This window comes from Lepidochelys kempii, chromosome 5, assembly GCF_965140285.1.
Source record: "Lepidochelys kempii isolate rLepKem1 chromosome 5, rLepKem1.hap1, whole genome shotgun sequence".
Lineage (NCBI taxonomy): Eukaryota > Metazoa > Chordata > Testudines > Cheloniidae > Lepidochelys > Lepidochelys kempii.
This window is the reverse complement of record NC_136384.1, coordinates 101,954,019-102,098,197: the sequence shown is the minus strand read 5'-3', so window position 1 is coordinate 102,098,197 and position 144,179 is coordinate 101,954,019. Positions and strand designations below refer to the sequence as shown.

The 144,179-nt window shown below is 42.3% G+C and overlaps 1 protein-coding gene across 3 annotated transcripts; it reads right to left on the bottom strand.

Moving 5' to 3' along the window:
- Positions 1-38,328: 38,328 nt before the first annotated feature.
- Positions 38,329-143,449, bottom strand: LOC144930565 (uncharacterized). Of its 3 annotated transcripts, XM_078852889.1 has the most exons (5): positions 143,070-143,449; positions 118,503-118,585; positions 91,207-91,281; positions 87,305-87,366; positions 38,329-38,347 (listed from the first exon to the last, which is right to left on the bottom strand). In XM_078852889.1, the coding sequence occupies exons 1-4, from the start codon at positions 143,227-143,229 to the stop codon at positions 87,352-87,354; spliced, it is 333 nt and encodes a 110-aa protein (XP_078709015.1). In that variant the 5' UTR covers positions 143,230-143,449; the 3' UTR covers positions 38,329-38,347; positions 87,305-87,351. The 3 variants fall into 3 exon arrangements, 1 of the variants encoding a protein (XP_078709015.1); XR_013635844.1 differs by lacking the exons at positions 38,329-38,347; positions 87,305-87,366; positions 91,207-91,281 and adding an exon at positions 117,543-117,849 and having other exon boundaries at positions 143,070-143,445; XR_013635845.1 differs by lacking the exons at positions 38,329-38,347; positions 87,305-87,366; positions 91,207-91,281 and adding an exon at positions 117,543-117,810 and having other exon boundaries at positions 143,070-143,444.
- Between the last annotated feature and the right edge of the window lie 730 nt (positions 143,450-144,179).

Sequence of the window (144,179 nt, the reverse complement as noted above, 5' to 3'; positions counted from 1 at the left end):
CACTGAAGTGCCTTGCTGAAGTGGGACCTAAGAAAGGAAAACAAAAGTTTGTAGGCCTCGTGGAAGAAGTGCGTTTTAAGTAAGAGTTAAATGAAGAGAGGAACCAGAGACTCATAGACTTTGAGGCCAGAGGGGACCATCATGATCATCTAATCAGACTTCCTGCACATCGCAGACCACAGAACCTCACCCACCACTCTTGTAGTAGGCCCATAACCTCTAGCTGAGTTACTGAAGTCCTCAAATCATGACTTAAAGACTTCAGGTTACAGAGAATCCAGCATTTACTCTAGTTCAAACCAGCAAGTGACCCTGGCCCCACATGGCAGAGGAAGCCAAAAACCCCCAAGGGTCTCTGCCAAATCTCACCTGGGGAAAATTCCTTCCCAACCTCAAATATGGTGATCAGTTAGACACTGAACATGTGGGCAAGACCCACAAGCCAGACACCTGGGAAAGATTTCTCTGTAGTAATTCGGAGCCCTCCCCATCTAGTGTTCCATATCCGGCCATTGGAGAGATTCGCTAATAGAAGTTGCAGGTGGACCACATGCCATTGTAGGTAACCCCATCCCTCCATAAACTTATCAACCTCAGTCTTGAAACAAGTTATTTTCCCCTCCCGACCCCTTGCCAACTGCCTGCTGCTCCCCTTGGAAAGCAATCCCAGAATTTCACTCCTCTGATGGTTAGAAACCTTCATCTCATTTCAAGCCTAAACTTGGTGATAGTCAGTTTATATCCATTTCTCCTTGTGCCAAGACTGGCCCCTAACTTAAATAACTCCTCTCCCTCCCTGGGTCCTTACACTCAATATTAGAATCAGACATGGAGATTACATGAGCATCTCCCAATCACCTCCCCTGAATTCCTAGTTTAAACTCTTTTAATCAGCTGAGTCAACCTCCATCCCAGAAGTCTATTCCCCTCCCTAGTCAGGTGGAATCCATCCCATGAGAACAGTCCTCTGTCCATGAATACATCCTAGTGGTCAAACATCCCAAAGCCTTCCTTATTGCACCACTGCCTGAGCCATCTGTGGATCATCATAGTCTTGTTTCGCTTTTGCTCTCCTCCAATAGGGACAGATAGAATCCCACTGAAAATCACCTGAACCTCCATTTTTTCAAGCATCTTCCTCAACCTGGTATAGTCCTCCTTGATGCATCCCTGCAAGAATCTAGCACTATTATTTGTTCCCACATGAAGGACAATCAGTGGATTCTTTCCTGCTCCTATTAAGATCCTCTGCAGCCTCAGTCTACATTCTGTATCTTAGCTCCTGGCAGACAACACACCCTTCTGTTCTCTGGATCAGCTCTGGTGACAGGCCTATCCATTCTTCTTAGTAGGTAGTCCCCAGTCTTGTAGGCCTGTCTCTTGCAGTTCTTTGTGCTATTCTCTGACCTTCCACCTTCTTCTTATCTTCTGTTCTCACTTGCAATCTTCTGAGAGTCATTCTCTATCCTCCTGAGGCTCCGAACTCTGTCAGTTTCCATTGTCTCTTGCCCATCTCTTCCCTTCTTCCTTGCTCTCCCATCTTTTGTTATTGCCTGCCTCTCCCCTTCGTATTCCAACTCAGTGAACCTGTCCCTCAGCTGTGTTTCTTCTTCTTCACGGGCCCATCTTTTCCTCTGTCTTGTTCTCATAGTCACATGCTTCCATGAGCACTTTCTTCATCCAGCCATTTCTTGTCCAGCATAGATCTGCAAGTCTTGAGTTTTCTCTTCAATCTCTTCTCTCCTTCCCTCCATCATCCACTAAAATCCCTTTTGAAACTCAACCGTAGTTTCTAGCTGCATCTTTAAACCCTGGATCTTCCCTTTCATCAGATCTGTCAGGCAGCACTTCATATAAATGAAGCCCCTTTCAGGTATTCTCTCCAGAATAATGTACATCCCACAGCTTCCACCTCCAGTCATTTTCATTGTCTCTTCCATTCTTCAGGAATCCGTAGCTGTCATAGCCTTTCTTCTTAAACACCTATCAAGAAGAAAACAAAAAACAAACAACCCCCCCGCCACACACACACACACAACATAACCTGTCCCCTAAACTTCCACTCAAACTCCCCTTTTTCAGCTGTTTGATGGCTTGTGCTCCTGTGCCACTGGCTGGACAGCTACTGTCTTTATAGGTGTGCTGCCAAGGGAAGCTCCACTCCCTAATTAAGGTTCAACTGTGACCAAAGGCTCTACTTCTCTTACAACAGGCTGCCCCACCAGACTTTACAAATGAAAACAAACCAGCAAGCAACAAACACACTCAAGAACTCACTCACTGTCTCTAAGGAACAGATCTGGTTAGGAGAGGGATCTTTGTGGAATGGAAGAATACACAAAAAGGAGAATTGGAGAAGGAACTAAAGAGACTGGTTAGTCATGCAGTGTGGGCAGAGTGGAACGAACAAAAGGAAGGTGAAGTGATGGAGCAGATAGATAGATATGCAGGAGCTAAAGTGGAGGGCTTTGGCATTAAGGATATGGCACAGAAAATAAGGGGAGCCAGTGAAGGGTGCTAAAGAGGGACTGGACGTTGACAGAGAGGTGAGCAAGGTAGATTATTTTCACAGCAGCATTTTGACAGGGGTAAGGCAAAGGTGTGAGCAAGGTGAGAGGCAGTGAGGTCAGAGATGAGGAGTTTGCAGTAGTCAAAGCCCAAGATGATCAGGGCCTGAGCAAGGATTTTAGGGCAGACTTTGGAGATATTGGAGGGGAAAAATAGGTAGGATTTAGCAACAGTATCGCTGGAGATGGGCAAATGTCTAAACTTCTTTAGTCATGAAAACAGACTGGAAATTTTGCAAGTACAGATTTTCTCCTGAAAGTTTCTGAGTTTGAAAGGTTCACAACAATAGCTTCGTTCACAACAATAACTTTTCTCATTGTGATTCAGAATTTCTGCTTCCTTTATGCCTGAAATCAGGAAGCACAGAAACACACAAAATATTTTAAAAAGCTACTGAAACTTTTTGACATCTCCCCCACAAATAAATTTGGGCGGGTATTGTTACAAATTAGGGTGAAGATTCACATTTTAGTAGCACCAATTTGCCCCTTTTGCATGAATCATTCTCAAATGTAGATTATAGGACAGATTCTAAGGTCTTCGCTCCATTTTTAGTCAACTCCCATGGCAGTTTTACCAGAGTGAGGAATGAGTAGAAACTGATGTTGACTCCAGAACTTGTCCTTACATTTGGACTCTTGACTCATTGCAGCCTGAGTTGAGCTCTTTGGGACACAGACTTTATTCTCCCATGTGTGGACACATTGTGGGCTCTGCTGAAACTAACAGTATATGATAGATACAATTTTGTTGTATTAGTTGTATAAAAATAAGGTACAACCTTGACAGGATGCACTGGATGTAGTTGGTAAATTTAAATTGCAGTTCTATTCATGGTTAAACAAGCCTGCTCCTGCTTAAAGCTCTTATCTTTGTGTATGGAATATTTTCAAGGACACTTAACAGAGTTCAAATCTTCAGTCTCAGCTGTTGTGTGAGGCAGAAGAAATACAAGGATTATACACAGATTGCTCTTATGCATTAAAGTGCATTTCCTTCTCTGAAAAGTGACTATGCAAAAAAGTGTCACATTTTAACTCAACAGATCTACTCCCTCTGGGTGAAATACACTGCATCATGCAGACAAAATGCACATGGGGCAGATGGGCGTGAAATCTACCACCCACACTCAATCTGGGGCCAGGGTGCAGTGTATCTGTGATCGCAATCTGTTTTATGGGCTGGAATAGCAGCATCTGTCCGTCCATGCTGTGTGTGTGCACATGGTATTAGTCCCCTCTCCAGACTTGCTTCACAGCTGGAAGAGAGAGTGAGCTGAATTCTATTAATTGTTAACAGGTTTCAATTACAGGGCAAAATTCTCCACTCCATTACACCCGTGCAATTCTAGCAGCAGCCAGTGAAGTCATATGATAGTTGTTGTTGTAGGCGACTCATCAGCTGCTACATCACCATTTTGGGGGAGTTGAGTGGGACCTACATAGTCATAGATATACGGCCCACATCCTACTTCACCACAAATCTCCTGCGGCACTGGACACTCCCAGGTGAGGTGCAGAACTCTTCAGAAGTTTCCCAAATCCTTCCCTCCACAAGCTGTGGAACTGCCCCAGTTCCAAGGGGTTCAAGGTCCTTGTGAAGACAGGATTTTCTGTTAGAGTTTTTGAGCTTGCTCAAACAAGAGTGTCCAAAACTGCATGTGCACCTACTTGGCTACACAGTTTTAAAGGCTAGATTTGGAGGTCTCTAAAATGTAGTCCAGTATGTTCTCATTTTTTTTTCCAGAAGGAATCCCGAGGCTTTACTTTGGATGGCTAGTTGTGGTAGGGGCGGTGAGTTAGGTCCTGGATGTATACATGCCTGCCCAAAGTTTTGCTTACCAAATTCATCTCCAAGACAGTAGATTCCACAGTTACTGTGAATATTTTTATACTAAGAAGGAAATATTTCTGTCAGCACTTGACATTTTAAAAACGTGTGTTGTATTTACATTTCCTTTGTTAGATAATTGGATGTAACAGTGTAGCATTCTCTTTCAACCTGAATTCCACAGACTGCTGTTGTTATCAGTAATAGAATTGCACTGGAATGTATGTGATAGGAGAACAATAGCTCCATTATGACCTACTAACATGCTAATCTAGTTTGAGTTTAAAAAAAACCCCAAACTTGTATAGTAAATGAAGCACAGTGAAATGGCTGAATTAGAGTTGAATTAGTTTCTGTAATACCAGAAACTGTGATCTGTGACCTCTTTCTTTTAAAAAGTAATTGAATTCCAATAGTATTTATGACAGGTTTCAGAGTAGCAGCCATGTTAGTCTGTATTCGCATGTGCATCCTATGAAGTGAGCTGTAGCTCACGAAAGCTTATGCTCAAATAAATTGGTTAGTCTCTAAGGTGCCACAAGTACTCCTTTTTTTTTTGCGAATAGTATTTATATTGCCATTTCTAATTAGCATAGAGTGTCAATATTTTATTCATTTTTCTTTACTTGCATTGCTTAGCTTTCACTTTTTAAACTAGCCAGTTAAAGAATATTTCCCACCCCCAACATTAAGGACAAGTCTTCTGACATATTAGTAACACCCTATTTATGTTAAGGAAATTTGGTGTAACTACAATGGTCAGTGCCCTCCCATCACTGGGGCATCAGAACACATCACAGTCCTTAATGCATTTTTCCTCTCCTCTGAAGTAGGGAAATACTATTATCCACTTATGGGGAACTGAAGCACCAAGAGGCTGACTTGGCCAAGGGCATACAGGAAGTCTGTGGCAGAGCAAGACACTGAACTTGGGCTTCCTAAGTCCTAGGCTAATACCCTAACCACTTGACTATCCTTTCTCTGTCAATGATGAAGCCAAAATGGCACCCAGCAGAGTTTACATCAATGCAGTTTATTCTGGTATGTTACCAGATGAACTACACTTCCATAAATCCTGCGTTGTGCAAATGCAGCGCATTTACATTAGGGATTTGCACAGGTGTAACTATAGTATTGATGTACTTGCACTGATGTGAATTTCCTTAACACAGACAAGGCCTAAGAGTGCCTCTTAGTAAAAAATGCAATGGTACTGTGTGAACCTTGGAAGCAATATAAAGGATCTGACGTAACATACATACACCCTCAGTCCATTGACTTCAGCAGGTCTTGGATTAGGTCCACACTGTCTTAAGGCTTGATTCTTCTCTCATTGAACTCATTGCCCCTTTACAGTCAAATTTTCAAAGGTATTTAGATGCCTAAAGATGCAGATAGATGTGTAGTAGGATTTTCAAAAGTGTCTTAGCTCCCACTGAAATCAGTGTAGGCTCGTAAGTCACTTAGGCACTTTAAAAAATGTATCCCTTATCTGTTTTAGTGAAAACTTGATACCTTTTCTTGCTAATTTAATGTATCAGCTGCTGCTAGCTCATATGTTATTTCCACTGTCATAGAGAAAAAGATATTGATTGTTTCCTTTCTTCTACTGGATCCTGGGTAACTGAGCTGTCTCCTTCACTGCAGGGAAACCAGATTTACTCATTAATTTCAGATGCTTAATTAAATCAGTTGAAGGTTTCTAATTTCATTGTGTCCATTCAAATGCTTAAATACATTTATTGTGCCAGTAGAATTGTTCCAGCTGTTTAAGGATACATTAGTACAGGCATCTCTTAAAATAAAGAGGTTTTGGTTAGTGTATCTGGTTTATGAGTCACACTTTCTAACTCAATTTAAAATAATGGCACCACATTAAAAAAGTAAGCATCTCTTAATATTGTATAGATTCTGTATACTATATGTATAGTGTAGTTTCATAAATCAGGTGGAAAAGTTGTTGAACTTTATAAGGGTACATTGGATATGTGTCTGTTAAATATACTTTGCACTCAAGAACAAAGATATCATGCATGGGAGTTGCCAGATAGACACGACTTAACAAGAACACTTGTTTAGTTGTAAGATATTGTATTCATAGACAGATGCTACATTGGTGTATCCATTTTCAGGTTTGTACCCAACCTATAAAAACAATGGGCCTAGTTTGTCACTGCCTTGCATCTTCTGTCTTCATTTAATACCTGTGCACAGTAGGTGTAAAATGTTTGGCACCCATGTTGCTGTCAGCTTGCACAAGTACAAATGACTGCATAGGCAGTGAAGAATAAGGCCTTATCAGTAGTGCTGGGAGGTAGAGAGACAGGGAAGTTAAATTCCAATCATACATAAAGAAATACAAGTAATAAAAATACCATTAGAGTCTTGAAGGCCAAGAAACTCTAAATTGAGAATTAAGTTTTAAAAATATATTAGAACGTATGGTAATACATGTTTAAGGTTTTTCTAATCTTCCATGCACTCCATAAGGGAGTCACAGACTGTCAAAGATTCAAATAAATCCTGTCAAATAACTCCAGAATTACCCATCTCTACTTTCCCAAAATATGCTCACAGGAGAATATGAGTTATCACTCAGAACATCTAAAAAAACTAAATGTAGAGTTGACCAATCCATTTTTGACATATGAGAGTCTAAAAAAAGGTTAGAAGCATTTCACATTCTCTGCATTTCCTAACTCCCATATCTCATGAATGCCTTTTCTGATAACCCTCAAACTTTCCCCCAAAAATTCCTTTGGCAGAAGACCAAGTATGAGAAATATCAGTCAGCTGGATTTTGTTCTGAAGAAAAGGGAGTGTGTGTCAATTTCAGTTACAGCTTTAACTGTGAACTACTTCTGTGGCATCAAAAATACCTAGAGGCTTCTGTTTAAGTCTGTTCCCTAGTTCATGGGTATGCTAAGTGATATGCAAATCAGACACCATATACTGTTACAGTTACTATTACAATTGACAGAACAGGACTTTGTTCAATAAAAATATCCCTTGAGAAGTAGGAGATTTTTGTAGATTTTAGCTATAATTTATCTGTAAATAGGCTACCGATTAAAATGGAAATAAAAAGTACCTATTAAAGCTGATGTTGATGTCAGTGAGAACAGAAATGGATCATAGTTCTGTATAAACTCAAGAAGAATGAAATTTGCAACACATAGTAGCATCAGAGTAGTGTCCCAGATTCCATATCAGCTTCAGTGCCCCAGATTCCACATCAGGTTCTTTTTCTAACTAGGTTTGAGTTTCTACTGTGATTCTCAATCCAATGTCATGTATATTTATAATACATGGAAGCAAAAAGGCATGATTAGTCATGGGTATATGGATATTGATTTGTCTCAAGTAGCAAATTGGATTGACTCTGACAACCCATGACATGACCACATACATAAAAATACATGGGGCCTAATTTTCATTTACATTAAGGGTAGATCTACACTGGAAAGAAAAATCCATGGCGCCATGTCTCAGAGCCTGGGTCAATTGACTTGGGCTGATGTGGCTCAGGCTGCGGGGCTAAAAATAGCAATGTAGATGTTTCTGCTCAGGCTGGAGTGCAAGCTTTGAGACTCAGTGTGCAGATTTTTCTTTGTGGTGTAGACATATGCTGAGGCCCCATTACATCACTGTGGCAGTGTAAAGTGTGTGTACATTACATTTAAAGTAGGGCTGTCAATTGATTAAAAAAATTAATTGCGATTAATTGCGCTGTTAAACAATAATAGAATATCATTTATTTAAATATTTTGGAGGTTTTCTACATTTTCAAGTATATTGATTTCAATTACAACACAGAATACAAAGTGTACAGTACTCACTTTAAATTTGTTTTTATTACAAATATTTCCACTGTAAAAAACAAAAGAAATTGTATTTTTCAATTCACCTAATACAAGTATTGTAGTGCAATCTCTTTATCATGAAAGTTGAACTTACAAATGTAGTCTTATGTACAAAAAAACCCCTGCATTCAAAAATAAAAAGTCAAACTTTAGAGCCTACAAGTTCACTCAGTCCTACTTCTTGTTCAGCCAATTGCTCAGACAAACAAGTTTGGTTACAATTTGCAGGAAATAATGCTGCTCATTTCTTGTGTACAATGTCACCTGAAAGTGAGAACAGGCACTGTTGTAGCCGGCATTGCAAGATATTTATGTGCCAGATGTGCTAAAGATTCATATGTCCCTTCATGCTTCAACCACCATTCCAGAGGACATGCGTCCATGCTGATGTCGGGTTCTGCTCGATAACGATCCAAAACAGAGCGGCCGATGCATATTCATTTTCATCATCTGAATCAGATGCCAGCAGCACAAAGTTTTTTTTTGTTTTTTGGTGGTTCAGCTTCTGTAGTTTCTGTACCTGAGTGTTGCTCTTTTAAGACTTCTGAAAGCATGCTCCACACCTCATCCCTCTCAGATCTTGGATGGAACTTCAGATTCTTAAATCTTGGTTGAGTGCTGTAGCTATTTTTAGAAATCTCACATTGGTATCTTTTTTGCTTTTTTTCTAATCTTCTGTGAAAGTGTTCTTAAAATGAACATGTGCTGGGTCATCATCTGAGATTGCTATAACATGAAATATATGGCAGAATGTGGGTAAAACAGAGCTGGGGACATACAATTCTCCCTCCAGGAGTTCAGTCACAAATTTAATTAACACATTATTTTTTTAATGAGCATCATCAACATGGAAGTATGTCCTCTGGAATGGTGGCCGAAGCATGAAGGGGCATATGAATGTTTAGCATATCTGGCATGTACATACCTTGCAACGCTGGCTACAAAAGTGTCATGCGAATGCCTGTTCTCACTTTCAGGTGACACTGTAAATAAGAAGCAGGCAGCATTATCTCTGGTAAATGTAAACAAACTTGTTTGTCTTAGCAATTGGCTGAACATGAAGTAGGACTAAGTAGACTTGTAAAATTTTAGAGCCTACATTGTTTTGTTTTTGAGTGCAGTTATGTAACAAAAAAAAAATCTACATTTGTAAGTTATACTTTCACGATAAAGAGATTGCACTACAGTGCGTGTATGAGGTGAATTGAAAAATACTATTTCTTTTATCATTTTTACAGTGCAAATATTTGCAATAAAAATAATAATAATATAAAATTAGCACTGTACACTTTGTATTTGAAAATGTAGAAAACATCCAAAATATTTAATAAATTTCTATTGGTATTCTATTGTTTAACTATGTGATTAATCGTGATTAATTTTTTAAATCACGATTAATTTTTTTTAGTTAATCGCATGAGTTAACAGTGATTGACAGCCCTAATTTGAAGTTAATTAAATTACATTTACACCCATTTTAAGGCACATTTATGTTGCCAGAGCAGTGTAAAGAGGTCTTGGTGTGAAGAAGAATAAGGCTCACTACAAAGAAATAAAATGCTCCACAGGAAGGGGTAAAGAATGGGAGGGATATTAGCAATTGCTCACAGCAACTAAAACACTGAGTAATTTAGCAATTAGACATTTGGTCAACACTTGGAACATGGACTGCATTAAGGTGCGTACTGATCAATAGTGAGCTCAAATCAAATTGAACTAAAAACAGTATCACAAACAGTAAACCTTAATTCTAGTATCAAACACAATTGAAAAATCAGAGAGGGGACAATGTAGAAGACATTTTTTAAAAAAAATCTAAAGGTCCGATTCTAGTGTTAAGCTTTGTTGTTAGTTTAAGTGCAACGTTCTTTTATTGTCAGAACATTTTGTTCCAGTATGGATTAATCAGAAAATATTTTGTGCCTAGCTAAAGTGCAGACTATGCTTCCTACACAAACGGTTTTGGAAATACATCTAAGTCTACACATTTGATTAGGAAAAAAAATGATTAAAGGCCAAAATGCTGACATTCTCTACTGGCTGAACATATACAATTTCTATTAAGATTAATGGGAGTTATGAAAGACCATCATGAATGATGATGAGGAACTAGACCCTGTACAATGATTTTGTAAATACAGATGCTTCCCAAGTTACACAAGGCATTCCGGAACGGAATGATTGCGTAAGTCGGGGAGCATCTGTATATATAACTCCAAATACCACAATCTGATGTGATGACTGGTAGGCAGGAAAAGGCATCGGTGACTAAACTCAGAGATCAGATTGACAGAGCCAGAAGAGTACCCAGAAGTCACCTACTACAGGACAGGCCCAACAAAGAAAATAACAAAACGCCACTAGCCATCACCTTCAGCCCCCAACTAACACCTCTCCAATGCATCATCAAGGATCTACAACCTATCCTGAAGGACGACCCATCACTCTCACAGATCTTGGGAGACAGGCCAGTCCTTGCTTATAGACAGCCCCCCAACCTGAAGCAAATACTCACCAGCAACCACACACCACACAACAGAACCACTAACCCAGGAACCTATCCTTGCAACAAAGCCCGTTGCCAACTGTGTCCACATATCTATTCAGGGGACACCATCATAGGGCCTAATCACATCAGCCACACTATCAGAGGCTCGTTCACCTGCACATCTACCAATGTGATATATGCCATCATGTGCCAGCAATGCCCCTCTGCCATGTACATTGGTCAAACTGGACAGTCTCTATGTAAAAGAATAAATGGACATAAATCAGACGTCAAGAATTATAACATTCAAAAACCAGTTGGAGAACACTTCAATCTCTCTGGTCACTCGATTACAGACCTAAAAGTGGCAATACTTCAACAAAAAAACTTCAAAAACAGACTCCAACAAGAGACTGCTGAATTGGAATTAATTTGCAAACCGAATACAATTAACTTAGGCTTGAATAGAGACTGGGAGTGGATGGGTCATTACACAAAGTAAAACTATTTCCCCATGTTTATCCCCCCACCCCCACCCCACACTGTTCCTCAGACGTTCTTGTCAACTGCTGGAAATGGCCCATCTTGATTATCACTACAAAAGGTTTCCACCCTCCCCCGCCCGGCTCTCCTGCTGGTAATAGCTCACCTTAAGTGACCACTCTGGTTACAGTGTGTATGGTAACCCATTGTTTCATGTTCTCTATGTATATAAATCACCCCACTGTATTTTCCACTGAATGCATCTGATGAAGTGAGCTGTAGCTCACGAAAGCTTATGCTCAAATAAATTTGTCTCTTAGGTCCCGCAAGTACTCCTTTTCTTTAAACTCAGAGAATGCGCAAAAAAATTTTAGCTTACCAAAAGCTTTGAAAAATAACTATTTAGAATATGCACACGAGATATAATCTTACTAGCATATGTGTAGGCATGTCATTCATAGTGTGGTTTTCAAAATCCAATGTAAAGTTTGAAATATAAGAACAGATGGTTTGATGTTCCACATTAGAATACTGGTTCAAATCTCGTGTCCAGCATTCAGCAATACTCAATGTCTGATGCTTTTGAGAAAGGTAACCACACTGGTTTGCCACAATGCATCTGGTTAATTGTGCAATATGTGTATATAGGAGGAAAAATTCCTTCCTGAGCCACATGCTCAGTTTATTCCGTGAAGCAAAAATTTTTATCACACTTTTCATCATTTTAGCTTGCATGAACAATTTAGAGATTGTAATTTGGTGTTATCTCTCTGTAGAGCTTAATTCCCTGGAAGAAGAAGAGTAAGCTAAATAAAAACTATAACTAGCTTTATCACTATTCTTTAGTATCCATGTAGAAATAGAAAAAAACAAACACTAAATAAGGGGCCTAATTCAAGTTGAGTTAAAGTCAATGGGAGTCTTTCCATTGAAACACCGTATTAAATGTTCCACCAGGAGACATTAAATGGTCCACCATCTCTGGAACAGACAATTAGATTGAGCTAGATAACTAAAATAATTAATAATATTTTAACAGACAAATGTAAAATACATTATTTTTATATTTAAGAACTCCACATGGTCTCCTCCCACCACCACCTTCACTACCATTCTCAAACAGGAAAAATACAGAGAATTTTCTCCTGTCTGTTGTTTTTAATACATGATCCCTTTTTTCTCCTTTGTTACAAGCCGATTCCATATTAGTTTTTAACTGTTAAACAGGGCTAGGAATATTTAATAAAGAGAATTTATTGACTAGATCATTTTTTCCCCAATTGTGGATGGTTTGAGTAATAAAAATATACCAGGGCGAGGAAACACTACAAAAATGTATAATGATTATTAAATCTAGGAAACAAAAGAGTGAAAACAAATTCTGGTGTCCTTACTTTGGCTTTGTACCTGCACTGTGGGGACCATCTTGCTAGATGGAGCCCACAGTTAGTCGGGTGGTTGGCTTAGTGGCCTAAGCATCAAGTATGAAATACTTGCATTTAAAGAAACCCCAGATTTGAACGTTCCATAATCTTTCATTTTCCCAAGGTGATAAATTGAGTATCACAAAAAAGTTTACTTAGTTGAGTCTTTTGGACAAGACTTTGTGAAACGAGTTTTTGCCTGCTGTCTTTGGACATTAAAGACTCCCGGGTATTTTAGTAAAAGCAGTAGCTTATCCTGATGTCCTTGCTTGAGAATTTCCCTTTCAATTTATTGTCTGTTCATCTCAGTGGGTGCTGGATGTCCATCCAGCTACCTTTCTCCATCCCAAAGGTGACTCCATTTTAGTGATGCAGTGTTTCCTCCATGTATACAAAGGGCCAAATTCTAGCAGGATGGCTGCCTAAAAATCCACATACTTTGGGGAAGGATTAGGGTAAAGGTTTCCATCCCATTTATGACTCCCATCAAAAACCTACAGAGAGGCTGCTCTAAAGATCATCTGCCACAGGAACTAAGGAAGGGCATATCTGGCAGGGTTCTAGGATTTAGAGAGTGTTGTCCACATGTTGGGGTATGTGCTTCCCCTGGCCTGGCAATAGAACCAATGCATACTGCCACACAAGTGGGATGATTCCTTCTCAGGGCAGGAATAATCTGGATGTGAGGACCTATCTGCCCAGAATACATTCACACCTTATGGCTATTTTTGCATACTTTTGGCATTGATGCATTAGGCTGAAACTTGGTTCATGGTTTGTAAAATGCTTGTTATTTTTAGGGTAAAGGATACTATGTACATTTAAGATACTATCAGTACTGTTTATTACCTGTAACTTGAATTCTCTGAATTTTTTCTTACACAGATCCACTATCTTCACCATGTCTCAAAGATCCAGAAGCTGTTAAAGCAGTTGACACTAAAAGAGGGTTACAAACTTTTACATATTTGCCACGGTCATGCTGCGGTTCCATCAGTATGATGGGGGGCTACTAATGGACTCAGCCTCATCCCCTGCACCTGCCTAGTAGTAGGGAGTTGTGAAAGCCCCTGAAGAGAAGGGAGAGGGAGAGTGTAACCATCCAGGAGAGAAATTCAGAGCTCTCATTGCAAGTGAGTAATAATAGTTTCTGTCACAAGCTACACTGAACACAGTTCATGACAAAGCAAGATAAAATATCAGTGCATGTTATGAATGCATGTGACTCTCTAGGCAACCCTTTCCTGAAGGATACCATCCCTGGTTCATTCAATGATGTAAAATTATAATTACTCATGTCCCAGGCTCACTGAATAGCCAGTGTATATACCATCCACCTAGCAGACTTTGGTGCCATTATGGCCTATGAAGTGAAAGCTAGTAACAAAATCAAAGTTTTTACCGCATGGCTAAAATCTTGGCGCTAAATCCAGCCCAGGCCTATGCAAGTTGAAAGCAAATGTATATTACCTAAATGTAATTCTCCGATAGCAGCGCACATGGTGTTTGAGTGAATATAGGTTTGTTCACTCTGCAGAAACATTTATGCATGGACTTAAAGACATAAGGTGAAATCCTGGTCCCCATGGAAATCAATGGGAGCTTTGCCATCACTTCAGTAAAACCAGAATTTCACTTCTGGTCACATGGAAAAGGGAAATAATTACCCTAAAAATGACCAGCAGCCACACCAACCACATGCAAGTTGCCATGAAAGAAGCTGCAGGAACTAGCATCGTACTGAGTAATGTGATGACTCTGAGCCAGCCCAGCTCATGTGATTTTGGCCTATGACAACAGGATTTCTATTGCACTGAACACAGCTAATAGAAAAACAAAGTATATGTTGCTGCGTGCACCAAACAGGCTTTGTGGGATGTTGCCAGGATTTAGTGAATAGCTGAGACAGTTGCATATTCAGTAAGTGACTTCATATTTAGAGAGGTACTTGGTACTCTCATCTCCCTCATTTAGGCCCAATTCAGCAAAGCGCTTAAGCACAGACTTAACTTTTACCTTTGTTGAATAGGGATGAGATTACTCAAGTGCTTGAAGTCATGCATATGCCTTAATTTACTTAGATTATAAAGTCTTTGGGGCAGCGGCTGTATTTTTGTTCTGTGTTTGTACAGCACCTAGCACAATGGGGTCCTGCTCCATGACTAGGGCTCCTAGGCACGAGGGTAATAAAATAATAAATAATAATAAAAATAATAATTAATAGGTGCTGAATCAAGGCCCTGTGCAGCGCTAGCTGAAGCGTTCCACAGGGATAGAATCCTCAGGCAACCAGCCCCCACAGCAAGGGATAGGAGAGTCATCAGGATTGCCATAATTGAAATTAACTGTGTGTTGTTTCAATTAATTGTTCCAATTAGTCTCTCTGTTTCTTTTCAGTTATGCCTTCCTACAACAATGTCACCTGGGATGCTGCTGGAAATTGAAAATGCTCTAACGGCCAGGCACTCTTCAATTAAAACTCTTACTATTTCTAATTAGCTCCCTGCCATGTTTTCATTGTAACATTGAGAAGTTTTATAGGTGGAATGGATGGGGAGTTGTCATCATTACAAGAATGGCATTGCATTTAGAAATTCCATTATTACAGTGGCAAAAATGAAAAATTAATAGAAAAAAGAACTAAACTGGTATATTTTTAGCTGGTGAAACTTTCTGGTTCTCTTATATTACCTCAGCACCATGGTATGATATTTGGGTTGCAAACGATGCAGGAGAACTTTAAACCCTTGGTCCCTCCACCCACCCTGGCAAACAACCAGCCAAACCAACCAAGTCCAAAAACTCTTTTCAGTAGGCCAAATCCTTATATAAATGCAAATGAATAACAGTATTACAACATGTGCATCCTGGGGATGAGTGCGTGGCTGTGCAGACAGTGTAGACAGGTGAGCTTCCTCAACCATGGGATGCTCTTCTGGGAAGGAGGACAGCTCAGAAGAGATGGTATCCACCTCACCACAAAAGAGAAGAGCATCTTCACATACCGACTCACCAACCTAGTGAGGAGTGTTTCAAACCAGGATCAAAAGGGGCAGATGACAAAAGTCCACAGGTAAGCATAAAAAAGATGACCTTAACAGAGTGCTAAATATTGGGGAGAACATGGAAAATTACAGTAGGGTCGTAGGAGGAACAAGAGAGAAATCAGTGGAGGAATCGCCTCAACATTTTAGATGTCTATGCATCTTTGGAGGACACTTTGCATACACTTTGGAGGACAACATGAGAATTCAAAATGACCTTGAAACATCAGCTAATTGGTCTGAAATCAATATGATGAAATTAAATAAAGACAAGTGCAAAGTACTAAGGAAAGAAAAATCATATGCCCAGCTACCACATGGGGAATAACCGGCTAGGTGTTAGTCTTGCTGAAAAGGATCTGGTGGTTATAGTGGATCACAAACTGAATATGAGCCAACAATGTGATTCAGTTCTCTAACAGGTTAATATCATTCTGTGGTGTATTAACAGGAGTGTCATATGTAAGATCTGGGAGGCAATTGTCCAGCACTGGTTGGCATTGGTGAGGCCTCAGCTGAAGTACTGTCACCGATTCTGGGTGCCACACTTCAGGAAAGATGTGGGTACTGGAGAGAGTCCGGAGGAGAGGAACAAAAATGATAACAGTTTAGAAAACCTGATCTCTGAGTAAAGGTTAAATAAAATGGGCATGTTTAGTCTTGAGAAAAGAAGACAGAGGGGAAATGAAAATAATTGTCAAATATGTTAAAAGCTGTTATATAGAGGACTGTGATCAATGGTTCTCCATGTCCACTGTATGTAAGACAAGAAACAATGGACTTCATCTGCACCAAGGGAGATTTAGGTTAGATATTAGGAAAAACTTTCTAACGATAAGGGTAGTTAAACTCTGGAATAAGTTGACAAGGGAGTTGTGGAATCCCCATCATTGAAGGTTTATAAGGACAAGTTGAATAAACATCTCTTAGGGATGGTCTAAGTTTATTTGGTCCTGCTTCAGTGCAGTGATTGGACTAGATGACCTCTTGCGGTCCCTCCTAGCCCTACATTTGTATGATTCCATTATTATCCTTTTAAGAATTAAACTAAAATTTGTACTGACACTGTTCATTCACCACATGAGCTATTAAAAATGTATACACATGCACGAAAGTTAGGGGCTGACCCTGAGAGGAACTGAACATCTGCAGCTCCCCCTGACTTCAAGAGGGGTCACATGGCTTTGAATTCAGGGCATGGTCATGTGGATTACATACCCTTAGAGTGAAGTGTACAACTCCAGGCAGCAGAATTCTGTAGGGCCAGCCAGCTAACTTCTTTCTGAGCAAGGACAGAGCGTCACCTCTATTTAGCTCAAGGCCAGTGGGCTGCCTGCAAGTTGTGGCGAGGGGTAGGGATTGTGATCTCATTCTGCTCAGTAGCTGCTTTTATGACTCAGTGCAGGACGGTATGCTCAGTAATGCTATCATGCAGATCTTCGGGAATGATAGGAGAGGGAGCCTTTGTTACCCCTTCTTCTCATTCTCTGACTGGTCATTGATGGCAACAGCAGCCACAACATATTGAAGCCCTAACCGAAGAACAACATTGGCTAAATATCCTTTATTTAATTAAAATAGAGAAAGTTTCCCTCACATCCATTGCTTATGCTGTTGTATCATAGCAACACTGTTTATGGTATTTATATAAACCCCAGTTAATCAACCTTCAGTTAGCCAAAATTCCTGGTGAATGAAGGATGAGACATGCTTCTCTATCCTAAACCTTATTTTCCTAAAGGTTTCTCACGCCTCTGAAACCCTTAGGAAAAAGAGGGTTACACTGTGTTTGAAATAAACAGTTTTTGCAGTTGATCAAACCTCTGATCTTTGCTTCGATGTTTAATGAGCCTCAAGCACTGTTTATTGCTCTATCTGTTTCAGTGCTGTTAATGTGATCCATGGAATAGCGTCAATCACTGATGAAACAGGAGCATCGAAATGACCATCTTCGTGTGTTATCACAGTAAATAAGACTTTTTTGATCTTATTCATATTTCCAACACACTGCCAAAATATTTTGGGAGTTTTTTCATCCATTGAGGTAAAAAATCCTATAGGCAAAAGTGCTCCAAAGGTTGAATGTAATAATGGGAATTTCCTGAGAGGAGGAGCTGTACTCTTGGTGAAGGTATTTGTAAAAGGGATACCTTGCTGCCCATGAGATATGTAGATGATAACCCCACCACTCACTGGTCCAGCATATCCACACATCATTTACAATTTTCTTGTCTTTGGGGAAAAGCCTGCTCCAGGAAAAGGCAGTATTTGACAAATAATACCCACTACCTGCACTCAAAAACATTGTCAACACCCCCTCTATTTGCCTACTCCTAGAAATACAGTACAGTGGTCCCATCAATAATGAGTGATAAGGATAACAAAATGAAAACCCTACCAGTAGAGAGAACCAAATCTTCACTCAACTACCATATTTGCAATGTCTCCCATTTTCCCGCCATGTTGGCAAGCAGACGTTACCAAAAAAAAAAAAGCTGGACATGAGGAGTCTTATGTCACCAGATCGAGTTGTTCCCTAGCCATTTCTTTTCCTTCCCTCACAATTCCTCAATGGATCCCATTGCCAGTGTTACTACCACTCTGTTCAGAGGTCCCTCAACTGACCCTGCTTTCCGTTTCCTCTGTAGCATTCTATCCCTATCCTAAAGCTCTGATGGCTTCCATTACTCTAGGCTTCCATTGTTTCCTTCCTTCCTTGCCCTGAAATTCCTTCAGTTCCCACTTCATCTGAAGCTTCCATCCCTAACTGAACCTATTGCACGAAATGGGACTTGCCTAGCAGTCGTTATCAGGGATGGAGAAAAGGTGGGGTAAAACTTTTACAAGTCAACATTCTATGGGAAATATGTTCAGGTGGGGGATGGGAAACAAAAGTTTCATGTAATATAGAACTTCAAAATCTTAGATCTCTGCAAGTATTACAGATCAATGGCCAAAGTGCACACAAGGACAAGAGGAAAAAGGGCAGAGATAACACCCTTTACCATTACAGTGTCTAGGTACTTTGTTATATTTATTTACCATTGCGGTCTCCTTTAAACCTTATGTACATGCCTCCTTTAGAGATTGTGCTATTTTGTACATGTGCTAGAGACCTTACAATGTGTACATTTTGATAAATCATTAAATAAATACTATTTCTAAAAGAAGTACTCATTACTTGCAAAATGTTTAGTTTTGTGTGTATTGATCCAAAACGCTATAGACTAAAGCATAGATCCTTAAAGGTATTTAGATACCTAACTCCCATGTAAATCACTGGGAGTTAGGGACCTAAATACCTTTCATAAGCTGGGCTTAAAATGTCAAAGGACTCTCCTAAACTCCACCTGCAATAACCAAACCCATCAAACAGTTCACTGCATGCATAATGCTTATTTGTATGTACCAAGCTGATCTTTTGTACATGCAGATGTAATACCATACATACCTTTCTCACAGCTCTTTGTCCCAGGTTGCTGGTGAAGTTGGTGTGCTGGAACACACTCATTATTTTTAAAATTCAAGGTTATATGGTGTCCCTTGGAGGCTCAGCATGGAGTAAGATCTTTCAGGGGATGTGATCCTTCCACAGAACTCCTGGGGCACAGAATGGTTCTGCAGGCTGAACCACCTTCATTTTGAGTGGGGCCATGGCTCTGCCTCCTAATCCTCTTTGGGATGATTTAGGGCACAGGTAAGGACCAGTCCCTGTGCTCCCTGGGTCAGACACTGCAATTGTGACTAGCCTGGGTGCAGAATATACAAAAATGGGAGGTTCCAACCATGCTCCTATCCACATGACACATGCTGCCCTCCCAGCAGGCATGAGCTGGATGATAATAAGAATCTAATATATTTTTACATTAAACTGAACTACATTTGTAATAAACGTTAATGAATGCGGCACAGTATGGAATAAAACCCCAACACACCGCTTAGCAGCATACACTAATAATTGCATTCAATAAGTGTTAAAAAATAAGTTGACTCTTACAGTCACTCCATGTGCTGTGAAAGAGCCAGAGCTCATTGCCACCCAAAAGCTTTTGCTGAGCAGCAGCACCATATGGTGGAAACTGGATTCCTATTCCAAAGCACGTGGGGCCAAATTCTGCTCTCAGTTACACTGGTACCACTGAGATCAGTTTGGCTTACAGAAAAGCCATTCTGCAGACGTTCTGCAACAGGAGTCTCGGTTCTAATTCAAAATTCTAATTCAATTTTAATACTTGGTCCTGCCATGAGTGCAGGAGACTGGACTAGAAGAGCTCTCGAGGTCCCTTCCAGTTGTACGATTCTATGTCACTATGATTCTTTGGGACATTGAGTGAGGTTCTTAAGGGAATGTCTTTGGAGTAAGGACCCATCTCTGAGAATGCCTTCAGGCATAGATTATTCCTGTGTATTGGTGGGAAAGGGATGGGCTATGTGTGGGGCTGCTGTCGGCCACATATGGGACACATACTAATGCTGTTTTCACTATATACTGTTTGTGTGCACCTTCATGGAGTTCCAGAAACTGCCCCTTGATTTAAAATATAAAAGTTGGCAAGTGATTATAATGTACTCTAATGGCTTTGAATATTTCCTTGGGAAGCAGCGGCCAAATTGTTTTAAATTATTTTACCCGTAATCTCAAGAACAGTACATCATTACAGTGAGTGCCTGATAATGTCTGTCTCAGCTAACCCACGTGTTTCATTACAGCCTTCTCTTTTCACATCATAACTTTTTGAAAAACTCTCCTTCCTGGCTGGAAGTTTGCATGCTTGCTGTCAGCCTAACGGAGAACTCTTTCCTTTCCTTTTTTTAATTTATAGTAAATAAACTTCAATATGTGAAGTTGATACTTTTGGAATAAGGTTCTTAGGCTTTCAATTTAGTCAGAGGACTTGGTATGGAGGCACACACTGGTATTCAGTGCACATGCTAGACTTCAACTAGCTCAAAGTTACAAGTTCAACAAATCTTTGTTCAAGAAGTAGCTAAATAAGGATTTGAATGCAAATAGTGTAGCAGAAAGCAAAGATTCTAATTAAATTTTACAGAAGAGGTACTTAAAGAACTGGTATTGTGGCCACAACATGCCCGAGAAGGGTTACAATATACCTACCTCAAACCAGAGCAAAGGAACGTGCACCATTTTACCCTGCATTTCAGACTACAAACATAGGATGCCTGCATATCCAGTTTGGTCATATTGGCTACAGACTAAATGTTTCTTCTGAACTTGTTGATGTTTTTAGGAGTGCCTTAAAACTGCATTATTGCTCCTCTGCCCAAGACTGTGAAATTACACCTCTTTTAAAAACTGGATGGTCCATGCACATCTCCCACTAAGGAGGAAGGCATGCCACAACTGCAGAAGCTAGTATTGCCTTGGTTGAATTAGCAGTTGCAGAACAGCTCTGCTGAACTGTGCCCCAACCTCCTTGATCAAAATTTGCCCATCTTCCGCTGTCCAAAATGCACACAGTGCATTTATTCATCTTGTGTACAAAGACTAGGATTTGGCCATGACTGAAGATTCAGGATCTTTCTAAAACGAGAGAAGGCAGAAGAGTTTGGACCTTTGTAGAGGTTTTGGTGAAGCCAGAGTTCGTTGGAGAATGTATTGTGGCATGTGATCCTAGAGGTGGGGTGGGACGACTCTAAAGTCATTGTACATACTGGGTTATCTCTGTGATGGTGCCCTCCATAAGGCTTTATGGAAATATGCTTATGAATGTATATATCTATGACATAACTAGAATATGTTTTATGCTACATATGCCATGTAACATATCTCTGTAGAGATTATGATCTACTGAATCTATGAATCCTATTTGTATGCATGTATCATTTTTGTATTCGAAGTTATGAATATTGGCTCTATACTTGTCTGATTCTAAGTAGGTTTTGGTGAAGCAGTTGGTCAGCTTCCTGAGAAAAGACTATTCTCAGTAAGTGCCCAGTCAAGAAGCCCTTAAGCCAACAATGAACTTGGAGACGCCAATCCACATCTGAGCTTTCCCAGGAATGTGGCTTGGCTGGTAAGGAACTCAGTCATGCATGGACATGCATGGACATCCAAAACTCCATTTTGTAGCTGGGCTTTGCATAGGAGAGAGGAGGGGGTCTCCACCCACAAGAGAAAGTCTATTTAAACCCCTTGGAGACCCCTCCATTTGGTCTTAAGCTGGCTAAAGAGAAAGCCTCTCCACCCCCAAAGATACCTGAAAGAAACCAGAACAAAGGACAGTAACTACAGGGACTGTGAGTGATTGCTGGACCCAGACCAGAAGGAAACTAGTCTGTAAAAGAAAGCTTACTGGAACTGGTGAGGTTTTTATCTGAATTCAGTTTTATTACTGTAGTAGACATAGACTTGCATGTTTTATTTTAGTTTGCTTGGTAATTCACTTTGTTCTGTCTGTTACTACTTGGAACCACTTAAATCCTACTTTTTATGTATTTATTAAAATTACTTTTTACTTATTAATTAACCCAGAACATGTATTAATACTTGGGGGGGGGGGCAAACAGCTGTGCATCTCTCTCTATCAGTGTTATAGAGGGCGAACAATGTATGAGTTTACCCTGTATAAGCTTTATACAGGGTAAAACAGATTTATTTAGGGTTTGGTCCCCATTGGGATTTGGGCATCTGAGTGTTAAAGGCAGGAACACTTCTTAACTTGCTTTCAGTTAAGTCTGCAGCTTTGGGGTACCTGGTTCAGACCCTGGGTCTGTGTTGGAGCAGACTGACATGTCTGGCTCAGCAAGACAAGGTGTTCGAGTCCCAGACTGTCAGGGAAAGCAGGAGCAGAAGTAGTCTTGGCACATCAGGTGGCAACTCCCAGGGGGTTTCTGTGACCCAACCAGTCACAATCTCAGCCATTGATTTTGCTGTTTTAATATTGGTTGCAACTGTAGCAGGCTGCTGAGGGCAAACTGGCCATTTTTTTCAAACTATTAACTGAAGAAGAGAACGCACCCCTCCTAATCTGTTGGGTTAAATATTCTTACCTCCATCAGACAATCCTCTGCAAGCGCTCAGCACTAAGCATGATAAATCATTAACTTGTTAAAAAACTGGAAGAGAGCCATCTAAAATGGTTGGTCAAGAGTGAAAATATACACAGCACTCACCTAGGCCATTAGCTAGAGATCATTCATTCTTTGCAGATTCACATTTTTAATGTGCCTGCTGTATATCTGAACATTTTGGGCCAGTTCCTCAGCCACTACTCAATTCCCTTTGTACTGCTCCCATGATGCAAAAGGTATAGAGAAATGACAAAATAGAAGTAGGAGAATCTTCTTGCATGGGAGAATCTCTGGATGGGGAATGGCTGATGTATCGGACTCTACACCCCACACTTTTAACCTCCCTGGACTATAGGGTGTTCTTAGTTTGCCACGGGTAGGAGGGGGCATGTCCAGAACATGCTGCACTCTAGCTATCCTGGACCAGCAGAAGAGCACAAGTTAGGGAAGCCCTCAGGGTGCTTTAACTTGCATTGGGGTGGGGGTAAAAAGTGGGCCCCAGCTGTCCTCAGGATAGGGAGCAGGAGGAGAGTTTGGGGAAAACCAGCTATACTGTCTCCTTAGGTGCTCCCAGTGGAGCCCAGGTGCATCTGAGGGTCTGGTCCTTAGGACCTGATTTTCCTACATCTACTGTGCTAAATCCAGAGTTAAATTCATTTATATCAACTGAGTTACAGTGGCATAAAATTACTTTGTCTGAAAGCAGAATCAGGCCTAGACTCTTCACACTGTATTAAATATAGTACTCTGCGTGTTTGTGAATATACAATAGTGGTGCTATTGCATCCATCCATTATAAACTGCTTTCAGGGGGTTATATACCAGACAAAGGTATATATTTCAGCTTGGAAGTTATTGGTCCTGCAAGTTTTAGCTCCAGAATTTTTATTTTAATTTTTCTTAAGTCAGTTTGGTATGGTGGTTTTTGTTTTATTTTGCTTTTAGTTAGAAGTAATCTTTAAAATGAAAATATTAAAAGTATTTAAAAGAACTTTGCTAGCAAGCTGTGAAAATTAGAAACGGCAGGCATTGTGACTTTTTCATGACATTACTTATTCTACGTGCATTAACATCTTGCTGGTTGTGCAGTGTGTTATGCATTGATGTAATACACTGTCTGGGCTATGGCACTTGTTAGAATAGGAGATGGGCAGGATGGGAAAGTTTATAAAACACAATACTGGAAACTTAAAGGCTTAACACAAGGGAAAAGTCAAAATATAAGGAAATATTTAAAAAAATTTGTGCTGAAGGCAAGGCAACTTGAAAGAACTGAAACAAAGAAAAATTAAACTGGAAATAGAAGAGAGGGGAGATTGGAAGGACTAGATATGGGCCAACCACCAAGGAATGAGGACATACAAAAAGGGAGTTAAAAAAGCAAAAGGAAATTGTGCTAGCTAAGGAGTGAAAGGCAGAAAGAAAAGTAAAACATTCAGCTCCTGAGCACTCTGCTTCTAGAAGTGCCAACTTTCACACAAGACATAAAACCAAGGTCCTGGCCACTCATGGCCATCAAAGCTGCTACAGTTTATAAGAACAGGCGTCTGATGCAATATGAAATGCGTTTGTGACTTTTTTCTTTTTAATTGTATCTAGAATGAGAAATTAAATTTTACATCTAATTTGGTTTCTGATCTCAGACAAAGAGATGAAAGGCTGGGTATAGGCTTTGGCAGGGGAGGTTTGGCTCCACTGTTGGGAAGCGGTGTCAGATACCACCTCCACAGATCTCTGACCAAGAAGATAGTGCTCAAGAAGTCTGACATTATCTCAGCCTCAATCTGTTGTGGAGCACTGAGTTTGTAACGTGCAGACAGAAGGGCAAGAACTCTGTTAATTATGGGTCCCTGCCTGGGGCGTGAGATGAAAATTCTTTGTAGAGTTCCTAGATGGAGGGAGGAGACTGGATTATGATGTAACTTTCCTCAAGCCCATGGATAAGGCATCTACAGACTCCCTCATAAAGCTGTATATGTCAGCTGAGGAATTTAAAGTCTGCCAGGACAGGCAGTCAAGGGTTTGGGCAATCTTACCCTCAAGAGAGCATAGGGAATAGCTCTGTAGAGTTAGGAATCTGAGTGTGGCAGGCGTCCATCCTCAAGCATACCCCTTCATGGCCCTGCAGGTACACAGTCCTCAGCTCCCACTGGATGCTTACAATTGTTTACTCAGACCCATATACTGAGAGCAAGATAATCTTGGTGGGGTCCCCTTTATTAATTCTTTTTTACAGAGTACAAAAAATCCTCCTAATTAGGCTGACAAGAATCCTCTCCCAAGTTCAGCAGTCCCCAGCCTCCTGCCCACTGCTATAATACAAACAATCACATTCTCCTTAGATCAGGAGTCCACAAGCTTCCTCCTGGAGCTGTGTTATAGTTCAAAAGACTCAATTGCTGACATCTGGAACCTGCACCCTGGAACTGGGCTATAATTCAGGCCAGCTGCATGCCAGCTCGCCCCTTTTAACTCAGTCCTTTCACCTACGAGTTTAGCCAGACCCCAGCTTCCTCCTGTTGGTGGTGTCTCTCTGTTATAAAGAAGGAAGCAGCATATATGCTGTCTTTCACTTCAGGATTTGTCCCAGCTGTCTGGGAGAGAGAGGAGTACTGCACCCACTCTGCACTAAAAAGCTCCTGGTCCTAGACCCTTAAAGGGACAGTATCATGGGTTTTCCCCCAAGCACTAATTATTCCCCTGGGACGACTTCCTCTCTCCCAGTATCTGCCTCTGCCCCTTCCTACAATTCATGTATATCCAAACCCTCAAAACCTTAAAGGGCCATGCCATGGAACAGGGGTTGGCTGACCCTTAGTCCCCACTGGTCTTAAAGGGGTTGGACCACCTCTGTCACAGTGAGCTAAAAGGGTCAGAGTCAGTCACTTTGAGTTACTCACACAGACTCCTGCATGTCTGTTTGTTTGCGTCAGGGAAGCCTGGCTGTTTAAAAATAGCCAGAGCTTCGCGAATCAGCTGAGCAGCGGGGGACAGCTGAGCAGCACACAGCAGGAATTTGCCTGGGACTGGTAAGTATCCGAGTGCGTGTTTGTTTGCTTGCTGAGGAAGTATCCGAGTGTGTGTTTGCTGGGAGGGCAGTGTGAGAGCCTGAGTGAGTGTCTGATTGGCTGCTAGTCTGCAGGGGGCGGGCATTAGGGTGTCTGTTTGTTTGCGTCAGGGAAGCCTGGCTGTTTAAAAATAGCCAGAGCTTCCCGAACCAGCTGAGCGGCGGCGAACCAGCTGAGCAGCGGGGGACAGCAGAGCAGCACACAGCAGGAGTTTGCCTGGGAGTTCGCCTGGAGTGAGCCCAGTGAGGCTTACGTCTTGCAAACTGCTCTGAGGAAGCTCATAGTAGGAAGGTGATATGGAAGGGGGGGGTTCAGCTGTTGTGACCTGCACTGGATGTGCCATGTTTGTCTTTCTTCCACAGGACAGAAGCGACTTTGTCTGTACAAAGTGCAAGCTGGTCTCCATATTGGAAGAGAAGATTGAAGGTCTGGAGCAACAGATAACGACCCTGCATTGCATACGAGAAACTGAGGATTTTCTGGACAAAACTCAGGATAGGCTTCTAGGGGCACAAAGCTCTAAAGATATAGAGCAGGTTGCACAGAGGAGCCAAGAGGCCAGTGAAGAAGCTTGGCAACATGTGACCTCCAGAAGAGGTAAGCGGAATGTCCGGGTTCCAGTAACACAGACACAGGTAACTAACCGCTTTCATGTTCTCTCCACAGGTACCGTTGCGGAGAGTGGACCAGATGATATGTCTGGGGCGAGAAAGCAGAAGGAGACTCCGCTGGTTGGAAGGCATGAGATGCGATGTCCTGAGGTTGGGGGTTCCACGACCACCACTCCCAAGAGGAGAAGGCGGGTGGTGGTGGTCGGGGACTCTCTCCTCCGGGGGACTGAGTCATCTATCTGCCGCCCTGACCAGGAAAACCGAGAAGTCTGCTGCTTGCCAGGGGCTAAGATTCGCGATGTGACGGAGAGACTGCCGAGACTCATCAAGCCCTCGGATCGCTACTCCTTCCTGCTTCTCCACGTGGGCACCAATGATACTGCCAAGAATGACCGTGAGCGGATCACTGCGGACTACGTGGCTCTGGGAAGAAGGATAAAGGAGTTGGAGGCGCAAGTGGTGTTCTCGTCCATCCTCCCCGTGGAAGGAAAAGGCCTGGGTAGGGACCGTCGAATCGTGGAAGTCAACAAATGGCTACACAGGTGGTGTCGGAGAGAAGGCTTTGGATTCTTTGACCATGGGATGGTGTTCCATGAAGGAGGAGTGCTGGGCAGAGACGGGCTCCATCTTACGAAGAGAGGGAAGAGCATCTTTGCCAGCAGGCTGGCTAACCTAGTGAGGAGGGCTTTAAACTAGGTTCACCGGGGGAAGGAGACCAAAGCCCTGAGGTAAGTGGGAAAGCGGGATATCGGGAGGAAGCACAGGCAGGAATGTCTGTGAGGGGAGGGCTCCTGCCTCATACTGGGAATGAGGGGCGATCAACAGGTTATCTCAAGTGCTTATATACAAATGCACAAAGCCTTGGTAACAAGCAGGGAGAACTGGAGGTCCTGGTGATGTCAAAGAACTATGACATGATGGAATAACAGAGACTTGGTGGGATAACTCACATGACTGGAGTACTGTCATGGATGGTTATAAACTGTTCAGGAAGGACAGGCAGGGCAGAAAAGGTGGGGGAGTAGCACCGTATGTAAGGGAGCAGTATGACTGCTCAGAGCTCCAGTATGAAACTGCAGAAAAACCTGAGTGTCTCTGGATTAAGTTTAGAAGTGTGAGCAACAAGAGTGATGTAGTGGTGGGAGTCTGCTATAGACCACCGGACCAGGGGGATGAGGTAGATGAGGCTTTCTTCCGGCAGCTCACGGAAGCTACTAGATCGCATGCCCTGATTCTCATGGGTGACTTTAATTTTCCTGATATCTGCTGGGAGAGCAATACAGCGGTGCATAGACAATCCAGGAAGTTTTTGGAAAGCGTAGGGGACAATTTCCTGGCGCAAGTGCTAGAGGAGCCAACTAGGGGGGGCTTTTCTTGACCTGCTGCTCACAAACCGGGTAGAATTAGTGGGGGAAGCAAAAGTGGATGGGAATCTGGGAGGCAGTGACCATGAGTTGGTTGAGTTCAGGATCCTGACGCAGGGAAGAAAGGTAAGCAGCAGGATACGGACCCTGGACTTCAGGAAAGCAGACTTCGACTCCCTCAGGGAACGGATGGCCAGGATCCCCTGGGGGACTAACTTGAAGGGGAAAGGAGTCCAGGAGATCTGGCTGTATTTCAAGGAATCCCTGTTGAGGTTACAGGGACAAACCATCCCGATGAGTCGAAAGAATAGTAAATATGGCAGGCGACCAGCTTGGCTTAATGGTGAAATCCTAGCGGATCTTAAACATAAAAAAGAAGCTTACAAGAAGTGGAAGGTTGGACATATGACCAGGGAAGAGTATAAAAATATTGCTCGGGCATGTAGGAATGATATCAGGAGGGCCAAATCGCACCTGGAGCTGCAGCTAGCAAGAGATGTCAAGAGTAACAAGAAGGGTTTCTTCAGGTATGTTGGCAACAAGAAGAAAGCCAAGGAAAGTGTGGGCCCCTTACTGAATGAGGGAGGCAACCTAGTGACAGAGGATGTGGAAAAAGCTAATGTAATCCATGTTTTTTTTGCCTGTTTTCACTAACAAGGTCAGCTCCCAGACTGCTGCGCTGAGCATCACAAAATGGGGAAGAGATGGCCAGCCCTCTGTGGAGATAAAGGTGGTTAGGGACTATTTAGAAAAGCTGGACGTGCACAAGTCCATGGGGCCGGACGAGTTGCATCCGAGAGTGCTGAAGGAATTGGCGGCTGTGATTGCAGAGCCATTGACCATTATCTTTGAAAACTCGTGGCGAACGGGGGAAGTCCCGGATGACTGGAAAAAGGCTAATGTAGTGCCAATCTTTAAAAAAGGGAAGAAGGAGGATCCAGGGAACTACAGGCCAGTCAGCCTCACCTCAGTCCCTGGAAAAATCATGGAGCAGGTCCTCAAAGAATCAATCCTGAAGCACTTGCATGAGAGGAAAGTGATCAGGAACAGCCAGCATGGATTCACCAAGGGAAGGTCATGCCTGACTAATCTAATTGCCTTTTATGATGAGATTACTGGTTCTGTGGATGAAGGGAAAGCAGTGGATGTATTGTTTCTTGACTTTAGCAAAGCTTTTGACACGGTCTCCCACAGTATTCTTGTCAGCAAGTTAAGGAAGTATGGGCTGGATGAATGCACTATAAGGTGGGTAGAAAGCTGGCTAGATTGTCGGGCTCAACGGGTAGTGATCAATGGCTCCATGTCTAGTTGGCAGCCAGTATCAAGTGGAGTGCCCCAAGGGTCGGTCCTGGGGCCGGTTTTGTTCAATATCTTCATAAATGATCTGGAGGATGGTGTGGATTGCACTCTCAGCAAATTTGCGGATGATACTAAACTGGGAGGAGTGGTAAATACGCTGGAGGGGAGGGATAGGATACAGAAGGACCTAGACAAATTGGAGGATTGGGCCAAAAGAAATCTGATGAGGTTCAATAAGGATAAGTGCAGGGTCCTGCACTTAGGATGGAAGAATCCAATGCACCGCTACAGACTAGGGGCCGAATGGCTAGGCAGCAGTTCTGCGGAAAAGGACCTAGGGGTGACAGTGGACGAGAAGCTGGATATGAGTCAGCAGTGTGCCCTTGTTGCCAAGAAGGCCAATGGCATTTTGGGATGTATAAGTAGGGGCATAGCGAGCAGATCGAGGGACGTGATCGTTCCCCTCTATTCGACATTGGTGAGGCCTCATCTGGAGTACTGTGTCCAGTTTTGGGCCCCACACTACAAGAAGGATGTGGATAAATTGGAGAGTCCAGCGAAGGGCAACAAAAATGATTAGGGGTCTGGAACACATGACTTATGAGGAGAGGCTGAGGGAGCTGGGATTGTTTAGCCTGCAGAAGAGAAGAATGAGGGGGGATTTGATAGCTGCTTTCAACTACCTGAAAGGGGGTTCCAAAGAGGATGGCTCTAGACTGTTCTCAATGGTAGCAGATGACAGAACGAGGAGTAATGGTCTCAAGTTGCAGTGGGGGAGGTTTAGATTGGATATTAGGAAAAACTTTTTCACTAGGAGGGTGGTGAAACACTGGAATGCGTTACCTAGGGAGGTGGTAGAATCTCCTTCCTTAGAGGTTTTTAAGGTCAGGCTTGACAAAGCCCTGGCTGGGATGATTTAACTGGGAATTGGTCCTGCTTCAAGCAGGGGGTTGGACTAGATGACCTTCAGGGGTCCCTTCCAACCCTGATATTCTATGATTCTATGTCTGCAAGCTCCTCAGGCTAGGATCTCTAAGAATCCTAATTCTTTTTGTGAAGAATAGCCCATGTGTTGCAAATTCATCCATCATAAGGGAGTACCCACTCAGAGCATCTCCTAGTCCTAGAGGCATATTAGCCAAGAAACAACCTGCATTTTCTGGACAAACTGTTTCAACCCCATTAGCTGTGCAGATAGTAAGATATTCAAATCATAGATCCTGGCACACAGCTAAACCCTTGGTCTCAAGAAACTGTAGCACAGGGGTGCTGTTGTGGGTGTCTCAAAGTTTTAGACTGCATCATAAGGCTGATCCTGCATGATATTGAGTGCCTTCAAGACATAATACCTCATAGGCTTGGCCCATATATTGGGTAGCCCTGGATGGTCATACCACTGAATTATTGGGACAAGAAGACTGTAACAATGCCCTGGATGTATCCCAGTGTAGATAATTATATTCTACCCATCTAAAATTGATTCAGCCCTTCTAAAATTGTCCATTAGTCATGGGTTGCAACCTTGTGATGGGTTGTCACTCCTGGGATGCAGTCTGGGAGCCGGTGGAACAGCTGTGCCCCCTAAACATTCAGCTTCGCTGGCCTCTCTCACATTGCTCTGCTGGTGACACAGCCGGCCTTGCCAGGCCCTGTTATCACTCAACACGACAACAGATGGTGCCACACTTAACTGAGCTACCTGAGTGCTTTACCTAAGCCACTCAAGGACAAACAGGAAACAACACCCAATTTCCCAGCTTCCCAGCCTTGCACTCTTGCTGGAATATAAACCCAGAATTATACCGTCTTGCACTGCACAGGGATCTGTACAATGCAAGCTCATTAATATAGTTAGTTTTCCCCTCAGTGTGGGAAAGATATGCACACAAGCCTGTGTTAACCAAACTGAGATGTCCCAGACCCTTCACTTAAACACACACTGGTTAAGATAAAACATAAAACAAGTTGAACTATGGAAAGATAGATTTTAAGTGATTATAAGTAAGGCTACATTTATGTCACAGAGGTCATGGAAGTCATGGAATCCATGAGTTCCAGAGACTGCAGTGCCATTCTCTGCTTCAGCCCCAGGGGCTTGCAGGACTCAGGAGCTGACAGCCAGTGGGGCCCTGGCAGGGTTCCAGCGACAGGTAACAGCAGCGACAATCAACAAGGGGCCCCCTACAAAGTTCCAGTGACAGGGTTCCAGTGATAGGTGACAGACTCCTGAGGGGGCCCTCCTCACTAAGGGTTCCAGCGATGGGCGACAGCCTTGTGGGGGAGAAGGGGAAAGGGGGACATCTCGGCTGAGCAGCTGGGGTGTCCCGTCTTCTCTTTGGGAAATATGGTCACCCTGCAGCTCCCAGCCACTGTGAGCATAGGAGGTACTCCACAACTTCCAGCCACCATGGTGATAGGGGAAACCATAGAGTCATAGCAGCAAAAGTCACAGACAGGTCACGGATGCCATGAATTTTTGTTTATTGCCCGTGATCTGTTTATGATTTTTACTAAAAATAACCATGGCAAAAATTTAGCCTTAATTACAAGTAATAGCAAACAGATCAAAGCAAATTACCTAGCAAATAAACGAAAATGCAAACTAAGACTAATATACTGGGTAGATAAGATTTGAATTAGTAATCTCTCACCCTGACTGATGATATAAGCAGTCCATTTTCATACACTGACTAGAAATCCCTTTAGCCTGGGACCAGCACTTCCCCCAGTTCAGTCTTTGTTCCTCAGGTGTTTCCAGGCACTCTCCTGTGTGGGGAGTGTGATCAAGAGATGATGTCACTCCCCACCATATATAGTGTTTTCATATGGCGGGAACCCTTTGTTTCAAGCTAAGTTCCCAGTCCAGTTAATGGGAAAATGCAGGTACCAAAATGGAGTTCAGAGTCATGTAGTCTGGTCACATGCCCTTGCCTGCCTTGTTGAGTCATAGCAGCCATTATCTATAGACTGTCTGGAGTGTTCTCAGGAAGGCTTACCAGGTGGGGGAAGCTTCCCCATTACATTGAATAGGCCCTTCACAACCAGCTGTATAGACTGGAAGCATCTTGCCTAGTGGGTGTCATCAAGGTGTAACCACATTTGAAATACAGATACATAGTCAATATTATAACCAGATACAAAAATGATACATGCACACAAATAGGATAAGTATATTCAGCAAATCATAACTTTTTCATAGATACCTCACATGACAGATTTTGCACAAGATGCATCATAACTATGTTATAATTATATTATAATGATACCACTATGATGAATATGGGTTGCAGGGTCACACACCTGTTATGCTCCTGTTTGGGATACCCCGATTTTAGGCACACCAGGGGAAGCAGATACTGGATGATAGCAACTCCCCACAAAGCCCTGGTTCTGGCTCCTCCCAAGCTGCTGGCCACCAGAGCAGAACAAGTGCAGATGGGGTAATAATTTGGTAGTGACCAGGACCAGCAGCAAAATACTATCTCCTGGAGTGAATAGGGAGAGCCTTGTTGAGACATGATTCCTTCCCTGTGGTGCTCCAAGGGCAGAGTAGCTCCTTGGCACCCCTTATATTGGCCAGGTGGCAAAGCCACCACCTAGCACATTGACATTATTGTTTATATAAATATATTTTAAAATAAATCATACTACACCATCATGTTCTCTCTCTCCCATCTCTTACACATTATCTGTATGTATATCACACACATGCAGTTGTAAGCGTGAAAGGGGGTCAATTTATCAATTTGCCACAGTGCCAGTTAGATTTTAAAGCTGAAATCTAACAAACTAGGTTAGCCAATACATAAGAGAATCCAATAGGATAACGCCTTTTTATTGAGTGCCTGGAGCGTTCGCTTACTAGTTTTAACACTGGATTCTCCTCAGGGCATCTTTTAACTTGAACAGTATTTCTCAAATCAGAACATTTGCTTATTCTTAACCACCCAACAATTTATTAATTCACTCAGAACCACATTAATATATAAACACTAGTTCACCACTCAAATGTAGACACTGTCAATGTTCTAAATGTATATTACACACACACACACACACCCTAGTCTCATCACAGATTAGAGTTGAGACTCAGCCGTTATATCGAGGTACAATGCAAATTACCAGGATTTCTTATTACATTTACTTATGATCATCACTTCTCCATTCTTTAATACTGATCACATTGATCAGACTTCCAAGGATGTACTTGTCTTCAAGGCACTTTGAAGAGTGTGGTTAGTTCAGTTTGAATGGATTGGTCCAAAAGGGACAAGTTTAAAAGCAATTGGTTAAAACAATTCTTTTCAATCTCTTAGATCAATTTTCTCGGAGTTATAAAGGAGTTAAAATCTAAAATATGTAACTTGAGGTCTCCATAAAGAGCATAGCTTCACTAAGATAGCCTACTGTTATTTATATTAAAGAATAGAAGGGGCAATACAAGCTTTGAAATTAAATCTCACCATTCTTATTCTCTTAACCCTTGAAGAAGGGAAAGTCCTTTCCACATAGCTGGTCCAGGCATCAGTTGCACTTAGGATTTTTCAGCTTCTTGTTGGGTTTAGTCAATCAACTCTATTGCACACATGGTGACTTCAGTGAATATACCCTAGTTTCAGGACTTGTAGGAGGGGGTCACTCTATTATTTTCACTGGACATGTGCCAAGTGAGTGCTTAGGTTTTAGCTCTTTCAGTTTCACTGCTGCTTCCACTGGTACCCAGTAAATGATATTGGTGTATAACAAATTTCTTCAATCCTTTTATCAGAGGCTTTTTAAACTTGATTTGTTTCAAAGACTATATTTCATTATTTGCCCCTACTATCAAGTGGGATCCCTCATTTTAAACCATTTCTCTTGATATCCCAAAATTATACCCTGGTTTATATCTTTTAATGTTTGTTCTTCCTTGTGCCAGATCATTCCTGTTACTTCTAGAGTGCAACAATTATTTAAAATGAAAACCAACAAAATCCTTAGAATCTTCTAAATTTGGAGGACATACTCCATACCTTCTTTGTGTACATAAGCATTTCACCTTATTTAGGACTTACAATAGAACAAGAGACATTTTTTCACATATAGAAGTATGTAGATCTGACTCCCAAGCCAAACAAATGTGTAGATTCTAATTTAGGGTGAAAGATTATTCACCGTATATTTGATTTAAAGGAACATAATATACAGTTTATACTTTGGGGGTGAAAACACTTTGCATAAGAAAGCACCATTTGACCCTTGCTTGGGAACTTGGGATTCTTTTTTAGCTAGGTTAGGAGGGAGAAAAAGGTTTTATCCATATGCAAATTATGAGAGATTCTTGCCTAGGTGATTAACAATACCCTTATTTAGCCATTTTAGTTTCTGTAGTTTCCATTCTTGGGGAGAGGAACTCCCAACCTTGGCAGATCTGTAGTTCCTAAAAGTGTCTCATGTGAACCATTTTCTTATTGTCTTTACTTCTCAGGTGGATCCTATTTTGGGATAAACAGAGGTGAATAGCTTTTCTAATTTTACCTGGGCCAGTAGGAATCAGTAGCTATTAATCATTCAAAGCATATCTGTTTCATATAACCCTTACGCAGGGGCGTCATCAGCATTTTAATATTCACCACCCCATGTACCTACAGTTACCAGGGTGCCATCCTGTACTGAGGAAAGGCGCTAGTGCAGGACAGTGATTATTGCAAATCTTGTGTTTTTAAGAAAGTCCACTGTACAGTTCAGATCACTGGCATGCTGCAGTTGTTGCAGCATGTGTTGCACCTTCTGCTGCTGGCTTGTATTGCAATACCTTGTCTTTCCGGATAATTTTAGAAGTGATCTTCATAACACTGTTTTCTATTTTGGAAGTGGAGAGCTAAAAATGAAAGTACCAGATTTCCCCAAAGAAAGTGGCAGATCTCCTCATTTCCAGGTAATATCATTTTTATTGTCATAGGACCTGCATGGCTGCTGGACAAAGAGAACTGATTCTAGCATGCAGAAAACAAAGAATATGAATGAAATATTAGATATGGGAATGAAAGAATTATTCACCTAATAAAATACGATTGTTAAAAAAGGTCTTCATTAAATCCTGTCTTAAAAAGTTCATTTAGAAAACATATTCTGTAGCAAGTGGATGCCCTTTAATTAAATACATACAATTCTTCCTGAGGCATTTAACAAACCCCTAAAACATACAATCAATATGTCTTAGAGAAACACTATCTTTCTTTTTTACCGAGAAGGTGGCATTTACTCATGTCTTTCCATTGTAACCAATGAATCAAATACATGAAACAAATTTGCAGGTTTCAGCAAAATGTATTGATTCCTGTACATCCTTGGAAAAAGTGCATTGTTTTATTTTCCATACAGATGCTTCCTACTGCATATTACTGTAAGCCAGCATGAACATCCTATGTATATGGTATGACTGCATTGCAGAAAATGTCTCAGGGGTTTAAAAAGGAGGAGAGGATTTTTGTTTTTCATGGAAAAAAACCTATGTCTCAAAATGTTCACATTATACAACAAATGGAGTCAAAAAAGAAATTGGACATAAGTATCTTTTCTATTTTGTAAAAGAATGATTACAACACGGTGCCATATAAGTAATATTCTGTATGGTATACCTGTCTCTCTAGCAATGTCACATATAAAACATACAATCTACAATCCCCCACTTTATATAACATCGCACGTTCGGTAAGAATTGGACCTCATAAAAAGGGGTCCAAAGATAATGAAAAATAACACAATGAAAGAGTAGATACATTTCTAAAATACTTCAATCCTGGACTTTCTCCCTTCAGTTATTGTGGCTTATTTCATGGAGGAGACAGAGAGTGTTCATTACTGCTCCACAACTATTCTCAGTGCATTCCCCGTCTACCCAATGGGAGGGAATCACCACAGGGGAATCCTCATAGAGATTTCCTCACAGAAAGTCCCTCTTGCAGCTTTTAACACAGGAGGTGACATTGTAGCCTGTTAAAATAATTTTCCTCCTGTTATGTTTTTTCAACTGAAACTCCTAATTAAGAGGGAAAATAGGTCTCAGGGGAGTTAAATTTGGGGAATTCTTTATACAGCAGGGGTTACATGCTGGATTATAATAAAGCTCCACCAAATATGTAAGAAGATACCAATATTAACATAATTACACCAACATTTATTGAAGGCCAAATCATATATATTCTCAATGGAGTCAAAATCATAGGCGCCAACCTCCTCTGTTCCTGGGGATGCTCAACCCCTCTTTGCCCCAGGCCCCACCTCTTCCCACCCCCATTCCGCCCCTCCCCCCACCTCATCCTGCCTCCACTCCTCCTCCTCCTCCGCAGTGCTTCCTGCATGCTGCCAAACAGCTGATCGTGGTGGGCAGGAGGTGCTGGGAGGGAGGAGGAGGCGCTGATCCGCAGGGTTGCTGGTGGTTGCTGAGCACCCCCTATTTTTTTCCCCGTGGGTGCTCCAGCCCTGGAGCACCCTCGGAGTTGGTGCCTATGAGTCAAATGCATAGATACATAAATGTATAGTAGCTTTCTTGGATTCAGGAAGAGATTGCTTTTCTCCATACAATTCTCCATTGTATATTTATGAATGGGGTTTCTAACTGTGTATCCCATATATTAATATTTTTCTCTTTGTAGATTAGAAAACCTATAGTGGATATGACAATAGCATATTGTATCTTTAGGAAATTATTTTCTGCCAACTGGATTGAGGATCAACAGAGTTCCAAAATCAAAAAGACTTCTCCTGCCCTCAGAACAAATTTTAGGGTCATCTGATTATGATGAAAGATTTTGGCTTAATTTTTGCAAGTGATTATGGGCGCCCAATTTGGGACACTTTAAATTGGGATTTTCAGATGGCAGGTACTCAGCATTTTCTGAAAACCAGGCCTCCTGACGTTGTTTCAAGGTGGGCACTAAAAATCACTAGTCACTGTTGTTGAACATTTATTTAGATCTTTAAATCCAGAGAGGGAAATGTAATTTTAATAAATTCCTGAGGTGCAGAAAATCATGAATTTCCTATAAAAGTTTCCACTGATTTAGTCCTACCCTTTCTCAGCGTTTTTTTACTTTAATATTCAATTCCTTGACTAAAACAGGAAGCAAGAGAGAGGTGGAGCCTGGCTCCATCCCATAATACTCTGGTAACCCAGTTAACCCTATTATGACCACTTTACTACAAGGAATGTATTCTGAAAACTCTTAGGCCTAGTCTAGGCACACCTTTGGTACCAGTATAACTATCTAAGTCTGCAGTGTGATTTTTAAAAAAAATCAAAATAGTTATACCATACAATCTGTAGTGTGGCTGCAGTTAAATTGGTATAAAGGTGCCTTATACCAGTATATTTTATTCCCATTCCCATACAGAATACCTATACTGATATAAAACTTCTTTATACCAATATAACTGCATCCACACTTGATGGGTTGTATCAGTTTAACTAATCTGGTATAATTAAAGCAGTGCACCTTTTGTGTGGTGACAAACCCAACCTTAATTTGATGAATGTGAGAGAAAAAGGAAATGTAGTGATGAGTCCTTTGATTATATTATCCCACTGAAAGCCTGACTCCAATCAATGATTGTGTATATGATGAAGAGATTTATGGCTTTTTAGGAGCCCAAATCAAAGAATTTGAAAAAAATTCCCCTAAGGCATTATGTTCCATCTAAACTCAGGGAGTGTGAGAGTTTCACCTCCTGACACAGAAAATCTGTAGGATTGGGTCCTGGGAGAAGGAAACTCTGAAAGTTCCATTTGGTGGATGTGTTCTCTGTGTAAAAGTGCCTATTATATGTGTATATGTGCACTGGGATGCAGGGACATAGTTTCCTCTCCATGTCTAGTTTGCTTCTGCGGCCTAGCCAGCAGATTTGTCTCTGACTTCTTTATCACCTACATGAGCCAGGCTGTCTCTAAGGACCCCACTTCTGAAGCTGAATGAATTTATGGAATAAAGTAAGAACTGGCTTGAACTTTTGCCTGAAATTGACCTGAGCCTCAATTGTTTGAGCATTGAAAAACTGAGTGTAGCTTTTCATTCTTTCTGTTTGTAGGGGTTGACAACACATTGCACTTAAATGAAAGTCTCAAAGTAAGGTGGGATTTGCAGCTGCTGTTTAAAGTCATTCTTATAAGAAAATGAAGACAGGGGAGTTAATAAGCCACAGTATATAGCCTGACATTTCAAGAGACTAGTCCTTCATACCTACCAGGGAGGGTGATTCAGAAACTGAGAAAAAACCTGAAAGAAACTGAGAAACCTGAGAAAAAACAGACAAACAAACAAAAAAACTTAGATTCATTAAAGGGTGAATAGGTCAGCTGGTGATTATGTAAATATACTCACTGAAGTAAAACATATTTAAGACAGTATATAAGCATGAAATTGTGTATTGAAGGGAGTGGAGATGGCGGTGGGGAATGTCAGGTCTGTAAAATAAATGATTAATTATGCATCCTCTTGCAGTCTGGTGATATGACCCAGGATATGAACCAAATGATTAAATCAAGAAGGGAAATTGAAAATAAAACATATTGGCTCAGAGCAACCTCTCGTATGAAAAGAAATGAAGAAGGGAAACTGCCACAATCATCCCATTCCCAGAGTTCCTCACATAGCTTCCTGTCAGAAGCTGCAGAGCTGTCCTCTCAAAGAGTTGGTCTCAGGACCCATCCACTAAACTGGCAGTCCCTCTAAGATCTGTGGAACCCCATGGGCCATCCATGTGGAGGCTCTGCGCCTCTGCAGCAGCTCTGCCATCCAATAGGCCTCCAATCCTAGGCACCACTGCTCCTGTGGCTACCTCTTGGACACCTGGGGGCTCTTTAGAGAATATAGCAAAGGCTGTGGAGCTGGGGATGGCTACCCAGGCTGTCGCCTGGCCGCTTTTTGGCTGGGCCATACCTGTGCTGTGTTGCGATTCCTTGTGCCAGGTTGCATCACTATGCATACAATTTTTAAGGGGGTGGATGTAGGGGCTCTTGGACCAGGGGGACAGGCTGCAGCTGAGACGGGGGTGCACCTCACAGGGGAAGAGTAGGGTCAGGTGGTGGTGGAGCAAATCTGTGCCGCTCACTCCACTTTAAATGGCACTTCACAGCTCTTGGTCAGTATTGTCCCTGGCTGTGTTATCTTTTGGGAGGATTCTCCATAGGGACAGAGTGAAGACAATGTGCACCAGCCTCTCCCATTCCTGCCCTATATCTGCCCCTTCCCAATCCGTGGGCAGGACTCAGCTAATATCACAAGGCAAGGTATTATATTTACTAGTTAATTCTCTCAGTGCCATAGTGAAATCTGGTTGAGCACAGATTAGGAGTGGAGTGGAAATGTTGTACCTATAACAAGAGAGTTGTAGGACTGGTCTTCATTCAGATTTTGTACCAGTGTAGTTATTTCAGATACCGGTGTGATTTTTTTTTACTGAAATACGAAGCACCCATACTGTGAATGCAATTACAGCAACTCCTCACTTAAAGTCATCCCAGTGAACGTTGTTTTGTTGTTACGTTGCTGATCAATTAGAGAACATGCTTGTTTAAAGTTGCACAATGCTCCCTTATAATGTTGTTTGGCAGCCGCCTGCTTTGTCCACTGCTTACAGAAAGAGCAGCCCATTGGAGCTAGCTGGTGGGGGCTTGCAACTAGGGTGGAAGGCAGCCTCCTTATCAGCTCCCCTAAATTCCCTGTGCAGCAGCCGCCCAGCAGGCTACCAATTGCCAGCAGTTCAGCTGTCCCTCCCCCCACTGCCATGTGCTGCTCCTGCCCTCTGCCTTGGAGCTGCTCCCAGGAGCTCGCCTCTTTCTGTTCAGGGGGAGGGAGGGAAGAGGGGTGCTAATGTAAGGGTGTCCCCGTCCTCCCACTCCTGCCCCCCACTCCTGTACCTTATCTCCACAGAGCAGGGGGGGACATGACTCAGGATGGAGGGAGCTTACTGGCAGCAGCTGCTGTCTCAACTTGCTGATCTACTTAAAAAGGCAGCGTGGAGTCAGCATACTTAAAGGGGCAATGCTTGTCTCTCTCTCCCACACACAGGGTGTGTGTCTCTGTCTCTCTCTGTCATGCTGTCTCCCTTCCCTCCATTCATGCTACCTTGTAGAGTGAGGCTACATTAACAACGTGTTAATCTTTGAGGGCTCAGCCGAGTGCTAGTTCATCATCTAGCAGTAAGGCATTCCCTGGGAAATATCCCCCCTCTTCCACCCTCTGACTTCGCCACCTCAACCAAGCTTCACAATCATCATTACTGCATTTGTTTAAAAATTGTTTGTTTAAAATTTATATTGTGTATATGTATATATAAAAAATATAGGCTTTTGTCTGGCAAAAATTTTTTCCCTGGAACGTAACCCTCACATTTACACTAATTCTTATGGAGCAACTGGATTTGCTTAACATCGTTTCACTTAAAGTAGCATTTTTCAGGAACATAACTACAACATTAAGCAAGGAGTTACTGTGTAAAGGTACCTTATTCTGCTATAGATTATTCCCTTTCCCATTTGGGAATAGCTATACCAATGTAAAGCACTTTTATACAGCATAGCTGCATCCACACGAGGGAGCATTGTGTCACTTTAATTATACTAATATAGTTAAAGCGGTACAACTTTTAGGTGAAGACAGGCCCATCAACAGCAATTCCGGGCCCCAGGGCAGAACAGTCAAATGGGCCCCCTACCACAAGCCTGGACGCAGTCTGCCTGACATTTGGGCGGTGCTGTATCTGCACTGGTTGGTGCTCAGCGAGCTGCTGCCAGCTGCGCTGCCCCCAGCACCCCTAGTTCCAGCACTCCTGAGTCAGGGCCCAGTTTACGTAGTAACAAAAAGATGATCCCATGTCCTTGAACCATGAGGCAGGTCCTTGAGTCATGAAGATGGGGTCTGATCCATCAGCCACCTACCACTTTGAAGGCAAATGTTAAAATTTAGAACTGTTATTTTATGATTCTCAAATGAGGATTCATCCTGTATCATTGACTTCAATGGTAATTTTACCAGTTAATTCGATGGAAGCAGGAACAGCACTCTTCTGCTGCTCACCTTTAGTGATCACACATTACAGTGAACCCAGAACCATCAGGCAACTTGTATTTTGAAGATGGCATACAGCGTTCTATCTTTGTCAACAGGTCTGGCTCTCCTGATGTGAAAAACTACTGCCAAACAATTAATTATACAGCGGAAAAAAACATATTGGATATCACTTCTTTACTGCTGACTATTTAAGAGTCATAGAATGGGGTCCTGGCCCATACCTAGGGCTCCTAGACTTGACAGTAACACCAATAAAATAATAATAATTGCTACCTCTTACCACTATAACCTTTAGTATTACCCTTGCACCTAAACGTTCTGCAGGAACTGTAAAACTCATTCCATGTTTCAAAACCATTTTATCTGAGCTGCACAATCACAGCAAAGGGAGACAACTCCCCCCCACCCCAAACCCTGCCCTTGTTACATCAACACCAGGTACAAACTTGCTTCTTGGAACCAGAGTGTCTCTTGATTTCAAGATTGTGCAATTAGCTTTTCTAAAAGGCTTGTTTCTCCTTTTCAAAGATGGTTTTATTGTCCAGAGTCACGAAATGCAAACTCACTTATGCTCAGGTCTTCTAACAGACTTTCTAAAACTATCAGGTTTTTTCTCAAGCAGTTTTTTTTTAAACAAAAATCTGCATTGTGTTGTAGTTGGAGGATTTCCAAGGTAAAGATGATTTTGCCTGGAACTGAAGTTAGCTGTCTGCCCTTGAAACTTACCAAAAGGAAAAAAAAGAGTTTGACCACCCAGAAGCTGTTTTTCTCCCAACACTGAAACTGGTTCCTTAATGTATTAAAACCTTGCAACAACCTAGTCTGCACAGTTCTCTATATGCCTAGGTCCATACAGGGGATAGGAAGAGAAACAGCAAGCGCAGTTGACAGTAAGAGACACGCAGTTTATTCATAAAACTTGCCAATTTGTTTAGGCTGGGCACCACACATATAAGTTCCTCCCGTTTTTAAGAAGAGTTGGGGGAACGGACACATAGTGAGCTTTTTCCTTGATGTATTTCTGCCGAACAGATAAACAGTGGAAATGATCAGCAGACATGCTGGGAGGGATTACTTTACCAGAGGAAAAGTTTAAAGCTTCCCCACCCTCCAGCCCTGGAGGCAGCGGGGCTCCTTCCCCCTCCCCCATGAGCCACCCCACTAGGGTGCGCCCCCTCTCCCCACAGCATAGCCAGCTCAATGGGGCATGATTGGTACCTTTCTTATCCTCCACCACAGTGCTGAGGCAGAAGTGGGTGAGGAGCAACACCAGGACAGCGGCTCTCCCGGCCCAAGATGCCCACTGGCTGCTGCCCGGGGCCGGCAGCTCCAGTCCCTCATCTTGAGCTGGGAAATAATCAGAGCCATCCCTAGCTATTCTGGGGCCCTACACAGCCCCCCGTGGTGGGTGTGTGGGGACCCAGGCCTCCATGGGGGGGATGGGGCTGGCTTGGGGTGCAGGGGGGAACCCCACAGCACCCACTGGTGGCACAGCTGGAACCGGGCCACTGCACTCCTCAGGGGTGGGAAGGGAAGGGGCGGGGCTGGGAAGAGGCAGGGGCTTTGGGGAAGGGGTGGAGTGGGTGTGGGGCTGGAGCGGAGCAGGGGCAGAGCAGGGGCAGGGGCCATGGGGAAGAGGCAGAGCAGGGGCTGGAGCAGCACACCGCTGCACAGGGCACCAGAAAATTTGGTGCCCCAAATTTCCTGGTGCCCTACACAGCTGCATACTTTGTGTATGGATAAGGCCAGCCCTGGAAATAATCCCTGGGGCTCAGCGCAGGTCTCTCTTCATCCCCCTGGCAGCACTCAGCTCCTCTCCCTGGGTCCGCGCCCCGCAGCTCTGCTGACCATACTGAGCGGCTGCCTGGGCACCGGGTGGAGGCGGTGGCACTGGGGCTAAGGGGTACAGGCACCGCACTCCCCGGTGATTAGCAGCGGCTCCCACTCCACGTGATGGAGAAAGTGCCCCTGGTCTAGCTAGGGCTGGGACCTGACAGGCTGCCCGGGTGATTTAAAAGGGCCCGGGGCTCCTGGCCACCACTGCTGCTACAGCAACGGCCGGGGCTCCAGGCCCTTTTAAATTGCCCCCTTTGCCCTGCCCACCCATTGACAGGCCTGGGTGTAGACAAAACCTGAGGGAGCACATCTATGCTTCCTGGTTTTGGCCAGGTTTTGGTGTGGAGAGTGAATAGATAACCACATTCACACAAGCAAAGAGCAAGTAAAGATCCACAAAAGAATAATAAGTGCAAGGTGTGTGTGGGGGAAAACAAACAAAATACCACTGCACTTTCAGAGTGTGACTATATATCTAGAGTCAGAGAAGCAGTCATGTCTGTGAGCCAAGAAGTTTCTGGAAGCTGTGGAAGAGAATAAAATGGATTGGGTTTTAGAGGGGTGAGTTAGAACTGCTTGCAACATTCTAAAGCGAGTGCAGGAGAAATAGCGAGGAAGCTGTTTGCTGCTAAGTGCTGTTAATTATAGTGAAGCAGGGAGAACAAAAGGACAGATTGTAAGTACTGTATCAAGTGAATGAAAGTGGGGTAGGGACTACCAAAGTCATGGTCCCCAAACCTGAGGGAACAAGAAATGTTTAGGAATATGGGCAATAAACAGGAAGAACTGGAAATCTTAGTACACAACAAAATGATGATGCCATTGCCATCACAGTGATTTGGTGGGATCTATCTTATGACTGAAATGTTGTTATACAGCAATATAGCTTGTTCAGGAAGGACAAGTAGGGGAAAAAGGGAGGAAGTGTTGCATTGTACATCAAGAATGTATACATTTCTTGTAAGATTCAGAACGAGGCTTGAGGCAGACCATTGAAAGTCTCTGGGTAGATAAAAGCAGGAAAAAAACAGATTACATCACGATAGGCTTCTTCTATAAACCACCAAACCATGAGGAGGAGGTGGTAGAGGCATTTCTAGGACCAATAACAGAAAAATCCAAAATACTAGACTAGCAACAGGGGACTTTAAGTACCCAGACATCTGTTAGAAAAGTAACAGGGCAAAACACAAAATGTCCAGTAAGTTCTTGGAATGTGTTGGGGGCAACTTCACTATTCAGATGGTGGTGGAAGCACCACCAGATGGTGTTTTAGACTTTATTGAGACTAGCAGGAAAGAATTGGTTGCAAATTTGAAGGTTGAATGCACTTTGGTAAAAGTGATCAGGAAATGATAGATTTCACGATTTCTAAGGAAAGGAAGGCGTGAGAGCAGTAGAATTAGGAAAATAGACTTAAAAAAAGCAGACTTTAACAAACTCAGAGAACTGATAGGTAAGATCTCATGGGAAGAAAACTGAAGGGGAAAAGGAGTTCTGGAGAGCTGGCACTTTCTCCAAGAGACAATAATAAAGGCACAAAAAAGCTATCCCAGTATGAAGAAGTGTAAGAGGCTGATATGGCTTCCTCAGGAGCCCTTTAATTACCTGAAAACCAAAAAGAAATCCTAAAAAATTGGAAACATGGATAAATTGCTAAGAATGAGAACAAATGAATAGCACAAGCATGAAGGGACAAAATCAGAAAGGCTAAAGAGACAACTAAGGGGAGATATGATAGAGTTCTGTAAAATCATGACTGGTGTGGAAAAAGTGAAGTGTTATTTACCCCTTCACAGAGCACAAAAACTAGGGGTCACCCAGTTAAATGAATAGGTGACAGTATTAAAACTCAAACAAAAGGAAGTACTTCTTCACACAACATACAGTCAGCCTGTGGAAACTGTTGCCATGAGATGTTGTAAAGGCCAAAAATATAACTGGGTTCAAAAAAAAAAAGAGAAGTCCACAGAGGTTAGGTCCGTGAGTTAGCCAAGAAGGTTAGGAAAGCAACCCCATGACCCAGGTGTCCCTAAGCCTCAAACGGCCAGAAGCCATGATTGGACAACCGGGGATGGATCACCTGAAATTGCTCTATTCTGTTCATCTCTTCTGAAGCATCTGGCACTGGCCAATATCAGAAGACTGAATGCTGGGCTAGATGGATCATTGGTCTGACACAGTATGGCTTTTCTTATGTTCTTACAAGGGACATAAAGGGCAACAAGATGATGTTCTTTAAATACAGTAGGAGCAAGAGAAAGACAAAGAAAAGCATAAATCCACTACCTAGTGGGGAAGGATATCTAATAACAGACGACACCAAGAAGGCCGAGGTGTTTAACGCCTATTTTTCTTTACTCTTTGCTATTAAAATTAATTGTGACTGAACGCTTAACAGCAAGGGATAAGGAACACAAGTAGAATAAGGAAAGAACTGGTTAAACAATATGTAGTGTATCCGTGTCAATCCCAGGATATTAGAGAGACAAGGTGGGTGAGGTAATATCTATTATCTTTAATCAATAAAAGATATTACCTCACCTACCTTGTCTCTCAGGATAAATAACATGTAGATAAGTTAGACATATTCTAGTTGGCAGGGCCTGATGAAATTCCGCCTAAAATACCTGAAGAACAAACTGAAGTAATCTCAAAACCATTAGCAATTATCTCTGAGAACTCATGGAAGATGGGCGAGGTCCCAGAGGAATGGAGAAGGGTAAATATTGTATCTATCTTTTAAAAGGCAGACAAAGAGGGCCTGGGGAATTATAGACCAATCAGCCTAACTTTGCTTCCTGGAAAGATACTGGAACAAATTATAAAACTATCAATTTGTAGGTTAGCAGGGTGATAAGTAGGGCTGCAGATTTATCACAGAATTTTAAAATAAAAAATCATGGAACAGTCTCGGTAAATTTAATAAAAGTCACAGGTTTCATGGTTTTTGATAAAAATTCTACGACAAATGAAATTCAACTATACATCATTAAAATCATAGGCCAGTGTCATCATCATCCTCTGCTGCTGACTTGTCCTTGCCCTGCCAAGGAGGCATGGACCATGTGGCCTGGCACCCAACCCTGATTCCAGACTAATGACAAGGAGAGGCTGTGGGTGTGGGATGCAAGCCCACCCCCCACTCACATCCTAGCAGAAGCTCCTGTGTCCTGGGGTTTGCCCCAGCTCTCCCTCTCCAGGCATTGCAACCTGGCACATCAAACTGCAGTGCTGCTCAGGGCGACTGGGCCACAAATGAGTGAGTGGTACTGTGACCCCATGCACCGGTCACAACACCAATCATTCAAATTTGTCCTGGCTGCTCCCTTAGAGCCTTGCAGCAGGAAGTCATGGACAAACAAAGAATTCACAGTATCCATTCTTCCTTTAACAGTCTTTACAATTACCTTTGTACATGTAAAACCCAAATGTGTTTAAGCTAAATGTGCAGCTAGATTTGCACTGATGAGCTTTGCATTCATAGAAAAGAGACAAGCTGAAAAATGGTCCCCAGAGTTGTATGTATTGTGTTGGTATACGGAAGATTATATCATCCTGTTAAAAACTAAAATTTCATCAGCTTTATGGGAAACTGTAAAATAAACATAGCGGACCAAAGTTGAAACAAATGCATTATCTTCTTTTCACTCTCTTGCCTTCTGGACTTGCATACATACCACTATCATGTACTGAGCCCAACTTTCAGACATGACTGTCTAATCTGATTACATTTTCACATGCAGCCTGGCACTTCAGGCAGGTAAAATCAGTAATTACTTGCCTGAGTTCCCAGTTGTATATATAAATCCCAGATTTGCATAATTTAGGCATCTGCTTTGGAGAATCGGGCCAATTTTGTGTATCCCAAATATATATGTAAAAATCTAAGTGGGTGGGTATCCATTTGGGGGCTTCACATGGTACAGATTGGAGGATGGCACAAGGAGCCGCCATGTACCCTATGCAAGGGCAGCGTAAATGGGGGAGTGCAGAGACAGCTCCTTTCGTTCACTCCTAGGTGTGCACATCAGCCCATTGTGGGCAGGGTGGCGATGACGGCCCATTCCTCCTCTCTCTGTTTTGGGTACACTGAGCACTGGAGATGGGGAGGAATAGATTGCATCATAAAGGTTGTACCTCTCCAAACTCCTTATGGCAGAAGCAGTTGAGTTTAACTTCTGGGACTTTTTCTATGAGACTCAGACATATGGAGGGGGTATCTCCACACAAAAAAGGGCACTCGATGCTTGAACGCTTTTTTGGATATTTATCACTCAATCCTGCCATTGTTGCGTGTGCAGAACTGGGACCAAATCCTACAGAGTCCTGTGCACCGTAAGTTCCTATTGCTTTTAATGGGAATTGCAGTTGGTGTGCAGTATTTTACAGGATTATGTCCCTAATGTGTTCAGGTTTCAGAGTAGCAGCTGTGTTAGTCTGTATCCACAAAAAGAAAAGGAGGACTTGTGGCACCTTAGAGACTAACAAATTTATTTGAGCATAAGCTTTCGTGAGCTACAGCTCACTTCATCGGATCCTAATGTGTTCAGTGGGGATTGTGGCTGAGGATTGATGGTAGAATCAGAATCAAATATTTGTGTAACAGGGAACCACCAAGGATTTCCCTCTTGCATCAGATTCAGTTCTGGTACCAGCAGCACTGATTCCAATCACTAAACCCAAAGGCAGAGTGATCTCATCCTCCAGCTCCTACTTCATTTGATAAGAGGTTTGTTTACTCAGTTTAATATCTTTAATTAGACTCCATTGTTACAGAACTGTTGCAGTGTATTGCATTACAATAATTCTCCAAGATCGGTAAGTGAAACATTTTCTTCAAGTGTTTACTGCTCTCTGTGCTTTGTATTATATTCACATCTCCTAGGGCTCTGCACAAAAATAGCTGTCACAAATGAAGCTGAAGAATATTGGCTTTTAATTGGGCTAGGCACTTTGTTTCCATGATCAGTTTTGACCAGCTGCCTTCTCCCCCAGCCCCCCGCCTGCACCATCACAGTTCAGATATAGCTCACAGAAACAACTGCTTCCAGCAGTTTTGTATTAATAATAAATTGCAAGGCATGTCCTCATCTGATATGCCCTTCTATTCTTCAGGAATAGGATTATTATAATCTTTGAGCATCCCTTTGATTCCATCAGTTTCTGTAGTGAGCATGGGCACTTGAGATGTACAACCAAGACTTATAGGAACGTAGTAGCATTTTTCTGAGACAAATAAAAGTGCTTCTAGTTCTTCTATGAACCCCAAAGGAGTCGAGAAATATTTCTTCTGTCTACCAAGCAAGCTCTACTTAAAAATAAAGTTTCCAGAATACCATGCTAGTCAGCGTATTAAAGAGAGAAATGTCTTTTTAGGTCAAGTAATTTAGACCAATGCAGTATTGTTACCAGCAATATATTTTTCAGCTTTTTTCCCTAGTCCAAACGTACATAATTCAGGGGATGGAGCTTCTATGTTTCTTTTGGGAAACTATTCCACAGTCTAGGAGACCTCATCTTTGCTTATATCAACCCCTATAGACAGACTCCTAACCATTTTTGTTGTTCTCTGAATTCCATCCCAGCTAATGAACATCTTTCTAGCACTGGGCTGTCCAGAACTAAACATAGTACTCTAGATTTGTGTTTTCTGCAGCTGTATACAAAGAGGGATGCTGATGAAGAGAAGATGCTTGGCTTATGCATTCCCAAATTGCACAGGCTTTTGTTGTTGTTGTCATATCCCTTTGCAGATTTGCACCTATTTCACTGTAGCCACCCTTAGATCTCTTTCAGCATTACTGCTTTTCAGCTGCTTCCCATTAAACACAGTACCTGTATTCCAGATTATTTTTATCTGGATAAGTATTATTAGCTTTCATATTTCCAAACTGGATCGCATTTTACTTCCTACCTGTATTTCTAATCTCTCTTGGTCCCTTTGCATTATTTTCTCTATCCTCACTGGTGCTCACAACATCTGCCAATTTAGCATCAGCTGTGAACTCCCCTCCCTTTTCCAGTCCATTAATGCAAATGTTAAATGAGACTACTGGGTCTCCCGTTATCTCTGTTATATTTGACTGTATACCTCCCCACAAGATGATACATTGATATTTTTCATTATCCTGGGTTTACAGTCTTTCAGCCCATTTGCAATCCTTTTGACAGCACTCATTTCCAAGCCAATTTGAATTAATTAATTTGTGTCTATGTGGAGATGCTTTGTAATATTTAACACAGAATTATCAAAATCAAAAGGAGAGCTCCTAGGGTTGTTGAAAGTTCATCTTACAAGGGAAAAAAACAGGATGGGGTAATTAATTATATATAATAGCTCTTGAGATCTCAAGAGACTAGCTCTTCACACCTGGTGAGGAAGGCTGAAATGAGAAGCTGGGGAACCTGGTAAACAATTTAGGTCCACGTCAAAGGAGTGAATAGGCCACATTTGCTGGTAATATCCATCTGATGTCTGCACTCAGAAAGGGTTGAGGTTGCATCCTGAGAAAGCATCTACCTGTAAACTCCACTACGTGCTGAAGATACAATGGTAATCAAAGAGGTCAGGAATCTCTTCTGAAGTTCAAAGAGATTTAACATTCAATACAATAGTCATGCAATGATGTGCTATGTGTTTGACTAGGGCAGGGGTTCTCAACCTTTTTCTTTCTGTTCCCCCCCTCCCCCCACCATGCTATAAAAACTCCACTGTCCACCTGTACTACAACAACTGTTTTTCTGCATATAAAAGCCAGGGTTGGTGTTAGGGGGCAGCAAACAGGGCAATTGCCACAGGGAGGCACAAAGGTAGGTTGCTTAGGCTTCGGCTTCAGCCCTGGATGGTGGTGTTCAGGGCCCCGGGTGTCAGCCCCATGCGGTGGGGCTTTGGCTTTCTGCCCTGGACCCCAGCAAGTCTAATGCCAGCCCTGCTCGGCGGACCCCCTGTAACCTGCTCATGGCCTCCCAAGGGAGCCCAGAACCCTAGTTGAGAACCCTTGACTTGGGAAAATGGTCTAATGTGCTTCACATTGGCAACTTAAGTAGTGAACTATAATGGAAATTTAAAAACAATGGGTGGAATCTACAAAAGGATTTAGGTGTTGCAATGCTGAATGTCATAGGCATCTAGAAAATCACAGGAACAACACTATGATCCACAAAGCAGGACTAGGCAGGAAGAATGAAGGAGGGGCCAAACAGATTAGGGGAAGCAGAGATTAGGAACAACATAGAGGAGCTGTAGGAGAGATTTAGGGGAGATGATGGAGGGAGCAGCATGAGCAGGTTTTTGGATAAGGGGAGAAGAGTGTAGTGTGAAGGGATTTGGGGAGGGAGAGTTGACAGTCAGAAGGTTTTGGGGCAGGTAGAAAAGAGTGAGAGGAAAGAGGGGTTGGGACAGGGAAAAGAGGTTAAGGGTGGTTATCAGGGAAGAGGTAGGAGATCCTGGGCTACTGCTGGGCAGCAAGGAGAGTGAGGTAGTTTGGGGAGGAAAAAGACACCATAGGACTTGGTAAGGGGAGAAGAGAGTGATGGGATTTGGAGGAGACATGGGAAGGAAGGCAGTGAAAGGAGGACAGTGCAAGGGAAATTTAAAGGATGTATTTATAATGACTGAGAAGAGAAGTTCTTGGAGACTACAAACACCAGACAAATTCTGCCGCTGGGGAAGCCTGGGGGAACACAGAATGGAATCTGCCCAGAGATGCCTGGGGAGCCTGAAAGGAGTCAAAGCCAAACTAAGTTCACCTACCCCTAAATTCAGATCAAAATGACTCCCTTGGTCTCCCCAAGAGTTTCTTGGTGACTGTGCCAATGGAGCTTTTCTCCTACCATGGTTGGCAGAAAGATACTGACTTGGCTAGCTAATAATAAACTATCAAAGGTACCCATCAGAGAAATGGGTATATTACTAATGTTCAAACCATCAGACTTTGGGGTCATAAGTCAAAGCAAAAACCTTACTTCAATGCTAGGAAAAATTTCATTTCAAATGACATACCAGGGCTTTGAACTTGCTGTAATCTTTGAAAAATTCATGTCTGACCATTTACAAATTCAGAGCCCCCGGTCAATACTGTAAATACTCTGAACAATCTGACAGTTTTTGGATTTCTATTATTAGGACTGTATAAAGTCTGTTGTCATATCAATGGAATGTAATAAACTAATGAAACTTAATTTCTACAAACAATTGTTTACCTGTAGATGCAGCCTGCTGTGAAAATGCAATTGTTAATGATGTCAAAATAGTTTTTCAGGGAGAATAGGGGCTAAAGGAAAATACAATAGGTTTTCCTAAGAAAATCAACATAAGAAATTGTTCTGAAAGGAACTTTACTTCAGTTTGTCTCAATCCAAAGCTCTTCATCTGGGGTGAAACTCTCCCTTGTGCAGAGAACCAGCATAAGACAGCATACCACTTAAATTCCACTTATGTCCTACTTCGAAGATTTAAGTTGTTTTATACCTCTGCACAGAACTTTACCCTAAGGGCTTAACTGCACTTGAGTGACGTATGGGGACTGAAGCTGGTCTTCTGCACAAGGGTAAATTTCACCTACTGATTTCTAAGGATTTTCTAGGGAAAAATTGCAGAATTGAGGGCTAGGTTTGGTTCATGGAGATTGAATTAACTGGGTTGGTCTGAGAAATGTGGGAAGTTCCTTTTGCTGTGGTGGTGGTGTTTTTTGTAGATATGAACTAAAAGGACTTAATCAAGAACCTGACTTATGCATTTCAACCCAGGATACCTGAGAGCAGACTGGAAAAGATGGGTAGCATTGTCTCACGTCTTTCCCTCTATTTTCAGTGTTCTGATCTCATCATTGGTATTTTAAGAGACAGATGCAGTCCTTAAATTGTTTGGAAGGTTACACTGTAGTTATCAAAACCCACCCTGTATCACATGCATGAGTGTCTGTGTAAAGACTTATTATTGCCAATATTCCACTGACTTATTTCAAAAGAGAAGGAGAAAAATGGTTAATGTTACTTCATCAAAATGAACAAGTATTGAAAAATACAGCACAGGGAACTCCCACTGTGCATGCAGCATGTCAGAATCTGTAGATGATTGCTACAAAATAAAATGAAGCTAGTTCCCCATGGTTACAGGTGTCCTAAAATATTGGCAGAGAGATGTCAATGACAGCAGATCTCTCTCAAAACCAACTTACTCTTTTCCTTTCCTCTCCATCTGCTCATTAATCTGCAGCAAAGCCAGGGAAGAGCCCAGTGAGAGTCAGCTGCCACTGCTGTGGTATTTCATCAAGGAAATACAGGCCAAAATATATTCAGTGCAAAATCTATGTTAATACAATGCTATGATTGAGGACTGAAACACACAAGACCTGATTCTCACTTACCCCAATGTCCCTTTACACTAACCAGACTGATACAAAAGAACCTTAGTGTAAATGAGAATCAGGTCCACAAAAGTCAGGGAACTGAAAGTTATGATTCCCATTGCAATTCTATCACATTGTGTTTATAAGAAACTAAGAATGGCCATACTGGATCAGACCAGTGGTTCATCTAGCCCAGTATCCTGTCTTCCGACAGTGGCCAGTGCCAGAGGCTTCAGAAGGAATGATCAGAACAGCACAATTATCAAGTGATCCATCCTGTTATCCAGTTCCAGCTTTTGGCAGTCAGATTTAGGGACACCCAGAGCATAGGTTTATGTCCCTGACCATCTTGGGTAATAGCCATTGATGGACCTGTCTTCCATTAACTTATATCCTTCTTTTTTGAACCCAGTTACACTTTTGGCCTTCACAACATCCTCTGGTAAAGAGTTCCACAGGTTGACTGTGTGTTGTATGAAGAAATAGTTCTTGTGTTTGTTTTAAAAACTTGCTGTCTATTAATTTTATTGGGTGCCTCCTGGTTCTCGTGTTATGTGAAGGGATAAATAGCACTTCTTTATTCACTCTCTCCACACCATTCATGATTTTATAGATCTCTACCATATCTCACCATAGTCATCTCTTTTCTAAGCTGAACAGCACCAAGTCTTTTTTAACCTCTCCTCATATGGAAGTGATTTCATGCCCCTAATCATTTTTGTTGCCCTTCTCTGTATTTTTTCCAATTCTAGTAATTTTTTTTTGAGATAGGGTGACTAGGACTGCATGCAGTATTCAAGATGTGGGCGTACCAGGGCTTTATATAGTGGCATTATGATATTTTCTATCTTATTATCTATCCTTTTCCTAATAGTTCCTAATTTGTTAGCTTTTTTGACTGCCACTGCACATTGAGCAGATGTTTCCATAGAAGTAGCCACAATGATTCCAAATTCACTCTCTTGAGTGGCAACAGCTAATTTAGACCCCATCATTTTGTATGTATAGTTGGGATTACGTTGTCTAATGTGCACTACTTCACATTTATCAACCCTATTTTCATCTGCCATTTATGATGAGTCATCAATTTTGCAAGATCTCTTTGTAAATCTTCTCAGTCAGCTTTCAACTTAACTATCTTAAATAATTGAATATTGTCTGTAAACTTTGCCATCTTACTGTTTACCCCTTTTTCTAGATCATTTATGAATATGTTGAACAGCATAGGTCCCAGTACAGGTCCTTGGGGAACCTCTCTATTTACCTGTTTCTGTTGTGAAAACTGACCACTTGTTCCTACCCTTTGTTTCCTATCTTTTAACCAGTTACTGAGCCATGAGAGGACCTTTCCTCTTATCCCATGACTGCTCATTTTGTTTAAGAGCCTGTGGCACAGAACCTTGTCAAATGCTTTCTGAAAGTCCAAGTACTCTATGTCCACTATATCACCCTTGTCCACATGCTTGTTGACAACCTCAGTGAATTCTAATAGACTGGCGAGGCATGATTTCCATTTACAAAAGCTGTGTTGACCCTTCCCCCAACATATTGTGTTCATCTATGTATCTGATAATTCTGTTCTTCACTATAGTTTTTCTGGTGCTGTAGTTAGGTTTACTGACCTGTAGTTGCAAGGATCACCTCTGGACCCTCTGGTCATCTGGTATTGAGGCTGTTTTAAGAGACAGGTTAGGAGTTCTACAATTTTATATTAGAGTTCCCTCAGAACTCTTGGTTCCTGGTGACTTATTACTATTTAATTTACCAATTTGTTCCAAAACCTCCTCTATTGACACCTCAATCTGGGACAGTTCCTCAAATTGTCACCTAAAAAGAATGGCTAAGGTGTGGGAATCTCTCTCACATCCTCTGCAGTGAAGACTAAGGCAAAGAACTCATTTAGCTTCTCCGCAACTGCCTTATCTTCCTTGAGTGCTCCTTTAGCACCTCGATTGTCCAGTAGCCCCACTGAGTGTTTGGCAGGATTCCTGTTTCTGATGTACATAAAACATTTTTTTGCTGTTAGTTTTTGTGTCTTTTGCTAGTTGCTCTTCAAATTATTTTTTGGCCTGCCTAATTATATCTTTACTCTTGACTTGCCAAAGTTTAGGGTCCTTTTTATTTTCCTCAGTAGCATTGACTAATATATGCTGGTTTTACATATATATATATATATATATATAAAGCACCAATAACATTAAGCACAAGTTCTGTAACAATGATATAACCTAAAATAGCTTATACCACAATCCTGTTCACTTATGCTAAGTACCCTATGACACCTTGCATTTGCTGAAGTAAACATTTGGCATAAGCAGATAGAAAACTTGTCAAAATCAAGATACATTCATTCTATATCTTAGTACAAGCTACGGAACTACCTCCACAGACCAGTACCTGAAATGCTAGTAACCAAAACAAAGATAAAGGAGGAACAGACCTAATGAGCTAGGGGACTGGGACAAAGGGGTTGAATATCAGTGACATGTAAAGAGATGTGTAACTTGTAAAATCATCATATAAAAATACCAGCTGAAACGTGTATCTTTGGGAGCACACCTTCTGCATAAGGTGAATTTGACATTGCTGCATGAGATGGCTTCCCGATCATATGGAACCTTTTCCCTGGACTCTATTATTATTGGCTTCCAGCAATAAACCTGACTGAGATTAGTTATTTGGCCTCTTGACTATATTTCATAACAAACCTAAAGTGTGGCCAAGCAATTGACTCTACAATTTATCAACAGTAGGATTTGAGTTCCAATTTTTAAAGGATGTCTTTTTGCCTCTAACCGCCTCTTTTACTCTGCTGTTTAGCCATGATGGGATTTTTTTGGTCCTCTTGCTATTTTATTTATTTGTAGTATACTCCTTGGGAATAGAGTTTGTCCGTAACTCTGAAATGGTCCATAACTCTGAACAAGATGTTACAGACTTCAGCCATGGGAGAGTTGGGGCTGCAGCCACAGGGTGGGGGGCGGGTTAGGACTCTGGGCGAGGGGGATTCAGGGCTTCTGCCCCCTGGGAGCACCAGGGCTAGGGTGACCAGCTGTCCCGATTTCACAGGGACAGTTTCAATATTCAGGGCTTTGTCTTATATAGGTGCCTATTACAACCCACCCCTTGTCCAGATTTTTCACATTTGCCATCTGGTCTCTCTAACCAGGGCTCAAGGCTTTAGACTTGGGAGGGAGTGCTGGGGCTTGGGCTTCAGCCCCACGGCTCCGTTCCCGGTTTAGCCTCATAGTGGGTGCCGGGGCTTCAGCCCCACGGCTCCGCTCCCAGGTTCAGCTGGGGGCAGGGGTGCTGGGGCTCATGGCTTTAGCTATGGGGGGAGCACTGGGGCTGAAACTGACACTCCCCTGGTAGCTAAAGTCCCGAACTCCAGCCCCCTCGGTGGGGCTGAATCTGCAAACAGAGCCGGAGGGCTGAAGTCCTGAGCCCTGGCACCCTCTGTGTGGCTGAAGTCAGGAATGCCAAGCCCCAGCACTCCACCCGGTCTAAAGCCCTGAGCCCCAGTGATCCCTAGGATCAGAAGCCCTTAGGCCCCCACCCCCACCCCATGCCTGGAGCCCTGACCTGCCCCCTGCACCTGCAGCCCCAACCTCTCAGTGACTGAAACCTGGAGCTTCAGGGCTAAAACCCAGAGACAGTACAATATTTGCTTTTTTTTTTTTTTTCCTCCCGTCTGTGCTGCTGCCTGATTGAGGACTTCCAGTTTCACAGGGTATCCGGTTGAGCGGTAAGTCCGTAACTCTGGTGTTTGTAAATTCGAGGTTCTACTGTACATTTTGTTTGAGCCCCTGTTGAGGTGTTTTTAAATAGCTTTCATGCAACTTTCAGGCATTTCACTCCTGTTTAACTAGCTTCCTCATGCTAAATGCTACTGTGGTGGGTTTCTTTGGTATTTTCTTCCCTACACGGAAGTTTAAATTTAATTACATTATGGTCATTATTACCAAGCAGTTTAGCTGTATTCTGTGCTCCACTTAGGACTAAATCAAGAATTGCCTCTCCCTTTATGGGTTCCAGGACTAGCTGCTCCAAGAAGCAGTCATTAATGGTGTCTAGAAATTTTATCTCTGCATCCCGTCTTGAGGTGACATGTACCCAGTCAAAATAGGGATAGTTGAAATGCCCCATTGTTGCTGGGTTTTCTGTTTTTGTAGCCTCTCTAGTATCCCTGAGAATTTCACAATCACCATCTCATCCTGATTAGGTGGTCAATAGAATATTCCTATCGCTAAACTCTTATTTGTCAAGCATGGGACTTCTATCCGTAGAGTTTTTATGGTACAGTTTGATTCATTTAAGATTTTTACTATATTTGACTCTGTGCTTTCTTTCACATATAGTGCCACTCCCCCACCAGCATGACCTATTCTGTCATTCCTATATATTTTGTACCCCGGTATTACTGTATTCCATTGATTATCATAATTCCAACAAGTTTCTGTGATGCCTATCATATCAACATCCTTATTTAATACCAGGCACTCAAGTTCAGTCATCGTACTATTTAGATTTCTAGCACTTGTATATAAGCACTTATAAAATTTGTCAATATTTAGATGTCTGCCTTCATGTGATGTAATTGAGTGGGGGACTCTTTTTCATTTGACTGTTTCTCTGCAGTTTCTAACTTTGCTTTATCAACTTCCACCCTCTTCTATTTACTAAGATATAGAGCATCCCCATTAATCAATAATCCCCTAAGGAATGTCTTTGTCCAAACCATCTGCTCCTCTGTATCTGCTGGCTTTCCCCCAAACCCTTAGTATAAAAACTTCTCTATAACCTTTTAAATTTTGCATGCCAGGAATCTGGTTCTGTTTTGGTTTAGGTGGAGCCCATCCTTCAGCTATAGGCTCCTTCTTTCCCCAAAAGTTCCCCAATTTCTAATAAACCTAAATCCTCCTCCCAATGAGGACCATCGTCTCATCCATGCACTGAGACCTTGCAGTTCTCCTTGTCTAATTGGCCCTGCACACAGAACTGGAAGGATTTCAGAAAATGCTACGATGGATGTCCTGGATTTTAATCTCTTCCTTAGTGGCCCAAATTTGGCCTCCAGGACCATTCTCCTACATTTCCATATGTCACTGGTACCTAATCTACCACAACCACCAGCTGCTTCCAGCACTGTACGTAAGTCTATAAAGATGTCTCAGGAGGTTTGCAACCTTCACATCCAGCAGGCAATTCACCATATGATTCTTCCAGTCATCACAAACTATATTTTCTGATCATTGAATCCCCTATTATCTGTCTCTTCCCAATAACTGCCACCCCCCTAATCCCCAGAGGGGTATTCTGAGTGCGAGAGGATACCATGACATCATCTGGAAGGAAGGTCCCAACTATGGGGTTCCCTCTGCTACAGCTTGATGTTCTCTTTCTCTGAGACCTTCATCTTCCTCAACAGCACAGAGGCTGTCAGACTGTGAGGGGGGTGGGAGGGGACGGGACTGCTCTACTGTGTCTCTGAAGTCTCCTCTATGTAACTTTCTATCTTCTCTAGCTCCTCCAGTTCAGCTGCCCTGGTCTAAAGAGCCTGTACTTGGTCTCTGAGGGCCATGAGTTGCTTGCACCAAATGCACACATACGCCACCCGCCCACAAGATAGGTAATCATACATGCTGCAGCATAGCCCCCACTCTGTTGCTAGACTTCTTCCTGCATTAGTTTCACTCTTGCCGGGTTTATTTTTTGTTTGTTTTTTTGGGAACGGGGGGTTATTGGCCTAAGTTTAGAGTATGTTTGCTAGGTGTAGCTGCCTCTCACACTCCCTCTCTAAACTCCCTTGCAAAACTAGATAAGTTCATGGAGGATATGTCCATCAGTGGCTATTAGCCAAGATGGACAGGGATGGTGTCCCTAGCCTCTGTTTGCTAGAAACTGGGAATGGGCAACAGGGGATGGATCACTTGATGATTACCTGTTCTGTTCATTCCCTCTGGGGTACCTGGCAGTGGCCACTGTCAGAAGACAGGATACTGGGCTAGATGGAACTTTGGTCTGACCCAGTATGGCCTTTCTTATGTACTCCCTGTTTGCTAGATCCTCTGGTTTCTTAGGAGCTGGTGTTTTAAACCCCTGTTCTCCTTCAGTTAGCCCTGTCTCCTTAACAAGGGATCCAAAAGGGATTAGGGATCAAAAGATAGCAGGCTAGAACCTTGTTATTAAAGTGTCAGCCTAGCCTAGCAGGCCACTTGCTTAGCACACAGCCCCCAGACCAGACCACACTATAAACCTCAAGCAAGCAATCACACAACAAACAACCCGACAACAAACTCACCCCCAGGGTTTGCTGCCCCTGTTCCTATACATAGCTTAGGTATACAGAGAGATCACCTCATCCACCATGGAAATGCCTTGAAGGTAGAAGTTGGTGGCAGCCTTACAGAGCAACACTCCGCACCAGTCCAGGTTAAAAAGTACATACTAACTTATCCAAATTAAATTAAAGGAAATTTTAAGTAGGTAGATAACGATCTGCTAGCTGGAGGTTAGCCAGGACACTGGGGCTGCCACTAATACACAAACAAAATGGGCAAACAGTGCCATGGAACTGCAAAGCAGGTATCGGTATGCACTTGACAGCACCATGTCACCCAAATGCATAGTAATATGAACATTGCTAGGTGTAAGGTTTCAGAGTAACAGCCGTGTTAGTCTGTATTCGCAAAAAGAAAAGGAGTACTTGTGGCACCTTAGAGACTAACCAATTTATTTGAGCATAAGCTTTCGTGAGCTACAGCTCACTTCATCGGATGCATACTGTGGAAACTGCAGAAGACATTATATACACACAGAGATCATGAAACAATACCTCCTCCCACCTCACTCTCCTGCTGGTAATAGCTTATCTAAAGTGACCACTCCCCTTACAATGTGTATGATAATCAAGTTGGGCCATTTCCAGCACAAATCCAGGTTTTCTCACCCTCCGCCCCCCCCCCCCCACACACACACAAACTCACTCTCCTGCTGGTAATAGCCCATCCAAAGTGACCACTCTCTTTACAATGTGTATGATAAATACTGTAAACAAATGACCACATAATTGTGTTTGAAAAAATGAACAGGCAGGAAACATTGGATACTTGTTGAATTGCAGGTGCATGTTTATATACAAAGGTTTCAGAGTAACAGCCGTGTTAGACGAAAGCTCATGCTCAAATAAATTGGTTAGTCTCTAAGGTGCCACAAGTACTCCTTTTCTTTTTATATACCAAGTTACTTCCTGTAGTATCATATATCTCTATCTATCTATCTTCACAAACTCCAATATTCCTGAAACAGGTTACACTGACATCACATGATACTTACGTACTCAAGTGAATTGTGTGCAAAGTGTGTGCATGTGCATGCACACACACAGTCTGAGGGTTTCCTTACACGTCAGATAAAAAAAAAATTCTTAACAGTGAAAGTAATTAACCATTGCAACAATTTACCAAGGGTCATGGTGGATTCGCCATTACTGACAATTTTCAAATCAAGATTGGATGTTTTTCTAAAAGATCTGTTCTAGGAATTATTTTAAGGAAGTTCTGTGGCCTGCGTTATACAAGAGGGCAGACTAGATGACCACAATGGCCCCTTCTAGCCTCAGAATCTATGGAAAAAACCCAGGGGCAGATCTTCAGCTGGTGTAAATGATCACAGATCCATTTTTCAGGCTTAATTTAATTAGACTTTATTCAGGCCTAATTTCATTAGAATAAAGACTGGAAGTTTTCACTACAAAAACTAATTTCCTGCTGCTGATACTCACACCTTCTTGTCAACTGTTTGAAATTGGCCACCTTGTTTACATTGACCTCATTAGCACTACAAAAATAATTTCCACCCCTTCTTGTCAACTGTTGAGAATAGCCCACTTCCACTTTAATTGAATTGGCTCATTAGCACTGACTCACCACTTGGTAAGGCAACTCCCATCTTTTCATATGCTGTGTATTTATACCTCCCTACTGTATGTTCCACTCCATACATCTGATGAAGTGGGTTTTAGCCCACAAAAGCTCATGCCCAAATAAATTTGTTAGTCTCTAAGGTGCCACAAGGACTCCTTGTTGTTTTTAAGGGAAAAAGATTTCTTTGAATGCTATGTAAATTACTGATACAGGAAGGCCCTAAATTTTTTCCTGCCTTGACTGTATCTTGGTTTAACTCCTGTTCAAATACCTTGGCACCCCATAGTTATCATTATTTATTGCTTATTTCTCTTGGTGCCCAATTATGCTACTGGTAGGTGCTTGCAGTCAGAGAAGGGGCACTGTCCTTACACTATGAAACTCAGATTCTAAAGGTTTGTACTGTATGGCTCCATCAGCACCGAGTATAACTCCAAGGTTTGGAAGAGGCTCTGACCTCCTACAGAATTTCCTGGTCCACAGGTGGTAATGCTACCAAATAAATAATAATACTTTTTAAAAAGTGAACCTTCTCCTGTGCTCCCCCACTCCTCACTGGAGACAGAAGGCATGTCAGTCCAAGATTCCATACAGAAACCTACTATTTCCCAGTATTTCTTTCAAGCTGAGTGCTGTTCCTTTATCTTTCTCTTTAACTGACTTTTTCTGAGCCTGACCAGGAGCAGACTGGAATGCTTAGTGATGATGAACATAGAAGTCTTCCCCCCTAAACCCCCACCACACAAAAGAACTCTAGCAAATCAAAAGTCTCATTGCTGGCTGAAGTTGTTAACAGCTTGTATTTAAGGGGACTGGAAGACTGCAGGGATTAAAGTTGGCGTACAGACCCTTTGACCTCCAGTGATTCACCTCTAGCCTCTATCAATAATTGACGTCAGATGGCTGCTCAGTGGCTTGTGTGAAAAATGTAGTAGTTTTAGTCCAGTTTCTAGTGGACGCGGGGTCTACGTTACAAAAGCTGCCATCACTATTAACATCTGTGCTAAGAGGCCAAGGAGTGAATGGGAATGGAAAGTGAACTACCCTGTCACTCTAGAGGTGATTCATTCGGGTCAGGATTGACAGTTATTGGCAGAACAATATAAGGAATCTTGTACTGCTTGTGTTTTACCTCTTCCGTGGCTGAATAAAGGAATTTAGGTTCCAAGTCTGTAAATCTAGCACTCTTCAGACACACAGAATTCACCTAAAACAATAATAAAATCTCTCATTTCCAACCCATGTCTTCGCTTACATGTAACTCATAGAACCCAGGAAGGATCACATATATGGGAAAGCATAACATCAGAAAACAGACAGCAGCCTGAGCTGCTAGTTGCTGTTTCTGTATAACTAAAAATAGGCAAGGATGACAGTGAGCCACATTTGCACAAAACGACAGCCATGGTGCAACAATAAACACATAATAAGGAACACTTAAAAGACAAACTGAGTTCTTACTTGAAGTAGGACTTTCTGGTTTGCCCTATACCCCGGTGATATCCTTACCTATTCACAAGTTTTAGTACAATTTTTTTTTTTTTTTTTTTGTATTTCAGTAGTGCCAGGCAAGATCAATGCCCTGTTGTGCTAGGCGCTCTATGTGCACAAAGTAAGATTGTAAACTCTTTGGGAAGGGGCTATTTAAATAGACAAGATAGACAAAGGTTGTGAGAAAAGTGTTATCCCCATTTTACAGACGGGGATTTGAGGCAGAGAGTGACTAACGCCAAGATTTTTTAAAAGTTGGTGCCTAAAGTTTGGCTATAAATCTTTTTTTAGATAACTAAATAAATTGCCTAATTTTCAAAAGTGCGGAGCTCTCAAGTGCTCTCATTAAAGTCAATAGTACTTTTGAAAGGCTGGCCCTTTATTTAGGTGCCTCAGTAAGAATTAACTTAGTAGCCTAATTTTAGGTTTTAGGTTTGAATATCAAAGCCCAAACTGACACAGAAAGTCCATGCTGGAACTAAGAATTGAGCTCAGATCTCCTGTGCTGCAGATCAGCACCTTAATCACAAGACCATCCTGTCAATTATTTGAGCTATATAAGCTTGACTGTGAACAATATGATGGTTGCAAGAGTGATACACTCAAGCTGTCAATCATAAATCCAGAGGAAGCACTGTTGGGAATGAATTAAGAGAGATCCCTGGTGTCTTCAGGTATCAGGCTGGGTAATCCCTCAAACAAATTGCATTTAAAAACCTGGACTTTAAATAAAATAAAATAATTAAAAAAACCCTCTACATCCCTCACCAAAAAGAAGGCACTGTCCTTGAATTTGGTGGGAAAGCTGCATAGAAGACAGAACTTGTGTGCATCAGCAGAAGATGTGACAGTAAAACATTATGCTTTTTTATTTTTTATTTCCTGCTCTCAGGATGGTTGCAGTCAAGGTGGCTTATTTTCAGTCTAGTATGCATGAATTTTATGTTCTGGGACTCAGACAGTGCCCCCAAATAAGGACAGGGGGCTTCCAGGAAATGGAAGTGAAAACGCTTTTCTTCTCTACCCTGTTGAAAATGTAACCATTTCATTCTTAGCAGCAGCAAGAATCTTTTCTTCCTGCTGTTAGGTTAGCAGCAGTCTGAGTTGTAATAAGCTTTACTAAGGTAATAATAATATATAGGCTGTTATGTCTTGGGAATCTATTCTGCAGCTAAACTGGGCAGGAGGTGGGAACTCGATCTATCCATTACATAAACTTACATCTCGTCTCTAAACTACACAGATATTGGCTACTAGTTCCTCCTTTTTTACACACAATCCTATGTTATTTTAGCACTGGCAACTTAGAGAGATAAATGCCAGCCAGGAGCAGGTTGTCTGGGGTGGAAGTAGGTGTCCTTTAGAGGTGGCTATAGCAGGGCCAGATCCCTGGCTGGCTCTACTGAAGTCAATAGAGTTAAGCTGACTACATCAAATGAAGGTGTGGCCTGAGATATGTGTCTAATTTTTACTATCAAAGAACCACCACCATGTATAAGATTAATGCTTGTGAATATGAACTTTATGTTTGATTTTTTGTATGCTGCATTGGAACGTAGGTCACAAGAAATGTTCAACAGCTTTATTTGCATAGACTGCTTAATCTTTTATAGAGCCTGCAAGAACCCATGTCTTCTCCCAATGAAGTGAAGTGTTCTGACTCTGTTTCCAGCTGGTGAGTGTGAATGAAACTTCTCACTAGAATTAGAAGAATTATTCATGGCATTTATCTTCACAAGCAATAAGCAGGTGGTCCTGTAACATACAGAAAGCAATTACAGTGTGTCTCTCTTCTGGGACAGGGACTGAAAATAAACCATGTCACTTGTAATGCACTTGGAATTTTCTCTAATGATTTGCGGAAAAATACTTATTAAAACCAAAGTTTCAATATTAGAGGCTGCATACAGATTATTGCCTGTTTAAGAAACAGGCATCTCCTCCTACAGGGCTAAGACAAGTCAGTACAATGTGGCTTTCAATCTAGGTTGCATTCAGATGCCCTAACTTCCACTCTTGGCTGATCTCGATCATAGAAATCTTCTCCTTTAACCTTCAGGTTTTGTCCCCAACTAATCGTAGTGTAATTCCAACATCAGTAATTACAAATATGTTAAAAGCAAATCTAGGCAACCCGCTCCGGTTTTGTGAAAACCTTGGTTAAAAGATCATGAAACCTCCCTGGTTTTGAATAGTGCTCTTCCATTTTGTATGGGTGTTAAATCGCTCAACACCTACATCTCAGATGTTTGCTCTGTAGAGGATTATATCGGCAGCCCTATTCCTTGGATAGGTTTCACTTTTAGGTGACATGCTTAGCAATCTAGTACTTATCTTAGGTTCATCACTTCAGATCCAGGTCAAAAAAGCATTCGAGCATGTGGTTCCACTGCCAGAGAGTTTTGCCATTGACTGCAATAGGACCAGGCCTGGGGCTTAAGCATTCAGTCCTGCAAACACTATGTACTTGAGTACAGTTACTCACATAAGCTGTTGAATGGGACAGTTCATGTGAATAGGTTATAAGCATAAAGGTTTTACAGTGTCAGGGCTTCATATACCTTTACTCTGCTCTCTACATCACAGAGGCCCCCCCTTCCATTCAGTTGCCAGCCTGAATAGCAGCAATCTCTATAAAAGCTTGTTTTTGAGCTAACAAATTCAGGATGTGTCAAGACTCAGGCTTTTGCTGAATGACCAGTTCTTATAAATGCCCTTCTAACTTCTTTGACCTCTCACTGAGACATAGGCCAGATTAGTTCCAGAGTACACAGTGGTACTACATTACCAATCAGTACCACTTTAAGGCCAGGAAGAGTGTGCTCCCTTTTATCACCCCACCTCATTCCCCATATGATAACTGAGTTCTTAAATTGATTGGTTTACTTATCTAGATCTGCAACTATCCTTCCATATATGTATATGCCTATAGAAGAGGTTGAGCAAACACTCAGTCCAACTAGATTTCCAATATAGTATTTGATTAATTACACTCTATGAACTACAGAAAGACCTCCCCAGCAGGAGCTCCTGGATAATATCCCTCAGCCAAGTTCATTGCCATCAGTATATAATATCTGGATGGGGTGAATGTGACAAAGGGACTAATAAAGCATTAAAATGAAAGTAATGAACAAAATGGGAAATCGAAATTGAGAAGCCAATATGTTTGCTTGTAGTCTCTTAGGCCACATCTACCCGTAGCTATGCCTCTGAACCCTGTAACATAGACACAGACTACAGTGACAGAAGGGGTTTTTTCATTGCTATAGGAACTCCACTTCCCTAAATGACTGTAGCTAGGTTGACGGAAGCATTCGTCCAGCAGCCTACCTGTGTCTATATCAGAGGTTAGGTCAGCATAGCTAGAGCATTCTGGGGTGTGGAATTCTCACGCCCTTGAGAGCTGTAACTATGTTGACATAAGTTTCAAGTATAGACCAGGCCTTATACCTTATTTAATTACACTCCACCTTGCTCCAATGAGCCATGCAATAATGCTCCAGTTAAATGAACAGGAGTGCTCTACAAGCACGCATAGTCATCCAAACAATGTGGTTGGATCTTTCTAATCTTTGGGTTGGAGGAAGAAGGATGTTTTTGTGGCTAAGGCAGTGGGCTTGGGTGATTTAGGTTCAGTTCCAGACTCTGTTAGACTTTTTGTGAGAACTTGGGCAAATCTCTTAATCAGCCTGTGCCTCAGTTTCCTACCTGTAAAATGGGGATAAGACTTTCACTCTCCCATCACTTTAAAGGTGCCCCTTTTAAAGGATATTCCTCTAATAAATTAGTATTTTAATGGAAGAAGAGATGAGGGGAATTTTTCTGCCTCCAATGGATTGTAGTTTGCTCTCTGGATACTACCAAAGCATCCCTGCCAGAACTTACTCTTACCCCTGGCTCACAAAGATCCTGGACTTCTAAAGAGCAACTTTTTTGTACTTAAAGTTCACAGATTGCTTTTTTAAAATAAGCCATTTGCCCAAACATTTCCAGTGGGAGCCTTTTTTCCTGAGTAATGACTACAAAATGTGTGAAGGGGATTAGGATCCTTCAAAGGGGTAGGCATTAAAAATTCTGCATTTACCAACAGCAAGACAAACACCAAGACATTTTTCATAAATATTCAGTCAAAACTAGAACTGCACTCCCTGCATTCTCCCTTTTTATGTTTTCCAAAGAATATCCTAATGTATGAGTTCACAGACAGAAATTCATTGCAACAGCAAATTTTAACTGACTCTATCAAAATTGGTTTTTGAACTTAAAAATGTATTTGTTCCAGAAACACCGTCCCACAAGTTAACGGGAATAATATCATACAATCCATATGACCAATTAAAACTCAAACCTTTAATTTTGGATTTCTGATAGAGTAATTGAAATCAACTGCTGCAGAACAATTTACACATAAATAAATATTTGAAGTAACTATTCAATAGATAATTTCAAATTTACCTAAGATATAAATATCTACAGATAACTTGTAAGTAGAATGAGAGGCTAATTCTTTCATCTATATGATTTATTTGCTCAGCTCTGGGTACCACACAGTAGCATATGAGATCCCAATGAGAGTTTTGCATGAATAAGTTTCAGAGTAACAGCCGTGTTAGTCTGTATTCGCAAAAAGAAAAGGAGTACTAGTGGCACCTTAGAGACTAACCAATTTATTTGAGCATAAGCTTTCGTGAGCTACAGCTCACTTCATCGGATGCATACTGCGGAAAGTGTAGAAGATCTTTTTATACACACAAAGCATGAAAAAATACCTCCCCCCACCCCACTCTCCTGCTGGTAATAGCTTATCTAAAGTGATCACTCTCCTTACAATGGGTATGATAACCTGGATTTCGGCTGGAAATGGCCCAAATTGATTATCATACACATTGTAAGGAGAGTGATCACTTTAGATAAGCTATTACCAGCAGGAGAGTGGGGTGGGGGGAGGTATTTTTTCATGCTTTGTGTGTATAAAAAGATCTTCTACACTTTCCGCAGTATGCATCCGATGAAGTGAGCTGTAGCTCACGAAAGCTTATGCTCAAATAAATTGGTTAGTCTCTAAGGTGCCACAAGTACTCCTTTTCTTTTGCATGAATAAGGACTGCAGAATTTGGCCTTTAATAAGTATGAATCAGTCATTCACACGAAAATGCAGCCATTCCTGAAATGAAGTACAGCACCTGTTTAACAGCACCCAGAAACACTACCCAACATATTAGGATGGAAAGTAAAGAACACTGGGCTTGATTCTGATTTCACTCACTCTCGTGTAAATCAACTGTAACTCAACTGAAGTTATACCAGTGTAAAAGTAGAAGTGAGATGAGAATAAGTCATAGGGTGTCCGGTACAAACTACATATGGAATTGTGGTGGTCAGGTTCCAGCCTGCCTCTGTTATTGGAGCTAACACCCCAATAACTTCCTTGCAAAAAGTGTCAGATCTTTAATCATCAAAGTAGTTTAGACCTTGGTTTTATATCTCACTTTGATGATGAAGGAACCATCACTTTGGCATCTCCTAACAGGAGATTGAAGCACATGCTAAGTACTAATTTAGAGAAAAGAGTGCCACCTACTGAGTCAACAATACCACAAATAGATACAACATATACACATAATTATATACTGAAACAGGATAATATAGTGATATGAACTGTGGCCTCAGAAATGCACCTGCAGTTCCTGTGGCAGTAAAAGCTATGCTTGCATATCTGCGGGATGGATTTAGCCCACACATCATGTCATTTACTAAAGTAATCATTCCATCTTCTCTCAGTTGTGTGCCTCCTTTCAGTTTCATACTTATAAGGTGTAATAATTGCATGGGTACATTTGCACCAGCAAATTAATAGATGTGAATCATGCAAACTCATTGGTTAAGTGCATGTGCAAATGAGCACTTGGGCACCTACCTATTGTTTTGTACACACAGTTAACTCATGTCCACATATAATTGTGGTAAATTTGTGTGCAGTTGCAGGGACACTTATGTATGTGGACACCAGCTTCCCTTTTTTGGAACTGTGGTCTCTTGGTTCTGTGGTCTATCAGCAAAAGACTATTTCAAACAGGTGCTACATTACATTCTGCTTCCATCGGGTAAAAATGTAATAGGCACTTATGCTGGTACCCTTACTCTCGTGAGTAGTCGACCTGTGTCAGTAAAGACTACTGATTACTCACATGAGTAAGGGTTGTTTCATGGAATTGAAAGCTTAATACAAAACTAGGCAGAGTCTTCCATCCTTCTTTACTTCTTGTAGGGGAGGGCGATGGGGAGGCAAGAAATCTAATGGGTTTTTAAAAATCTGTTTACAGTATTCACTCCCACTTCTTTACACCTAGAATATCCAGGTGACTTGGGTGTCATTTTAAAGCTCAGAATCTAAATTTTAAAACTGCGCCTACCTGTTACAAGTGGCTGAAAGGAAATTGGGTGCTGGGGCAAGCCCAGTATAGTAGGTCTGAGGGTGCAATCTGCTTTTCTCAACATGTCTGTTGTACCCAGTGCACTAGACGCTACTAAGAGAATGCACAATTCAAGCATAGTGAGAAACTCCAGCACAGCTTTCTTGTGCCTCTCAAGACACTATCCCTCCAGTGCTTGTCCCAGGGTCATGCTGTTCCATACTACCTTCCAGTTAGAGCTGTGTGTAAATTGCACAATCTGCCCCATCATGAGCGAATGGATCACTCTTTGAAACATGCTTTTACAAAGGTTAATTGTCATTTTATATAAACATACATAATATCTTTGACTATTAGGGTAAATATGCCTAATGGCCTTTGATGGGATGTTAGATGGGGTGGCATCTGAGTTACTACAGAGAATTCTTTCCTGGCTGTCTGGCTGGTGGGTCTTGCCCACATGCTCAGGGTTCAGCTGATCGCCATATTTGGGGTCTGGAAGGAATTTTCCTCCAGGGCAGATTGGCAGAGGCCCCGGGGTTTTTCGCCTTCCTCTGCAGCGTAGAGCACGGGTCACTTGCTGGAGGATTCTCTGCTCCTTGAAGTCTTTAAACCATGATTTGAGGACTTCAGTAGCTCAGACATAGGTTAGGGGTTTGTTACAGGAGTGGGTGAGTGGGATTCTATGGCCTGCGTTGTGCAGGAGGTCAGACTAGACGATCATAATGGTCCCTTCTGACCTTTAAAGTATGATTCTATGTGATTCCATCTATGTGATCCTATCTATGATTCTATGTGATTCTATCTATATGATTCTATGATATAAAAATAACCAGTAGGGTTCAATGATGAAACATTTCTTATTAATATTTCTAGTCATTTAGAAAGTTCCTAGCTAGTTAATCTATCTAGTCTATCTTCTGCATTTTCATACAGCCTATCCCCATGGTACATAGGCCAAAATTAATGCGTGCAAAAGCCCAGAACAGAGAGGCATCTTTCTCTTTCGATTCTTCTACAACACAAGTGTGCACTGGTGTGTGTTCAGCGTCTCTTTAAGATCATCATTTCTGATAACAGCTTTATTGAAAAGGTGCATTGGACACACTGAACCGAGCACTATAAGACTTGAAGAATTAATGATCAATAATTGCATGTTTTGTTTCAGGCCTGTGGAGTCTATTTTCTGTTAATACATGATGAGGAATACTTTTAGACTATATCAGAAAAATATGTGACTGCCAGGCAAGGCAAGTGATTCAGGGTACTAAGCTATGCTTAGTTGCATCACCCTCAACTACACAATTTGAAATATGTTGTTATTCAGTGAACAAACACAGCAAGTTGGGCCTGAGAAACAAATGAAGGAAGAGATGGAGAAACCAAGAATGAGTTTACGAGAAGGTAAATGCACAAAGGAGGGGAAAGAGAGGAGATGGGAAGAAAGAGAGAAGACTGGGATAAAGAAGCCTAAGAAATCTTAATTTCTCCTGTGCTTAGAAGTGTTCACAACAGTCCTGCTCATGTTTAAGTCATGTTTGCTCAACAGGGTGTTTATATCGAGGCTTACAATATGCCTAATCCCTTTATCCTATGAGAGTAAAGGACTAGCTCTTCAGATCTAGCAAAGATTGATCCCTTCTGACAGACACATCACAATCCCTCCAGCAGATGTAAACTCCTCTCGCCTACACAGACAGACTTCATCTTGCAGTGACATCCTCTGGTAGCCTGGCCTCAGAGCAGGTGAATCTGTCCCAGCCTGTATGAATAAAGATAGATCTGAGGTTGTGACTTGGCGGGCACTGAATGGAGGAAAAGGAAGTTGGCTGTGTTGCTTTTAACTCTTGGTCTGGCACCAAGATGTTTAATCTTCTCATTCAGGGAGAATTTGAAGGTCACAGCACAAGACAGCCTAGTGACATTGCATTTTGGCAAAATTAAATAAGAAAACAACATAACATATTTGAAGAGAAATTTTGAGAGAGTGAAATCACTGAAAAATTTGCACTTTCGATCCACCTCTCCCTAAACTGGAGTTGGGAAGAATGTACCATACAACCTTGACCAGAAGGAAATAAAAAAACATGTACACTGGCTAGAAGTTCTACAACCCACCCTCTAGGGTCCTACCCTCCTCATTTTACAGGTCTTCACTTCATAGCAGTGGGTGAACTGACATCCTCCTAGCTGGAAACCTGCTCTGGATGTAGTTGTCCAATGCACTATAACATCCAAAATTTGCAATAAAGAACTGCATGTTTTGGTGATTGGATTAAACTTGTAAATGGCAAAGTTTTGAAAATATAGTTTTAACAGAAAATGTGAACTGAAGAAGAGTTTGGTGGAAGCTCGAAACCTTGTCTCTTTCACCAGCAGAAGTTGGCCCAGTCTTTTACATTACCTCACCCACCTTGTTTTTCTATCTCACAAGGTGACAGCCTAAATACATTAAAAATGCAAACTGCAAGATAAACATTATAAACAAGCTACTTCTGGATAATGGTTAGAATTTTAATGCAATACAGGTGATTTCTAAGAAATCAAACTACATTTACTAATCCTCTTGTGAACTGTTGAGCATGTTCTTTCTGAAAGATGTTTTCAAAACATTTAGTCTTAAAACTTTATGATCTTTATGTGTATGCATGTGTACACATACACACACACAGTATAAAGAATAATGGGGAGGTTTGTTATGAAGATAATACAAACTTGTTGGATTAGTTCCTGCCAAGGCTGGCCCCGGAAGGGGAGGCCATCAAAATAACAGAGAACTGAAACATTGAAAACGAACTGTTTAGAACATATATTTGTGTCAACTTAATCAGGTCAAGTTCGCATCATGGCAGTTGTGAAGAAACAAAAATACTAAAATGTAGCAACATCCACATCAGGGTTTGTCTACGCTACAGAGCACTATACCAGCATAGCTATATCATCATAACTTTGCCGGCATAACCCCACAGTGTAGACATAGACTACATCCCCGGAAGGGGTTTTTCCAATTGGTGCAGGAACACCACCTCCGCAATCAACAGAAGCTGTGTTAATAAAAAAATTCTTCTGTTGATATAGCTGCGTCTACACTGGGAGTAAGGTCAGCATAGCTATGCTGATCAGGGTGTGATTTTTTCACACCCCAGACCAATGTAGCTATGTCAAACTATTTTTTTAAATCTAGACCAAGTCTCAGGCAGTGCAGTGCTCTACATGCATTGAGCTTTTATCTTATCTATTTATTTTAGTGCCTAGTCCTAAATATACAATTTGGCATAGTGCTTACTGTCATGAGGACTGCCAGTGAGTTCAATGACAGTTGTCCTGCTAGTAAGAATTATGCCTAGTAATGTTTACTGGATTGGAGCTATTGATATTTATAAAATGCCTATAAATATGATGTCTAAGCACTAGTCCCACTGAAGTCAATGAGATTTTGCAACTGACTTGAGCGAGTCCAGGATTTGGCTCATTGCATGTATCTAAGGGCTTGACTACACTTGCGAGTTACAGTGCAATAAAGGAGCCCCGGGCGCACTAGCTCACTACCCGTCCACACTGGCAAGGCCCGTAGAGGGCTCTGTCTCCATGGCTACAGTGCTGCTGGTATTCCACCTCGGTGAGGGGAATAACGTTTGGTGCATCCCCACTGGAGCGCTGCGGCGCCACTGTGGACACCCTGGTCTGTTATTGTACTGTGATCAGCCTCCAGAAGTGTCCCACAATGCCTTTTCTAGCCACTCTGGTCATCACTTTGAACTCTACTGCCCTGCCCTCAGGTGACCAACCATCAGACCTGCCCTTTAAATTCTCTGGGAATTTTGAAAATCCCCTTCCTGTTCACTCAGCCAGGCGTGGAGTGTTCTCAGCGAATCTTTCCAGGTGACCATGCCTCCATGTGCCAGGTGATCCCCAGTATGGAGCAATGGCGAGGTGCTGGACCTCATCAGTATTTGGGGGGAGGAAGCTGTCCAGTCCCAGCTGCACTCCAGCTGCAGGAATTACGATACCTTCGGGCAGATATCAAGGGCCACGCTGGAAAGGGGCCATGACCGGGACGCACTGCAGTGCAGGGTTAAAGTGAAGGAGCTGTGGAATGCCTACTGCAAAGCCCGCGAGGCAAACAGACGCTCCAGTGCTGCCCCTGCGACCTGCCGTTTCTACAAAGAGCTGGATGTGATACTTGGGGGTGACCCCACCTCCATGCCGAGTACCACCATGGACACCTCAAAGGCCAGTGCAACAAGGCAGGAAGAGGAAGAGGAGAAGGAGCAGCAAAGAAGGAGCGAGGGTGCTCTGCTGGACGAAGACACCCTGGAATCCCTAGATGCATGCAGCCAGGAGCTGTTCTCAAGCCAAGAGGAAGGTAGCCAGTCGCATCGGCTGGTGCTTGGGGAAGAACAAACACCAGAGGAGGTTCCCGGTAAGCAGCTTTTATTTTGGGAAGGAAGTTATTCGGTGAGGGCTCTTGGGCCGAGGAGGTCTAGGGCTGAATGCATGCCTAGATGTGGAATAGGGCGTTGATGTGCTCTCTCACATCACGGTAATCGACCTCAGTGATCTCTTCAAAGGTCTCATCCAGAACTTGGGCAATATGCTTGCGCAGGCTTCTCAGGAGAACCACTGTGGTCCTTGTCCCAGTAAGGCTAACTTTTCTGTGCCACTGTGCCCCGAGGGGCGGGGGGGGACCATTGCTGCACACAGGCAAGCTGCATATGGGCCAGGGCGGAAGCTGCATTGTGGTAGAAGACCCTCCCTTGCTTCCCTGGTCACCCTCAGCAGCGAGATATCTTCCAGGACCAACTCCTGTGGAAAATGTGAGGACAGTGTTCAGTATAGAAGCCCCCGTTGCTGTTGGCTCTCCCCAAGGCACAGAAATCCAGGGGACAGTACAGCCATGAAACAATCAGTCCCCCTTGACCCTGTGCTTACTCACCATTTTGGGGCTCCCATGGGTTATGTGCTTGCTTTGGGACAGGCAAATTATGCTATTGTGTAGACTGTGCTTGCCCTTGAGTACGGGGGAAACATTGCTGTGTCTGGTGTGAACAATGCTGTCTCTGTTACGTGTTGCATTTTGCCTTTCCAGATGCAACCTTGAGATCTCAGCCGTCCGTGTTATCAACGTCCAAGAGGCTGCAAAGAATCAGGAAGAGGCCACTTAGAAGCAAAGAGGACACGCTGCATGAAGTCATGCAGCATTCAACTAATGAAAATAAAAAAGTACAGGAGTGGCGGGAGAGCGAAAGGAGGGTCCACCAGCAGAATGTGGATCGCTGGCACCAAAGCACAGAGCGGCTGATAAGCATCATGAAGCACCAAGCGGACTCGATCCAGGTACTCGTAGCCATGCAGGCAGAGCACTACCGCTGCCCCCACCCCCAGCCCTTGTCCCAAAACTCTTGTGCCCCCATGTCACCTCCAAACCACTTTCCCCAACATCCAGGTTCTTACCGCCACCCACTGCCTCCAACACCTGTAGCTTCGCCACCCAGCCCTGAAAACGATGACCCGTACCCACGGCACTCAACCCCCATCACCATGCAGTATAGCCATCCTGAAGTGCAGCACGCATTGCACAGCACTCCAGACAGGACATACGCAAATCTGTGTTTGTACCATTCCCGCCCCACCCCACCCCCTTGCCCTTTGTGTTTCCCAAGCAGTCCCATGAAAGTGGCTTTTCTCATCCGAAAGTTCCGCAGTCACTGCTCATCATCCCAGACTTGCATGACGATGTGATCCCACCACTCAGTGCTTGTTTCCCGAGCCCAAAAGCAGCGTTCCATGGTGGTGAGCATGTCCGTGAATGCCACAAGCAAACTTGTGTTGTCTGCGTTACTCGAGTTGATATCACCATTGGAGTCCTCACTGTCACTCTGAATCTTAAGGAATAACTCGACTGCCAAACGTGACGTGCTGGCGAGACTCATCAGCATATTCCTCAGCAGTTTGGGCTCCATTCCCGCAGACCGAAAGGGAAGACAGAGTGCGCAGTACGAAAAATGTTGAAAGATGGTGCCAAATGTGGACGGAAGCAAAGGGAATGCTGGGATGTGAACCGATGCATCACGGGGCGTTGGGACAGGACCCAGAATGCCGTGCTCCCCCCACCCCCTTCCCACAAGCCACAGTGCCAGAATGGGAAGATTTCAGCGTAACAGCCGTGTTAGTCTGTGTTCGCAAAAAGAAAAGGAATACTTGTGGCACCTTAGAGACTAACCAATTTATTTGAGCATGAGCTTTCGTGAGCTAGAGCTCACTTCATCAAATGGGAAGAGGTGCTCTGTGGGGTAGCTGCCCATAATGCACCACTCCCAATGCCACTGCAAGTGCCGCAAATGTGGCCACGCCACTGCGCTTGCAGCTGTCAGTGTGGACAGACTGCAGCGCTTTCCCTACTGCGCTCTCCAAAGGCGGGTTTAACTCACAGCACTCTACATCTGCAAGTGTAGCCATGCCCTAAATGTTAGACATATACAGCTGTGCTGACTTGTATAAGTAGTAACTTTCCAGAGAAATAAATTATTTTTACTATCCCTAGTCAAAACATACTTTCTGCATTTATAGCCTTGTTAGAATTATCCAGCTGGGAGGAGTAGACCTTGAACAGAGAGAAATGACAAAAATGAAATTATGCTGAAAAATTAAAAATTACTGATGGCATACAGATTTGATGACAGGGGGCACTCAGAACTATGTCAACATCTTACCACAGGTAGCCTTTAAATGTATTTCTGTGTCTGCAGATCCCTTATTGGGAGTACAAATCAGTTGGGAAATACACTCCAGTACTACTTTATCTCAAGAGACCTAAACCCAACATTTGAAGGAACTTTCTCCACAGATGTCCATCTGTATCCAGTCACTAAGTACAGCAGTCAGGATGTACAAAGCTGATATTTAATATTGACTGTTGTTGATCTTGTTGGGTGGCAAGTGGTACACTTCACTGCATCATTTTAGGCCCTGATTCAGGACAGCATTTAAGCATCTGCTTAAGTTTAAGCATGTGTTTAAGTTCCTCTGAAGTTAATAGTACTTAAGCACATATTTAAAGTTCAGCATGTGCTTAAGTGCTTTCCTGAGTTACAGTCTTTATGTCCTTTAGCCTGATCATTCTGTTACCAAGTTATTGACAACTCTGAATTTTAACTAAAATGAATTTTAACCATGCCATTAATACTTTTTAAATTCAGCAACTTTAGCTCAGTGTTTTGAGTGGGTATGTGCCAAAAAAACCCAACCTATTTGATATTAAACTTGGACTTCAAAATAATCTTTCAGCACTAGAAAGGTATTTTGGAAATTGTATAGAACATTGGATTGATTTCATCTCAATTTGTGAAGACTGGAGACAATATGGTCCCATGCATGACAAAATAGAATTGTTCTTCAACATCTGGAATCCCATAGTATAGGTAGGCCCCTTGTTTAGGGGTCCTTTAGACCCCTAAATGGGTCCTTTAGAAGCATCTGTAAGACAGAGCCTCTTTCTTATGTTCCACTGGGACACCGTACATTATGAAGTAGTTGTTGGTCATCACAAGTGGCAGAAGCTGGCCCATGATCACACTAATATCTTACTCCAGGAATAGTGCCATTTCCCTCAATAAGACAGCTCAGAGTGAGGTACTACTCAATATGAGTGAAGTTGGAAGAATCATCTGGCTTGTCATATCATGGTGCTAAATTGTGTTTTGGACATCAGGCCCACAGAGGGAAGCAAACCCCCATTTTATATCCCTGTGGAGTATAATTTTAATTTCAATCGGCCCAAAAAGCCAAAGATGTTAATGTGACCCTGTCACTGTCTAACATGAAACAGTATTAGACAAAGTTCAGGATTTGGTATTCAGAGAGCTCGACCTGGCAAAGAGACACCATGAAACATTCTTTAGCCTTTTATTAAAAGGATACAGTACAAGAATGAAAAACAGTTAAATACCATATATTTCAAATGCTTTAAGTAAGGCTTTTATTTTAACAGCATTCCTTGTTCTCTTACCTGGAAAGAGTCTTTAGAAGGATCCCCTCCCCACTTTGACAGTCTCTTAGATGGTGAGAACTGCCCTTTTTGGAGAACAGAGAAGAAGTTGGTTGAAAGAGGCTGGAGCTATTGTTGTTAAAGTCCACTCCCATTTTCTAGAAAACATACACACACACACACACTTAAAATGCAGCTTCTGTCTTTGCTGTTGACTTTTACTTGCCACCTCACTGCTGGAGAAACACAGGCATGGCACTTGGTCTTATTAGCCACTCTGAGACATGGCAAACTTGTACCAGCATTGGGCTGTGTAGGGCATTGATTCGAGTTGTCCTTCTGGTCACAGGCTTACAGTAATGTTGCAAAAGTTACATTATTGCCCAGCTAAGCCAGATTCTTATTAGACAGAAGGCAAAAGGAGAGGGATAGGAAAGGGAAAAAATAAAGCGGGGGAGGAATTGGAAAAGGACACACAACGGGGGGGGGGGGGGGAGGGGTGACAAAAATCTCACATCCCAGATGCATTCGGTATTTAGCATGAGCCTGTGGAGATGGAGGAATCATCTGGGTCCCTCTCTCTGCCCTGGTCTGGTCTGGTCCGGACATCTCTCAGGATCAGGACAGTGAAGGCACAATGCTGGATTCTGGGGTCCCAGGAGAGGGTGGGGTGGGAGCTATGAGAAGCTTGCTTCTTCCCCTTCTTTAAGTCAGCCAGTATCATGGTAGCCAGCTTTCCGCTGCCCAAAGTCTCTTTTTGAGAACCCCAGAAAGGGAATAATGGACAGAATAGCTGGTCCTCTCATTATTTTGTTCACATTAGGCATAATATCCGACATGCCATTTTTGGGTCACTGATTTCCAGCCACTTCTCTTCTTTATCCGATATGACCTTAACACAGTCCTTGAATTATATCAGTAAGCCTTTTCATTTGGACTAATTTAGTCTGTCTCCCTTTCGCATTTCTCCCCGCCTTCCCCCCACAATCAGCATTTATCATTATATGTGATAGGAGCATTTCGTAAACTTTTATTCACTTTCTCCCAGTTGAGCTCATGATTTGGGTAAATTTGTAGGCCCAATGATTACAACTGCGGGATACCCGACTTTGGACCGTCCAGGCACACAGCAGTAAATTGGAGTTTGTGCACATGCTTACTCCCACTTTTGGCATAGATCAATGGCTCCCAGATACATTAGCCAGAATAGCTAAACTGACATGGAAGGTATGATAATTTGCTGCTGGCATAAGCCTCAGAAAAATGCTAACCCCTCCCCACCTCTTAATGTGCTCCTGAAGCAAGGGGGAAGCAGAGAAGGAATTATGCTTCAGATGTGGGCCTCTAAGGATACAGCTACATTTAATCTGGGAGGTGTGATTCCCAGTTTGCATAGACGTACCCTCCTTAGCTCTGCTCAAGCTAGCACCTAAAAATAGCAGCGTGTCCATGGCAATATGGCTGGCATCTCGGGTTAGCCACTTGAGGATGTACCCAGGGATTGCACTCTGACAGTTAGCTCGAATGGACAACCTGTGCCACTGCAGACTCACTTCGTTTTTAGGCCCTCGCCCAAGCAGAGTGACAGCAGGTACATCTGTGAATGGGAACCATATCTCCCAGCTCAAATGTCGACGTATCATAGTCACAGTTCCTTCCTGAGTTATTCCGAGGTTGGTGGAACTCATTCACCATCCTGTGCTCAGGACTGGTTCAGAAGCACAAGCTAGTCCTTGTCACCTCTTTCTGTGTGTTTAATTTTGCATATTTGCATTAGGCAAATCATTTTAAACATAAAAAGTAGGAATTATTCAGAAGAATCTATATTAAAGTTAAATAATATTTCCACTTGAACTTTCATTATTGGAAGGCAGAGAAGCCTTCTGGAAGCACTTGCTGCTTTAAATAATGGTGATTTCACCTTTGACTTATTCCTTTGCAAACTCAATTTTTTTTTTAAAAGATACAGAATGGTTGGTACTAGAAAATAACAGGCATACTATCTCTTGTATTGCAGTCATCGTTTATTCAATATCATTCATGTACAATATGCTGTCTTAAAAAAAGGAAACAAACCACTTGGGAACTATACCAACCTAAAACAACTGTGTAGTGAATGAAACAGGAAAAACAAGTTCATTTACAAGGACAGAAAGTGTGTCATAGGCTAGGCAACACAGAGAAACAAACCACCCCTCACTGCTCAAATCCCATTATTCCTATTCTTTCACATTACCTCATTAGTTTAGCAGACACCCCAACACCTTTTTGGTTCATCTGTTAACAGGACAAAGTGCTGGGTTTTGACTTACTCTGTTATACTCTCAACCAGCTCAATCAATTTGTTAATGAGATTTGGTGTGAAAAAGAAAAGTAGAGAAACAAGTGTAATTTTACAACACCACATTTGCAATTGGTAATTTACACGCCAATAAGTGGCACGTGCCGATAGCAGCTGATAAACTTTCTGACAATTATTTGAAACAGATAATTTTCTCAAAAAGAAAAGGAGTACTTGTGGCACCTTAGAGACTAACCAATTTATCTGAGCATAAGCTTTCGTGAGCTACAGCGCACTTCATCGGATGCATACTGTGGAAACTGCAGAAGACATTATATACACACAGAGACCATGAAACAATACCTCCTCCCCCCACTCTCCTGCTGGTAATAGCTTATCTAAAGTGATCACTCTCCTTACAATGTGTATGAAAATCAAGGTGGGCCATTTCCAGCACAAATCCAGGTTTTCTCACCCCCCCTCCAAAAAAACACACACACACACACACAAACTCACTCTCCTGCTGGTAATAGCTTATCCAAAGTGACCACTCTCCCTACAATGTGCATGATAATCAAGGTGGGCCATTTCCAGCACAAATCCAGGTTTTCTCCCGCTCCCCCCCCCCAACTCACTCTCCTGCTGGTAATAGCCCATCCAAAGTGACTACTCTCTTTACAATGTGTATGATAATCAAGGTGGGCCATTTCCAGCACAAATCCAGGTTTTCTCACCCCCCACCCCACACACAAACTCACTCTCCTGCTGGCAATAGTTCATCCAAACTGACCACTCTCCTTACAATGTGACGTAAAAGAATAAATGGACACAAATCAGATGTCAAGAATTATAACATTCATAAACCAGTCAGAGAACACTTCAATCTCTCTGGCCACGCAATTACAGACATGAAGGTCGCTATCTTAAAACAAAAAAACTTCAAATCCAGACTCCAGCGAGAAACTGCTGAATTGGAATTCATTTGCAAACTGGATACTATTAATTTAGGCTTAAATAGAGACTGGGAGTGGCTAAGGCATTATGCAAGGTAGCCTATTTCCCCTTGTTTTTTCCTAACCCCCTTCCCCCCCGCCCCCCGACATTCTGGTTAAACTTGGATTTATGCTGGAAATGGCCCACCTTGATTATCATACACATTGTAAGGAGAGTGGTCAGTTTGGATGAGCTATTGCCAGCAGGAGAGTGAGTTGGTGGGGGGGGGAAGGGGATGAGAAAACCTGGATTTGTGCTGGAAATGGCCCACCTTGATTATCATGCACATTGTAAGGAGAGTGGTCACTTTGGATGAACTATTACAGCAGGAGAGTGAGTTTGTGTGTGTATGGGGGTGGGGGGTGAGAAAACCTGGATTTGTGCTGGAAATGGCCCACCTTGATTATCATGCACATTGTAGGGAGAGTGGTCACTTTGGATAAGCTATTACCAGCAGGAGAGTGAGTTTGTGTGTGTGTGTTTTGGGGGGGGAGGGTGAGAAAACCTGGATTTGTGCTGGAAATGGCCCACCTTGATTATCATACACATTGTAAAGAGAGTAGTCACTTTGGATGGGCTATTACCAGCAGGAGAGTGAGTTGGGGGGGGGGAGCGGGAGAAAACCTGGATTTGTGCTGGAAATGGCCCAACTTGATTATCATACACATTGTAAGGAGAGTGATCACTTTAGATAAGCTATTACCAGCAGGAGAGTGGGGGGAGGAGGTATTGTTTCATGGTCTCTGTGTGTATATAATGTCTTCTGCAGTTTCCACAGTATGCATCCGATGAAGTGCGCTGTAGCTCACGAAAGCTTATGCTCAGATAAATTGGTTAGTCTCTAAGGTGCCACAAGTACTCTTTTTCTTTTTGCGAATACAGACTAACACGGCTGTTACTCTGAAACCTGTCATTATGTAAGATAATTTTCTGCATTTGAGACAAGTGGATAGAAATTAAGTAACAAAGAGGGAAAGGCACAGCCATGGACTTGCAGAAGGAGATAGCCATTCTTGGGAATCCACACATTGTACGGTTGTGCCTTGATGTCACTCTGGCCTTTTGCCTCTAGATTTTTTTTTAAAGTGTGGCTTAGCACAAATCTGCCACAGATCATCCTTGTTCGTTATAGCCAGTAGTGAAACGAGGTCACATGCGCTGAAGAGCAGATACCCCCCAGTGCTTTAAGCCATCAGGAGTTGGGCTGTCAGATCTTCGAACAAGAAATGCTTCTGTCATGTTTATACAGCTCAGCCCCAAGGTTTCTGTAAAGGAAAAAGCCATCACTTCATTCCCCTCCCACAGCTCTGCCCATTGGCCTGTGAACAATACTTTTAAGGCTAAATTAATGCAAACACTGTGTGCAGTGGCTTGCTATGAAATGTTGAAAACAACAAGAACTTACTGTACTACAGCTGTACTTTTATATGTAACAGACTTGAGATGTCATGAAAGTGCTGAGAGACTGTTGCTGTCTCCCATAAACAGGGAAATTATATCCTTAATCAAAGCACTACTGCCAGTGTCGAGAATACTATAGATTTCAGTAAGCTTAGCTGTGTTTTTTACTGTTACTATAGATTATAGCATGTAGCATCAATGTCTAGTAGATAGGGCTCTGCACTGGGACTCAGGAGATGTGGATTCTGTTCCTGCTTCTGGCATTGAGCTGCTATGTGACCTAGGTAAGTCACTTCACCTCTTTGTACCTGTGCTTCCCCTCTCACTCTGACAATCTGAATAGACAAGGCAGACTACACTCATGAGCTGAGATTGCCTCACTGTACTCTGTGTGTACTCTGATCTCAGTTGGGGCCTCTAGGAGCTCTTGACATACAAATAATTACTAACTGTGAAGAACAGTTATTCTCATGAGGTTCACAGGAATGGCTGGAGTCAAGCCCAAGGAAGCTTCCAGACCCTCCATAAGAAGTGATAGCCATATTTGTCCCCTGGCTTTAGAAATGCTTTCAGTACACAGAGCTGAAAGTCACTGCACTTAAGACCTTTCTCTGGGTGCAAAATCTGTCTGTTATGCCACAAGTGAGGAGGGTTCCCTGGCAGCCTAATCCATACTACTGTTCTGCATAAAGGGGCAAGATTTGAAGGGGAGACAGACACCTCCTACGCAGCATGCAATATGCCCCTTTCCCACTCTGCCCATGTACATCCACTCATTGATGGCATGGAGAATCTGTCTTTTATTGCATGGCATACCACTGAAATCAGTTCAAGACATGGGCATAATGAACCAGAGCTAAGGGGAAACGTAGGATTGCTTTGCCCTTGTGAAAGTTAAAGTGTCCACTGTTTTTGGCTGTCTCTCATACAGAGCACCCCAAACTGAGCCACCTGTAATTAGTGAAATTTGGGCTTACATCTTTTCTGTATTAATCTGACATTTCTACATCCCATCTGTCAACCTCCACTCTTCAGCAGGAGAGCCCTGTGGCCAGTTTCACACCAGCAAAGCCCTATAGTTATAGTCAGAGTGTGAGGTCTCCCTGATATTTCAAAGGCAGTGAGTTTGAATTCTGTATTTATCCAAGGGAAGTGGTAGTAGGCAACTCTCTTGGATTTTCAGGATAAAGGACAAGATGGCCTAATGCTGTAGATTTTTCCTATCTCTGATTAGCACAGGAAAAACACAATTATTTTTGTTTACTGCCAATAACCATAGCGTGACACTGCTTTATTTTAATTTCTTAAATGATAACTTGCTTCCTTTACCTAAGAGGCAAGCATTTTCTGGAGGAACAGGATGGGAGGGAGTGGAATGGGACTCTCTTTATATCTCATATTATTCTGGTTAGTAATCAGAGGCAGTCTGATAGAGAACAGCTGCTAACCTGCATTGCATCCTAGTAGCTCTGTGTCAAATACATAGAAAAGCCCATGGAGATTAAAGGTCCTTTTGTCAAGTTGAATAATGCTTTGGATAATTACGGGGGTGGGGCAGCCATTCTTCAAATTCCCCTAATGAAAAACAACATTCACACTACAATCCAGAACAGTGGAGGTGATTTCCAGACTATCTAAGCTCTCATCATGCTGATAGTTACACAATACAGTGGACTTAATGCTCCCTGCATGTGACAATCCCCATGCGTGTACTTCCAGACATTTTAGGGATGTAAACAGAAACTACTCCTCAGTGAATTTTTACTATTTGTGCTTTTTTGGGATTGTGTTGCTTTATGCACAGTGTCAGCAGCATCTCAGTGAGCAGCATAATGCTGTACTCTTCTTCTTTCTCCATTATTATAACCACCAGAGACTACCTGCTCTACTGACTCTGCAGCAGGGGAGAACTGTTTCTGTGCATCTCACAACGTGCCAAGGCACTACCATGATACAAATATTAGCAGCCAACTCTCAAGCAAGAAGCTTTTTTCTCTCTCCTTCAGTCTAATGCAAAGCCAACAAGAGAGAGTTATAGGCTTACAACTGAGTAATATGCCAGTCTTCCTCTGTCCAGCTGGCATGATAGAGTGAGAGCATCACAGACCCAGTGCCATACCCTACTGTAAGCCAAATAACTTATGCCCCTTTTGCACGGTAAAAATGACAACTGGGATGAAGCAACATAAGCAGCTAAGACCAGAATACTGATCTACACCGATGGCATTCAACTACCACATTGTGCTCATCATGCCTATATAGTACAATACTTTGGTGAAATCTAGGGGGAATGATAATACTGTAAAAGTTAACTTGTAATAAGTTCCTTGACTTATGTGAAATGGAACAATCATCACAGTCTTGTTCTTAGTAGACAGATGGTGCAGGTTGGCCCTAACTGCCATCCTTAGCTGACAGTGTCAGTAGAGAGACTAATGAATGGATGGGCTATCACCAGCAGGAGAGTGAATTTGTGTGGGGGGGTGGAGGGTGAGAAAACCTGGATTTGTGCTGGAAATCACTTTAGATAAGCTATTACCAGCAGGACAGTGGGGTGGGAATAGGTATTGTTTCATATTCTCTGTGTATATATAAAGCCTGCTGCAGTTTCCACGATATGCATCTGAGGAAGTGAGCTGTAGCTCACGAAAGCTCATGCTCTAATAAATTGGTTAGTCTCTAAGGTGCCACAAGTCCTCCTTTTCTTTTTAATGAATGAATAGTCATGGAGACTGAAATACCCTCTTAGCCCCAGAGGTGATCCCTCCAGGCAAGGATCAAGACATTTTGTCAGGGGAAGCTTACATTGCCAGTGCCCAGGCTGTCCCCTGTTTAGTCCTCAGTGTGCTCTGTCTTTCTCAAGCACTAACTTTAATTTTAAGACTAAATAAAATAAAGGGACATTTTCAGATTTTTTTTTACATGCCCCATTGCATGTAAAGGTGTCTTTTTCAGTTTCTAAGTACAAGTTAAGGCTGGATCCTGCAAACTGAACCATGTGTGTGGCCCTCTGTGACAATGTGGGTACCCACTGCCTTCAGTTGGTATCCACGCAGGTGGATGCTTGTACGGACATGGAGCTGATGGCAAGACTGGGGCCCAATGGCTCATTTGTCCGTTAGAGCCAGAGCTTTGCACTGAGGGAAGTACAGAGCTGCACTGGCAGCAACTCTAGGAGAGCGCCTCTTGGAACCTCTCTGCATGCAGGGGGAGCATGTCTACTGCTACCTCTTTTAAGGGGCTATGGGATGCTCCCTCCATGTGGCCTGCCAGCTCTGGGGGCTCCGCAGCAACTTGCAGAATCGGGCCCTTGGTAAAGTACATATTCAGGTGCAATTCAACTCAGTACACCTGTTGATATCCAACTAGTGTGAAGAGAAACTGATGCACAATTGCCCATTTTGTTATTTTAGAAGATGTCCCTTTTCAGATATGAATATAAAGGTTATTGCTTGTAAATTGGCCTACGTGTGTTTTGTGATCTGTTTATAAATATAAATGAAGGAATTCTCATAAGGGAAAACCATACAATTTACCTACAAGAATTCTGTCAAAATGCGAGTTATCTTTAAGCTGTCTCCCTACCTTCCCCTCCTTTCTTACAGGGCTTATATTCCTCATTTCCCCATTGTTGTTTGTCTGGAAACAGACCCTTCAAGGAGCTAAAGATTTAAAATTAAGTAGGTAAACAAACATATTTGTGGCTCACTTTAGATTTTAATATGGACCCGAATCATATGCATGGATGGTTTGCAAACTATTATGCAAAAAATCTATTCTTGTGGTATTTTTGGGTTGACTAGAAACATTAAAAAATAAAAATCATAGAGAGCCTCTTGTGATGAAATGGTTAGAACACAGGATTTGGATTCTGTTCCCCGCTCTGTCACAGATTTCCTGTGTGACTTTAGGAAAGGTATTGAGCCTTTTGGTACCTCTGTTTCCACATATGTAAAATGAAAATAACACTTCCCTTCTTTACAGGGATGTAGCATAGGTTAAGCAATATTAGATGTGGTAGTGTGGTCCAGCAAAAAGGCATTGATCTAGCACTTGGGAGACTTCACTTCTATTTCTGGCTCTGCTCTGTGATATAGGCAGAGAGCTTTGGTTAAAGTCTCTCTGCCTGTGTTCCCTCCAACATTTTTTCTATAAGCTTTTCACGGCCGGGGCTGTCTATTACTATGTGTCTGTACAGTGTCTTTCACAATAGGAGCCCAACTTGTTTGATGTAACCAGGCTGTATAAATAATGTTTATTATTTGCATACCTGTGGTATGGCCTGAGATCAAATGTAAGGTAGTGTAGCAATCCAGAGTATTGTATTATGGTTATTTTAACTGAAACATACAGAGGTTTACACATTTAATTGTAAAGCCGAGTTGGAATTATAACATATAAGGAACTGTGTGCTACAAAAGACAGCACAGCCGTTCAGTCACAAATGTAGAAGCTAGGGCTAATTACAACCTGGGATCAGGTCTAGCAAGTTTTAAAATACTTTACAGATATTTCGTAAAACGTCTCTGAAAGCACTCCGACAAATAGAGTCAATGTTATACAATAAAACATTCAAGAAAAACTGAAACAAATCAAAATTCAAAGGAAAAGATGTAGTTGCAATGTCCTCTGGAAAGACCGCAGAAAAGAAGAGGGCGAACAAGATCTATAACTCTATATAATTATCCTTATTTGCCTTCAGCATTCAAAATGGGCAGATTGAAAATATTTAACAACAGAAGACAATCAAGCATTGTTTCAAAAAACCGAACAGCACAAGGGATTTATCATCAGCTACAGGGAATATAGACACTGGGCGCGGTGGCATGCGCCTGTAATCCCAGCTACTTGGGAGGCTGAGGCTGGCGGATTGCTCAGCTGCAGTGCACTCTGCTGATCCGGGGTCCGGTACCCCTGACAGCCTGGCCAGTGAGTGGCCGAAGGACTGGCTAGAATGACGTGTTGTGAACAGCGCTCTCTCTGTGACGGCTGATGAACTGATTGATCAAGGTGACAGGGACTATATCTTAATGATCTAATAAATGTGGAGGGCCTAGCCAATGATTGGAAAACCATTGTAAAAGTGTAAAAACCAGCAAAAGAATCTGTAATAATGTCTTCCACATATGATGTACCAGGGGCTATTCAGCAAGGTCTGCGGTAGGAAGGAGGTGGCTGGTCAGAAACTAGAAATACTTTAGGGTCTTTTTGCAATACTAATTGATATATATGATCTCACTGGAATGTGGATCATTGTAGGAAAAGACATAGCAGCTTGTCTCCAGTTCAAGTACATTCATATTTAAGCATTTGGGTTCTGATCCAAGGTCCATTGAAGTTCATGGAAAGTCTCCCATTGATTTCAATGAACTCTGGATCAGAGCCTAAAAGTTTGTGCCATCTCATTATGGTTTGCCTAGGCAGCTTGCGAAACATATGTACACATTTCTCATAATAAGACATGCATCTTAAAATTCCCCTCCTATCCCCGCAGAGATAAAGGAGGCTACACCTGACTGGCAAAGCTTTTCAGAGAGTTTGTCCCACAAATTAATTTGATGATCCTGTTGCATGGGTGAATACCGTAGAAAAGCATTCTTAAATATTAATTTTGATTTTTGAATGGATGTCAGTCGGTCACCCATGTTCACATCCTTTTTGCCTATCCTTCCCATAATTATTCTAGTGAAGGAGTTTGCTGGCGGGAAGTGTTTGCTGACACAGAGAATTCTAAACTAACATTGCAGAGTTGCACTTATAAAGTGAATTTTGTATTCACACTAGAAACTCGATACATTCATCCCAGACAACATTAGACAACACGGTGCGGGGAATGGCTCTGGGCACTGTACACCAGAGCTCCTACGGCTGATAGCACTGGGGAGATACATCAGTGCAAGCGCAATGGTGAGCAGTTTATCCACAATTGCCAAGATAGAAAGAGTGCAACAGCCAGATTTTCAAAGGTATTTAGGAGGTGCCTAAAGAGGCAGCACCTAGTGGGTTTTTCAGAAGAACCCACCTGTATCTTTAGGTGCCTAAATTCTTTTCAAATCTGGCCCCTTGCCACTAAATCCCAATGTCCCTCTGCAGAGCAAGGCCTTTCAAAAGGAAACATTAACAAGGCTACTTGATACACAAGCACATATATACTTTAGGAACATGCTTTGAAAAGACCCCTTCCTCTAGACTGCTTTAAGTACCTGGAAATGATGAAGCATAAGCCTGTAGCTTCATGGATACCAATAATTTTCTCATGCAGTTGGCAACTAATGAAGCTATTGTAATCCCGAAATATATGGAGCTTCAAAGGCCCATACCGGAAGTAAACTAAGCAGAGAGGAAGGATAGTCTTGTGGTTGAGGCACCGGATGGGGACTCCAGAGATCTGTTCCTAGCTCTACCACAGACTCCCTGGGTAACTTTGAGCATGTTGGCTGAATCCCTTCGTGTCTCAGTTCCTTATATGTAGAATGGTGATGGCAATATTTCCCTACCTTACATGGGGGATGTGAGGATAAATTTGTTACTGGTGCTCAGGTCTTCAGTGAAGGTGACTCTGTAAGTACATAGTTAAAAGTGGTCATCTAAAATTGATTTTCTAAAAACCAAGTTACCTCAGCATAAAGAATGCAATCCATAGTATCAGTCAAATCACTGTTAAGCATAACAATGGTTCCATGCTTGCCATGTTCAGAGACTCATTTTCAGAAACTTAAAGAGTTTGTATTTCAGTTCCCTTCCCACTGGCTGGTCAATAAATAGCCATCGTCCCCTAGGCAATTTTTGGATTACCAGTGGTGCTGCAATAACCACTGGTTATTATCTACATCCTTTTGTCGTCAGAACTCAAGCAATCCTTGAACATCAGTCTTCCTCACAGTCCTCCCAAAACAAAGAAAAGAGGAGAAAATAATTCATTCCAACCAATAGAGACTTTAAACCTTTTACTTCTGAAAGCCTAGCTACAATTTGGGCCAGATTGTGACTGACCAGCATGGCTAATATGGGGTGGTGTAGGGCACAAGGGCCAGTCACAGACACAGTCCCTGTGCTCCTGTGCACATGCAAGCAAAATACATGATTCATGTACACAATCATGAAATATGAATGCAAGTATTAGGTACACACACCTCAAAGTCTGACCCAATAATTATTTTATATTTATTAAGAACAGACCTTTGCATTCTGTAAGATTGCAGAATGTTTACTAAGTTTATATCACTTCACTCACTACTCCATTTTATGTTCCCCTTGGATGCAATTTTTGCAGCACCCTGCAATGCTATCCTACAGTTTAAGACAGGAAGTGAAATAGAATATTGCATGCAACTGAAATTGCAGATAAATATTCATAGTAAGTCAAAAGTTTTATGGTTCTTTTGTTGGGGAAAAAAAAATCACATTTCCCATCAAGCTGAAAAAAAGGGCCCAGTTGTGAAATCACTGGGAGTTGTGCACATAGTGAAATGTCTAATAATATGATAAGCTGTTATCAGGAAGAAATGCTGGTAGAAAATTGTGCAAATTGGGGACATTGCAGAAAAATTAAGCCACTATATACTATTTGTTCAACCATCCATAAATCACTGCATGTCATTCCCCACATGGTTCCTCTGTCTGACATTGATCCCATACTATGGGACAGCCCTTAGGTTTTTAAAAGCGAACAGAGGGTCCAGAATCAAACACTTCATTCATATTTAATTTGTTTATCTAGCAAAGTTGAATGAATTCATATTATATTGATGCGTAATGATTACACACTGCCTTGTTACTTCATCTGTAATGTACAACATAGTAATTATGAACGTTCTCAGCCTTGTTAACAAAACTCAGCTAATGACAGACGTGAAAAACTGAGTAGCATTTATTATTTATTTATCATAAATACTTGTAAGATAAGTTATAATGATTTGCTTCTATCTGTTCCACCTATCTTGCATCACCTGTCTGTATGATGGAAGTGGGCTGGAGCAGTAGTAAAAATATTACTGAGAGAAACCAAAAGGATAAATGAACAGTCTGAAGTCTGCGCTTTCAGTACAAAATCCATTGCCTACGTAATGCACGAATATCAGGAGATGCTCTGTTTTCAGCATTAACAAGCTGCATGTAGTCTTGTATCTTTACAAAATAATTATGCTGGATTTATTCATCCCTGAACACAGTGATTTTTTCATGATGGGATACCATGGTAGTTCAGTGAAAGGATAATTTCATCTCACCCTGAAGCTGTGAAGCCCTAAAAAACTCCCGAGTCAGTCGATGTCAGCACATTCACAAGAACTGTCTATTGCAAGGCATGTCTCCTACACAATAAGGCCAATGTCTGTTTTCCTAAATGTTACATAAGTGGGACAGAAAAGTCTCTTGCGTGATTTCCTCCATGACTGTTTTCTGTATCTTTAGTAGACACTCAATGATCCCCAGACTCATCATTCTGACTGTTCACCTCTCCCACTCCTGTGCTTGTGCCTTCTTCCAAAGCATCCCCTGTTCCTAATAGAACCTGCCAATCCCAGTGTGCCAGGCTCCCTCCCTCCTTGCACTGAAATCTTTCTCGAAGGGCCACTTCTGAAAATGCTAGCCTTTGTCGCCACTATCCCAATTAAAAGTAAAAGTGTGTCCTGCAAGGTGAAATCCTGGCCTTACTGAAGTCAATGGGAGCTTTGTCATTCACCTCAGCAGGGCCAGGATTTCATCCTATGTCTTTAGTTGTGTCTTGTACAGTACCAAGCTCAACATCAGCATATACATAGTGCATAGCTTTGCTTTCTCTACACTCCACCCAAGCTACTTTCCTGACCTGTGTTTTCATTCAGTTTCCCACTGAGTCGCTCATTTCTGACTTTATGCCTCTTCTATACCATGATGTATATGGCCAGGTAGGCACCCAAGTGACCCTTTGGTGTATGAAAATTACTGAATTCAGACACCCGTTGGAAACTGTAACCCAACAGCAATAACTTACATTGATAAAGTATAGTGCCTTTCATCCAACAGGATCCCAAGGCACATCACCAACTTAACATATACAGGACTCAATTCATCCATTGTGGAAAATAAGGTGTCCCTGGGATGGAAAGTGGCAATTCTTACCAGGCTCTGTTAAACCCTACACAACAGTTCAGAACAGGAGGCAAATATTGCATCCAAATTAAAATGCAGATAAATCTTGCAAGGTGGGCAGTGCCTTCCGCCAGCCAATGACAGTTGAAGGCGCTGTGCTTTGCTTCATGCAGGACTGGGTCTCATAGATTTTATGGAGAACTAGGTGCCTAATTACCTTTGAGGATCTGTCTGTAAAGCCAGGTGGGTCTCAAACTCAGGCCTGCAGAATTGACAGGCAGCTAACACCTCCACACTGCTACCCAGCAGCAGTTGTAACCAACTCATACTCCCCTACCCACAATCTGCTGCAGGCACAGACCACAGGAAGTCCCATCTCAAGGGGTTCAACAAACTGCAGCCTTATGGTGCCTGGTTAATTCCCTGCCCTATATAAACCCAAGGGGTGTTTCAGGAAGTGTCCATGCAACAGCATGGATCACTCGCTAGCTGCCATGACCACCCTGCATTCTCTGTTCCTGAACTCCTGGTATTGACCTCAGCTCTGACTTGAGCCTTGACTCCCACTTGAACCCCGGAATATCCACATGGACCCTAATACCTAGTATTGACCCTTAGCCTGATCCCCTACCTGTCCAGGTCTGCCCTTCAGCCTGATCATTGACTTTGATACTGACTTCAAACCTTGGTGTTTGTTCCTGCCACTAGTCCCGCCTACATTCACCCAGGATCCTGACACTGGGCCCTAACACACATTGAAGTCAATGGAAAACTCACAGGCTTCATTCTTTACAGAACTAGGCTCTGCATGAGGGAGAAAAAACTGTCACACTGATATGCAAAGCAAATCCTCAGGAGAGTTATTTTTCCTTAACATTAGGAACAGGAAATAAGTGTGCATGAGTACAAATTAAGGATCATGAGATAGGGACTCTCAACTATTTCTGCTGTATTCTGAATAGTCTATAAATTCTAAAGTTTCATTTTAAAATAAAATTTGGCAAAAATTTCTAGAAGCGGACACTGTTTTGGGGATGCCTCTCTTTGGCCCTAATTCTCTACGCTTCGTTGTAATGGTGCAGCCATCGTAACGTAAGTCAATCTAAAGCTCCAGCCAGATACTAGTAATAAAGATGAGAATTCACCACCGTACCCCATTCATCTCAAGGAAGTCTGAATTTTGGTGAGCAAAAACCGTCTGATATTTAACACTGCATCTGCCCTGACTCTCACCCCTGAATCTTCTACCACAGAAGCAGTTCAGTTATTCAGGGCTGAACAACTTTTATCCCAAATTGGAAAATATTTAAAAACAAGAAACACTCACCTCTATTTCTGAGGTGAGGCAGGCTGGATTTACTAGGCAATCTCCTACCTGGAACGGTTCTGCTGATTGATACTGCTATGACAGAAAAGAAAATTATCTTTACCTCCATCACAGCCCTGGCATGTTAAACCAACCCTGCCTGGAATTAATTTGATCCCTGGCTCTGACTGTCTTTTATATTAATGTCCCCATTAGACCACGGAAACTTTCATTAAAAAAAGAATTAGACTAGCAGTTTTGGTTGCTTTCATGGGAATAACTTTCACTAAGAATCAAAATGACTTGGTCAGTTGCAAATAATGCCAGGAGGCAGCAGTACTGTGCCAGTCACTTGTTAGCCATTGCAGAATCCACCTCTCTTCCTCTGAGTAGTCCGTGGACTAGAGCAACCAGATTTTTTTTCTTTCTTTTTTTTTTGTGACAGTGCTCCTGCAGTACAGTGCAGTGACTGGCTTTAGGACAAGAGGAGTCAAGGTGTCCTTTAGCCTTTCCTGGCTCCCTTCACAAGCATATTTCTCCCATTTTAAGTCCATGTGGCAATCCTCTTTAGTACACGGGGACTGGAGAGATTTTTTCCTCCAGTTTCATGTCTAGATTTTGGCAATAGTACATACAGAGATTAACACTGTTTACTGTAGGTGTAATAAATAGCAACATTTTACTTTTCAAAATCTACCAGGTTGAACTAAATGGCACATTATCAAAAAAACCCTCTTGAGACATGGATATCCTATACTCCACCTCCACAATAAAGTGTTACATCCCACTTAGATCCAAACACCTAACTGCCTCTGTTAGTGTAGACTAGGGTTCACATTCAAGATTGACTCAGGGTTAGGGTTTGGATTCAGGTTCAACATCATCAGCCTCTTTCTATGAGCTACCCATTTTGTGAGATTTCTGGCTGCATCAAAACCCGATCCAGGAAAAAGGCCCTTTTTGGATCCATTCAGAAAGTAAAGCTGCCGGTGCCGGTTGAATCTGGGGATTTGGATCTGAATTCTCCCTCCCACCCACCCCCACCCCACACACACAAATCAAAGGGGGTTGGATTAGAGATTTCAGTATTGGCCCATCTCCAATTACATATTATACAAAATCTTTAATCCAAAACTTTATTTCCCCTCAGGCAAAATTACTCAGTGCACTCACTGACCAGAGAAACCACACACCAAACAAGCTGTTTGCCAACTAAGCAGGAGTTTACTCTGCACAGAAATCAATGGGACTACTTGCAGAGTAAGATGCTATCAAAGTGGGTAGCATCTTAATATGAATCTCAATATGATTAGTTCCAGTGAAATACATGGGACTCTTTGTGGAGTCATAAGGAAACAATAAGCAGCAGTTTGTTAGCTGATGACACATATTAAGAAGACTGAGCTCCAGCCAGACAGAGGAAGTTGGAGAGAAAAGGTGGGTGAAGTAATATCTTTTATGGAACCAACTTCTGTTGGTGAAAGAGACAAGCTTTTGAGGTCTTCAGGTCTGAAGAAGAGCTCTGTGTAGCTCAAAAACGTGTCCTTTTCACCAACAGAAGTCAGTCCAATAAAAGATATTAATAACCTCACCCTCCTTGTCTTTTTAATAGGAAGTTGGAAATGGAGCATCAGGAAAAGTCCATAGCTCTTTTTATTTATGTTCTGCATTTTTTTCTATTTAATTATTTGATTTGATTTAATTTCATTTCATTTGTACATTCATGTAGCACCATATTTGCCAGATCCAACTCTCTACAGGTATCCAAAACATTCCCTCCATTTTTGGCTGCAGCTTCCTGTGTCTTTGGATGAAACTCTGATCATCCCTATAGCAACCTGCAGGGAACTTAGAATGAAAAGCACAGGCTGCAGAAGGTAAGAGTTTGGAAGAGGCACCCGGAAGTTAGTCATTATGTATATGGCTGGAATGCTAGCCCTAGCTGCAGCATCTTTGTAAATATTCTCTTAATAAAAGAGCTAGTTTAGTTTTACCAGCATGCAGTTCTCTTGTGTTATTACCCAGCACATGATACATGAATCCTTCATATACTACGAATGAGACATTTTGATATGTGTCATAATTCTAAAAGCAAATTTGCCTAATCATTAAAATGAGAATCCTCGGGGATCTCACAGCTGCCTAATTAATATCAAAGAATTTTTTAAAAATTCAGGTATTTTAAAAATATTGCTTTTCATTTCCTTAAGTTACACAGATTTTTCTGAAACCATCAAAGGCAATTGTAAAAAAATCACTGTAGTTTTCCTTTAAATAACTGCAAATATACCTCATAAGTAAAATTTACAGCAAGGCTTCATTTAAGATTTGAGTATTAAATACAAAATTGTTGCTGTACACAAAGATCATATAGCTAAATAACTATGGACACCTCTGATGATCAAACTAAAATTACACAGAGCATGTTATGTGCATATGTAAGTGTGAAAGTTATTTGATAGATTTTAAAACTTTGAAGCATTTTGTAGCCCTATCACTCTCCCCCCATTTTTTTCTTTTTAGCTATTTCATCCCATTTTCATTTGCTTGCTGTATGCTCAGGACATTGGATTTTTATACATATCATACTCATGTATTATATTTTTTCTGTTATATAATCAGTTTAAAAGCCACTACAATATGAATCAAAAATGAGATTCCTACAGATATATGTGTTTTGTAGAATTGGATACAATTTCTCCAAGTTATAACTAAAATCAGTGTATTTTGCTAGCCCCCCGCCCCCAGGGCTTTCTTGTAGGTAATATATTGAGAATGATTCCAAACACTGAAGTCTATTAGTTATCCTGCCAGATATCATAATACCAGAGAGAGAGAGCATCTATAAAGTAGATAAATAAGCTTTCAACGTACATCAAAGTAAAACTGAGTTAGAAGATACAGTAAATAACAATCTCACCAGTCAGACCTGGTGGTAAACAAGAGACCTCTAGTACTAGACTTAATTTTGTGCCAAGATGTGTGTATCCCTGAGGCCAAGTCTCTCTGCATCAGAATTCCATAGTCCGGCTGCTTCGATCCATGAGTTAAAGCCATGAAAGGAATGGACAAGCCAATTTAGATCACTGAACAAACCTTAAATATTCATCCTGCCAAATCCTGGAGCAATTTATGGGGGCAGAAGGACAGGAGATTGTCTATTAGTTAAAGTTGGGAGATAGTGGTCAAGATGCCTGGTTGGAGTCTATACCCAGCTCATCTGGACTATGTCTCAGTTTACCCATCAGTAAAATGGCTATTTTATCTACCTTACAGGGATGTGTTAAGGCTTCATTTATTAATGTTTACGAAGTGCCTGAATCCTGAACACACTGGATGAAGATATCAATACCGTACCTTTTGTCAATGTGTTACTGCATAAAAAATAATTGCAATATGTAAGGAGAAACCAAGTCTCTTGGTTCTTACCAGAGGAAATATTGATATTTTACCTCACACTTGTTCTTGGTGAGACTGAGAGTCTTTGTTGTTATTTCACTGCAGCTCAAAGTCTGGCCCAAGAAGACAGCTTGAGAAACTGGCCTGTGCTCTGGGGAGATCTCTGGGGGAAGGAGCTAAGGAATCATTTCCCAAAGCCATGACTATAGCCTGTAATAGCCCCTGTGGCTGGAATGTCCCCTCTGCAGGCAGAAATGGCCAGTAAGGCCATGTAGTCACACACCAACCATGCTTACATGCTTCAGCCTATCCCACAAGCTTTCCTCTGTGCTGTATGCAGGCAGTTCCTGAAGAATTATATTAGATAGACTCATCTGCCGAGTGATGAATGTCAAACAAATATTTATTAAGGAAAAGCACCTATAAGTAGTGGTCAGTTACTTACAAGTGGAAAGCACATCAGGATGAACTCACCTGTCACCTTCAGCAATGGACAATCCACAGTTTCAGCTTTCCTTTGTCAGGCTGACATATATATCTTTTTTGTTATTTTTTCTTATAAATATGTATTAGTCTCTTATTTCCCTATCAATTTTCCACTCCTGTCAGTACAAGGTGTGTACTAACTCTAACTGTTCTGTTTTAGCTTTGTTGTTTAGGGTTACAACCCTCTAGGATTGTCCTGGAGCCTCCAGGTATTAAAGATTCACCTTTAATTAAAGATTATGTCATGTGATGAAACCTCCAGGAATACATCCAACCAAACTTGGCAACCCTACTGTAGTTGCTAGCATCTTCTGTTTTCCTCACAAACATAATTGCTCTGCATCTTTCTTACACATGTGCAATGCTACTTATGCTTAAACTGTAAAAGAGTTGAACCACAGCAGGCTTCTGTGAGGCCTAACTATGCCTTTGCTCCCAACATGTTTGCTCATAAGTACATAAAAGGTTGTTACAAGGAGGAGGGAGAAAAAAAATGTTCTTCTTAACCTCTGAGGACAGGACAAGAAGCAGTGGGCTTAAATTGCGGCAAGGGAAGTTTAAGTTGGACATTAGGAAAAACTTCCTAACTGTCAGGGTAGTTAGGCACTGGAATAAATTGCCTAGGGAGGTTGTGGAATCTCCCTCATTGGAGATTTTTAAGAGCGGGTTAGACAAACACCTGTCTGGCATGGTCTAGATAATACTCAGTTCTGCCCTGAGTGCAGGGGACTGGACTAGATGGCCTCTCGAGGTCCCTTCCACTCATATGATTCTAGGATATTGGATCCCAAGCACTCTGAAGAGTGCAAGTGCCATGGGCAGGCATCTCACAAACTGTCCCACACCATTTCTGCTGTATGCAGTACCCGGCACACCTTGGAATGGGGAGGAGCAGAATTTGCTCCACATGAGTAATTTACTCTTTACAGTTCAAACCTAACCCTTGGTAGTCAGCGTTGGTAGTGTTAATAATCCAGAATGAAATGGAATATTTCCAAGAGCCCAATAATACACTTGTAGTTTGTATCTATCTGCTAGTGTTTTCTCAGAGGAATGCGTACAAGGCAGATCGAGCAGAAATACCAGTCACATCTGCAGCATTTCCACTCATCCCATCTGCTTTTTATTTCATCAGCTGGGAAAGCACAGCTCTAGTCATCTCAGAAGACCATTTTATAGGGATTAGTGTGGATAATTTAGAATTGATAGGAGGAAGAATGTATCCTGCTTGGCCAGATATTTTTTAAATGTATTTCTACTGGGTTTGATTACAGTGTAAAGACTTGTTTATTGTTGTTGCCAAGACACTGTAATAGATACAAGCTGCATTTAAGCATCCTCATACCTATTTTGCCTAAACCATTTTTTAGACCACAATATTAATAAACATTAACCAAAATCTGGATCTCTGCAATGTGACATGGGTCTAATTTCTTCCACTTCAGGCCAATGTCAGTATCACTAGCAGATTGACGAGGGAACCCAGGAGGGAGGGTCTATTAAGAGATAGGTAGAGTTCAGTGACATGTCTATTATTTTTCTATTTTCATGGTGATGGATCAAGCATATAAGGTACAGAAGTTCAACAACCCAGAGACTCTCTGCTCCCACCATGCAACTGGAAAGATAAACACTGCTGAGCTACTGGGAGGAAAGAAGGCCTAGAATCCAGGCTGATGCCCCTTGTCCATGGACCTGGAGGCCACCTTCACCACCTTAGAGCAGGAGGAAATACTACTGAGTTTCTCAGAGCAGGAGGGACACTGATCAGCACCATGAAAATACTAGAAGGAAGTGAAGAAGTATGTGGAAATTATGGCTTCACATTTGTGAATGATGATTTATTGTATGTTTTGTGAAATCATAACCAAAAATGTTAACTTCTAACTGACGAGTTTTATTAAATCTAAATGGTCATATCTCATTTCCTCCTTTGGTTATTATGACTGTGCAACAGTGAGATGACAACTGTTACAAAATGTTATGGCAGAGCAGGGAGGGATACTCCTACATTGGATTAAACTAATGGTACTCTCTAAATTGTCACTATATGGATTTAATTGCTCCCTTGCTTAATTTTTACCTGCATCCACAAGACGAGGACTTTGATAGCTGGCCAATAGGTAATCTGTGTTTTTTAGATGGTAGAATTCTATTTTTCTGCAAGATAGAAATTGAGGGATTCTAGATATTGCACCTGCATCCGTCAATCTAAGCTTAGGGGCCATGTATAACTTGGAACCGTAACTAAAATAGAGAGAGACAAATTGTCCCCTCCTCCTCTGCATGTGGAAGGGGAAAAAAACCTAGTGGATGCCTTGTGATATGGGACAGTGCTTCCTTTTCAGCACTATTTCCGGTTCTTCTGACCTTACTGAAGGTTCCTCAAGGATCTGGATCCAGGTGTGAGGAGGGAATGGGCAATTGGGGGAGGGAGTGCAGCTGAAGAAATGGCTATTCTCCATGGCATTGTATCACACAAGCCTGTGGGAATTCAACCTCAAAATTAATGCTAGAGTTCACTTAGGTGTTGTGTCCCTATATGCTGTGGAATAAATCCATGTGTGGGATTTCAGGGACAACTGTCCGGAGGGGAAGTCTTAGAGCACGGCTTCATTGGAGCTATGCAGCTAAGGGGCTGGTAGAGGGCTATAAGAGTCTGGAAGGCTGCAACGATGCACAGGTCCTCTGTGTGGATGCCTCTTGCAGATCATCCTCAAGATGCATGTGGATCTCAGGCAATCTACAGATAGGGGATGCAGTCTCTGCCCTTTCCAGATGATGTGAAACATTATGGAGTTTCTTGTCTCATACAGCTTATTCTCATTGAGGGGAAGATTTGGCTACAGTTATTTTTCAAAATTATGTAATACTTTTAAAAGTTTGTTTGTATACAGTGTACACACATACACCAAGATCTGAACCCATTTGCTTACCGCTAAATAAATGAGTTGGTTAAAAACCCACAGATAATCAGTAAGATTTGTAGTCATCTTCTGCCACCATCATTACTGGAGTTCAAGCATGGACTGAGGCAAAATGTACCAAGGCATCCATTAGGTCTATTCAAGCTGTATATAGAAGTAAAACAAAATGGTACGGTATCCTGCAAAGACTCCAAGCTGAGGAGGTGACTGGGTTCATCTGTATTGACATTAGTTAGCAGCTGCAATGAGAGCCTGCGGATTGTCAAGTGTCGGAAATACTTCGCAACTCGGGTACACACTGACAAAACACAACAAGTCTTAACAAGTACATAATTCAATAACCAAATGCTGAAATGGGTCTGTTCTTCCTCTCAATTTGTTGCACTTTCAGCTGCCTTTCCAGAATTAAAGCATATCATTTGTACGGAAATGGGGGAACTTGTGGAAGTCAAAGCATGGAGTCACAGTTTAAATCTATGCCTCACTCCTACCTTCTGAAACATTAAAATTAACTACAGCTTATTGCACGTGCTGACAGTCACTGCTATTTCGTGGTGCTGGCTGCATAACAGGATAAAACCTATATTAATTTTATCTCTAATGCTGAAGTCCTCCGTATAATACAATTAACAGAATCCAATAGGATTTGGTTTTATATAGCTGCCAGAGAGAAATTGTGGAATCAGGACTGGGGGAAAGGTAATCTATGAAAGAATCTTCCTTAAGAAGTGATTCACAAAATGAAAGTGTTTAGAAACTACTGCCGATAATGCTACACTCTACAGAGCACCTTTCATAAAAGGACCTTAAAGCCCTTTCCATTATAAACAGTATATTAAGCCTTACAAATCCCCTTTGAGGTACATATTTTATTCTACAAATGAGTAAACTGAGGCACAAAAATATTAAGTGGCTGGCTGAAGGTCACTGCAGTGAGTCAGCTTCAGAGTCTGGGATAGAACCCAGAAGTCTTGTTTTCCATTTTCTAGCTGTCACCACTAAATCACACTTCCTACATAATAATATTAATCACGGTAGTGGTCTGCAAGCATGCATCATATTTTTACTGTAAAACCAAACTGGTTATTGTCTCATCTATTTATCTGACAATTAGGTAAAATATTACTTTTTTCTCATCCTAAAACTTGCTTCGCATAAGTGATGTTGCACATGTGAGAAATTGCAGAGTAATCATGTTTAGCGTTGCACATATGTAAGAAAATGAAAAGGAATCATGTTTGTGGCAAAAACAGAAGATAAAGTAACCAGAAAGCTAAAAAAAACCAACACCACAGCACGCAGTTTGAGTTAGTTACAGGGGTGGAGAATTGGTATGAAAATGAGACAAGATAACAAAAGTTATAAATGAGCAGCCGAATAAAAGGAAGCTGAAACCGTGTATTGTCCAGCGCTGGAGGCAACTGTGAGAGACCATCCCAATAAGCTTCCCACTTGTAAGTAACTGATCATTATTTGCTGAGTGTTTTGCCTTAATAAAGATTTGTTAGACCCATCTTCTACGTGCTGAATTTCAGTCCAACAGAGGAGGGTGGGGCTAAGTATGGAAAAATGTAATAATTCCTATAAAATGTGTTATGGATCTTTAGTGACCAGTTTTACATAACATCTGATGGTACCTCGAAAACAGCTTTTTGTCAACAAGTGGGATATCCGTGCTTTTATTAGGGACAACTGGTACAAAAAGTAGTTTGATTTTATACAAATGTATTTGCTGATCATCCTGACTGAGATTTTCAAAGCCACCTAAAGGTCTTTGATGCTCAATTCTCACTAGAAATTAATGGGAATTGGACCCTCTAGGCAGCTTTGAAAATCCAGCTCCACACCCTTTAACTTAAGCACTTAACAGAAAAGTGGAGTTAAGTTAAGAGATTGTTTTAATTGTAAATCAACTAATAAGCAGAATAGGGCTGGGAGAATTATTTGGATGAGCTGAGAACCTGACACTTCCTGAAGCACCAGCATTCTAGTAACTGAATCTAAACTGAGCATTACAGGTTTGGTTTGGTAGAGGTGTACATGGCTAGATGCGTGTGGCAGCATAGAGCCAGCTGCATATATCCGCCACCCTCCCAATAGTTCCTCCCATCCCTGGAGTGCAGCTGGCAGGAGACAATTGATGGGGCGGGGGGGGGGATGTAGGATGGAGAGGAAGATCTTGTGCGTAAGGTATTGAACTGGCATTTAGGATATTTGGGTTCTATTCCTAACTCTGCCATGGACTTTCTGGGTCAAATTAATCAGTTCTGAATGTACATCTACACTGCATGCTTTTTTCAGGGGTGTAGAGCATTCATACCTGTGTAGCCTCCTTTGTACAGGTATAAAAAATAGCAGTGTAGAACACGAGGCTCAGTTTAGGAGAGTAAAGCCATGCCTGAAGGGTGTGGGTATGTAATTGAGTGTATACTCTACATGTATCTCTACACGGCCAAGCCATGCCTCCCCATCTACACTGTTATGTTTAGCAGGATAGGGTCCTCCTGCCTCTTCACTGATGCAGCCTTTCCCTGCTGCACGGAAAGACTCCAGCACCAGGGAGGCAGCGGAGGAAAGTGTCTACAGCTCCCTGCTGCTGGAGCCCGGGGAAAGCAGAGCCTTTTCCCCCTGCCAGAGCCTTTCACTGACACATGTAGCTACACACCATGGGGTGGTCACAGATTGCTTTTCACTGCAGTGTGTAGCTACACGTACACTACATGCCACCGACACTGGTGTGTAGCGTTGATGTAGCCAGAGTGTGATCCACAAAGTCAGCACACCATGTGGGGTGCCACCTAAGGTGGCCAATGGGACATCCCAATCTGAGAGGTGTGTGCTAAGTCCCCTGTGTGTCTATTTGTCACTTCCAACAGGGGTGTGGCAGGCCAGCCAGCAAGATAGCTCAGGACGCTAGTAGTATTCAGCCAGAGTTTTCTCACATAAAGAGAATCTGAGCTCTGCAATCCTTTCTGGGCAGCTCTGAATTCCACCTTTTAATTCCCCTTTCCATGCCTGCTATTTCCTGTAGGTTTAGCAGGGTGGGGCAAACTGGGTCTGTAAGCTTTCATTAACCCTCTCATTGCCAGTGTGGGACTTATCACAAGGTTTTTCTGAACTGTCCTATAGAGCAGGAGTGAGCAAACTTTTTGGCCCAAGGCCCACATCTGGGTGGGAAATTGCATGCAGGGCCATGAATGTAGGGCTGGGGCAGGGGCTTGGGATGCAGAAGGGAGTGCAGGCTGTGGGAGGGAGTGAGGTGTGCAGGAAGGGGCTCAGGGCAAGGGGTTGGGGCAGAATAGGGGTGCAGGGTGTACTAGGGAGCGCAGAGTGCAGGAGGGGACTCAGGGCAGGGGATTGGGGTGCAGAAGGGGTGCAGGGTGCGACGGGAGGTTGGGGGTACAGGCAGGGTGCGGTGGGGGCTCAGGGCAAGAAGTTGGGGTGTGGGCTCTGGTCCAGCGCCGCTTACCTGGAGCGGCTCCGGGGTGGCAGTGGCACGCACCGGGGCCAGGGCAGGCTCCCTGCCTGCCCTGGCCCTGCACCGCTCCCGGAAGTGGCTGGCACCACGGCCCTGCGGCCCCTGGGGCAGAGGGCTCCACATGCTGCCCTCGCCTGTGGGTACCTCCCCCGAATCTCCCATTGGCCACGGTTCCCCGTTCTCGGTCAATGGGAGCTGCAGGGGGAGGTACCCACAGGCGAGGGCAGTGTGCGGAGCCCTCTACCCTCCCTCCCTCAGGGGCCACAAGGACATGGTGCCAGCCGCTTCCGGGAGCGGTGCAGGACCCACAGCGCCACGGGGGTGGCAATCCCGCAGTCTGGATCCAAAGCCCTGATGGGCTGGATCCAACCCATGGGCTGTAGTTTGCCCACCCCTGCTATAGAATTTATCAGAGAACTATATCCCAGCAATAGGAGGATTCAAAAACTATATATCATTTATAAATTCTTTTGGTCTTTATTATATATATTACAGATTCCTATTAAATGTCTATAGAACATTATGGGTTTCAGCCCTTTGGTACAGGATTAGTCCATAAAGAGCAGAGTTTCCAAACCTGCATAGTCAGCTCTAAGCCATTTGCTTCAGGATATGGAATGGTGTTATGGATGAAGGATGCTACTCCCTTCCAATGCAGGGTTTGTGGATTCATAGTGGGTGCTAATGCACCCATCATGCATCACTTACCCCCACCCCTGTGACACTGCAAAGAACCTCTCTGGAGATTTCCTCCAAGGCACAGAGGGTAGGACTCGCTCTCGCTGGGTCTCTGACTCAATGTTTGAAAACATTTATCCACAATGGAACAGACACTGGGCTGGAGAGAGACTTTACAGTCCAGTAGTTAGGGCGCCTACATGGGAGATGGGGGACTCTGGGTCCAGTCCCTCTTTCATTATTTATCCACAGTGGAATAGTTTCAACAGGCCAAACTGAGGGAGCTCTGCATCAGAATACCCCATAGCCCAGCTGTTAGAGCAGTCCCCTGAGAATGGGAAACACTTGTTCAAATTCTCCTTTGGGGGGGGGAGAGTGTGGGGGAAATGAACCTGAGTCTCTCACATTCCAGGCATGTGCTCTAACCACTGGACTACAAGTTAGAAGGTGGAAACTGCTTTCTCCTGCTGGATTTCAAATGAGACCCTATCCTGTATATGGCTTCTGGATACTTACCGGATCAGGCCCTGCACGCAACTTAGGTAGCCCGAATAGTTGTCTTCCCTGGTTTGTGGATTGCTCTGGGCTTTAGAGGGGAGATAAGCATCTAGATGGAGGCAGGACATGCCCGGAGGCAGAAACAATAGCATCTAGGGCATGTTTACTTTGAAAAGTTAGGCACTGAGTGGGTGTAGGAGCCTGCAGGAGTTTTCTGGATCACAGTGGAGCCAAAACAGGGACTTGGACGGCTTGGATCTGGGCCAGAGTCCGCTTGCAGGGGTTCTCTACTGCCTGGCTGACTATAGCAGCATGAATACAGCATTTCTACCACGTCCGGGCTTTATGCAGTTGCACCCTTCAGGTTTTTGTCCACTGGGAGCAAACACAGTAATTTCACAGTAATTTCATCTTTTAAAAAATGGAGACAAGCAAAAAGCAAAGAAGTTTCAATTAATTGGAGAGTCAAAGGGAAACTCCCTAAAAAATGAGGCCATATTGTAAGTAATCTTAGTAGGAAGAGGTTCTTGAACCTGTAATCCTGTTTGCATTTCCATTCATTCATGTTCATATTTCCTGCAAGGTCTGAGATCCTATAATCCTACATGAAAGCTCTGTTGGTTTTCAGATTAACCAGCAACAAACTATCTGAGATCCTTTCAAAACAAAACCAAACTATACAAAGTGCCATTTCTACCATGTCACTTGTCTGATCATAACATCTAACTCGGAGTTTGCTTCAGGTAACCAACCCACCTGATCCAAATTTATGGGAATTTTTTTTGGTCAAGAAATCGCACTGACAATTTTGTGTCTAGTACTGCCTGGTACAGAAATAGCATAAGAACAGCTTTGCTTGGGGTACTTTGACATTTACGCTTCACATCGTGGCCAAAACTAAGGAGTGCAAAGGTTGGAAAGGAGTGAGCTAAACTTAACCAAAACTCAAAGAATAAAAATGGTTAATGGTTAATGGTTTGGGTGAAGATTTTTATGGAGCTTATGTTATTTTCTTTAACATGGGTCACTGAGACACTTGATATTAAAAGACAATGTTTTGAAATGGCAACAGTGTATACTAACCTGCATTTACACACTGCCTTTCATCCTGAAGGATTTCCAAATGCTACACTTTATTTATATGATAACTTACCCACCACTGATATACTACCACCTCTTGGTATAATGCAGCATCAGTTTTGTACCAGCCACGCTACGCAGCAGTTTTCATGGGGAAGGAGACTAGCTTCTCCAACTGAAAATACAATCGGAATTTGAGATAGTGAGTATTAATTACCCAATTTGCAAGATGGCTAGGTGCCATTATTACTCTTGTTAAAAAGGTCACAGGATATTATAGCCACAGGAAATTATGGCCTTGAGTTTATATTTCTTCTGAAAGGTGGTGAGGCAAATTCTGTTGTCAGTCCCACCAGAGTAATTCCATTGTAGTTACTCTGGATTTACACCAATGTAACTGACAATAGAATTTAGGCCTGAACCTTCTTCTTCAGAGTGCTCTGTAGAACAATGCTGGGACATTGATTAAGTACCTACTCAGAAAACAGTGGCAACAACCGTCAAAACTACATATAGTTCCTATTTATATTCAGTTTCACATCCGAGTGACAAAGCCTTGGCTCCGCTTATCTAGAGCACAAAAAAAAGATCTCAACCCAGACTAGAATAGCTGCAGGCCATGTTTTTATTGTTACTAATTAATACCAGATTGCTATGCAATCATATGTGATAAAAATGTCTGTTTTATGAAATATTCAAAGTCGGATTTAAATTAATAAAATACTTGAGTGCATGAGAAGGATGTTTGTTTCTCTTTATAACACATGCTACATTCTGCTCCTTTATCCCCTCTGAAATGCACATGGACCGATCCCTGTTCCTTATGCTAGTTTTCGCCTAAAACAGCAATTATAGTTTCTCCCTAGAGGCCTTTCAGTTTTTTGAGCTATACCCACTCAGTTTACAGCTTGTCAACAGTTGTATTTGGTAGATGCTCATGATATGCAAGAAGTGAATTACCTGTATGCTTTTCAGCTGGTTCTCTACAATAACCACCATCCTTACAGCTAAGAGACTGGATGGGATGCTACTGAGAGTCCATGAACACTACTTTCAACCAACTGAAGGTCACTGTTAAATAACGGAAAGCCCTTCCTCATACTAAAGGCCAAATGTGCTGCTGCTTCAGTTCTCCCAAAAAGAATTATTTTAAAAACACCATGAAACATCGGTAGGAGATCAAATTAGGGCTGTATTGATTAACTGAATTATTGACATATTTTGTGACAAATGTTATGTCAATTAGAAAATATCTAGCAGTGGAACATTCAGGAAAGAATCCAAGATGAGCAACTCAGCAGGAAATATTACTAAAAAGGACACAAAGATATCAAGCAAAAGATTGTTTTTAAAAATGAAGGGTAAAAGTGGAGGCCAATACTTTTATACATGACAGGCCAATGATCAGCCAATTAATTGCTCTATTGCATAACAGTCTAACAGAGTACTGAAAGACAAATTTTGCTGACCTTCACTATCTTTGAAAAAAAACACATTATGAATGCCAGCAACGTTCGTTGTCAGTTTATGGTTGTCTCTTCCTCTGTCCTTTCCCTCCCTGCTACCCTCTTTTAATGCCTGAAGAAATTGAAGCAAACACAAATAATGTCAATGCTAATGTTTGGAAAAGATCACACAAAAAGCTGCCTTAGTTAACAGGGTGTTTTGACTTGCAAACTCTGATGGCTAGGCTCACAGAGAATATAGAAACCAGCATCCTTGTCGTCCTTTTGGCAGTTGCTAGCTGAGGAAAAAGAGAGAGCTTGCCCTTGGCTGAGCCAGTAGGTACTGTGCTCAACCATGCCTTTCTCACTAAGAAGCTGCTCTTTACATTTTTTTGTGCATAATGTGTCATCCTTTCCCACTTCATCATGCTAGAACAGGCATTGGACGGGAGTCTGCTACATAGCAGCAGCAGAAACAATCTTGCTTTACTAGTGCATGTTTATGAACTATTTTCAGAACCGTGGAGGTAGCCATATTTTTAAACAACGAGCCTTAGTTTGGAAAATCCTGAAGATCAAAACCAACTTACAAAACTAGTCCCATTAACTCGATTCACAGGTTTCCATACCATGACACCAGGTAACAAGAGAAGAAAGTTATAGGACCCCACTCCATCCTCACTAGAAAGAAAAGGTGGTTGCAACCCTTGGAATCCTGTTTATCACAGGTGGGGGTCATGCCCCCGGGATGAAAGCAATGGATAAGTAAGGCAAGCAGGCATCAGGGCCCACCATTCTCTCACAGAACCCACCAGCGGTTCTCTCATTCACTTAGGTGGGAGTAATATCAGGACATTGATCTTCAGACAGTCAGCTGTTAGGAGTAGAAGAAGGTAATGTCCCATACAAACCTTTGCTTAGGGTGGCCACCTTTAATCTCTGTCAGAGACTCCACAGGAGCAGCATCAACAAAGGAAGCAGTGAATATACATTGAAACAGCATGTTCCCAGCTGTCCTAGTTACACCTGTGGCACTCTGTGCCTCAATATAGCACCCTGGAACCCCCATATCCACCACAGCCATATAACTATGATATGTTTTGTACAAAATATGCCTTGTGATGTATCATTTTTAAGGTCTTGATCCGTTGAACATTAATATCCTGTTAGATTGTATGTGCTATCATTATATGTGAAGTTGTGAAGTTTGGCTATGTATGTGTTACTGAAATATGTTGTGAGGTTGGGAACACCCACAACCAGACTTTCAGGTACACCAGTGGACGAGCCAGATGCACTGATGGCCCATTAAAGGAATCTACACTCCCAAGGACTATCCCAGGAACTGTACACAATAGACACTTCCCAGAGATAGCAAAGGAGACTGCTTGATCCAGGTCATAGCAAAGGATCTTTCCAGCAAGCTGGAAGTGGCATCATTACTTGGCCTCACTCTCCCCACAACTCAACACCTGGAAACACATCTGGAGGACAAAGACTTTGAACTGGGGAGGTGGTCTCGGGCTGGAGGAGACTTCCAGACTCTGTATTGAAGATCTGTGACCTGTTTTAATTATCATGGTGAGACACGGCTTAATTCAAATCCTGTTTAGTTATAGAACTTAGACTGCAAATTTATTTTATTTCTTAGATAACCAACGTTGATCTCTACGCTCACTGCTTATAATCACTTAAAATCAATCTTTCTGTAGTTAATAAATCTGTTGTATATTTTACCTAAAACAGTGTGTTTTGGTTGAAGTGCTTGGGTAATCTGCTCAGGTTACAAAGGCTGGTGAACTTTCCTTTGTAGAGGTGTTGAACTTAATGAACTTACTCTCGTCAGGCTTCTGACTAGTGCAAGATGGTACAGCTCTGGGGTGCAAGGCTGAGGAGCTGGGGGGAACTGGCTGGAGCCTCTCTATTGTTAGTTCATGAGTGGCTGGGAGAAGCATTCATGTAACTCAGTTGCCTGTGTCCCTACCTGTGGATGTCTGTGTAAGTACAATTCCTGACAGAGGTTTGTGGCTTACCAACAGCATCACAGTGTGAGAGGGAGCCCAGGTTGGTGGGACAGAAGACTCAGCGGTCCCAGAGTTCAGGTTGCACCCTGGGAAAACCCATCACAACACCCCGTCCTCAATCAACACAGCCCACTTGTGGGGCAGTGCTGTGCATCTGCAAATGGGTACATTAAGGGTACCTTGTACTGTTGAACCTATTTTCCTGAGCAGACTTTCTGCTGCTGGGGCCCTTCGCTAGTATCTACACTGGCATCAGCTCTAGGCTGCATTTGGCTCATTGTCTAAGGGATGCTGGAATAATTTTCCTTTTCATAAATGCAGGCACATTTCTAGAGAGTTAATAAACCTCATATTTAGGAACCCTGCAACCTCCCAAAACGACATTCAGTAATACAAAGTTAATCACTGAAAACATTCATAGTCAAAGGAAGAGTTTATTCTGCAAATAATTTGCAGCATTGCTCAGCAGCCGATAGTCATTAAGTACCGATCATTTCATTTAGGGCCATTCTGCCATTGTTCTGTGCACAGAATTCCCATTTAAATCAATGAACATTCTCATAGATCAATGGCATTATATAGCCTTCAGAGCTTGACCCTGCACCAACTGAAGTTAATGGAAAAACTCCTCATGACTTCAGTGGTGCAGAAGCAAGCCCTAGGTCAGCAATGTAATCTGTTTGTGTGGGGCATTTATTGCCATCTTCTCTTGTTAAACATTCGAATGATTTTTCAATACAAAAAGGCATGTACAAAGACTAAGGATTCTAAACGGCCGGAGGCAATAGAAAAAACAAACTTACAGAGCAAACTAACTTTAAAAAAGAGTCTAATTTATCATTTTTAAATCAAGAGATTTACACAATAGGCTGTAATCAGCTCATTGGAAGACAAGACTTCAACCATTGAAGAAAAAAATATAGAAACATATTTCAGTGTGTTAGACCAAATACCCAGTCATGGACACTAAGAAAAAACCTGGACTCATCCCATAACTAGCATATCGATACAAAAAACATTTAAAATATGATCAATTCTAAATCAAGCTGTGACTTGTTCAGAAATGAGGAAGACATGAATATTTAGTAGCTTCAGAATCATTTATCTGATCAAATGTTTGTGGCACAACTGACATTTGAGAGGGTAGCTTAGAAGACAAAGAGCTTCATCATCATTTTAAAAGCTATAGATTTTTTAGAATTGTAAATAAGTGTGTGGCAAATTGAGTATCTGTTTTCATAACGTCTCTTTTCAAAGATTTAAATGGCATGATGTCCTTGATATAAATTGAATGTTTTTTGCAATCACCAAGAAAATGAATGCAAATTAGAAGAGTCCTACAGATTTTACTCTTGATACTTCTCTGACTAAAAAGACACACAACTGAAAAATCCCTTTCTATGGATAATTCAGGGTCAAACGTTTCCACCTAACAATTGGAATAATTTTGGCAATAAATAAAGAGAATTATCTCCCCCAGCAACCTCTTTTAAGCCTATTACACAGAAGTTGGAGGCACTTGACTTATTTTCCAGAGTCTCCAAACAGCATTGCAATACGGCTTTACCTTGTAATGTTTTTCAATAATATTCAGTGCTATTTAAATCCAGCTTATGTTGATCTTGACCGATAATTATCTTTTTTGATTCTTTTCCTTCTGTTCTACTGAAATGTCCAGCTTTGATGTTTAGCAGAAATAGTATTCACCTTTTCAAGGATAGTTAACCTAAAACATTTTTGTGAAGAGCCGATATAAAGTATTGAAAATGTTCTCTCCTGCTAACATAGAGAGATCAAACTTACAGATGCACTAGATCTACATGGAAAAATCTATCTCACAGGGAATATTGGGAATAAGTCAGTTTCAGAAGTTACTTAGAAGCCTATGACCCATTGACTTTCAATGAGACTTAGGTTCCTAGGGGCCAGATTTTCAAAGGTATTTAGGCACCTAAAGATGCAGATAGGCACTTAGTGCCATTTTCAAAAGCACCTAAGCATGTTAGGCACCTAAGACCCATTAGTTTCAATAGCAGTTAGAAACCTAAGTACTTCTGAAAATCCCACTAAGGCACCTATCTGCACCTTTAGGTGCATAAATACTTTGGAAATCTGGCTCAAGTCACTTTTGAAAATGGAACTTAGGCCCAGATCCTCAAAAGTCATTGAAAGTGAGCATTAGGCACCTACATACCTTTGAGGACCAGGGCCTTGCAAGGTTGAGTGGAGCAATGCCTAAATGCCTTTAAAAACCTGGGCCTAAATAATTTCTGATGTCTTGAGCAATCTACATTTCTTTGGTTCCATGATGTCACAGAATCCAATACTGAGAAGCATCACCCAAGAAGCTGCAAAACAATGCCTGGCTACAACACTAATAAATATAATAGAATAGACATATATTAAAAATAACATTTCCTAACAGTAGTGCTATGGAGATTTTAAAAAGAATTATAAACCATAAAAGTTATTACATGCCACATTTTCAATTGATCAAAAAAAAGTTCATCTTTATAGTTTCCCTTCCTGCTGCCTTCACCAAGATCATCATCATCATCATCAAGGACAAGGCTCCAACCACAACATCAGATTCCAGCTCTAAAGCTACTTTTGCAAAAAAAAAATTGCCCCCACATGTGATGTCTGCAAGGATGGGGGGTCTCAAGAGCAGGGTTCCCAAGAGCAGCCCAAACAACAAGTTTGATAGGAGACGATAAGCAATGTTTATTCACAGGCATTGGCAATTTCAGCAGTTTTATATAAGGACACAAAAAGAAGAGAATGGGAAAGAGGAAGAACACTAAATAAGAAAATTTGAATTAACCTTCATATCTGAAACATGCATACCAAGTACTCTCAATTTTGTAATCTATATACGATTTTCTCATAGCTAGCTGTCTGTGTTAAGGGTATGTGTGACGCTCTGTACCTCGGGGGGGAGGGAACACCCTACACCCCCATGTTCATCCTTACAATATGTTTGTATGGAATCCAATGCAAAGTTTGTCATGTCGGGTGTCTTCGGAAGGCTCATGATGCACTGAGCATTGTTGTTATAGTAACATTATAGGTTGTAATTTCATGTATATAGTTATGAGGCTGAAAATGTGTCCTCATGGCTTAAAATGAGCCCAGGCAAAAACTCTCCAAGAGCAGAGGGGCAGTTCGCATCTCATTAGGGTATGTATGGGACAAACCCAGCCCAGCCTCACAGGAACAAAGGACACTGGCCTAAGCAGCAGCAAAGGATCTGTTGGACTCTTGAGTGAGTCACCCCCCACCTCCTTCCTTTGGTTAGTTTGGGACTATGATGAGGTAATGCTCACCTGACTCTGAAGGTGGGGAGGGGCACAAAGCCAAGAGGGAAGAAAGAACATGATAAAAGGGAAAGATTTTTCCATGCTCTCTTTTTCTTCCACCTACATCTACAGACACCACACCAAGCGACTGAAGCACTGATCAAAGGGGAGAGCCTGGCTGAAGAGCAACTAGCCAGCTTGTGCTGACAAGCATCTAAGTTTGTAAGGGCACTGAAAGTGTTAAGATCAGCTTAGAATGCGTTTTGCTTTTATTTCATTTGACCAAATCTGACTTCTTATGTTTTGACTTATAATAACTTAAAATTTATCTTTGTAGTTAATAAATTTGTTTTTTTATTCTACCTGAAGCAGTGTGTTTGGTTTGAAGTGTGTCAGAGACACTCCCTTGTGATAACAAGCCTGATACATATCAATTTCTTTGTTAAATTGACAAACTCATATAAGATTGCAGTAGCCAGCGGACATAACTGGACACTGCAAGATGGAGGTTCCTAGGGCTGTGTCTGGGACCGGAAATATAGGCTAGTGTCATTTGGTTGCACAATCCAAGGAGCAGCTTACATGCCAGAGGCTGTGAGTGAACAGCCCAGGTGTGGGGGTTCTCACAGCAGAGCAGGGTAAGGCTGGCTGCCAGACTCAAGGATTGGAGTGACCTAGCAGATCACCGGTCCAGAGAACACCAGGGGAACGTCACAGTATGACCCATTCTCTTTTTTCTGTCATTATTTCAAAATTCTGAAATTTATCCCTGATGTAACTATTAAAGACAGCGGAGTTACTACAGGGGTGAATTTAGCCCTCAATAGCACAATAGCACTGCTTTATCAGCCATTAGACTTATTAATATTTATCCCCATATAATACAATACATGACTTTCCAGCGGTGGCCGAGTTTTCCCATCTGATATCCAGTGACATATGGCTATATGGAGAAGTATCTCCTCTTCTTAGAAGTATCTGCCACTGAAGTATCCTCCTCTGATTTTCTGCAAGAGACATAGAAAGCACCTGCTTTTGGGGACTATTCTACATTTGACCCTAACTCCATTTCAGTCTCAAATTGAGTCAATGATGTCCCATCAAAAGAAGACATCAGGGACACCACTGAAAAATCAGTGAGTGGCAGCTGAAGGGACAAACAGGAAGTTGACAGAGACCTGGAGAAACTATTGAAGAGAGGAGCTCAAAGGTGTTTGCTTCTTTATGATGTAACAAGAAAACCTGGATCTCTCTTTTAATTCTGCTTGTTTTTCACCTAATATCACCCTGAATCTCTGCTGAGGCTAAACGGGGAGAGAGGACTGCAAAGATGACTTTTAAGTCCATTTTGCATTCCCCTGAGCTCATGTTGGCTGTGTGCCAGTCCAGTCACCCAGAGCAAGTTAGAATGCTCTAAATTATACCACCTGCCATTATTCCCTTCAAATATGGGAGATCCATGGGTTTTAAAACCAAAAGGTAACATGTTTTATTACTTTTGTCAAGTAACTAAAAATAGTAATTTCCAGAAATATTTATTCCTTTTTAAGAAATTGTTATTGAACAAATAACAGTTTAACAATAATTACTAAAACAAAATGAGCCATGTCATAGCTGAAGGCAAATTCTGACTAATCTTTGAGGTGGGAGATTGATGTGTCCATTCCAACAGAGTGGTCCTGGAAACATGCACCCACATCAGGGGGTGTCATTGTTTAGTCACAGTTTTGGCATACAGGTTTATTTCTCAGGGTGAGCAGGGTAATTAAACTATCAGAACATGTGCTAGAATTACAATTTGGAAACAGGGCAAAAAGGGGTTCTTTTCCCCACTGATATTGAGGGATATTGTTATTGATAAAGGTAGTAAAGGAGAGGTAATGAATTTCTAAAGTAGACTATGTATTCTTATTTTGAGTAGGGGTCGGAAAATATAGCTATGGGCCTCAGTCAGGGGGGAACAACTCCAAGATGCTCAGGGTTGGTGAAGGCATCCTGGCCTGCCTGGTAAATGGCTTGTTTGTGTGCCAGGAAGGGAACAATTATATTAATAATCTACTGCACCTGCTTTTTCTGCTCACTGATAGGCCCAACCTGCCCCTGCTGTCTATCTCCTCTTTGCACTGCCAGCATGCTACTGACCTGTGGTGGGCGAGTGACTCCTTACACTAAGCTGGGCTGGTGGAAGTATCCCACCCCCATCTGAGGAGGTGAGTGGATGGGGGTCTCTAAAGGGAGAAGGATCTACATGAAAGAGGAAAATCTACACAGAGGAGAAGGAAGATTGGTTGGTCAAGTGAGGGGAGTGGGGGGTCTGCATTGCAGAGAAGAATAGAAGTCTGCACTAGGGAAGAGGCACATCTGCTATGGCCTGTGCTTGTCATATCAGATTCTAGTCTATAACCCACCCAGTCTGTTCCAGCAAAGGCATTTCATTATGGCTTTGGCTCCAACTCTTGAATGCAAACTCACCTCGCTGTGTTCTACTATTCATTGAAAGGTTAGAGTCTGCCTTTTTTTTTTTTTTTTGGCAGGGTCCTTTCACAAGTTTATACAAGGTCATATACATTTTGCTGATTTTTTATAACAGCCACAAGCGCTTACACTGCACTTTTCATCATAGCACTTTATAAAGGAGGTCACATTTTACAAATGGGGAAACCGAGGCACAGAGAGGTAAAATGACTTGCCTGAGATCATCCAGCAATGAATGAACTGGGACCAGGAATCCAGGTCTCCTGAGTCCCAGCCCAGTGCTCTATCCAGTAGGCAAAACTGTCTCCCCATTAAAAGTGTCCTCTTTCCTTTTCAGGTGGACTGTTGTAATCTCTTAACCAAATAACAACGGGCCATATTTTTTCACTCTTGTGTTCAGTAGTACCTTATTCTGTACCCAGTCCCTCTGAGTTCAGTAGAGCTGCTTATGGCATAAAGTACCACTTGGTGGTAGAATGTGGCCCAAAGTTATTAACTTTCAGGTACCAACAGAAAAACACAAAGGGCTAGATTGAAAGTTTGCTCTTAGCCCTGTGTAATGGGCAGCATGTAGCTGCAGCTGTCTAGAAGGAGCTCCAGAAAGGAATGGTGAATCAGAGACACCCCGAGTAAAAACTCCTCTGGAGTGCCTGTTTTACACAGGGTGGGGGAGTATGTTGCACTGCCCCATTACCAGACATAGCTACTCCCTGCTCATGTCCAGACAACTCTGCTGGATGGAACCATGGCTCTGCCAACTCCTTGCCTGTCTCAGACATATCCCCAATCCCTTGGCTCGCAGGGAGTGGGGTATCTTCCCCATCCCTTATGCCCAAACACATGGGCCATGTGCACATGGGCCACAACTGATCCATAAAGCAGCATTTATTAGATTGGCTAACAACAGACAAAATGGAGTAGCAAAGAGGACATGCAGATATTAAGGGCATATCTACACTATAATCTTAAATCAACCTAGGGTAGGTTGACTTACAGCCACCATGGTAATTACTGCGGTGGCTGATGTCCACACTACTCTCCTTCTATCGGTGGTGTGCGTGCTCACCTGGAGCACTTCCACCGACGGAAGAGGGGCAGTGTGCGGGGGCTGAAAGCCAGGGCTCTCAGCTTTGCGCAGCTTCCTGCTGGGATCCAGCTGCCCCCAAGGCTTCTCGCCTTCCTGCTTCTAGCTGGGAGCAGGGGAAAGCCACCTGGGGCTTCTCGCCTCTGACAGGGAGATCTGTGCCCAGAGTCCAGTCAGCTGCCATGCTCCTGTGGGGGAAAGCTGAGAGTCCGGAGGGGAGGGGTGCGGCAGCTGGCTCCAAGCTAGGAGCCTTGGTGCAGCCAGGCTCCTTGCTGGGAGCCGGAATCCCAGAGGGCTGCAAGCCTCCCAGCAGGGAGCCCAGGCGGCAGCCCAATCTGGGAGCCTGCGTGCCAGCCCGTCTTGGCATGGAGACCTCGCAGAAGCCCTGCTGGGGAACTGGGCTTTCTTGTTAATTTCGTAATACCTGTGGTCCTAGTGGTTTCTAAGCTCCCCAGTAGTGAATGGGTTAAAATATTTATTTTCCTGTAACAATTATCAACAAACCCTAGAAACTGTGTGCCCATCTGGAGTCAATTCTTTAGCAGAAGCTTTAAATAGAAGCAAGCCAATAACAAACCACAACCTGTTCTGTAAAAAGCTGTGCAGCAAAGAAGGTACAAGGATATACTAGTTAGAGTTAGTCAAAACATTTCCGATGGGACTTTTTCTGTCGGGAAATGCTGTTTTTGAAACTTTCAGCAGGAAAGTGTTGATTGTGATGAAACTTCGTTTAGAAAGAAAATGAAAAGGCATTTTGTTATGGTTGGAACAGAACATTGATTTTTCCATTTTGAAAGGACGTTTGTTTCCAAGTGTATTCTATATTATAAATTAATAGAAAATAAAAATTTGAAATGGTAACAAAATGTTTAGATTTTTTCAAAAACAGAACATTTTGATTGGCCTGAAATAAAAACATTTCAGAAGGTTTTTGTTCTCTTTCTGATTTGAAACAAAATTTTGAAATGACAGAATTTCCCATTAAATGGAAATTCTGAGTTTCCACCAGCTCTAATACTAGTATATTATTAATTTTTCCATTCAAACAGATACTATGGACCTGGTCTTCATTTCAAATCAGCTGTATGTAGCTGAATGGAAAAATCAGGGCCACGGAGCCTTATTGGTATTACAGCTTTCAGTCTAAATGGGCTCAAACATGGAACGGTGCGGCAGTGATTCAAAATGAGGAATGCTAAACTACAAGAGAGGCCATGGTACTTAGAGAACTAGGGCCTGATCCAGTTCCCATGAAGTCACTGGGAGTCCATTGAACTTAAAGGAATTGAATTAAGCTCTTAGTTGAGGAGAAAGAAAACTGGATGGAATTCTCTCAACAAGTCTAGCTGCTTTACATTGCATACTTATTAGCCTCAGAAGACACTCATCTGATCTAATTTAGAATCCTGCTTTCCCAGCTTCTGCTTTTCTAAAAAGACGAGTACCATTTGTAATGCTTTGGATGCTGAATAGATTTTATTGTATTTCCAGCCAGAGAGGTATGAAGCTAAATGCTTTGCATCTGATGGGTGAAAGCATCATCCATATTCATATCTTTTAACTGGGTGCTCAACTGGGATTTGCAGAGATCCCCTGTTTGCAAGCACTTGAACTCTGGCAAAGGACGAATCCTGCAGAGAACAAACAGAGGCTGGCATGGGGATTGGGAAAGAAAAAGCAGAGAGAACTCAATTTGCTAGTTTATACACTTCTTTCTGGAGAATGGATACAGCCACATTTGAACCAACACCACCAGTCAAAAAATTAAAAAAAAAAAAAAAAAAAAAAGGTAAAAAAATCCCTCTATGAGCTTTATTCACCAAAATGATTCCTCTTGTGGCATGTACAGCTCAAATTAGAAACCAAGGAAGTACACAAATCGTAACGGAAGGGTGGTCTTGTCATTAAAGCACAGGACTAGGACACAAGAATTTTGGATTCTGTTCCCAGGTCTGCTACAGAATTGCCGAGAGCCTTTAGCCAGGTCTCTTTAGGGCTCGATTGCGATTTGGACTAAATACACATGAACATGAATAAGAATCTCCTTCCTTATACCTTGGATCCAGGCATGCCCACTTCTCCCCCCCCTGCTCTTAGTGGGGGAGTGAGAGGGTCAAGGAATGAGTGAAACTTTACCCTCACCCCTATCTCCCAGCTTGCTGGAGCCAAAGGCCAACAGAAAATTACATACCAAGAGGAAGCAGAGAGGGGATTGTGCCTCAGAATGTTTTGTCATACTGCCTCAGAGGGCTAGAGTGTAACTTACACTCCTTCCTATGCTCAGGGCTGTGCCTAAAGACAGGACCTAGCCCTCAGTCAGGCCAAGCTCCCACAGAATGCAGTGGGATCTCTAATTGCTCAGGCATTCTGAAAATCTGGGCCTTTATTTAGGTGTCTAAATTTAGGACAAAATTTAGACACTTGGTGTGACTAGGGTCCCAGTGGGGAGCCAGCCGAGGGAGAGGAATTATTTAAGCTCAGTACCAATGTGGACACAAGAACAAATGGATATAAACTGGTCATTGGGAAGTTTAGACTTGAAATTAGACAAAGGTTTCTAACCATCCGAGGACTGAACTTTTGGAATAGCCTTCCAAGGGAAGCAGTGGGGGCAAAAGACCTATCTGGCTTTAAGATTAAACTCGATATGTTTATGGAGGAGATGGTATGATGGGATAACATGATTTTAGCAATTAGTTGATCTTTAAATATTCATGGTAAATAGGCCCAATGGCCTGTGATGGGATGTTAGATGCAGTGGGATCTTAGTTATTACAAAGAATTCTTTCCTGGGTATCTGGCTGGTGAATCTTGCCCATATGCTCAGGGTTCAGCTGATCGCCATATTTGGGGTCGGAAAGGAATTTTCCTCCAGGGCAGATCGGAAGAGGCCCTAGAAGTTTTTCGTCTTCCTCTGTAGCATGGGGCATGGGTCACTTGCTGGAGGATTCTCTGCTCCTTGAAGTCTTTAAACCATGATTTGAGGACTTCAATAGCTCAGACATAGGTGAGAGGTTTATCACAGGAGTGGGTGGGTGAGATTCTGTGGCCTGCATTGTGCAGGAGGTCAGACTAGATGATCATAATGGTCCCTTCTGACCTTAATATCGATGAATCTATTCAATTAGGGTGAACAGCAAAGAATGGGGCAGATAAACTCCAAAGATGGTGGATAATTCAATAGTTAGATTTACCAACCCAGCATAAAACAGCTTCTTTATTACCTCACTGGTTTTCCAAAAACAGACAACACAGTTCCCTCAAAGCAACCCAGCCTCAGACCTCCATCCAGGTACCCAAGTCAAATATGATGAAGATTCCTGAATACCTTACTTCATCACATAAAAGGTTCTACCAATCCCAAAGGATCGGACACATTACCTCCCAGGTTAATGAATATTCCATATCTTACCCAAATAAATGCATACAGCCAATTCTTATTATCGAAACTAAAATTTATTAAAAACAAAAGAGTATAGTTAAAAGATCAATATACATACAGACATGAGTTAAATTCTTGAGGTTCAGATACATAGCAGAGATGGTGAGCTTTGTAGCTGCAAAGAGTTATTTCAGAAATAGTTCACAAGTTATTGTCCAATGTCATTGCAGGGGTTCCAATTTAGGACTAGGATTTTAGTCCTTATTGCTTATGTTTCCCCTGTATGAAGCCTCAAGCAGATCTGAGATGACAGAATCAGGACCCAACGGTCTTTTATACAGTTTTCTAGCATCCACTTGACCACACAGTCCTGGGTAAACAATAGGCTTTTGATGTAACCTTCTGTTTTCTAAACACCACCAGTAATTAGTTACACAAATTAACATAGGGCAATTGATCCATTAGGCAGTCTATTACAAACTTTAAAGAGACATATAGACAAGGACATTACTTCACCCAAGATTCATCTAAATGTTAATATTCCCTTTTGATCGCTGAATTAGTAGCTATAGTGACAGACAGGAACTGTTTACATGGGTAGCATTTAAGATACACACAATGAGTATTACTTCTAACAATATAGGTTTGCATTTCAAAATTCTAGCCTGTTTAGCATGAATGGCCCTAATTACCATTCACATGCCTTTCTAACATGACTTTCAAAATTTAGATTTATCAACCCAGCATAAAACAGCTTCTTTATTACCTCACTGGTTTTCCAAAAACGAACTTTAAAGATGGGCTTTGGGTCATTCAGCCTGCAGGCCATTTAACCCTTTCTGGCCATGAGTTATATTTTGTATAAGATTTGCTGCAATTATATAGCATTGGTAGCAACAATTGTTCGCATGGTCATACTTCAATTAGACAACATCACACTTGGGTGTCTTAAACTACTGTGCCACAATTTCCCCATGTGTAAGAGGGAAACAATACTGTGGGGAACTGCAAGTTTCTGATTTATTTTTATGAACATTGTGTAACTCAGTTTTCCCCTCTCACCTTATATTGCTGCCCACTGAGCGTGAAGGGGTTAATTTCTTTCTTGGAACAGATCAAGCAATGCAGTGTCTTGGGGAAGTCACCTAAGCATGGATGAAATTACAGGAATTAAAATCCTAGGAGAGAGAGAGTGTGTGTGGTAATTAATGCAAATCCCTAGACAGGTAAGCAAGTCTGCAGATGTACCGCATCTGGGGTTCCGTTTTGACTGGCTTCAAGAGGCCAGCAAACAACAAACTGAGAATTGCATAAAGAACCCCGCCTGATACAGAGGAGCAGCCACTGCCACTTGATCCAAGAACTGAGTGAGCCTGTATCCAGGAGGGACAGACTCTGCTGAAAGGATTTTTGAAGGACTTTGAAACATATCTACCTTCTGCACAGAGATGCTGGTAAGAGGGGCATGCATAGAAGTGGTTTTGTTTTCAAGATAAGTTCTCTGTAATGCTTTTGTTCAGAATAAATACGGTGGTTTATTTATGGCTGGCAGGTCACTGGAAAGCACTGTCATTGCTCCAGAGAGCTGCACAGCAGGTACTGAACTAAACTTAGACTTCCAAAGGTAGTGGCAAGAGGAATTGCAGCCTAAATCCCCAGTCTAAGGGGAGAGGAATATAGGTTCTTGCCCCACAAGGGGTGACAGCTAGAGGCCTGAAATCTGTGGGGATGTCTTCAAGGAGTGTATGAAGGCATCAGAGGTACCGTTACCTGGGATCTGTGAAACACTATTTGAGCCAGCCTGTGATGTGTATGCTCATATTTATAAAGTGTTGTGGGATCCTAAATCATGCCTAATTATTTTGATATTATACTATGCTCCTAAACAAATTAAGCACATTCACTGTAATTTAATCTGTTTCTGGGTGGGCTGAGGCAACTTTTCTTTAATGCAAATAGTTTACTGTTAAAGGGCAATGTTTCTCTGACTCCAACTAGTGATTTGGTCTAGCTGACCAAACCATTGAGCTTTATGTATTCAGCTTGGGCTCCTATTATCCCCTTCCGTAGAAACCTTGCAGGAGGAGTAAGACTTCACAGGAAACTCCATGTATGGGGTTTCCACTGCATTATCCTCCCAAGGGAGAAGGGTGTGCAAATATGACTGGTGGCATGGTCCTCTCGCTACACAGATGCCCGAGTTCTGCTGGCAAATTCTTTTCCATCCCTGCCTATACTAAGGCACCTGCATGCAGAGCCAGTGCCTGTGTCATGCCCTTTATTCCTCCAGTAGCATGTTTCCACACTTAATACTGGCAGCAGGTCTCCTTCCCTTCCAGTCCTTCTCCATTGGGGGACCAGCTGTGGCTCTGAAGTAACTACTGCTGAAGGCAGCAGTTAAGGATTTTCTGCTCTGATCAACATTAACTTCCAGTGGGTTTTCTGCCGCAAACAGTGCAGATTTTCTAGAGGATAATGCTGGCACTCACGGACAGGGGCTTGGGGGAACAATTCTACCTCGGCTTCACTTCCTCCTTCTGAATTTACCAGCATCATTTGACCAGTACCTATGCTTCCTCCTCTTCCTCTCCTCTCCATGAAGGGGATGACCTGGCCCAGTGTAGACGAAAGGGAATTGGAATGTCAGCTGACACACCACAGATAATTGCCTAGCATGCCAATTCTTTCATCATTTCACGAATGAAGAGAGAGCAGGAGGAGGGAGGGATCAAGAGGACAATGAAAAATGTAAAGGAGTACTTTTGGCACCTTAGAGACTAACTAATTTATTTGAGCATAAGCTTTTGTGAGCTACAGCTCACTTCATCGGATGCAACTGTAGCTTCTAGGTAGTATTTCACATTTGATTTGCAAGTGTCTGTCAACTGTGTGGAGAAAGCCAAACAGATCCATTTTTCCAAGCACACATCATCTGTCCTTTGTTAGCCTTTTATCAAACTTTAATGCAAGTTAACAATCCCATGAGTTCACAGAGTGCCATTTTTAACAATACATCCCAGTCATCTGAGACCTAAACAGCTTCCTGGGAATTCACAGCCTTTGTTAAGATGAAGAAAACACAAGTATCTGCATTGGCAGCAGGAGATGCTATTCAATATGAGGCCACTCAAACAATAAAAACAGTATGTTTAAGTAACATTCAAGTTGCTGCTGGCACCAGATAGCCAGAGCAAGGAACTCTATACACTGTTAATGTGTTGCTATTGATTCTCCATTTTGGAGCTAGAGATTAGTGCACATGACATCATCCACTGAGCTCCAGCCTTAGACGCAAGTAACCATTTGAATTAAGGGTAGAATTCACCTTTGTCTTTGAATTTCCTTGCTCTTGATAGGTTTCAGAGTAACAGCCGTGTTAGTCTGTATTCACAAAAAGAAAAGGAGTACTTGTGGCACCTTAGAGACTAACTAATTTATTTGAGCATAAGCTTTCGTGAGCTACAGCTCACAGCTTATGCTCAAATAAATGGGTTAGTCTCTAAGGTGCCACAAGTACTCCTTTTCTTCTTGCACTTGATGACAGCCTTAAGGTTACTTAGCCAACAGATTAATTTCCCTTCCCTTTATTTGAAGTGTGAAGCAAACTAAGCACAACTAGTGCTCTCACTGGTTAGCTTGCTGCTGAACTACCTCTCAGCCATGGAGGGGATACACAGAGAAGGCTCGACTGTGCAATCTTTACTGTGCACAGTAGAGCTGCTTGGAATATTTTTGACCAGGCCTTTTTTGTTTGGTCTAAATATGCTCTTTTATCCAAGCCTAAACAATTCACAGTGTCGACAGAGTTTTCAGTGGGAAGGTTTCTGAGGCCTAGGGTTGACTCTCCAGTCACTGAGAGACCTGAATCAATAGCAACATTGCTTCCATCCTTTCCCTCTCTGATCTGCAGGGCAGTGTAGCAGCAGGACCATGGTCTCTCACCTTAACTTCACCTTTCTGAATTACTTGCTTCCTGCCAACCAATACCTGCTCAAAAGGGATTTCTATTGTTATCTGTCCTTAAGTATCAGAGTGGTAGGCGTGTTAGTCTGTGTCAGCAAAAAGGAAGAGGAGTCCTTGTGGCACCTTAGAGACTAACAAATTTATTTGAGCATAAGCTTTTGTGAGCTACAGCTCACTTCATTGGATGCATCGGATGTACTAAGTTACTTTTAAAATTTCAGAAAGGATCCCAATTTTTTTTTAAGTCCTGGATAAATTGCAGAGCAGAACAGAGCATAAACTAGCTAAGCATGGCTTACTGATGCACTTGTGTAAATAAGTTCCTCCGTGTGCACATTTGAGTGAATTTTTAAACATCCTTTGTAGTCTTTTTTAAAGAAATGTCAGCAGAGCATGCACCTTGCATGCGAAATGAGAGCAGACCTGATCTGAGCTATACATTAATGATCTGCAAATTTTAATTTTAAAAGCAAAGGCTGTTTCTGAGCAATGCAAAACAACCTCTAAAAATAAGCACAAAAAATTGTATCTTTAGCACCAAAATATCTTTAGAAGACAGTTAAATTTTGGATTAAAAAACAAACAAACCCCACAATTTCATCCAAGCTGATCCATCTTTTCAGCCCAAAGTACTTTCACATCATCTAAAGTTTGGGGATGGGGTGGGGAGAGGAAAAAGTATTTAATTAAAATGTTTGTTAAAGATGAATCACCAGGCAACACATTTTTGATTACCTTATTTCCCCAGAACGAGCAGAAACATCCATTCGATCGGCCCCTTCTGTGAACTGATCGTTCGTTCTAGTCACTGATTGCCCCTGTCAACAATCATATTGCTGGCATTGCTCCTTGCTCTAGACTGCTGCAACATTAATATTTTATGGAATAGTAATAAAGCAGAGCCAAACGCTGGCTTTTCTAGATGATTAGGAAAGTATTACATTAAATGGATCTGATGCTTAGAGGGAAGCTGATAAACACAGCTAATTCTCTCAGCAGCATTACACTGGGTGCGTATGTAATGAATTTATTGCACAACTGACTTTTTTATTTCTTCTATTTTTCCCTCCCTACCATGTAGGATTTTTTTTTCCTAAGTTCATCAGTTTTATTCATACATTAAGGCACTCGTGTGTTCTAAACTGGCTGCTTGCCCATTTTTTCTGACATTTTGGACTTGGAACATCTTAATCCAAAATCGTTATAGTAATTAATAGGAATAGGAGAATATAGAACAGGCTCTTTCCTGGAGGTTTCTCTTTGGGTTTCAAGTGCTAAATAAGGCTATACTAATTGAGGGCCAGATTGTTGCATGTTTGCAATGGGAAGGTGTGTGTGTGTGTGGAGAGGAGGCAAACCAGCTGCTCCACACTTGTGCAACCCATGCAAAAGCTAAGGGCAAGCCAAGTCCTTGTACTCAGTGTCCTCAAATCTACGATCAAACAAGAGACAGTCTCAGACTTCAGATCATTCAACTTTAAATGTTCATAACACTACTGAACCAATTTTCTCCAAATTTGGCTTATTTTGTAAATCTCCAGTGAGGCATAATCAAGGCAATACTACAGACTGAAAGTACTGCACTGTCATGTAGTATGTTCAAGTTTGTGTAAGAAATGCTAGCTCATGTGTGTTGTACATATTAACTGACAAATTTTTGTTCATTTATAATACTATAGGAGAGGCATAAGCACAGAGCCATCCCTTGGGTACAGCAAATCGGGGTGACCACTCCGGGCCCCGCACTTTCGGGGGTCTCGCAGGCCGGTGTGATTGGCTGGCGCAATCAGTCCCGGAAGTGACGTATTCATCACTTCCGCCCTGGGCCCAGCACCCCCTTGGGATGGCCCTGCATAAGCACAAGGGAACCTTCAATCTTTACTCTGAGTACTCCCGTGTTCTTGATTTTTCAACCTTAAATGTTGCACATGTAATAATCCTCCCTGCCCCTGTGATGCCCCTGTCCCCCAGAGTTAAATACAAATTTGTTGTTATGGAAAGGAAGAACCTTGTAAGCTAGTGCATGACCCTGGTGAACTTTCTCCAGCAGAGATGACCGAGTTACTAATGTTTATACAGAATGACATGGTTTTCTATATTCGACCTCTGCTAGTGTTCTCCTGTGGTTTTACAACCTAACATTAGTTATTCAAGCTCACTTTGCCTCTGTAGTTATAGGCAGAATAGAGTAGCACTAGACATCTCATGTCATCTTAAAAATTGTAACTTTAAAACCTCATCAAAGGATGATGAACAGATGTATGGTAGATTGCTCAGATAGGAGTTTCAGCATGTCTAAGGCCAGTGGAAAATTGTGTACACAAATTAAGACATCTTTTGGGGCCTCAACATTTTACAGTTTGAGGGAATCTAAGACATCATCAACATCTTTCTAGCCAAGGCTACTGAAAGGTGGAAAAGAAGAGGGGTACACCACATAGGAAATGTGGGTTCCTTTAAAGCCTCACAAATTATTAGGAAATGTGAGAAACCCTATTAAAATTTCCAAAAGGTGAGGCATCGGGAGTGCTCCCCTACTGCTCTGACATCACTGGCAAGGAAGGACTTCTTTTAGGATGTTAACACCCCTCTGTCATGGCAGCCATGGGGAAGGAAGCCTCCTTCCCCATGGCAGCCATGAGAAAGGGGTGTTAATGCTTAAAAGAAGTCCTTCCTTGCCAGTGGTGTCAGAGCAGTAGATGGATAGAACTGGGGAAAGGACAAGGAAAGGGGACTGGGGGAAAACAAAGCAAGTGTCATGTAGATATGGATAAAGGGCCCCCCAAGATTTGCTACTTTTCCCCAGGCAAAGAAATTTTCTCAGTGGCTGTTACAGAAATCAGCTTCCCTACACACATCAATGCATAATCAATCAACGTACAGTCAGTGAACAGTGAGATTAGTTCACAAATTCAGTGAAAACAGTCCTATGGAAAGTGTTAGACAAACTTTAGTCTTAGGAAAGCTATAATTAAGAATAAATGAAATCATTAAAATGCAAATATTAAGATAAAAGGTTAGATCAGTCATCCCCCCTTCTTTTGACTACTTTGATGTTTAGGCAGGAGCACTAATAGAGCAGCTGGGGATTTTCCTTGCGTTTACTTCAACAGAACTATGCTGATTTACAGCACTTGAGGATCTGGTCCCTTAGCATTATTGTGGACAATTCAATGAAAACTTCTGCTCATGGCAATCAAAAATGTAAACAAGATATTTTAAGAAAGGGAAAGAGTGAGTAGTGAAGACATCTTTATCTATTGATACCACAGTACTGCCAACTCTCAGGGTTTTATTGAGAATCTGGCAATATTTGGCATTTGGTTTTGAAAGAGAGAGATTGCATAAGAATCCCAGCTTTCATTTTAAAAAAAGTGAACTTCTAGCCTCATGATTGCAGAAAAGGCATGGAGGGAGTGCACCCTAAAGGTTAAAAAATAACACACAAAACAAAACAAACAACCCACAGTAGGCATATAAAAGAACCTAACATTTGAAAACAAAAAAACCCACCAATTGCATGATTTTGGGGGACTGACATTACTTTTGAATACTTCAAGTTTGCAGTTCTGACTGATGTCCATCCTGTTGTGTGACTAGCAGAACTGGGAAAAGAGGCTCAGGCTTCAGGAGTGACTTGGTTTGGTGTGGCTACAGTGATGCAGGATGCAAGCTGGCCTAGGTTGCTACTAGATAAGTGTGGGTCTCTCAGAACGCCTGAGTGGCTTCTATGCATGTTCAATAAAGATCTCTTTCCTACAGCTGTCTGCCTGCTGCATCGCTTATTACTAATAAAGCACACCCCTCTCCCGGCAGAATTTGAAGGGAAAGTCTGTGGTGATTTTTTTTTTCTGAATGTATTGTTTGAGGGATTTTTGGTTGGTTGGTTTTTTGGAGTGGGAGAGCAGGAGAAATGGTACTTGTTTCTAGACATATTTTACTTGTTTCTAATGGCCTTCTGTTGGGACTGCTTTCTTCCCACACAGTCCAGGAACTGACTGGCTGGATTTAGGCACTGAGATAATGGTAATTAGCAGTGTGCATTACTAGTTTTTGTGGTTCCTTGTATGCAACAAAGCTATTTTATGTGTATTTTTGTATTATTGTTTTTACTGCCAATAAAGCCATTGTGACAAAGTTCCTCCTCTGCCTTGGTGGATCGTGTGCTTATTGGCAGATTTTCTCGCCTCAGAGGTTCACGGCAGCCCACAGTTTGGCCACTTTCATGGCTCAAATCTGCCGTTCACTCAGTTAGCCTCATCACCGGCCAGCATGGGGAAAGGAAGAACAAGCCCCGCAGTCTCTGCTGATCCACCTAGTGGATTGGGGAACAGGCCAGAGACCTTCCCCACTGGTGGAACCCACAGTCCAGTTCAACTCCTCCGGTATCAAGTAGGGAGTTGGAGGGATGGGGGGAACCTGGGTCCGCCCTCTACTCCGGGTTCCAGCCCAGAGCCCTGTAGATTGCAGCTGTCTACAGTGGCTCCTGTAACAGCTGCGTGACAGCTACAACTGCCTGGGCTACTTACCCATAGCCTCCTCCCAACACCTTCTTTATTCTCACCACAGGACCTTCCTCCTGATGTCTGATAATGCTTGTACTTCTCAGTCTTCCAGTAGTACGCCTTCTCACTTTCAGCTTCTTGCATCTCTTGCTCCCAGCTCCTCACACGCACCACAAACTGAAGTGAGCTCCTTTTTAAACCCAGGTGCCCTGATTAGCCTGCCTTAATTGATTAGAGCAGCTTCTTGATGGGCTGCAGGTGGTCTAATCAGCTTGTCTGCCTTAATTGTTTCCAGAAAGTTCCTGATTGTTCTGGAAACTTCCCTGTTACCTTACCAGGGAAAAGGGACCTACTTAACCTGGGGCTAATATATCTGCCTTCTATCACTGTCCTGTAGCCATCTGGCCCGACCCTGTCACACCATTTATTAAAATTCAAAAATAAACAGGAAAGGGGAAGATGGTATGCCCTCCCTTTGAATACTATAGTCAGTCTTAGAATCACCCTATTTAAAAAAAGGATAACAGCAGAAAAGGAAAGGTCCAGAAAAGAGCATAGAGTCCCAGAAAGACTTGTGTGAGCAGAGATTAAAAAGATTAGGATTAGTTCGTTTAGAGAGGAAAAAACGAGAGGTGACAAAATAGAAAATATAAATTAATGAATGATTTTGAGAAGGCCAGCAGGATGCACTTACTTAATGCTCTGAAAGTGGACCCAGAGTCAACCAATGAAATCAAAAGGCAACAAATTAAAAAGTGATAAAAGGACTTATACAAAAATGCATAATTAATCTCTAGAACTCACTACCACAAGGTATAATTGAGTTTAAGAATTCAAGAGAGTTTTTGAATTTATATGAATAAGTGAGAACATCCACAGTTACACTAGGTAAGATAAAAATGTACATACTTATAGTTCAGAATATAAGATAGCCACTATCTGCTTGGAGTTAGGAAGAAAACTTCCCCAATAAGATTGTTATTGCATACTTGTTTATTATAGGGACTTCCTCTTAAGCATCTGATACTGATCACAGTAAGGAGTTTGGACTCCACACATTATTAGTCTGATATAGTATCACAACCCCTATGTTACTATGTTCCTAAAATTTTAAATAGCATTTGACGTGTCTTTTAAAGTTACTAATTTACATTTTCTATATTGGCTTCACCTTTGTGTCCTTACACTATACTAGCTATTGCAGGTCAATGCTTTGTCCTGCAAGAAAGAAGGGCAGATGGAGAAGAACAAAGCATCAGACCTTCCAGAGTCAGGTGAGTCCCCCAAGGAATGAGTCCAAGAGGGCCCTAAATGGCAAAATGCTTCTGGCTTGAAGTTCAGTTAAGTGGCAAAGATGGAGAGTACGAAAAGAATAAGATTGCTGTGGAGGTGGAAACAATAAGACAGTTATGGCCTTTCAGAAATACAAACAGAAAGTACGTAGGCACGAGGGGAGCCATGTAAAACATAATTTATGTTTATAAAGTGTCCTTCATCTTCTTCAGCACTACATAAACCTCCAGATGCAGCAAATCCTGGAATCTCTCTCTCTCTCTCACTCACACACACAGAGAGAGAGAAATACTGGGTAAAGGTGGACACATTTTTTGTTCTGTTACAAAAGATAAGTACAAATTTAAAAGATTTGGAAGCCAAGACGGATCAGCTAGCTGTGGAAGTCCAAGACAGAATCTGGCCCATTAATTCTGTTTTGTGCCACATGGCTTTACTGAGCAGTGGAATATTCTCCTTAGTAGAGGGAATCCTAGGTTGGTATCCAGCAGCCAGTCCAATCTCCTATAAATCCCTTCTTCTGATTCCTGGCATAAGGTTCATGACTAGAGAGGAGGAGACATGGCCAGGGCTCCTCTTCACCTGGCTGATCCCAGGCTACCTTCCGTGGACCACTGGCATCCAGTGTAAGTCAATATCTTGTATTGAAGACTGGACTGAGGACCAGGCCATTGCCCACTGGGACCAGAATCAGAAAATCATGAAAGTCACTACCTTTGTCCCCATCTCCTCCAGACTTGCACTGTCAGCAACTTGAAAGATCTGGAAGATCTGAACCACAAGTTTGAACTGAGTTCATTGAGAAGAAATGTGAACACCACACATGAAGTATAGGCCCAAGCTATGAGACAAATCAGGTACAATGATAAATTGTACCTGACTGTAAATTGTACCAATTAGGAAAAGAATGTTTACATAATCATAATGAGTTATTAGAGAAACAAGCCTTGAAGCATTCTCATTCTTCTAGCTATATGTCTATACTGTGCAAAACTTTATGGTGTCTGGGCACCATCGTTCCTGATGTAGAAGGGGATCCCTGATGTTTGAGCAAAAGCTAACAGAAAACTTGAATTCAGACTCCCACTCATCATAAGTTAATTCTGTCAGCTCTATCAGTTGTAAAAGAAAGAACAATAATTTTAAATCTGGCTGAAACGGGGGTGGGTGGAAAGGGGGAATTTAATGGCTGCCTACAGTTCTGTGATAAAAAGGCCAAAAAAGCTTTATCTTCCCCAATTTGGGGTCAGCAGCTCAGATCAAGAAGAGAGAATTCTAGTCCATTTAGAAAAAGCGTTCAAGGACTTGAATCACAGATGTAGTACTTCTGTACCCGGCTAAGCTTCACATAAGATATAATGCAAAATCGTTAGGGCCTGATTCTCCTCGCATCCCCACTTTACATACCATTGACTTACTTAGCGTTACTCCTGATATACTTCACTACTAGGAGAATTAAGATTTTTAGTCTTTTGGGCTTATGAAATCAACTGAAGTGTTGCTGGGTAAAACTGTAGTAAAGAAACAATGCAGAAGAAAGGCTGAACCCATAATTATGGATGTTTATTCATAAGCTATATTTAACTTGTTTAACTTTCGTTAATCAGGAGTTGGGGAAATTACAATTCTGTCGTAGGACACAAGGCAGTTAAATCTTAGTATTTTCTCCTCCCCCTCCCTTGCATATGTATTTGCATATACAATTTGATTTGGTCTGAACAATGTGTGTTACTGACACAGGAGGCAGAAATTAATAAATGAGAATGTTTTCAGAGAAGATTTTTAGCAGGAGACTGTCTTGGCATTGTGCCAGCTTTCCCGCATAAGTAGCAGACTAACTGCGGAAAGGTGTATATTCCACACAGTAACAGTGACAGAGCTAGCAAGTGGCTTGAGGCTTTTGATTTTTTTTTTTTTAAATGTGTAACACTAACATTTACAGACTTACAAAACTGATACTCCATTTTACCCAGCCCCACACCTCAAAATCTTACCCCAGTTTTTACTCTGAAAAGAGAGAAGAGATAGAGGGTGCATAAAGTGCATTAGGGGCCCTTCTATTGCTAATTGGTTTTACCCAGGAGGAGCTCAGATATTAGGGTGAGGGTTTTGTACTGCAGTCCATAAGAAAGATAATCTGGACAGGGTACTGGTATGTATGGATTTCTGGCATGTATCTAATCTATGGTGAACAGGGTAAACAGTTAATGAGGGTATTGGTGAAATACAGCTGGGTCTCCAGTCTGTGGCGGGATGATGGTTGGAAGAAGGATGTTTTTCTTGCATACATGTACAGATTAAGATGCATGATGTGGTCTCTTTCTTTTAGGGAAAAGCTGGCCTGGTAGAGGTTCAGTTCTTGAGCCTGTAACAGGTGGGTTGTTGGTAGTTTTCAGGGCAGTACAGAGTGTAAAGATTTGGTAGGGATACTGAGGAGCTGGGGTCTATACTGGAAAGTAAGCTAGGGATCAACGGGGGAAGATGGGGCTGCTATAGGCAAAGGATGGGCCGAAATAAGCTCTGTGTTAGTATCTCAGTACCTAACTTTCTGACTTTAAAGTTTGTTTTTTTTAAATTTTATATAGCTGTAACTGACTTAAAGCTTTTCTTTGGAAAATTTCTAGGTTGTTCCTTCCCCCCCACAAAAACAACTGCGCTCAAGAATACGCCCAGGGAAGGATCAGCTGGTTAGGCTCCAACTACTAATTTGTCAGGTTCAGACTATGTCAATTGTTATTGTCAATGGAAAGCTGTCCAGTAACTTATCATACTAGAGCTGTGGTTAGATTCTGGGAAATGGTAAAATAGATTTTTGACTAGCGTGAGGGGACTTAATCCGGATAGATTTGTTGGTTTTGACTGCAGTTACTTCCCCCAACTCTCCCTCATTCACACAACTTCCTCTTCCTGCTTTTTGGGGGTGGGCAAGTTTTCTTGTGGGGTACAGAATTTATAGAAGTAGTGTTACTGGACCTCCAAGAGATCTGAACTTGCAGTCATGTAACCTGTGCTGATCATCTTAGAATTCAGTCACCTTAGGAAGACACATAGGTAGGTTTGCACTGGGCCATTGGAAACCAGGCATTTACATCCCAGTGGAGCAGAGGGCCTCTTTTGTTTCTTACAGAGGACATACATATACAGCTTGTCTCTGCTCAATTCCCCAGATACAATCTATGCAGTATGACATCTCAGCACTCGATTACTTCTCCCTGCTGCTAAGTGTCAGTGATGAGGGCAGGCATCTGTGGGCCCACTCACCACTTCCACATGTCTTCTGCATTGGACTCATCTTATACCCCACTCAGCTATCCACGAGTCTCCCTGTACCATTACAATCTATTGGCCACAGTCACTGTTGTCTAGTGAGGAGCAAGAATCACTCCCCAGGCCTGAAGAAGGACTAAAGTGCACTATGGCTCTGATGACCCTCTTCCTTAAAAGACCCGTAGAGTCATGGAGAACACCTGAAACCTCTTATAGGAAAGCAGCTCCTTCCAGTGCCCTGCCTGAGCAACCAAGGCACTTAGCACTGAAAGCAGCTATCAAATCCTCTCTTCACTCCATCGCTAGCAAAGTGAGTGACATGAGTGAGTGACTATGAGGGCATGAGTGTGAGAGTGGCTGTTGGGTAGATCTCAGATGGTGAAATAGATATGGAGTAGAAATGGAGGAAGAGACTGGAGAAATAGAAAAAGAAGTAGTCAGAATAAAGTGGAGAAGTTAGGAGAAATTGTTGCAATGAGCAGATGCCAGGAGAGGGACTGAGCAGAAGGGAAAGATTAAAAAAAAAAAGAGAGAGAGAGAGATAGGAGATAAAGAAAAATGCAGGAGAGGATGTGGCAGATGAAAACAGGGAACAAACAGACCCTGAAAGTTAGAATGGAAGAAAGAGAAAGTCAGAAGAACAAAAGCAAGACATAGTAAACTGTATTTGAAAATATTTCATAGGAAAATGAATGTCCTGTCCTCCCCAAAATTACATTTAAATTGATGTGATGTTGGATTATATGAAATTCATTCTGCCCTTCCCCCCTTTCTGTGGAGGTTTTGGACCAAAATATCTACACCATCAGATGAGAGGGGAATTTAAATAAAGGGCTATATCATTTGGGGGAGCACAGCAGACTTGATAAGCACGATCAGTATAGCAGGTAAAGTTTGTAGCTTTGGTGAGCCCGGTATTTTCCCCCACCTCCTGTGGTGTTCACAACAGTTGCTGGGAGAATTTGTAACTTCTGCAAAGTCTCCAACGCTGTTTTCATCAGGAGAGCAGTGGAAATTATCAACTCCACCTGCCTAGCAGGTAATATTATAATCTCCATTGAGGACTTGACGGAGACCCATCATAGGGAAAACTGATGTTGAGTAGTTATGAAGTTTAGAAACCAAAGTTTGTGATGAAATAGGTTTCAGAGTAACAGTCGTGTTAGTCTGTATTCGCAAAAAGAAAAGGAGTACTTGTGGCACCTTAGAGACTAACCAATTTATTTGCGCATAGTCTCTAAGGTGCCACAAGTACTTTTTTTTTTTTTGTGATGAAATAGGCATTTCTTTTTACTTGGATCACAATAATGTGTTTAATATGTGAGCAGGGTGAAATTCTGATTCTTCTTTGTTTCTAGGTGCTTGGAATTTGTAAATGAAGTACACTGTCATCACTTACCAAAATTAACTGGGCTTTTACATGAAGCTGTGTGTTTTTAGACAGAGAGCCAGATTTTCAAGCACTTGGCTTCCACAATGGGTAGTGGGGGAAGAAACAACCAACAAAAAATCCTCAGCCACCAACATGCTCTTTTGAAAACCTGCCCCCATGTTTACTATTCTACTCCATTTCCCCCTCCAAATGGACATTGCTCTACAGATATTATGTTACACATACATTAAGTTTCAGTATGTAGACAAAGATTTTTCCCCAATGAAAGTAAATTTGGGGGAAAACCTCAGAATAAAAGCAAAAATCTCCTGGCTAGTCCAATTAACTTCATATTTTTGGCAAAAAGGCCTCTGGCCTGAACCTAAAGGGGAGATATTTCAGGTCAAAAGGTACTTTTGTGGGAAAATTAAAAAGGGGTCTAAACTGGACTCCAAATGGAAATGTTCTCTAACTTTAATTATGCAGTCACTGAGAAATAAGTGTTAGCATGTTCCATCCATAAAGCTCCAAGGTGGGAAAATAGCATTCTCCCTATTTTATAGTTGGGGAAACTAAGGCAGAGAGAGAGAGAGAGTAATGTGACTTTCCCCAAGGACACATGAGTCACAGGCAGAGCAAAGAATACCTCTGTGCAATACCTATTGGTAGATGCTGCCTTCAGCAACAGTCTAACATTAGACAATGAACATCTCTCGTTAGCACAAATTGTGGAACTTTGCACTTCTGAAAAAGACTTCAGAGACTTAACTTTTCAGTGCTGCTTTTATTTCTGCACAGTAAATCTTAGCTATCAATCTGAGCTAGTAGTGAAAGGCTCCTTATCCCATTAATAATCTCCTTGGCTATCTAGTATCAGGAATTTTTTTTAAAAAAAGTGTTATTGTGTGAATAACCTGTAAAATCTCTTATGCTCTAGTAATTAAGCCATTTCCTTCTGTACAGATGTTAATTAAGCTGATGAGTTGATGGCTTGACAGGCTGAAAGTTGTAGTAGTGCATACTATATTTGACCCAGTGACTCACTGCAAAGTGTTACTGCTGGTGTTTAAGAGATTGGAAGTGACCTGGGAAACACCTATCTGATACATTTTCCCCCCTTGTATATTGATCAGAATTAAAATTAGCAAAAGCCTCAGGGTCATGCCATTGGTGACTGAGCTGAACACATGGTGAACACAGAGATACCAGTACTATAATTGGCTGAGAGGTAGCCTATCCAGGAACAGTCTTCTCAGCAAGGACAACCACTCTGAGATATTTCAGAGTGGTAGCTGTGTAAGTCTGAATCAGCAAAAAGAATGAGGAGTACTTGTGGCACCTTAGAGACTAACACTTCATCGATATATATGCACACAGAGTACATGAAAAAATGGGTGTTGCTAAAGCCCGCTTCATCGAATGCATGCAGTGGAAAATACAGTAGGAAGATATACACACACACACACAAAGTACATGAAAAAATGGGTGTTGCCATACACACTATAACGAGAGTGATCAATATCAATAATAGCTCACCTTAATTGATCACTCTCGTTATAGTGTGTATGGCAACACCCATTTTTTCATGTACTCTGTGTGTGTGTGTGTGTGAGAGAGTGTGTATACATCTTCCTACTGTATTTTCCACTGCATGCATTCGATGAAGTGGGCTTTAGCCCATGAAAGCTTATGCTCAAATACATTTGTTAGTCTCTAAGGTGCCACGAGTACTCCTCAATCTTTTCACTTTGAGATGGTGATTGCACTGTAATATACACTGCTTGCTTTAAGGTATATTACAGTCCTCAGAGCCTCAGTGTAACAAATGTCTGCTGAACTAACGAGGGAATTAAGGCATTGGCCATATCCTAAGGGAATGAATTTCTTCTTCTAATATGAAGCATATTTTGTAAATTGTAGGATGTAAATTTACATAATCTTACATACATTTGCATAAATCGAGGCACAAGCCATTAGAAGTAGGTGCCTTCCCACTTTATGTTGATACTAAAACAAAATTCACTCGTGTTAAATAAAATAATACTATTTGCAATGGTGTTCCTATTTTACATTGGCAAATCCTTAGAAGGGGAGGGACAAGTCTTTTCATGGTAACAAATACAAGGAGGTGGGAAAATATAGTGTTTCTCCTGACACTTTTCCAACAGTAGTATAGAGGTTATTATGATTTCAGTGAGGCTCTGCATGGGCACAGGGGTTTGCCTGTGCATACCTACTTGCAGAAGCAGCTTTAATGATCACTTAACTTCAGAAATGTCAATGTCATGCCTATAAAACAAAACAAACAAACAAACCCCACCACACACACACAGAGCTACATAGTGATGTTGTTTAGAAGAAGCATAACAGCAGATAAAGTATCATGGAATAAACAGAGTCCAAATAATATTTTTTTTTCCCTGCTGAAGACTTTGTCCTCTCACCTCAGGAGGGAAAAAAATTTTTTTTTTTTTAAATGGAAGAAAAAGGTTATTTGTTAACGTAAGTGAAAATATACTCTATCCTCACTCATACCCTTTTTCTCTACGCCTGCCTTAGACTGAGGTCCTTGGGGTAGAGATTGTGACTTCCTTTGCATGGTGCCCAGGGAAACAGAAGATGAAATAAGAAGCGACTCTAGGTACAGTCCAAAGCCCATTAAAATCAAAGTGATACCTTCACACTTTGGCTTTGGATCAGGCCCTCTCTGCCTTCAGATGAAAATTTCTTGGTTTCAGCTCACAGCACCCATCACTAGGGAAAGCAACAGATTACTGGAAAACCCAGCCAGGCATGCAGAAAGATCCAAAAAGCCATAATCTACTTGGCAGAACTATAGACTTTGTAAATCTATGGCTGGTTTGTTTTCAGAAAGCATTTCAGGCTTTTCACATTATACCCTGAATCTCAGCTGCTGGCACTGATGAGGACTGAAGGATCATATTCAGTATAGGGTGGGGGTCCCTCTCTCTGCTGAGATCAGTAGTAAAGGAATTTCAGGGAATAACCTTGGAATTTGTCTCTTGAAACCATGGCAACTAGTATTTCTTCCTGTAAAATAATTTCTTGTCTCACAGTCAGCCATTACATGACCCCTTCACACTCTCAAGTTGATTCTCTTTAACAAAAAACAAAACCTGCTACAGAAGGTAAATCCTCCATTGGTTATTCTTAATGCTAAAGCCTGAATCAATCAATTGAACAACATTACTTGCTAACAGCTGAATAATAAGCTACAGACCAGCCCTTGGACTATGGTCCCTCTTTTTTTTCCCCTGGATTACCATGATTAAAGTCTGAAATAAATGTAGACATTCTTGGTGAATGACTGTTTGTCTTTTTAATTAGAATCTGACTGTAGATGGGAAACAGCATTCAAAGGTTACACTGGATGCTTTGTTGTCTAGTTTGAGAATCATGAACACTGTTATTTCCCTTTTTTGAAGGCATACAAAGGGGCCAAAGGTTATTTGCATGTTATCTGTTCTTCAGTTAGTCAACTAGCGTAATTCCCAATAGCTTCCCAAAGTAAGGGCCATATTGTGCCCTCAACCTATGTGAATAATTCCCATCAGCATCAACATTCCACTTGTGCAAGGAAAGAAGGGCCTTGTATGGCCCTAAAAGTTGAAAACTGAGTCTGTAGCAAAGAATTGATAAAGACTGGTACAGTCTGAGCAAGGGACCTGACACACAGCACAGAAGGCCAATCTCCTTTCTTGTTCCTGTGTACGGTGCCTTTAAATGTAATGGAGTCTCCATGCCTGCTGCAGGGCAGTCTTTGAGGCGTCTGCCATTTTGTGTTTCGTGTCACATGCAGAAAGTTACAAAGGAAATCACTGTGCTCTCATATGAAGGTTTTATGTTTTTTTTTCCTTAATCGGAGATAAAAAAATTGTCTAGAGTGAAAATTACATATTTTGCACTGTTAGGTAAAGACCCTTTCCCCAAAGCCACAGTTTCAGACACTCCACATGCACCCAATCACAGTTTCAAAGATGCCACCCTGGCCCCTTTTGAGACTCACCTAAAATGTGTCTCCTAACCAGAGCACCCGGTCTTTAATCCCACTCCTCCATGCTGGATGACCCTGCCCCTCGCCTCATCTCCCCACCCAGTTCACTCTCTGGGTGGTCTGCCCAGTTAACACATCCCAGTGGATGTTAGCTGAGTGGCCACTGTCATCATCTTTGAATCTTCCATCTCCTCCTCCCCACGTATGAAGGTTTAATAAATTCTGCTGTGCTTCTTTCTCCACAACATTTTGAAAATCCAACCCTTTCCCCAACTGCTAAGATGCTTGTCCATGGTTATCTATCAGTTTGGTTACTGCAGCATCCTCCTCTTTGGCCTTCCGAATATTACCCTTCTCACTTCCCTGCAATCCAGCCAAAGCTCAAATGCTAAAACTATCTTCCTCACCCAGCCACCAGATGACACCACTTTTCCTTCACTTGCTCCCTTTGCCAACCATTGCTTCTTTCAAAATGGTAGGGCCTTGAAAGTAATCTAATTTCTTATTGTGTCCTCCTTTGCCCCTCAAGGCAGCTTGCCAGCACTATCACCCTTTTCGTTTCCTTTTTCCCCTCTGCTGTCTTCTTTTATGCTGCCTTCCAAGCATAGACTGACATGCCATTTCCAGCATACCAGAACCCCACCTGTTGTCATCCAAATCCCTTACGAAGAATCTCTCTAGCTACAAAGCCCATAAACACTAAACCAGGTCAGTCAAATGTCTTTTTGTCCCCAATGTTACCTAGTTGAAGAATGGGGGCGGGGGGTGGTATACTAGCTTAACAACTTTTTCTGGGTCTCCCCAGTACATCTGGCCTTATCTGTGTCTATCTTTTAGATTGTAAGCTCCTTGGGACGGGAGTTTTATATTTTTTCCCCTCATGCCGCACTAAGCACATCTCTGGCACGTATATAATAGTCTGTTAATTCTGTTCCAAGGGCTATCATAGGAGCTAGGCAGACTGTTGAGACAGTGTTACTCAGAATTTGACATTCCTGCATGTTACCCCAGAAGTTTACTGTACAGCAGTCAGCAATTTTGTGTGGTTTTCAGCTGGCTGAGGCTGAACAAACATTGCATAGCTAGGAAAAAATATTAGGCCCTGAGAGGCAAGGCCAAATAACAAAACTGCAAACATGCAGTTATGTTATCAGAATGGGAGGACAGAATAAGAAGTGACTGTACTGTGAGAATAGAAGGAATGTTTGGATGGCTGACCTTGGTCTTGAGCGCTTCTGATATGTAAGATATTGTTATGACTACTCATTATCTCTTATTAAAAGATTTCTAGTTTTGCTGAAAGTAGAAGAATTGGTGACCTATTAGAGGTTACTATGGTGACCCACTAGGAGTCACTATAGGTCATGTGCTTTGTTTGAAGTTAACTATAAAAGATTAGGTGAAAGAATTTGCTTTGGACCAGTCCAAGGAAGTTTTCTTTGGGCAAGGATCTGACAGCTGAGTTCCCCAGCGGCTAGATGGAAGGTGCCCCCCCCAAAGACCAGCTGCTGAGCCCTTGGAACCATTTCAGACTTATTGGGTAGCTATACATTTTTAAGTGCTTTAGCCCAACTGTGACAACATGCGTGCACCTAAAATCTAATAAAAAAGTAGTTTTAGATGAAAGCATTCTTGCTTGTATCTATTATTTATCAGACAAATAAACTGTGCCCCCACTGATTTATTCTTGGCAATGCCTGGAGAGAAACAGTAACTTTACCACCGCATTGGGTTCTGAAAACCCTGGGTAACAACAGATGGGAGGTAAAAGTAGTGTCAGGAGCAACCTGACACCTTCTTCACTTCCTGACAGTAGTGGCAGCACTAGGAAACTTGCTAGGTAGCAGCAGCACAAAGCAACAGCATGAGTAGAATTTAGGTGACAAGAACTTACCATAGTAAATTCTGAATGTGTAGAGTCTTAATCCCAGTGTAGTGGCAAGTTCTAATACATTTTTTTATTACAGTGGTCATGGTTAATATTTTCCAGTTTCACCTTATATTGCGGTACTTCAGCATTTGCAGTATTCCCTATATTTTATATCTTGTCTATTTCAAACATTTCTTAAACTGTCTAGAGCCAAGGATAGGGGCTTAAATTATAAAATGAAAAATAAAAATAGTATAGGAAATAACTCAGGAATTCTGCAATTAATGAGGTAACATTATTTAGTTATCTAAGACAATTGTCAAGTTTTTATGCTCAGCCTCTGTACATCTGCTTAGAGGAGGGGAAGAATATCATACTTTATTATGCACATCCCCTACCCCCACCCCCCGGTTTATATTAAATATAGAAATACTAGTTATTTAAACACCTTCACTTGTGATCTCAAAGAGCTTTACAAAGTTTAATAAATTATGACTCTCAACTACCCCGCTTGCTAGATGAAATTTACCTAGTCTGTGAGGTGCGGTAAGGATGATGTTTTGAGATCACAAAGTGCAGCCACCTAATGGGTGTAACATAACAGCTATTTAACAATGCAAAGCAAAACTACATGACAGTTTAGGACAATAATTGAAGGAGAATGTTGTACCTAACTAAAACCAAAGGAGAATTTTGAAAGGTAAAATATAATTACCAGAGAAGAGAACTTGCCACTACACTGGGGTTAACACCCCTACACATTCAGAACTTACCATGGACCCCTAATAATTTTAAAACGGCCAGAACCTACCTAAAAGATAGCACCTCCAACCCCACAATGCCCTCTACCCCAGTACTGATTCAGAGGAAATTTGTCACCTATAGAATCACCAGCATTACATTCTGCAGCAAATGGGTGTTCACTGGAGGTCTTAAAATACTGTTTAAAGATTTGCTATACTCACTCTGGGACCAACTAGCAGCAAAAAAAAAAACCTCTCTCGTCGATGAAGCCAGTGACAGATTAAATACCTGTTGTTTTATATACCATCCGTGCTACAAATAAATGTTACTCTGCATAATACTGCATACACTACGCTATTCTTGTTTTAGACCTTAAAAATCACACACAATTGAAGACTAGTTTTTAAACTTGAATTTCAACATTATTTTTGAGGCTGCTATTGCAACACCTGGTACAGGTAGAAACCAGTGCTTTCACGTAAGTAGAGACCTGCACGGATGCAAAATTTGGATCTGCATCCATCCGTAATCCACAAACATGGTCGGTGAATGTCTGCAGATTAGCAGGGCTCTACATATAAGATTCATAGTATCTCAACCAGTAACAGCTGTGTTTAGTAGACAACATTGGTCTACTAAAATGTCAGAATTGCAGTAGAATAAACCAAGATGCTAAGCAGAAAGAACTAGTTTTTAAATCATAGTTATTCTCTAAATTATTAAAATTTCTTCAATTTGGTTTTTACATCTCAATAGTCCCACCAAAAAAAAAAAAAAAAACCCCACAAACCCCACAACCAATGTCTCAATCAATGAAGACAATATCAGAGAAACAAAATCTCCCCTTACTTTCTTTGGGCCATTACAGGTAAGCAGTTCCCTTGTCAGGGCTCAACGCTAAGAATTCAATACGTTGCAGGATTGGGGCCTTTATAAGCCCAGTCCCATAGCGATTCTGTACTAGTGGATCCCTGCACCTATGCAGAGCCCCATCAACTTCAACTGGGCTCTGCGAGAGTGCAGGGATTCATTTGCCTGGGGCAATTTGCAGGATTAGGGCCTAAAATAACATCAGAATGGGATTTAAGCAGCCTTTCAGATTGTTGTGGTGCCCTCTCCCAACAAAAAGACCCAAATATTTGTTGTTTAACTTTTTTAACTGCTCAGTATTTCCACATTGTGTAAATACAAATACTGGAAGTGATTCTGTCATCTGCTCTTGATGTTTTGAAAAACCTGTGGTGGGAGCAGCACTGAGTACACTTAAAAAACCTGTGATCAGAAAGAACAAAAAAGATTCAATTATGCTTTCCAGGGCAATGGATGTTTGGTATCTTTTAACTATGGATTAGCAAGTTGAGGACAAGACAGAAAAATAAGTCATACACTCAAATACTAGGAGAAAAACAGGTTTCAGAGTAGCAGCCGGGTTAGTCTGTATTTGCAAAAAGAAAAAGAAGTACTTGTGGCACCTTAAAGACTAACAAATTTATTTGAGCATAAATTTGAGCATAAAACAGAAATTGCTACCTACCCCTCGAATGCCTCTGCTACTTCTACCCTGAGAGGCTGTTATTAATCCCAGGTCAGTACCTGTAAATTCCCTGCCCCTACTCTGCAGCAGGGCTGAAGCAAGGGGAGTAGACAATCCAAATGTTCTAATTCAGCCCCCTCTGCTTGCAGGGCGGATGTTATGGAACAATTTTTGTGAGATGTCCAACTGTCTTGCTGCTACCCTGATGCAGGGCTGACATTAATCTCACAGACCTGTGCTCTATCATGGAAGGCAGCGGCAAAATTCCTTACAATCCACAGGAGCCTGGAAGGGACTTTAACATGCTTATTCACTTAAATTGAAGTCACACACTGAACTTTCTGCTTTGGCAATCTGAAATCACATTTTTTCCCCCTTCAGCTCTGGACCCTGTTTCCAGCTAACTGTACCTTTAACCAAACCCCGAGATGAACAGGTATCTTTTCAACTAAACTGCCAATTGTATTTTACGTTAGTGTGAGCACGACTCAGGCGCGACCTAAATTTGATGCATTTTGGTGCCCGCTTTGGGACTTACAACTACAAAACCATATGAGATGCTAGGAGGTATAGTCTCTCTTGGGAGGAAGACAAGCTACGTAGGAAGCATGAAGACCCAGAAACGGCTGTAGGAGACTGGATGTGAAAGCAGCAGGCACAGCTGCTCAGCACACCCGAGAGAGACTTTTATTTGTACTTTTAAATATTGTTTTAGGTTAACAGTTTGCTGCCAAAGTTGACAACTTCTTTAAATGAGCAATTTGCTTATATCATGATAATAAGGGGTTAGGCCCCAGCACTGTTGTTCCCCAAGGTACCATAGCAAATTAGGTGGGCTGCATTTGCAAAGCCGTACATCAAGCATTGAGTTATCCTGTGGACTTTCCCTTTTCATATAGAGTTATTGAGTCTTTGAACATCTCCTATTAATTAACTGAATACTCATGCCTGAAAGGGGGCCTCAGAGAGCTTTAACTGCAATTTGAGAGCTTGTTTGCCAAGAGGGTTTTGCCAATCTAGCATCACTTTAACAATTCCAGACAATCAAAGTCTAATGGAACTGACAGAAAAGAGCAGGGCTAGAAAAGAAACCCTGGGAGTAATATACAGTAACTGGCCCCATTTCACTCCACTGCCCAGGGGTGGCAGGTTCGTATAATTTTTGGTGGTGCCCAGAATGGGTCTAGTTCCCCCCCTCCTCCCAGCCCTGTAAGCCAATATATATTTTATTAAATAATGTAAAAATGGACTGGAAATAAAGTTTCCCTTTATTGCACAATATCACTATTGTAAGAAAAAAATATTTAACTGAGAATATCAAAGTTATTAATACTCTTTTGAACACGGAATCAACTATGCACTCTTTGATCAACAACCCTCAAAAGCAAATACTTTCTAAAATTAAAACAAATATAGGGTTAGGGTTGTTGATTGTTAGCAGTCCTACAAATCAAGAATTTGTTGCTGGGATAAAATGAAGCTACAACGCACCGGCATCACTAGATTTCAAGGGTCAATTAAAAGTGTAAAGTCAGAAGCAGCACTCGCCTGCTTCAATATATTATATTTTATTGTACCTGTTGTGACGAAGTGGGAATACTGTGTGGGTGCCTAAGTTTCCCCTATGCATTTCTTAAGGATCTAGGTGGTGGGATAAGGGTTTCTGATTGTTGTAGAGCCCTAGAGAGCCAGTGTGATGCTGTCTGCCACACCATGCACCTCCTGCAGTGAGTCTGCCTGGGCGGGGCTCCTGGGGAAGCCAGAGGGCCCTGCACCCCAACTCCACTGTCAGACGTGACTCTCAGCCAGCCAGTAAAACAGAAGGAACACAGTATACAACAGAGCTTGTTGTAGGTACAGAAAACAGGACCCCTCAGTCAGTTCCAACTTGGGGGTGGGGAGCCCAGACCCAAGTTCTGGGCCTCTCCCAGTTTCCCCAGCCAGCTCCAAACTGACACTACCTCCGGCCCCTCCTCTGACCTTTGTGTCTTTTCTGGACAAGGCGGCCACCTGATCTCTTTGTTCTCCAACACTTTCAGTTGGCACTTTGCAGGGGAGGGGCCCAGGCCATCAGTTGCCAGGAGACAGTGTGTCGGCCATTCTCTCTGTAGACAGCATCACACTGGCTCTCTAGGGCTCTACAACTATCAGAAACCCTCATCCACGAAGATCCTTACGTGCATAGAGGAAACTGAGGCACCCACACAGTATTCAGAGAAAACGTTAAGAACATTCCCACTTCATAACACCTGTATACAACCAATTATATACTTTAAAGGGTGTAAAATAATCAAGTATTGTGCTAAACATGATCATACCCTAAACTGACTGCCAAATTTAAGTTGCGTGTTTTTCCCCTCAGGTGAGGGCTCTGGGGTGGGGCTGGGGATGAGGGGTTCACACTCAGGAGGGGGCTCAGGACTGGGACTCAGGGTTGGGGTGCTGGGGGCACAGGCTCTGGGGTGGGGCAAGGCTGGGGGCGAAGAGTTTGGGGTGGAGACAGTCTGTCCCAGGGTTAGGGTCAGAGATGACTCTTCCCCCGCCCCTCCCTGCTGGCAGCAGCGTGCTCCGGGTGAGACCCCTCCTCTTCCCCCCCCCCCCCGCCGCACACTCACTCTGCACATGCTCCTAGGGCCCCACTCAGGTCCAGGAAGCCCCCTCGCCTCCCCTATGGTGGGTACTGGTGGGGGGGGGGGGGTGGACTGCCATCATGTGTGGCCTCCCATGCTGCTGCCCCTGACCATAGCTTCACTGAGGGTGGGGGATGGGGCTGCCCCTCGCCCAGTGTGGGGCAGGAGTGGTGGCTGCGGGGTGGGGGGAGGGCAGGGTGTCACAAAATTTACCCAAGCCCCAGCGGCTCAGGAATTCCCCCCCCCGGGGTGGGTGGGTGGTGGAGGGGGGGGGGGGACTGCCATCACACGTGGCTTCCTTCCTCCGCTGCTTCAGCCTGCTGCCCTTCATGGTAGCCTCACTGGGGGTGGGGCTGCCCCTTGCCCAGTGTGGGGCAGGAGTGGTGGCGGGGGGGGACGGGGACGGGACGGGCAGATCACAGAATCAAATACTCACCGAAGCCCAGCAGCTGCGCAGGTGAGTGAGGTCCCCTCAGAGTCTCCTCCTGGCGGGGGGAGGGCAGAGGGCTGCCAAGCACGTGGGTGCCCCCGCCCCCTCCCCCGGTGCCGCAGTCAGCCGCCTGCCTCGAACTGCGGCCGGCGTCTCTTGTTACCATAGGCAACAGCAGCCGGCAGCTGCGCGCGCAGGCAGGCAGGCAGGCAAGCTTGCCTTCCGCGGCAGGGGCGCTCCGGGGCGGCAGGTGGGGGCCGGGGCCCGCTCCACGCAGGGCCGGGGGAGAGACCCAGCTCCAAATACTGGTGGAGCAGGGCCCCCGATTCTGAATAATCCTGGTGCCAGGGCTCCACGAGCCCGCGTAACTCGCCGCCTATGCCACTGCCAGAACCCAGGCTGCAGCCCCCCGCGCGGTGCTGCAATCCAGCCCAGAGGCAGCGAGTAGGGATCACAGCAGCTGGCTCCAAGCACTTGCACGATGCATTGGAAAGCCTCTGCTAACAGGACCCCACTGGAGCCCTAGGTGTAGTTTAAAGCTTCTTCCCTTGCAATGGAATCCTTGAGAGACAGCAGAGAGTCTAGGGATGCAAACTGAATGCACCTAAGCGTGTGTGGGAGGCGATAGGGAGGCGGATCAAGAGTTGGATATGGTAAACTGGATCCGATGAAGTGAGCTGTAGCTCAGGAAAGCTTATGCTCAAATAAATTGGTTAGTCTCTAAGGTGCCACAAGTACTCCTTTTCTTTTTGCAATGTTAATAGAACATGCTAGATTAGCACAGAGGAAAAGCTGAAATGTTTATTTTCAAAGCATAAGACGCGGATCCTGTGTTAGCCAATGACTGTATTTACAGCTACAGTAACTTAAATAGAATCCGTTTTCTGACAGATGCTAGTGCAGCTGGGGGAGATAGCCCTATTGTCTCATGCATGCCATGCTCTATCAGTTTAACCAGCTCAGTAAAATCCTAGTATCAGCCAGTAAAAATAGATAGTTTCATAGATGTGGTATCATCAGAAGGTTATGCATGAAATGGTGTTTTAATCAACAGGAGTGTGATATGCAAATGGATGTATATTATATTCTGATTGTTAAGAGTAGCTACTATTTCTC

Coding starts and splice junctions, on each gene's coding strand:
- LOC144930565 (XM_078852889.1), bottom strand. CDS start 143,229: ATGGTAACAAGAGACGCCGGCCGCAGTTCGAGGCAGGCGGCTGACTGC. Junction 118,586..143,069: donor TGCGCAGCTGCTGGGCTTCG/GTGAGTATTTGA, acceptor ATCCATGCTTAG/GTGACTTCCCCAAGACACTG. Junction 91,282..118,502: donor TCAGTGGGCAGCAATATAAG/GTGAGAGGGGAA, acceptor TTTCTGTCATAG/CAGTATCAATCAGCAGAACC.